This window comes from Pseudophryne corroboree, unplaced genomic scaffold, assembly GCF_028390025.1.
Source record: "Pseudophryne corroboree isolate aPseCor3 unplaced genomic scaffold, aPseCor3.hap2 scaffold_611, whole genome shotgun sequence".
Classification (NCBI taxonomy): Eukaryota; Metazoa; Chordata; class Amphibia; order Anura; family Myobatrachidae; genus Pseudophryne; species Pseudophryne corroboree.
The window spans coordinates 9,509-111,797 of NW_026970207.1; the positions used below are offsets into that span (position 1 = coordinate 9,509).

The 102,289-nt window shown below is 42.6% G+C and overlaps 32 non-coding genes and 4 pseudogenes across 32 annotated transcripts; 18 read left to right on the top strand and 18 right to left on the bottom strand.

The window, feature by feature from the left end:
* Positions 1-19,724: 19,724 nt before the first annotated feature.
* On the bottom strand, positions 19,725-19,798 carry TRNAN-AUU (transfer RNA asparagine (anticodon AUU)). The gene has a single exon. It is a non-coding gene; the product is annotated as a tRNA-Asn (tRNA).
* Positions 19,799-23,211: 3,413 nt separating this feature from the next.
* On the bottom strand, positions 23,212-23,285 carry TRNAN-AUU (transfer RNA asparagine (anticodon AUU)). Its single transcript has one exon. It is a non-coding gene; the product is annotated as a tRNA-Asn (tRNA).
* A 5,259-nt stretch (positions 23,286-28,544) lies between these two features.
* On the top strand, positions 28,545-28,708 carry LOC135035780 (U1 spliceosomal RNA). Its single transcript, XR_010230742.1, has one exon. It is a non-coding gene; the product is annotated as a U1 spliceosomal RNA (small nuclear RNA).
* A 152-nt stretch (positions 28,709-28,860) lies between these two features.
* Positions 28,861-29,002, top strand: LOC135035735 (U1 spliceosomal RNA; annotated as a pseudogene).
* A 2,611-nt stretch (positions 29,003-31,613) lies between these two features.
* LOC135035729 (U1 spliceosomal RNA) lies at positions 31,614-31,755 on the bottom strand (annotated as a pseudogene).
* Positions 31,756-31,907: 152 nt separating this feature from the next.
* On the bottom strand, positions 31,908-32,071 carry LOC135035787 (U1 spliceosomal RNA). The gene has a single exon (XR_010230749.1). It is a non-coding gene; the product is annotated as a U1 spliceosomal RNA (small nuclear RNA).
* A 662-nt stretch (positions 32,072-32,733) lies between these two features.
* Positions 32,734-32,896, bottom strand: LOC135035708 (U1 spliceosomal RNA). The gene has a single exon (XR_010230682.1). It is a non-coding gene; the product is annotated as a U1 spliceosomal RNA (small nuclear RNA).
* Positions 32,897-33,048: 152 nt separating this feature from the next.
* LOC135035752 (U1 spliceosomal RNA) lies at positions 33,049-33,212 on the bottom strand. Its single transcript, XR_010230715.1, has one exon. It is a non-coding gene; the product is annotated as a U1 spliceosomal RNA (small nuclear RNA).
* A 671-nt stretch (positions 33,213-33,883) lies between these two features.
* Positions 33,884-34,046, bottom strand: LOC135035791 (U1 spliceosomal RNA). The gene has a single exon (XR_010230753.1). It is a non-coding gene; the product is annotated as a U1 spliceosomal RNA (small nuclear RNA).
* Positions 34,047-34,198: 152 nt separating this feature from the next.
* LOC135035773 (U1 spliceosomal RNA) lies at positions 34,199-34,362 on the bottom strand. Its single transcript, XR_010230735.1, has one exon. It is a non-coding gene; the product is annotated as a U1 spliceosomal RNA (small nuclear RNA).
* A 671-nt stretch (positions 34,363-35,033) lies between these two features.
* Positions 35,034-35,196, bottom strand: LOC135035723 (U1 spliceosomal RNA). Its single transcript, XR_010230697.1, has one exon. It is a non-coding gene; the product is annotated as a U1 spliceosomal RNA (small nuclear RNA).
* Positions 35,197-35,348: 152 nt separating this feature from the next.
* On the bottom strand, positions 35,349-35,512 carry LOC135035747 (U1 spliceosomal RNA). The gene has a single exon (XR_010230710.1). It is a non-coding gene; the product is annotated as a U1 spliceosomal RNA (small nuclear RNA).
* A 671-nt stretch (positions 35,513-36,183) lies between these two features.
* Positions 36,184-36,346, bottom strand: LOC135035785 (U1 spliceosomal RNA). The gene has a single exon (XR_010230747.1). It is a non-coding gene; the product is annotated as a U1 spliceosomal RNA (small nuclear RNA).
* A 152-nt stretch (positions 36,347-36,498) lies between these two features.
* Positions 36,499-36,662, bottom strand: LOC135035759 (U1 spliceosomal RNA). The gene has a single exon (XR_010230722.1). It is a non-coding gene; the product is annotated as a U1 spliceosomal RNA (small nuclear RNA).
* A 671-nt stretch (positions 36,663-37,333) lies between these two features.
* Positions 37,334-37,496, bottom strand: LOC135035740 (U1 spliceosomal RNA). The gene has a single exon (XR_010230704.1). It is a non-coding gene; the product is annotated as a U1 spliceosomal RNA (small nuclear RNA).
* Positions 37,497-37,648: 152 nt separating this feature from the next.
* Positions 37,649-37,812, bottom strand: LOC135035766 (U1 spliceosomal RNA). Its single transcript, XR_010230729.1, has one exon. It is a non-coding gene; the product is annotated as a U1 spliceosomal RNA (small nuclear RNA).
* A 672-nt stretch (positions 37,813-38,484) lies between these two features.
* On the bottom strand, positions 38,485-38,647 carry LOC135035716 (U1 spliceosomal RNA). Its single transcript, XR_010230690.1, has one exon. It is a non-coding gene; the product is annotated as a U1 spliceosomal RNA (small nuclear RNA).
* Positions 38,648-38,799: 152 nt separating this feature from the next.
* On the bottom strand, positions 38,800-38,963 carry LOC135035704 (U1 spliceosomal RNA). Its single transcript, XR_010230678.1, has one exon. It is a non-coding gene; the product is annotated as a U1 spliceosomal RNA (small nuclear RNA).
* A 29,700-nt stretch (positions 38,964-68,663) lies between these two features.
* LOC135035753 (U1 spliceosomal RNA) lies at positions 68,664-68,827 on the top strand. The gene has a single exon (XR_010230716.1). It is a non-coding gene; the product is annotated as a U1 spliceosomal RNA (small nuclear RNA).
* Positions 68,828-68,979: 152 nt separating this feature from the next.
* On the top strand, positions 68,980-69,142 carry LOC135035717 (U1 spliceosomal RNA). Its single transcript, XR_010230691.1, has one exon. It is a non-coding gene; the product is annotated as a U1 spliceosomal RNA (small nuclear RNA).
* Positions 69,143-69,814: 672 nt separating this feature from the next.
* LOC135035767 (U1 spliceosomal RNA) lies at positions 69,815-69,978 on the top strand. The gene has a single exon (XR_010230730.1). It is a non-coding gene; the product is annotated as a U1 spliceosomal RNA (small nuclear RNA).
* A 152-nt stretch (positions 69,979-70,130) lies between these two features.
* On the top strand, positions 70,131-70,293 carry LOC135035741 (U1 spliceosomal RNA). Its single transcript, XR_010230705.1, has one exon. It is a non-coding gene; the product is annotated as a U1 spliceosomal RNA (small nuclear RNA).
* A 671-nt stretch (positions 70,294-70,964) lies between these two features.
* LOC135035760 (U1 spliceosomal RNA) lies at positions 70,965-71,128 on the top strand. Its single transcript, XR_010230723.1, has one exon. It is a non-coding gene; the product is annotated as a U1 spliceosomal RNA (small nuclear RNA).
* A 152-nt stretch (positions 71,129-71,280) lies between these two features.
* LOC135035786 (U1 spliceosomal RNA) lies at positions 71,281-71,443 on the top strand. The gene has a single exon (XR_010230748.1). It is a non-coding gene; the product is annotated as a U1 spliceosomal RNA (small nuclear RNA).
* A 671-nt stretch (positions 71,444-72,114) lies between these two features.
* On the top strand, positions 72,115-72,278 carry LOC135035748 (U1 spliceosomal RNA). Its single transcript, XR_010230711.1, has one exon. It is a non-coding gene; the product is annotated as a U1 spliceosomal RNA (small nuclear RNA).
* A 152-nt stretch (positions 72,279-72,430) lies between these two features.
* Positions 72,431-72,593, top strand: LOC135035724 (U1 spliceosomal RNA). The gene has a single exon (XR_010230698.1). It is a non-coding gene; the product is annotated as a U1 spliceosomal RNA (small nuclear RNA).
* Positions 72,594-73,264: 671 nt separating this feature from the next.
* LOC135035774 (U1 spliceosomal RNA) lies at positions 73,265-73,428 on the top strand. Its single transcript, XR_010230736.1, has one exon. It is a non-coding gene; the product is annotated as a U1 spliceosomal RNA (small nuclear RNA).
* A 152-nt stretch (positions 73,429-73,580) lies between these two features.
* Positions 73,581-73,743, top strand: LOC135035792 (U1 spliceosomal RNA). Its single transcript, XR_010230754.1, has one exon. It is a non-coding gene; the product is annotated as a U1 spliceosomal RNA (small nuclear RNA).
* A 671-nt stretch (positions 73,744-74,414) lies between these two features.
* Positions 74,415-74,578, top strand: LOC135035754 (U1 spliceosomal RNA). Its single transcript, XR_010230717.1, has one exon. It is a non-coding gene; the product is annotated as a U1 spliceosomal RNA (small nuclear RNA).
* A 152-nt stretch (positions 74,579-74,730) lies between these two features.
* Positions 74,731-74,893, top strand: LOC135035709 (U1 spliceosomal RNA). The gene has a single exon (XR_010230683.1). It is a non-coding gene; the product is annotated as a U1 spliceosomal RNA (small nuclear RNA).
* A 662-nt stretch (positions 74,894-75,555) lies between these two features.
* Positions 75,556-75,719, top strand: LOC135035710 (U1 spliceosomal RNA). Its single transcript, XR_010230684.1, has one exon. It is a non-coding gene; the product is annotated as a U1 spliceosomal RNA (small nuclear RNA).
* Positions 75,720-75,871: 152 nt separating this feature from the next.
* Positions 75,872-76,013, top strand: LOC135035730 (U1 spliceosomal RNA; annotated as a pseudogene).
* A 2,611-nt stretch (positions 76,014-78,624) lies between these two features.
* Positions 78,625-78,766, bottom strand: LOC135035736 (U1 spliceosomal RNA; annotated as a pseudogene).
* A 152-nt stretch (positions 78,767-78,918) lies between these two features.
* LOC135035781 (U1 spliceosomal RNA) lies at positions 78,919-79,082 on the bottom strand. The gene has a single exon (XR_010230743.1). It is a non-coding gene; the product is annotated as a U1 spliceosomal RNA (small nuclear RNA).
* A 5,259-nt stretch (positions 79,083-84,341) lies between these two features.
* TRNAN-AUU (transfer RNA asparagine (anticodon AUU)) lies at positions 84,342-84,415 on the top strand. The gene has a single exon. It is a non-coding gene; the product is annotated as a tRNA-Asn (tRNA).
* A 3,413-nt stretch (positions 84,416-87,828) lies between these two features.
* On the top strand, positions 87,829-87,902 carry TRNAN-AUU (transfer RNA asparagine (anticodon AUU)). Its single transcript has one exon. It is a non-coding gene; the product is annotated as a tRNA-Asn (tRNA).
* Positions 87,903-102,289: the final 14,387 nt, after the last annotated feature.

Consider the following 102,289-nt stretch of genomic DNA (forward strand, 5'->3'; position numbering starts at 1 on the left):
GTTTTAGATGAATGCTTATTAGCCTTTGTCAGTATGGACTTTTTGCAAAGTGTCTCTGTGGCGCAATCAGTTAGTGTGTACGGCTATTAACCAAAAGGTTGGTGGTTCAATCCCACCCAGGGACCTAATTGACCTTGTTATCAGATTTTGGTGATCTTTAAGTAGACAAGTCAAAATTTCAAACCCCCTGTTATGGTGTAGGGTACCTGGCCTTCTCTGATGTAATCAGAGTTAGATTTGATTCAGTGATTTTATAAAAACAGCTAGGAAGCACAATTTAGCAGTGGGTTGCAGAGAAAAAAAATATGCTGGCAGAAAAATCCAATTGAGTGATTAAACAGCTCTTTATTTTCTGGCTTTATTTTTATGCTAACAAATTTGTTCTCTGAAAAGTGTCCACAAAGCCAAGTCTCTGATTAACACCTTTGTAAGGATGGTTTTTCACCTATTACTAAATTAAACTTGCTTCATTGGAAAGGCAGCAAGATGCATCCTCATTTCAATGTCTACTGAAATAATACAGGTTGACACCAGGAAACATTAACGCCACTGCATCCTTGCTGCTTTCTCATGTGGAAGTCTGTTTAATGTGAAAACAAGGTGATATCTAATTAGCACACAGGTAAGGAATTAAGAAAATCTTTATTTAAGGGTGAAGATGTTTCTCACAAAATCGTTGCCCCAATGCATCATTGAAATTCAAGCTGGAAAGATGATTTTAATATATCACTTGTACATTTTGTATTGCTCTTCTGGTGACAATGTAGTTTGTTTTTGTCAATTACCATTTTAATAATAGGGTAAAGAAAATTAAGTGGATTTTTGAAAGAAAACAATACTGTCAATATACTATTAAAACAAATTAAAATGGTAAAAGTTATTGTACTTTAAGTAAAAATAAAAGAGCCAAAATATCAATCCCAGTTTTGGATTACTTTAATTAACAAACAAAAAAATGCATATAGCAGAGGATAGTTTCAATCTGCCTACCTCTGGGTAATGGGCCCAGCATGCTTCCATTGCTGTACTCTGCTGCACATGTAAGTGCAAGAGATCCTGAAGCACTCACTCATCATGGGAAAGTACCAATGTGTTTCTTCGTTGGTTGATAGAAGAAACATCTTACAAAAACTCTCCAGATTATTGACTTTTTAAAGTTTTTCTAGGAAACGTTTTAGATGAATGCTTATTAGCATTTGTCAGTATGTAGTTTTGCAAAGTGTCTCTGTGGCGCAATCAGTTAGTGTGTACGGCTATTAACCAAAAGGTTGGTGGTTCAATCCCACCCAGGGACGTAATTGACCTTGTTATCAGATTTTGGTGATCTTTAAGTAGACAAGTCAAATTTCATACCCCCTGTTATGGTGTAGGGTACCTGGCCTTCTCTGATGTAATCAGAGTTAGATTTGATTCAGTGATTTTATAAAAACATCTAGGAAGCACAATTTAGCAGTGGGTTGCAGAGAAAAAGAAATATGCTGGCAAAAAAATCAAATTGCGTGATTAAACAGCTCTTCATTTTCTGGCTTTATTTTTATGCTAACAAATTTGTTCTCTGAAAAGTGTCCACAAAGCCAAGTCTCTGATTAACACCTTTGTAGGGATGGTTTTTCACCTATTACTAAATTAAACTTGCTTCATTGGAAAGGCAGCAAGATGTATCCTCATTTCAATGTCTACTGAAATAATACAGGTTGACACCAGGAAACATTAACGCCACTGCATCCTTGCTGCTTTCTCATGTGGAAGTCTGTTTAATGTGAAAACAAGGTGATATCTAATTAGCACACAGGTAAGGAATTAAGAAAATCTTTATTTAAGGGTGAAGATGTTTCTCACAAAATTGTTGACCCAATGCATCGTTGAAATTCAAGCTGGAAAGATGATTTTAATATATCACTTGTACATTTTGTATTGCTCTTCTGGTGACAATGTAGTTTGTTTTTGTCAATTACCATTTTAATAATAGGGTAAAGAAAATGAAGTGGATTTTTGAAAGAAAACAATACTGTCAATATACTATTAAAACAAATTAAAATGGTAAAAGTTATTGTACTTTAAGTAAAAATAAAAGAGACAAAATATCAATCCCAGTTTTGGATTACTTTAATTAACAAAAAAAAAATGCATATAGCAGAGGATAGTTTCAATCTGCCTACCTCTGGGTTATGGGCCCAGCATGCTTCCATTGCAGTACTCTGCTGCACATGTAAGTTCAAGAGATCCTGAAGCACTCACTCATCATGGGAAAGTACCAATGTGTTTCTTCGTTGGTTGATGGAAGAAACATCTTACAAAAACTCTCCAGATTATTGACTTTTTAAAGTTTTTCTAGGAAACGTTTTAGATGAATGCTTATTAGCCTTTGTCAGTATGGACTTTCGCAAAGTGTCTCTGTGGCGCAATCAGTTAGTATGTACGGCTATTAACCATAAGGTTGGTGGTTCAATCCCATCCAGGGACCTAATTGACCTTGTTATCAGATTTTGGTGATCTTTAAGTAGACAAGTCAAAATTTCAAACCCCCTGTTATGGTGTAGGGTACCTGGCCTTCTCTGATGTAATCAGAGTTAGATTTGATTCAGTGATTTTATAAAAACAGCTAGGAAGCACAATTTAGCAGTGGGTTGCAGAGAAAAAAAATATGCTGGCAGAAAAATCCAATTGAGTGATTAAACAGCTCTTCATTTTCTGGCTTTATTTTTATGCTAACAAATTTGTTCTCTGAAAAGTGTCCACAAAGCCAAGTCTCTGATTAACACCTTTGTAAGGATGGTTTTTCACCTATTACTAAATTAAACTTGCTTCATTGGAAAGGCAGCAAGATGCATCCTCATTTCAATGTCTACTAAAATAATACAAGTTGACACCAGGAAACATTAACGAAACTGCATCCTTGCTGCTTTCTCATGTGGAAGTCTGTTTTATATGAAAACAAGGTGATATCTAATTAGCACACAGGTAAGGAATTAAGAAAATCTTTATTTAAGGGTGAAGATGTTTCTCACAAAATCGTTGCCACAATGCATCATTGAAATTCAAGCTGGAAATATGATTTTAATATATCACTTGTACATTTTGTATTGCTCTTCTGGTGACAATGTAGTTTGTTTTTGTCAATTACCATTTTAATAATAGGGTAAAGAAAATTAAGTGGATTTTTGAAAGAAAACAATACTGTCAATATACTATTAAAACAAATTAAAATGGTAAAAGTTATTGTACTTTAAGTAAAAATAAAAGAGCCAAAATATCAATCCCAGTTTTGGATTACTTTAATTAACAAACAAAAAAATGCATATAGCAGAGGATAGTTTCAACCTGCCTACCTCTGGGTTATGGGCCCAGCATGCTTCCATTGCTGTACTCTGCTGCACATGTAAGTGCAAGAGATCCTGAAGCACTCACTCATCATGGGAAAGTACCAATGTGTTTCTTCGTTGGTTGATAGAAGAAACATCTTACAAAAACTCTCCAGATTATTGACTTTTTTAAGTTTTTCTAGGAAACGTTTTAGATGAATGCTTATTAGCATTTGTCAGTATGTACTTTTGCAAAGTGTCTCTGTGGCGCAATCAGTTAGTATGTACGGCTATTAACCAAAAGGTTGGTGGTTCAATCCCACCCAGGGACGTAATTGACCTTGTTATCAGATTTTGGTGATCTTTAAGTAGACAAGTCAAATTTCATACCCCCTGTTATGGTGTAGGGTACCTGGCCTTCTCTGATGTAATCAGAGTTAGATTTGATTCAGTGATTTTATAAAAACATCTAGGAAGCACAATTTAGCAGTGGGTTGCAGAGAAAAAGAAATATGCTGGCAAAAAAATCAAATTGCGTGATTAAACAGCTCTTCATTTTCTGGCTTTATTTTTATGCTAACAAATTTGTTCTCTGAAAAGTGTCCACAAAGCCAAGTCTCTGATTAACACCTTTGTAGGGATGGTTTTTCACCTATTACTAAATTAAACTTGCTTCATTGGAAAGGCAGCAAGATGTATCCTCATTTCAATGTCTACTGAAATAATACAGGTTGACACCAGGAAACATTAACGCCACTGCATCCTTGCTGCTTTCTCATGTGGAAGTCTGTTTAATGTGAAAACAAGGTGATATCTAATTAGCACACAGGTAAGGAATTAAGAAAATCTTTATTTAAGGGTGAAGATGTTTCTCACAAAATTGTTGACCCAATGCAACATTGAAATTCAAGCTGGAAAGATGATTTTAATATATCACTTGTACATTTTGTATTGCTCTTCTGGTGACAATGTAGTTTGTTTTTGTCAATTACCATTTTAATAATAGGGTAAAGAAAATGAAGTGGATTTTTGAAAGAAAACAATACTGTCAATATACTATTAAAACAAATTAAAATGGTAAAAGTTATTGTACTTTAAGTAAAAATAAAAGAGACAAAATATCAATCCCAGTTTTGGATTACTTTAATTAACAAAAAAAAAATGCATATAGCAGAGGATAGTTTCAATCTGCCTACCTCTCGGTTATGAGCCCAGCATGCTTCCATTGCAGTACTCTGCTGCACATGTAAGTTCAAGAGATCCTGAAGCACTCACTCATCATGGGAAAGTACCAATGTGTTTCTTCGTTGGTTGATGGAAGAAACATCTTACAAAAACTCTCCAGATTATTGACTTTTTAAAGTTTTTCTAGGAAACGTTTTAGATGAATGCTTATTAGCCTTTGTCAGTATGGACTTTTTGCAAAGTGTCTCTGTGGCGCAATCAGTTAGTGTGTACGGCTATTAACCAAAAGGTTGGTGGTTCAATCCCACCCAGGGACCTAATTGACCTTGTTATCAGATTTTGGTGATCTTTAAGTAGACAAGTCAAAATTTCAAACCCCCTGTTATGGTGTAGGGTACCTGGCCTTCTCTGATGTAATCAGAGTTAGATTTGATTCAGTGATTTTATAAAAACAGCTAGGAAGCACAATTTAGCAGTGGGTTGCAGAGAAAAAAAATATGCTGGCAGAAAAATCCAATTGAGTGATTAAACAGCTCTTTATTTTCTGGCTTTATCTTTATGCTAACAAATTTGTTCTCTGAAAAGTGTCCACAAAGCCAAGTCTCTGATTAACACCTTTGTAAGGATGGTTTTTCACCTATTACTAAATTAAACTTGCTTCATTGGAAAGGCAGCAAGATGCATCCTCATTTCAATGTCTACTGAAATAATACAGGTTGACACCAGGTAACATTAGCGCCACTGCATCCTTGCTGCTTTCTCATGTGGAAGTCTGTTTAATGTGAAAACAAGGTGATATCTAATTAGCACACAGGTAAGGAATTAAGAAAATCTTTATTTAAGGGTGAAGATGTTTCTCACAAAATCGTTGCCCCAATGCATCATTGAAATTCAAGCTGGAAAGATGATTTTAATATATCACTTGTACATTTTGTATTGCTCTTCTGGTGACAATGTAGTTTGTTTTTGTCAATTACCATTTTAATAATAGGGTAAAGAAAATTAAGTGGATTTTTGAAAGAAAACAATACTGTCAATATACTATTAAAACAAATTAAAATGGTAAAAGTTATTGTACTTTAAGTAAAAATAAAAGAGCCAAAATATCAATCCCAGTTTTGGATTACTTTAATTAACAAACAAAAAAATGCATATAGCAGAGGATAGTTTCAATCTGCCTACCTCTGGGTTATGGGCCCAGCATGCTTCCATTGCTGTACTCTGCTGCACATGTAAGTGCAAGAGATCCTGAAGCACTCACTCATCATGGGAAAGTACCAATGTGTTTCTTCGTTGGTTGATAGAAGAAACATCTTACAAAAACTCTCCAGATTATTGACTTTTTAAAGTTTTTCTAGGAAACGTTTTAGATGAATGCTTATTAGCATTTGTCAGTATGTAGTTTTGCAAAGTGTCTCTGTGGCGCAATCAGTTAGTGTGTACGGCTATTAACCAAAAGGTTGGTGGTTCAATCCCACCCAGGGACGTAATTGACCTTGTTATCAGATTTTGGTGATCTTTAAGTAGACAAGTCAAATTTCATACCTCCTGTTATGGTGTAGGGTACCTGGCCTTCTCTGATGTAATCAGAGTTAGATTTGATTCAGTGATTTTATAAAAACATCTAGGAAGCACAATTTAGCAGTGGGTTGCAGAGAAAAAGAAATATGCTGGCAAAAAAATCAAATTGCGTGATTAAACAGCTCTTCATTTTCTGGCTTTATTTTTATGCTAACAAATTTGTTCTCTGAAAAGTGTCCACAAAGCCAAGTCTCTGATTAACACCTTTGTAGGGATGGTTTTTCACCTATTACTAAATTAAACTTGCTTCATTGGAAAGGCAGCAAGATGTATCCTCATTTCAATGTCTACTGAAATAATACAGGTTGACACCAGGAAACATTAACGCCACTGCATCCTTGCTGCTTTCTCATGTGGAAGTCTGTTTAATGTGAAAACAAGGTGATATCTAATTAGCACACAGGTAAGGAATTAAGAAAATCTTTATTTAAGGGTGAAGATGTTTCTCACAAAATTGTTGACCCAATGCATCATTGAAATTCAAGCTGGAAAGATGATTTTAATATATCACTTGTACATTTTGTATTGCTCTTCTGGTGACAATGTAGTTTGTTTTTGTCAATTACCATTTTAATAATAGGGTAAAGAAAATGAAGTGGATTTTTGAAAGAAAACAATACTGTCAATATACTATTAAAACAAATTAAAATGGTAAAAGTTATTGTACTTTAAGTAAAAATAAAAGAGCCAAAATATCAATCCCAGTTTTGGATTACTTTAATTAACAAAAAAAAATGCATATAGCAGAGGATAGTTTCAATCTGCCTACCTCTGGGTTATGGGCCCAGCATGCTTCCATTGCAGTACTCTGCTGCACATGTAAGTTCAAGAGATCCTGAAGCACTCACTCATCATGGGAAAGTACCAATGTGTTTCTTCGTTGGTTGATGGAAGAAACATCTTACAAAAACTCTCCAGATTATTGACTTTTTAAAGTTTTTCTAGGAAACGTTTTAGATGAATGCTTATTAGCCTTTGTCAGTATGGACTTTTGCAAAGTGTCTCTGTGGCGCAATCAGTTAGTATGTGCGGCTATTAACCAAAAGGTTGGTGGTTCAATCCCACCCAGGGACCTAATTGACCTTGTTATCAGATTTTGGTGATCTTTAAGTAGACAAGTCAAAATTTCAAACCCCCTGTTATGGTGTAGGGTACCTGGCCTTCTCTGATGTAATCAGAGTTAGATTTGATTCAGTGATTTTATAAAAACAGCTAGCTGAATTTTCCAATGCGTAGCTCTTTGCAAAAGAGAGATATTGGCAAGGAAAAGCTGTCTTGTACCTTTGCATTTTTCTCCCAAACGAAGGACACTAGAAAGAAAATTTTAGAGCCTCCTGTTAGGCCATCATCTACACGACATAGTCCTGAATTTTCCAATGCGCAGCTCTTTGCAAAAGAGAGATATTGGCAAGGAAAAGCTGTCTTGTACCTTTGCATTTTTCTCCCAAACGAAGGACACTAGAAAGAAAATTTTAAAGCCTCCTGTTAGGCCATCATCTACACGACATAGTCCTGAATTTTCCAATGCGCAGCTCTTTGCAAAAAAGAGAGATATTGGCAAGGAAAAGCTGTATTGTACCTTTGCATTTTTCTCCCAAACGAAGGTCACTAGAAAGAAAATTTTAAAGCCTCCTGTTAGGCCATCATCTACACGACATAGCCCTGAATTTTCCAATGCGCAGCTCTTTGCAAAAGAGAGATATTGGCAAGGAAAAGCTGTCTTGTACCTTTGCATTTTTCTCCCAAACGAAGGACACTAGAAAGAAAATTTTAAAGCCTCCTGTTAGGCCATCATCTACACGACATAGCCCTGAATTTTCCAATGCGTAGCTCTTTGCAAAAGAGAGATATTGGCAAGGAAAAGCTGTCTTGTACCTTTGCATTTTTCTCCCAAACGAAGGACACTAGAAAGATAATTTTAAAGCCTCCTGTTAGGCCATCATCTACACGACATAGCCCTGAATTTTCCAATGCGCAGCTCTTTGCAAAAGAGAGATACTGGCAAGGAAAAGCTGTCTTGTACCTTTGCATTTTTCTCCCAAACTAAGGACACTAGAAAGAAAATTTTAAAGCCTCCTGTTAGGCCATCATCTACACGACATAGCCCTGAATTTTCCAATGCGCAGCTCTTTGCAAAAGAGAGATATTGGCAAGGAAAAGCTGTCTTGTACCTTTGCATGTTTCTCCCAAACGAAGGTCACTAAAAAGAAAATTTTAAAGCCTCCTGTTAGGCCATCATCTACACGACATAGCCCTGAATTTTCCAAAGCGTAGCTCTTTGCAAAAGAGAGATATTGGCAAGGAAAAGCTGTCTTGTACCTTTGCATTTTTCTTCCAAACGAAGGACACTAGAAAGATAATTTTAAAGCCTCCTGTTAGGCCATCATCTACACGACATAGCCCTGAATTTTCCAATGCGTAGCTCTTTGCAAAAGAGAGATATTGGCAAGGAAAAGCTGTCTTGTACCTTTGCATTTTTCTTCCAAACGAAGGACACTAGAAAGATAATTTTAAAGCCTCCTGTTAGGCCATCATCTACACGACATAGCCCTTAATTTTCCAATGTGTAGCTCTTTGCAAAAGAGAGATATTGGCAAGGAAAAACTGTCTTGTACCTTTGCATTTTTCTCCCAAACGAAAGACACTAGAAAGAAAATTGTAAAGCCTCCTGTTAGGCCATCATCTACACGACATAGCCCTGAATTTTCCAATGCGCAGCTCTTTGCAAAAGAGAGATATTGGCAAGGAAAAGCTGTCTTGTACCTTTGCATTTTTCTCCCAAACGAAGGACACTAGAAAGAAAATTTTAAAGCATCCTGTTAGGTCATCATCTACACGACATAGTCCTGAATTTTCCAATGCGCAGCTCTTTGCAAAAGAGAGATATTGGCAAGGAAAAGCTGTCTTGTACCTTTGCATTTTTCTCCCAAACGAAGGTCACTAGAAAGAAAATTTTAAAGCCTCCTGTTAGGCCATCATCTACACGACATAGCCCTGAATGTTCCAATGCGTAGCTCTTTGCAAAAGAGAGATATTGGCAAGGAAAAGCTGTCTTGTACCTTTGCATTTTTCTCCCAAACGAAGGACACTAGAAAGAAAATTTTAAAGCCACCTGTTAGGCCATCATCTACACGACATAGACCTGAATTTTCCAATGCGTAGCTCTTTGCAAAAGAGAGATATTGGCAAGGAAAAGCTGTCTTGTACCGTTGCATTTTTCTCCCAAACGAAGGACACTAGAATGAAAATTTTAAAGCCTCCTGTTAGTTCTTCATCTACACGGTATAGCCCTGAATTTTCCAATGCGTAGCTCTTTGCAAAAGAGAGATATTGGCAAGGAAAAGCTGTCTTGTACCTTTGCATTTTTCTCCCAAACGAAGGACACTAGAATGAAAATTTTAAAACCTCCTGTTAGTGCTTCATCTACACGGTATAGCCCTGAATTTTCCAATGCGTAGCTCTAAAAATCCAATTGAGTGATTAAACAGCTCTTCATTTCTGGCTTTATTTTTATGCTAACAAATTTGTTCTCTGAAAAGTGTCCACAAAGCCAAGTCTCTGATTAACACCTTTGTAGGGATGGTTTTTCACCTATTACTAAATTAAACTTGCTTCATTGGAAAGGCAGCAAGATGCATCCTCATTTCAATGTCTACTGAAATAATGCAAGTTGACACCAGGAAACATTAATGCCACTGCATCCTTGCTGCTTTCTCATGTGGAAGTCTGTTTAATGTGAAAACAAGGTGATATCTAATTAGCACACAGGTAAGGAATTAAGAAAATCTTTATTTAAGGGTGAAGATGTTTCTCACAAAATCGTTGCCCCAATGCATCATTGAAATTCAAGCTGGAAATATGATTTTAATATATCACTTGTACATTTTGTATTGCTCTTCTGGTGACAATGTAGTTTGTTTTTGTCAATTACCATTTTAATAATAGGGTAAAGAAAATAATTGAGGTGCAATTTAGTAATAGGTGAAAAACCATCCTTAAAAAGGTGTTAATCAGAGACTTGGCTTTGTGGACACTTTTCAGAGAACAAATTTGTTAGCATAAAAATAAAGCCAGAAAATGAAGAGCTGTTTAATCACTCAATTGGATTTTTCTGCCAGCATATTTTTTTTCTCTGCAACCCACTGCTAAATTGTGCTTCCTAGCTGTTTTTATAAAATCACTGAATCAAATCTAACTCTGATTACATCAGAGAAGGCCAGGTACCCTACACCATAACAGGGGGTTTGAAATTTTGACTTGTCTACTTAAAGATCACCAAAATCTGATAACAAGGTCAATTACGTCCCTGGGTGGGATTGAACCACCAACCTTTTGGTTAATAGCCGTACATACTAACTGATTGCGCCACAGAGACACTTTGCAAAAGTACATACTGACAAATGCTAATAAGCATTCATCTAAAACGTTTCCTAGAAAAACTTAAAAAAGTCAATAATCTGGAGAGTTTTTGTAAGATGTTTCTTCCATCAACCAACGAAGAAACACATTGGTACATTCCCATGATGAGTGAGTGCTTCAGGATCTCTTGCACTTACATGTGCAGCAGAGCACTGCAATGGAAGCATGCTGGGCCCATAACCCAGAGGTAGGCAGATTGAAACTATCCTCTGCTATATGCATTTTTTTTTGTTAATTAAAGTAATCCAAAACTGGGATTGATATTTTGTCTCTTTTATTTTTACTTAAAGTACAATAACTTTTACCATTTTAATTTGTTTGAATAGTATATTGACAGTATTGTTTTCTTTCAAAAATCCACTTCATTTTCTTTACCCTATTATTAAAATGGTAATTGACAAAAACAAACTACATTGTCACCAGAAGAGCAATACAAAATGTACAAGTGATATATTAAAATCATCTTTCCAGCTTGAATTTCAATGATGCATTGGGGCAACAATTTTGTGAGAAACATCTTCACCCTTAAATAAAGATTTTCGTAATTCCTTACCTGTGTGCTAATTAGATATCACCTTGTTTTCACATTAAACAGACTTCCACATGAGAAAGCAGCAAGGATGCAGTGGCGTTAATGTTTCCTGGTGTCAACCTGTATTATTTCAGTAGACATTGAAATGAGGATGCATCTTGCTGCCTTTCCAATGAAGCAAGTTTACTTTAGTAATAGGTGAAAAACCATCCCTACAAAGGTGTTAATCAGAGACTTGGCTTTGTGGACACTTTTCAGAGAACAAATTTGTTAGCATAAAAATAAAGCCAGAAAATGAAGAGCTGTTTAATCACGCAATTTGATTTTTTTGCCAGCATATTTCTTTTTCTCTGCAACCCACTGCTAAATTGTGCTTCCTAGCTGTTTTTATAAAATCACTGAATCAAATCTAACTCTGATTACATCAGAGAAGGCCAGGTACCCTACACCATAACAGGGGGTATGAAATTTGACTTGTCTACTTAAAGATCACCAAAATCTGAATACAAGGTCAATTACGTCCCTGGGTGGGATTGAACCACCAACCTTTTGGTTAATAGCCGTACACACTAACTGATTGCGCCACAGAGACACTTTCCAAAAGCACATACTGACAAATGCTAATAAGCATTCATCTAAAACGTTTCCTAGAAAAACTTAAAAAAGTCAATAATCTGGAGAGTTTTTGTAAGATGTTTCTTCTATCAACCAACGAAGAAACACATTGGTACTTTCCCATGATGAGTGAGTGCTTCAGGATCTCTTGCACTTATATGTGCAGCAGAGTACAGCAATGGAAGCATGCTGGGCCCATAACCCAGAGGTAGGCAGATTGAAACTATCCTCTGCTATATGCATTTTTTTGTTTGTTAATTAAAGTAATCCAAAACTGGGATTGATATTTTGGCTCTTTTATTTTTACTTAAAGTACAATAACTTTTACCATTTTAATTTGTTTTAATAGTATATTGACAGTATTGTTTTCTTTCAAAAATCCACTTAATTTTCTTTACCCTATTATTAAAATGGTAATTGACAAAAACAAACTACATTGTCACCAGAAGAGCAATACAAAATGTACAAGTGATATATTAAAATCATATTTCCAGCTTGAATTTCAATGATGCATTGGGGCAACGATTTTGTGAGAAACATCTTCACCCTTAAATAAAGATTTTCTTAATTCCTTACCTGTGTGCTAATTAGATATCACCTTGTTTTCACATTAAACAGACTTCCACATGAGAAAGCAGCAAGGATGCAGTGGCGTTAATGTTTCCTGGTGTCAACCTGTATTATTTCAGTAGACATTGAAATGAGGATGCATCTTGCTGCCTTTCCAATGAAGCAAGCTTAATTTAGTAATAGGTGAAAAACCATCCCTACAAAGGTGTTAATCAGAGACTTGGCTTTGTGGACACTTTTCAGAGAACAAATTTGTTAGCATAAAAATAAAGCCAGAAAATGAAGAGCTGTTTAATCACGCAATTTGATTTTTTTGCCAGCATATTTCTTTTTCTCTGCAACCCACTGCTAAATTGTGCTTCCTAGCTGTTTTTATAAAATCACTGAATCAAATCTAACTCTGATTACATCAGAGAAGGCCAGGTACCCTACACCATAACAGGGGGTATGAAATTTGACTTGTCTACTTAAAGATCACCAAAATCTGAATACAAGGTCAATTACGTCCCTGGGTGGGATTGAACCACCAACCTTTTGGTTAATAGCCGTACACACTAACTGATTGCGCCACAGAGACACTTTCCAAAAGTACATACTGACAAATACTAATAAGCATTCATCTAAAACGTTTCCTAGAAAAACTTAAAAAAGTCAATAATCTGGAGAGTTTTTGTAAGATGTTTCTTCTATCAACCAACGAAGAAACACATTGGTACTTTCCAATGATGAGTGAGTGCTTCAGGATCTCTTGCACTTATATGTGCAGCAGAGTACAGCAATGGAAGCATGCTGGGCCCATAACCCAGAGGTAGGCAGATTGAAACTATCCTCTGCTATATGCATTTTTTTGTTTGTTAATTAAAGTAATCCAAAACTGGGATTGATATTTTGGCTCTTTTATTTTTACTTAAAGTACAATAACTTTTACCATTTTAATTTGTTTTAATAGTATATTGACAGTATTGTTTTCTTTCAAAAATCCACTTAATTTTCTTTACCCTATTATTAAAATGGTAATTGACAAAAACAAACTACATTGTCACCAGAAGAGCAATACAAAATGTACAAGTGATATATTAAAATCATCTTTCCAGCTTGAATTTCAATGATGCATTGGGGCAACGATTTTGTGAGAAACATCTTCACCCTTAAATAAAGATTTTCTTAATTCCTTACCTGTGTGCTAATTAGATATCACCTTGTTTTCACATTAAACAGACTTCCACATGAGAAAGCAGCAAGGATGCAGTGGCGTTAATGTTTCCTGGTGTCAACCTGTATTATTTCAGTAGACATTGAAATGAGGATGCATCTTGCTGCCTTTCCAATGAAGCAAGTTTAATTTAGTAATAGGTGAAAAACCATCCTTACAAAGGTGTTAATCAGAGACTTGGCTTTGTGGACACTTTTCAGAGAACAAATTTGTTAGCATAAAAATAAAGCCAGAAAATAAAGAGCTGTTTAATCACTCAATTGGATTTTTCTGCCAGCATATTTCTTTTCTCTGCAACCCACTGCTAAATTGTGCTTCCTAGCTGTTTTTATAAAATCACTGAATCAAATCTAACTCTGATTACATCAGAGAAGGCCAGGTACCCTACACCATAACAGGGTGTTTGAAATTTTGACTTGTCTACTTAAAGATCACCAAAATCTGATAACAAGGTCAATTAGGTCTCTGGGTGGGATTGAACCACCAACCTTTTGGTTAGTAGCCATACATACTAACTGATTGCGCCACAGAGACACTTTCTGAAAGTACATACTGACAAATGCTAATAAGCATTCATCTAAAACGTTTCCTAGAAAAACTTAAAAAAGTCAATAATCTAGAGAGTTTTTGTAAGATGTTTCTTCTATCAACCAACGAAGAAACACATTGGTACTTTCCCATGATGAGTGAGTGCTTCAGGATCTCTTGCACTTATATGTGCAGCAGAGTACAGCAATGGAAGCATGCTGGGCCCATAACCCAGAGGTAGGCAGATTGAAACTATCCTCTGCTATATGCATTTTTTTGTTTGTTAATTAAAGTAATCCAAAACTGGGATTGATATTTTGGCTCTTTTATTTTTACTTAAAGTACAATAACTTTTACCATTTTAATTTGTTTTAATAGTATATTGACAGTATTGTTTTCTTTCAAAAATCCACTTAATTTTCTTTACCCTATTATTAAAATGGTAATTGACAAAAACAAACTACATTGTCACCAGAAGAGCAATACAAAATGTACAAGTGATATATTAAAATCATATTTCCAGCTTGAATTTCAATGATGCATTGGGGCAACGATTTTGTGAGAAACATCTTCACCCTTAAATAAAGATTTTCTTAATTCCTTACCTGTGTGCTAATTAGATATCACCTTGTTTTCACATTAAACAGACTTCCACATGAGAAAGCAGCAAGGATGCAGTGGCGTTAATGTTTCCTGGTGTCAACCTGTATTATTTCAGTAGACATTGAAATGAGGATGCATCTTGCTGCCTTTCCAATGAAGCAAGTTTAATTTAGTAATAGGTGAAAAACCATCCCTACAAAGGTGTTAATCAGAGACTTGGCTTTGTGGACACTTTTCAGAGAACAAATTTGTTAGCATAAAAATAAAGCCAGAAAATGAAGAGCTGTTTAATCACGCAATTTGATTTTTTTGCCAGCATATTTCTTTTTCTCTGCAACCCACTGCTAAATTGTGCTTCCTAGCTGTTTTTATAAAATCACTGAATCAAATCTAACTCTGATTACATCAGAGAAGGCCAGGTACCCTACACCATAACAGGGGTATGAAATTTGACTTGTCTACTTAAAGATCACCAAAATCTGAATACAAGGTCAATTACGTCCCTGGGTGGGATTGAACCACCAACCTTTTGGTTAATAGCCGTACACACTAACTGATTGCGCCACAGAGACACTTTCCAAAAGTACATACTGACAAATACTAATAAGCATTCATCTAAAACGTTTCCTAGAAAAACTTAAAAAAGTCAATAATCTGGAGAGTTTTTGTAAGATGTTTCTTCTATCAACCAACGAAGAAACACATTGGTACTTTCCAATGATGAGTGAGTGCTTCAGGATCTCTTGCACTTATATGTGCAGCAGAGTACAGCAATGGAAGCATGCTGGGCCCATAACCCAGAGGTAGGCAGATTGAAACTATCCTCTGCTATATGCATTTTTTTGTTTGTTAATTAAAGTAATCCAAAACTGGGATTGATATTTTGGCTCTTTTATTTTTACTTAAAGTACAATAACTTTTACCATTTTAATTTGTTTTAATAGTATATTGACAGTATTGTTTTCTTTCAAAAATCCACTTAATTTTCTTTACCCTATTATTAAAATGGTAATTGACAAAAACAAACTACATTGTCACCAGAAGAGCAATACAAAATGTACAAGTGATATATTAAAATCATCTTTCCAGCTTGAATTTCAATGATGCATTGGGGCAACGATTTTGTGAGAAACATCTTCACCCTTAAATAAAGATTTTCTTAATTCCTTACCTGTGTGCTAATTAGATATCACCTTGTTTTCACATTAAACAGACTTCCACATGAGAAAGCAGCAAGGATGCAGTGGCGTTAATGTTTCCTGGTGTCAACCTGTATTATTTCAGTAGACATTGAAATGAGGATGCATCTTGCTGCCTTTCCAATGAAGCAAGTTTAATTTAGTAATAGGTGAAAAACCATCCTTACAAAGGTGTTAATCAGAGACTTGGCTTTGTGGACACTTTTCAGAGAACAAATTTGTTAGCATAAAAATAAAGCCAGAAAATAAAGAGCTGTTTAATCACTCAATTGGATTTTTCTGCCAGCATATTTTTTTTCTCTGCAACCCACTGCTAAATTGTGCTTCCTAGCTGTTTTTATAAAATCACTGAATCAAATCTAACTCTGATTACATCAGAGAAGGCCAGGTACCCTACACCATAACAGGGGGTTTGAAATTTTGACTTGTCTACTTAAAGATCACCAAAATCTGATAACAAGGTCAATTAGGTCTCTGGGTGGGATTGAACCACCAACCTTTTGGTTAGTAGCCGTACATACTAACTGATTGCGCCACAGAGACACTTTCTGAAAGTACATACTGACAAATGCTAATAAGCATTCATCTAAAACGTTTCCTAGAAAAACTTAAAAAAGTCAATAATCTAGAGAGTTTTTGTAAGATGTTTCTTCTATCAACCAACGAAGAAACACATTGGTACTTTCCCATGATGAGTGAGTGCTTCAGGATCTCTTGCACTTATATGTGCAGCAGAGTACAGCAAAGGAAGCATGCTGGGCCCATAACCCAGAGGTAGGCAGATTGAAACTATCCTCTGCTATATGCATTTTTTTGTTTGTTAATTAAAGTAATCCAAAACTGGGATTGATATTTTGGCTCTTTTATTTTTACTTAAAGTACAATAACTTTTACCATTTTAATTTGTTTTAATAGTATATTGACAGTATTGTTTTCTTTCAAAAATCCACTTAATTTTCTTTACCCTATTATTAAAATGGTAATTGACAAAAACAAACTACATTGTCACCAGAAGAGCAATACAAAATGTACAAGTGATATATTAAAATCATATTTCCAGCTTGAATTTCAATGATGCATTGGGGCAACGATTTTGTGAGAAACATCTTCACCCTTAAATAAAGATTTTCTTAATTCCTTACCTGTGTGCTAATTAGATATCACCTTGTTTTCATATTAAACAGACTTCCACATGAGAAAGCAGCAAGGATGCAGTGGCGTTAATGTTTCCTGGTGTCAACTTGTATTATTTCAGTAGACATTGAAATGAGGATGCATCTTGCTGCCTTTCCAATGAAGCAAGTTTAATTTAGTAATAGGTGAAAAACCATCCTTACAAAGGTGTTAATCAGAGACTTGGCTTTGTGGACACTTTTCAGAGAACAAATTTGTTAGCATAAAAATAAAGCCAGAAAATGAAGAGCTGTTTAATCACTCAATTGGATTTTTCTGCCAGCATATTTTTTTTCTCTGCAACCCACTGCTAAATTGTGCTTCCTAGCTGTTTTTTATAAAATCACTGAATCAAATCTAACTCTGATTACATCAGAGAAGGCCAGGTACCCTACACCATAAGAGGGGGCTTGAAATTTTGACTTGTCTACTTAAATATCACCAAAATCTGATCACAAGGTCAATTACGTCCCTGGGTAGGATTTAACCACCAACCTTTTGGTTAATAGCCGTACACACTAACCAATTGCGCCACAGAGACACTTTGCAAAAAGTACATACTGACAAAGGCTAATAAGCATTCATCTAGAACGTTTCCTAGAAAAACTTTAAAAAGTCAATAATCTGGAGAGTTTTTGTAAGATGTTTCTTCCATCAACCAACGAAGAAACACATTGGTACTTTCCCATGATGAGTGAGTGCTTCAGGATCTCTTGCACTTACATGTGCAGCAGAGTACAGCAACGGAAGCATGCTGGGCCCATAACCCAGAGGTAGGCAGATTGAAACTATCCTCTGCTATATGCAATTTTTTTTGTTAATTAAAGTAATTCAAAACTGGGATTGATATTTTGGCTCTTTTATTTTTACTTAAAGTACAATAACTTTTACCATTTTAATTTGTTTTAATAGTATATTGACAGTATTGTTTTCTTTCAAAAATCCACTTAATTTTCTTTACCCTATTATTAAAATGGTAATTGACAAAAACAAACTACATTGTCACCAGAAGAGCAATACAAAATGTACAAGTGATATATTAAAATCATCTTTCCAGCTTGAATTTCAATGATGCATTGGGGCAACGATTTTGTGAGAAACATCTTCACCCTTAAATAAAGATTTTCTTAATTCCTTACCTGTGTGCTAATTAGATATCACCTTGTTTTCGCATTAAACAGACTTCAACATGAGAAAGCAGCAAGGATGCAGTGGCGTTAATGTTTCCTGGTGTCAACCTGTATTATTTCAGTAGACATTGAAATGAGGATGCATCTTGCTGCCTTTCCAATGAAACAAGTTTAATTTAGTAATAGGTGAAAAACCATCCTTACAAAGGTGTTAATCAGAGACTTGGCTTTGTGGACACTTTTCAGAGAACAAATTTGTTAGCATAAAAATAAAGCCAGAAAATGAAGAGCTGTTTAATCACTCAATTGGATTTTTCTGCCAGCATATTTTTTTTCTCTGCAACCCACTGCTAAATTGTGCTTCCTAGCTGTTTTTATAAAATCACTGAATCAAATCTAACTCTGATTACATCAGGGAAGGCCAGGTACCCACACCATAACAGGGGGTTTGAAATTTTGACTTGTCGACTTAAATATCACCAAAATCTGATCACAAGGTCAATTACGTCCCTGGGTGGGATTGAACCACCAACCTTTTGGTTAATAGCCGAACACACTAACCGATTGCGCCACAGAGACACTTTGCAAAAAGTACATACTGACAAAGGCTAATAAGCATTCATCTAGAACTTTTCCTAGAAAAACTTTAAAAAGTCAATAATCTGGAGAGTTTTTGTAAAATGTTTCTTCCATCAACCAACGAAGAAACACATTGGTACTTTCCCATGATGAGTGAGTGCTTCAGGATCTCTTGCACTTACATGTGCAGCAGAGTACAGCAACGGAAGCATGCTGGGCCCATAACCCAGAGGTAGGCAGATTGAAACTATCCTCTGCTATATGCAATTTTTTTTTGTTAATTAAAGTAATTCAAAACTGGGATTGATATTTTGGCTCTTTTATTTTTACTTAAAGTACAATAACTTTTACCATTTTAATTTGTTTTAATAGTATATTGACAGTATTGTTTTCTTTCAAAAATCCACTTAATTTTCTTTACCCTATTATTAAAATGGTAATTGACAAAAACAAACTACATTGTCACCAGAAGAGCAATACAAAATGTACAAGTGATATATTAAAATCATCTTTCCAGCTTGAATTTCAATGATGCATTGGGGCAACGATTTTGTGAGAAACATCTTCACCCTTAAATAAAGATTTTCTTAATTCCTTACCTGTGTGCTAATTAGATATCACCTTGTTTTCGCATTAAACAGACTTCAACATGAGAAAGCAGCAAGGATGCAGTGGCGTTAATGTTTCCTGGTGTCAACCTGTATTATTTCAGTAGACATTGAAATGAGGATGCATCTTGCTGCCTTTCCAATGAAACAAGTTTAATTTAGTAATAGGTGAAAAACCATCCTTACAAAGGTGTTAATCAGAGACTTGGCTTTGTGGACACTTTTCAGAGAACAAATTTGTTAGCATAAAAATAAAGCCAGAAAATGAAGAGCTGTTTAATCACTCAATTGGATTTTTCTGCCAGCATATTTTTTTTCTCTGCAACCCACTGCTAAATTGTGCTTCCTAGCTGTTTTTATAAAATCACTGAATCAAATCTAACTCTGATTACATCAGGGAAGGCCAGGTACCCACACCATAACAGGGGGTTTGAAATTTTGACTTGTCGACTTAAATATCACCAAAATCTGATCACAAGGTCAATTACGTCCCTGGGTGGGATTGAACCACCAACCTTTTGGTTAATAGCCAAACACACTAACCGATTGCGCCACAGAGACACTTTGCAAAAAGTACATACTGACAAAGGCTAATAAGCATTCATCTAGAACGTTTCCTAGAAAAACTTAAAAAAGTCAATAATCTGGAGAGTTTTTGTAAAATGTTTCTTCCATCAACCAACGAAGAAACACATTGGTACTTTCCCATGATGAGTGAGTGCTTCAGGATCTCTTGCACTTACATGTGCAGCAGAGTACTGCAATGGAAGCATGCTGGGCCGATAACCCAGAGGTAGGCAGATAGAAACTATCCTCTGCTATATGCATTTTTTTTTAATTAAAGTAATCCAAAATTGGGATTGATATTTTAGCTCTTTTATTTTTACTTAAAGTACAATAACTTTTACCATTTTAATTTGTTTAATAGTATATTGACAGTATTGTTTTCTTTCAAAAATCCACTTAATTTTCTTTACCCTATTATTAAAATGGTAATTGACAAAAACAAACTACATTGTCACCAGAAGAGCAATACAAAATGTACAAGTGATATATTAAAATCATCTTTCCAGGTTGAATTTCAATGATGCATTGGGGCAACGATTTTGTGAGAAACATCTTCACCCTTAAATAAAGATTTTCTTAATTCCTTACCTGTGTGCTAATTAGATATCACCTTGTTTTCACATTAAACAGACTTCCACATGAGAAAGCAGCAAGGATGCAGTGGCGTTAATGTTTCCTGGTGTCAACCTGTATTATTTCAGTAGACATTGAAATGAGGATGCATCTTGCTGCCTTTCCAATGAAGCAAGTTTAATTTAGTAATAGGTGAAAAACCATCCTTACAAAGGTGTTAATCAGAGACTTGGCTTTGTGGACACTTTTCAGAGAACAAATTTGTTAGCATAAAAATAAAGCCAGAAAATGAAGAGCTGTTTAATCACTCAATTGGATTTTTCTGCCAGCATATTTTTTTTCTCTGCAACCCACTGCTAAATTGTGCTTCCTAGCTGTTTTTATAAAATCACGGAATCAGATCTAACTCTGATTACATCAGGGAAGGCCAGCTACCCACACCATAACAGGGGGTTTGAAATTTTGACTTGTCGACTTAAATATCACCAAAATCTGATCACAAGGTCAATTACGTCCCTGGGTGGGATTGAACTACCAACCTTTTGGTTAATAGCCGAACACACTAACCGATTGCGCCACAGATACACTTTGCAAAAAGTACGTACTGACAAAGGCTAATAAGCATTCATCTAGAACGTTTCCTAGAAAAACTTTAAAAAGTCAATAATCTGGAGAGTTTTTGTAAGATGTTTCTTCCATCAACCAACGAAGAAACACATTGGTACTTTCCCATGATGAGTGAGTGCTTCAGGATCTCTTGCACTTACATGTGCAGCAGAGTACTGCAATGGAAGCATGCTGGGCCCATAACCCAGAGGTAGGTAGATTGAAACTATCCTTTGCTATATGCATTTTTTTTGTTAATTAAAGTAATCCAAAACTGGGATTGATATTTTTGCTCTTTTATTTTTACTTAAAGTACAATAACTTTTACAATTTTAATTTGTTTTAATAGTATATTGACAGTATTGTTTTATTTCAAAAATCCACTTAATTTTCTTTACCCTATTATTAAAATGGTAATTGACAAAAACAAACTACATTGTCACCAGAAGAGCAATACAAAATGTACAAGTGATATATTAAAATCATCTTTCCAGGTTGAATTTCAATGATGCATTGGGGCAACGATTTTGTGAGAAACATCTTCACCCTTAAATAAAGATTTTCTTAATTCCTTACCTGTGTGCTAATTAGATATCACCTTGTTTTCACATTAAACAGACTTCCACATGAGAAAGCAGCAAGGATGCAGTGGCGTTAATGTTTCCTGGTGTCAACCTGTATTATTTCAGTAGACATTGAAATGAGGATGCATCTTGCTGCCTTTCCAATGAAGCAAGTTTAATTTAGTAATAGGTGAAAAACCATCCTTACAAAGGTGTTAATCAGAGACTTGGCTTTGTGGACACTTTTCAGAGAACAAATTTGTTAGCATAAAAATAAAGCCAGAAAATGAAGAGCTGTTTAATCACTCAATTGGATTTTTCTGCCAGCATATTTTTTTTCTCTGCAACCCACTGCTAAATTGTGCTTCCTAGCTGTTTTTATAAAATCACTGAATCAAATCTAACTCTGATTACATCAGGGAAGGCCAGGTACCCACACCATAACAGGGGGTATGAAATTTTGACTTGTCGACTTAAATATCACCAAAATCTGATCACAAGGTCAATTACGTCCCTTGGTGGGATTGAAACACCAACCTTTTGGTTAATAGCCGAACACACTAACCGATTGCGCCACAGAGACACTTTGCAAAAAGTACATACTGACAAAGGCTAATAAGCATTCATCTAGAACGTTTCCTAGAAAAACTTAAAAAAGTCAATAATCTGGAGAGTTTTTGTAAGATGTTTCTTTCATCAACCAACGAAGAAACACATTGGTACTTTCCCATGATGAGTGAGTGCTTCAGGATCTCTTGCACTTACATGTGCAGCAGAGTACTGCAATGGAAGCATGCTGGGCCGATAACCCAGAGGTAGGCAGATTGAAACTATCCTCTGCTATATGCATTTTTTTTTAATTAAAGTAATCCAAAATTGGGATTGATATTTTAGCTCTTTTATTTTTACTTAAAGTACAATAACTTTTACCATTTTAATTTGTTTAATAGTATATTGACAGTATTGTTTTCTTTCAAAAATCCACTTAATTTTCTTTACCCTATTATTAAAATGGTAATTGACAAAAACAAACTACATTGTCACCAGAAGAGCAATACAAAATGTACAAGTGATATATTAAAATCATCTTTCCAGCTTGAATTTCTATGATGCATTGGGGCAACGATTTTGTGAGAAACATCTTCACCCTTAAATAAAGATTTTCTTAATTCCTTACCTGTGTGCTAATTTTCACATTAAACAGACTTCCACATGAGAAAGCAGCAAGGATGCAGTGGCGTTAATGTTTCCTGGTGTCAACCTGTATTATTTCAGTAGATATTGAAATGACGATGCATCTTGCTGCCTTTCCAATGAAGCAAGTTTAATTTAGTAATAGGTGAAAAACCATCCCTACAAAGGTGTTAATCAGATACTTGGCTTTGTGGACACTTTTCAGAGAACAAATTTGTTAGCTTAAAAATAAAGCCAGAAAATGAAGAGCTGTTTAATCACTCAATTGGATTTTTTTGCCAGCATATTTCTTTTTCTCTGCAACCCACTGCTAAATTGTGCTTCCTAGCTGTTTTTTTTTTATAAAATCACTTAATCAAATCTAACTCTGATTACATCAGAGAAGGCCAGGTACCCTACACCATAAGAGGGGGTTTGAAATTTTGACTTGTCTACTTAAAGATCACCAAAATCTGATAACAAGGTAAATTACGTCCCTGGGTGGGATTGAACCACCAACCTTTTGGTTAATAACCAAACACGCTAACTGATTGCGCCACAGAGACACTTTGCAAACGTATGTTCTGACAAACGCTAATAAGCATTCATCTAGAACGTTTCCTAGAAAAACTTTAAAAGTCAATAATCTGGAGAGTTTTTGTAAGATGTTTCTTCCATCAATCAACGAAGAAACACATTGGTACTTTCCCATGATGAGTGAGTGCTTCAGGATTTCTTGCACTTACATGTGCAGCAGAGTACTGCAATGAAAGCATTCTGGGCCCATAACCCAGAGGTAGGCAGATTGAAACTATCCTCTGCTATATGCATACTATATTATTGCATACTATGCAATAATGTTTCAATTTGCATTACCCAGCAGAATTAGCTTTGCATATATAGATATAGTGCAGCAGAATATATTGGTGGTTGTAGTCAATTGTAATTACCTGTAGGTGACAAGAAGAGAAGAAACGTAAATTCACAATCGACATCAGCTGAAGATAAATTGATACTGATTGAACGCTGCTGTTATGTGTCAATTTTATCACGCTTTGATAAAAATGCACGCTTAGATCAATAAATGCACAGCCAAATGGCTTTGCACAGCCTACACCATTGGACTTAAGTAGAAGACTATTACAAGTGAAACCAATAATTGAAATCTGTAACCACCCCCCACCCCCTCAAATGCCAGGCAATAAATTACCTTAAAAACAACAACCAGGCATTCCACAAAGATTAAACTGGGTCTATATCATTCAAAACTTTAAAAAAGTACTTCAAAATCACATACTATGCAATAATGTTTCAATTTGCATTACCCAGCAGAATTAGCATTGCATATATAGATATAGTGCAGCAGAATATAATGGTGGTTGTAGTCAATTGTAATTACTCAGCAGAATTAGCTTTGCATATATAGATATAGTGCAGCAGAATATATTGGTGGTTGTAGTCAATTGTAATTACCCAGCAGAATTAGCTTGCATATATAGATATAGTGCAGCAGAATATATTGGTGGTTGTATTCAATTGTAATTACCCAGCAGAATTAGCTTTGCATATATATAGTGCAGCAGAATATATTGGTGGTTGTAGTCAATTGTAATTACCCAGCAGCAGCTCTACTGCACTCAACATCACCAGTGCTCACAATATATATAATGCTATATACTATGCCATAGTGGTGCTTACTATATAACACCTCCTACTGCGTTCCCCCTGGCAATGAGCATGACACCCAGAGAGTGAAACCCCTGGCAATGAGCATGACACCCAGCACGTGAAACTCTTGGCATTGAGCAGTTTTTGTAAAAGTAATTAGAAGCTTTACTGTAGGGCATAGTGTATCACAGATATTGTGGTGAGTGACATAATATGTTCCAAAGGGCATTAATGTGTGGGGCTTAACATGGTGGAAATGACTGTACTTTTTTCCCTGTGGTGGCCGAGGTCTGTTGGTGCAGGGTCAAGAACTGGGGTGTAAGGTAGTCTTTGCCTGAAAGGCTACGCCCATTTTATGGAGACCATACCCATTTTTGCGAGGTCACGCCCCCCCATCCCGTCCGGAGCGCTCATGCAAATATAGTTTTTTTTATATATATATATGGGGGAGGGGCACAATTTTTAATGCCAATGGTGGCGGGGGGCACGCATTTTTAAATCTCGCATTTGAAGCCAAATTGTTTAGAAACACCCCTGCAAGAAAATATCTGCAAATCCAATGTTACCATAAGTGTGGCATATACCTGCGCTTGCTCGCGGGGTGAGAACATCTCCCTAATTTAATTCAGCGATATGAATAGAGGTTGTGCAGCAGCCACAGAAAGGGTTAATCTCTGCAGCTTGTCACTAAATTACATTGTGGCAATTTTAGCTGGGAGCTGCAATAATTACTCTAATACATAACACAACCAACACTTCTATATTCACACAATATACTGCATGGTGAATATAGAAGTGGTGCTTGCTAAACAGCACCTCCTACTGCATTCCACATCACCGCTGGTCACACTCATATCAGGCCCATAATGCTGTATACTATGCCATAGTGGTGCTTACTATATAACACCAGGTGCTGTGCAGTGGTCAAAACACACTAACTGGTCCCATGCTGTTGTTGAACTAAAGGCCTATACACACGATGAGATTCGGTCTATGCTAATAGGTTTAAAAAGGTTACATAAAAGCTACTTTGGGGTATATGCAATTCACGGCGAATCGCGGCAAATTATGGCCGTTTTTAAATTCGACACAATTCGACATGTGAATTCCGGCAGGTGGCTGCCGGAATTCACCATATTCAATGAAAAACGGATTCGACAGTCCCGCGGGCGAAAAACGGACAATTTGACGTATTTTGCCGCGAATTAAAAAAACGGGAAAAAACGGAAAAAACACGGAAAAAAAAATGGCGTGGGGTCCCCCCTCCAAAGCATAACCAGCCTCGGGCTCTTCGAGCTGGTCCTGGTTCCAAAAATGCGGGGGGAAAATTGGGCAGGGATCCCCCGTATTTTTAAAACCAGCACCGGGCTCTGCGCCTGGTGCTGGTGCAAAAAATACGGGGGACAAAAAGAGTAGGGGTCCCCCGTATTTTTTACACCAGCATCGGGCTCCACTAGCTGGACAGATAATGCCACAGCCGGGGGTCACTTTTATGCAGTGCCCTGCGGCCGTGGCATTAAATATCCAACTAGTCACCCCTGGCCGGGGTACCCTGGGGGAGTGGGGACCCCTTCAATCAAGGGGTCCCCAGCCACCCAAGGGCAAGGGGTGAAGCCCGAGGCTGTCCCCCCCATCCAATGGCTGCGGATGGGAGGCTGATAGCCTAGAGTAAAATGACAAGAATATTGTTTTTTCCAGAAGAACTACAAGTCCCAGCAAGCCTCCCCCGCATACTGGTACTTGGAGAACCACAAGTACCAGCATGCGGGAGAAAAACGGGCCCGCTGGTACCTGTAGTTCTACTGGGGAAAAAATACCCAAATAAAAACAGGACACAGACACCGTGACAGTAAAACTTTATTACACACTGCCGACACATTCATACTTACCTATGTTGACACGCCGACTGCCACGGTCTCCGACGATCCGAGGGTACCTGTGAAAAAAATTATACTCACCTTCCAGCGTCCAGAGGTACATCCACGTCCAGAGATACATCCACGTACTTGGCAAAAAAAGAAAACGGACACACGGACCACCGGACTGAAAGGGGTCCCATGCTGACACATGAGACCCCTTACCCCGAATGCCGGGACACCACGTGACTCCTGTCACTGAAGTCCCTTCAGCCAATCAGGAAGCGCTACTTCCGTGGCGCTCACCTGATTGGCTGTGCGCTGTCTGTGCTGTGACAGCGCATCGCACAGCTCCGTCCATTATATTCAATGGTGGGAACTTAGCGGCTAGCGGTGAGGTCACCCGCCGGTCAGCGGCTGACCGCGGGTAACCCCACCGCTGACGGCAAAGTTCCCACCATTGAAACTAATGGACCGAGCTGTGCGATGCGCTGTCACAGCACAGACAGCGCACAGCCAATCAGGTGAGCGCCACGGAAGTAGGCGGCGGCTTAGCGTGTGTAACTCTGCTAAATTCGCCTTGCGACCGATCAACTCGGAATGAGGGCCTATATTTCTTTATATAATGGACACCTCAGTTTCTATTCATTCATGTCCTGCCCCCTACTCTGTCAGACCCCTTCCCCTCTACTTTTCTGACCCCAAACGCCACTCATTCTTGTTGAGTGCTGGTGGGCCCATTCAGAATTTTGCTATGGGGACCACAAAGGTCTAGTTACGTCACTGGGCAGGGTTATAGAGGAGGCGGTGCAAGGCATCCTGGGAACAGTCAAAGCTTTAGCCTGTTGGTGCCTTGGATCAAGATCCAACTCTACACCCCTATGTTAGTGTAGTGCCTTTTGGGGTTAAGGTTTTACAGAAAGTTACAGGTTTTTTTAATTTAGTAAAATATGCCCCATTTTAAAGATAGGGCATTTAAATTTGTTGCACCTGTGCAGTACATAGCAGCCTGCAGGGCATGTACAGTGGCTTCATTTGGGTGCACATACATTGCCGGCTCCTGGTCGCAAACTGAAATTATTGTGTGTAAGTGTAATTAGCGGTGTTTATGTCATACAGGGGGGTGGGGGAGGTTTGTGGTTGGTGGGGGGCACGCTGTGTGATTATTATCCTGCATCTATACATACATGCGCTGACACCTGGACATACACTGATGTACCCACACCTAATATCCATACATACACACCCTGACACCTGGACATACACTAACATTCCCACACCTGCATCTATACATACACACGCTGACACCTGGACATACACCAACATACAAGCACCTGCATCTATATATACACGCGCTGACAAATGGACATACACCGACGTACCCACACTTGCATCTATACATACATGCACTGACATCTGGACATACAAGCACCTGCATCTATACATACACGCGCTGACATCTGAACCTACACTGACGTTCCCACACCTGCATCTATACATACACATTCTGACACCTGGACATACACAGACGTACCCTCACCTGTATCTATACATACACGCGTTGACACCTGGACGCACACCGACGTACACACACCTACATCTATATATGCATGGATGCAAATGTGGGTACGTTGTAGCATACCGCTGTGTTTCACCAACCATCACAGCGCTCTCCCCCTGTTTTCTTTCATTACTCACGTGAGTTACATATGAACTTTAACTGCAGTAAATAAGAGGCGTTGGTTACAACTGTTGCTGTTCATCCACAAGAAGGAATTTAATGTATCAATTACAATTGGAAAGTAACGATTTAATTACAACAGCTGTATCCAGGAGGATTTTTTGGACACTTTAATAGACATTCCGTTGTCATCAAGGGCAATATGAAATAGATACTGATTACATTTAGATATGGATAGTGGTGCCTATATATGTTGACTCCATTGTATTTTGTTGAATGTGGGTTTCTTCTGTCTATATATATTTTTTTTAAAATAAAGAGCTTGTATATTCTATTTTTTGCGCTCCCTTGATAACAAGTGTGATTATCTTTAAAATTTGGTTTATTATTGGTAGAACAGTACTAACTATGGGAGCAGCATTTTATAATATATGGTAAAAATTAATAGATGTATAAAGATTAAATAAGCAACAAATTGGTGAAATAGATAAGTTTTGATAGGAGCGCTGGGTTCTATATATATATATATATTGACATTTGGTTATATATATGTATAGACTTTATAAATTCTTGACAGAGATGTGCCTGAGCAGCAGCCCTCCCCAGCCCTATCTCAAATCATACTTATTTTGCATAGGAGATACCATGGTCATGAAGATTGTTCTCCCAGGGTGAGGTTCATTCATTGCATTCTGGGTATGCTGATCCCTGTGATTTCCCCAAATGTGGGAAACTGGACTGCATTATTTGTGGTAGTGAGGTACTGTGTTTGTGCTTTCCTCTGGTCAGCTCTGGTAAAAGTCAGATTTCTTTATCTCAGATCTTCCTCTAGCCTTGTTCTTCTTTCGAGAGTTCCCTTGTGCTGCCTCAGTTGGATCTCCTTCACTTGACAGGGGGGTGCCCGAGCAGCGACCCTCCCCAGCTCTAGCCCAACTCCTACTTACCTGCCAGGTGAGATACTATGATCATGAAGGTGCTTCTCCCAGGGCAAGGCTCACCCATTGCACTCTGGGTGTGCTGCTCCTGCGGTTTCCCCAAATGTTGGACACTTGACTGCATAATTTGTGTTTCCCCTGGTCGGCTCTCGTATAATATAGATCTCTTTGTCTCAGGTCTCTCTCCAGCCTAGTTTGCTGTCTGTTTCCACTTCTCTTTTCTTGAGCCACTCCCTTCTATGCCCTTGCTCACTATCCTGACTTCTCCAGTCTGCTTACTTTGTGCCTTCCAACGCACAATACAAACTACAGGTAGTGCTGCAGGGCCCACGCCCTTTTACTTGCCTTACAGAGCAGCTCTGGAGCTGTTACAGTGCCCAGCTGCTGCAAGAAATCAGCTTGAATGCTTCAGGGGCTGGGGCATAGCCAACATGAGCCCCACACCGAAGGAGGGTGGAGGTGTTTAATGTGAACTAGGGGTCATCCAAGCGCCGCAAAAGGCCGCCATGCCCTGCACGCCCCTTTTCTCTTTTCATATGCAGACGAGGGTTGACGCCAACTTTGACCCACTGCTTGGATGACATCACCATATGCAAATCCATCTGCTGCAGGCCTTCCCCCAGGAATGCTTGCACTAGTTGTTGCATTTGGTTTGTTGTTTGGGGGTGCTTCAGTATTAGGCAGCCTTCTGCCCTCCCATGTTCATCTGAAAATATGTGTTCTCCCTGCAGTTGTTGTCCCCAGATGAGAGTTTCCTTATGCTGCCTCAGTCGTTAACCGTGGCTGGATCTTATTGGCACTCGCGGTCGGGATATTCCTCCCTGCCGTGGGGTAGAGACCTCCTTTTGCTCGGTCTCAAATTGCTTTTTCCCCTTCACCGCTGTCTTTACATCAGACGTCCGCCGTGATGTAGCTCGTTAATGAATGGGCTTATATCTCAGCAATCAGAGTGTCTGGTAGTCACCTTCCTTACGCGTTTCTCCGCTGTTATCCAAGAGCGGTTTCGTCAGAGGATACATCAGCAGCCTAGCAGGCTCTTTTTAAAATGCACCGGACCAATAGCATTACTAATTAGTTGATTGGATATATACATGTACTAATTGGATGCATACATGTAATGACTCACATATGGAACAACTTTCTAATTGCAATTGCACATATAAAGGCATTTCATAATATAAAAATAAGCAACATGGTGATTAAAAATAATAATAAAATAAGCAACAAGGTGGTTTAAAAAATAACAGAAAATATATAATCTATATACAGATTAACCTCTAATCTTTCAATCAATACCTCATCTCTATAATCACATACACATAATTCAGAGACCCAGCACTAAGGATCCCCATTTACTTATATAAAACCTTTTAGGGTAACATAAATCCAACACACTACTAAAGCAGCTCTTGTGGCGCAGGGGAAACATCACCTGCACTCTATGCAGCGAGTCCCATGTTCGAATCCAACCCGCTCAGCTTAACATCCATATTATTTATTTACTTTTAATGGGATCATTCTATCAATTCATTTTTACCTTTAATTTTTGTTAATATTATTTCTATATTTCATTATTTTAACCCCTGGAATAATTACATTGCTGCTTAAACAACAAAAAGAATTGAAGAAAGAATAATTATTAAACAGACAATTTAAGGATTCGAAGATTTAAAGATTTAAAGATGTAAAAATTTAAAACAGGGAGGGGGGGGGGGGAGGGAGGGGGGCCTTTTGGGAGAAGGAGGGAAAAAAAATAAAAAAATAAAAAATATATATATATATAGAACCAAGAGAAAGTGTAAAAAGAGGATGGAGGAAGAAATCTGATGTTCATCATTACTAGTGGATTTTACTAAAGAACTTTAAAGGAACACACACAACAGGATTATACAGTTTCATACTAAGAGGAATGCTGTTCCCAAAATAGCTACTTCTAATAATTTTGTTTATTTATTAAACATACAATAAATGGATATTCAATAAATAATATATTAGGTAAATCAATAGATAAAATCTTCAGAGACTGCCAATGTTGTTCAGTTCGATGCTCTCAATCAGACCATCAGGTGTAGGGGTACCCAAAGAAAAAATCCAAAATGCCTCCCTTGTCAAGTAAAGGAGATTCAACTGAGGCAGCACAAGGGAACTCTCATCTGGGGACAACAACTGCAGGGAGAACACATATTTTCAGATGAACATGGGAGGGCAGAAGGCTGCCTAATACTGAAGCACCCCCAAACAACAAACCAAATGCAACAACTAGTACAAGCATTCCTTGGGGAAGGTCTGCAGAAGATGGAATTGCATACGGTGATGTCATCCAAGCAGTGGGCCAAAGTTGGCTGGAACCCTTATCTGCATATGAAAAGAGAAAAGGGGTATGCAGGGCATGGCGGCCTTTTGCTGCGCTTGGATGACCCCTAGTTCGCATTAAACACCCCCACCCTCCTTCGGTGTGGGGCTCATGTTGGCCATGCCCCAGCCCCTGAAGCATTCAAGCTGATTTCTTGCAGCAGCTGGGCACTGTAACAGCTCCAGAGCTGCTCTGTAAGGCAACTAAAAGGGTGTGGGCCCTGCAGCACTACCTGTAGTTCGCATTGTGCGTTGGAAGGCACAAAGTAAGCAGACGGGAGAAGTCAGGGTAGTGCGCAAGGGCATAGAAGGGAGCGGCTCAAGAAAAGAGAAGTGGAAACAGTCAGCAAACTAGGCAGGAGAGAGACCTGAGACAAAGAGATCTGAATTATATGAGAGCCGACCAGGGGAAACACAAATTATGCAGTCAAGTTTCCCACATTTGGGGAATTCAAAGGGGCAGCACACCCAGAGTGCAATGGGTGAGCCTTGCCCTGGGAGAAGCACCTACATGATCATAGTATCTCACCTGGCAGGTAAGTAGGAGTTGGGCTAGAGCTGGGGAGGGTCGCTGCTCGGGCACCCCCCTGTCAAGTGAAGGAGATCCAACTGAGGCAGCACAAGGGAACTCTCGAAAGAAGAACAAGGCTAGAGGAAGATCTGAGACAAAGAAATCTGACTTTTACCAGAGCTGACCAGAGGAAAGCACAAACACAGTCCCCCACTACCACAAATAATGCAGTCGAGTTTCCCACATTTGGGGAAATCACAGGGGTCAGCATACCCAGAATGCAATGAATGAACCTCACCCTGGGAGAACAATCTTCATGACCATGGTATCTCCTATGCAAAATAAGTATGATTTGGGATAGGGCTGGGGAGGGCCGCTGCTCAGGCATATCTCTGTCAAGTAAAGGAGATTCAACTGAGGCAGCACAAGGGAACTCTCATCTGGGGACAACAACTGCAGGGAGAATACATATTTTCAAATGAACATGGGAGGGCAGAAGGCTGCCTAATACTGAAGCACCCCCAAACAACAAACCAAATGCAACAACTAGTACAAGCATTCCTGGGGGAAGGTCTGCAGAAGACGGATTTGCATACAGTGATGTCATCCAAGCAGTGGGCCAAAGTTGGCTGGAACCCTCATCTGCATATGAAAAGAGAAAAGGGGTATGCAGGGCATGGCGGCCTTTTGCGGCGCTTGGATGACCCTTAGTTCGCATTAAACACCCCCACCCTCCTTCGGTGTGGGGCTCATGTTGGCAATGCCCCAGCATTCAAGCTGATTTCTTGCAGCAGCTTGGCACTGTAACAGCTCCAGAGCTGCTCTGTAAGGCAAGTAACAGGTTGTGGGCCATGCAGCACTACCTGTAGTTTGCATTGTGCATTGGAAGGCACAAAGTAAGCAGACAGGAGAAGTCAGGATAGTGCACAAGGGTATAGAAGGGAGGGGCTCAAAAAAAAAGAAGTGGAAACAGACAGCAAACTAGGCTGGAGAGAGACCTTAGACAAAGAGATCTGAATTATATGAAAGCCGACCAGTGGAAACACAAATTATGCAGTCAAGTTTCCCACATTTGGGGAAATCACAGGGGCAGCACACCCAGAGTGCAATGGGTGAGCCTTGCCCTGGGAGAAGCACCTTCATGATCATAGTATCTCACCTGGCAGGTAAGTAGGAGTTGGGCTAGAGCTGGGGAGGGTCGCTGCTCGGGCACCCCCCTGTCAAGTGAAGGAGATCCAACTGAGGCAGCACAAGGGAACTCTCGAAAGAAGAACAAGGCTAGAGGAAGATCTGAGACAAAGAAATCTGACTTTTACCAGAGCTGACCAGAGGAAAGCACAAACACAGTCCCCCACTACCACAAATAATGCAGTCGAGTTTCCCACATTTGGGGAAATCACAGGGGTCAGCATACCCAGAATGCAATGAATGAACCTCACCCTGGGAGAACAATTTTCATGACCATGGTATCTCCTATGCAAAATAAGTATGATTTGGGATAGGGCTGGGGAGGGCCGCTGCTCAGGCACATCTCTGTCAAGTAAAGGAGATTCAACTGAGGCAACACAAGGGAACTCTCATCTGGGGACAACAACTGCAGGGAGAACACATATTTTCAAATGAACATGGGAGGGCAGAAGGCTGCCTAATACTGAAGCACCCCCAAACAACAAACCAAATGCAACAACTAGTACAAGCATTCCTGGGGGAAGGTCTGCAGAAGACGGATTTGCATACAGTGATGTCATCCAAGCAGTGGGCCAAAGTTGGCTGGAACCCTCATCTGCATATGAAAAGAGAAAAGGGGTATGCAGGGCATGGCGGCCTTTTGCGGCGCTTGGATGACCCTTAGTTCGCATTAAACACCCCCACCCTCCTTCGGTGTGGGGCTCATGTTGGCAATGCCCCAGCCCCTGAAGCATTCAAGCTGATTTCTTGCAGCATCTGGGCACTGTAACAGCTCCATAGCTGCTCTGTAAGGCAAGTTAAAGGGTGTGGGTCCTGCAGCACTACCTGTAGTTCGCATTGTGCATTGGAAGGCACAAAGTAAGCAGACGGGAGAAGTCAGGATAGTGCGCAAGGGCATAGAAGGGAGCGGCTCAAGAAAAGAGAAGTGGAAACAGACAGCAAACTAGGCTGGAGAGAGACCTGAGACAAAGAGATCTGAATTATACGAGAGCCGACCAGGGGAAACACAAATTATGCAGTCAAGTGTCCCACATTTGGGGAAATCGCAGGAGCAGCACACCCAGAGTGCAATGGGTGAGCCTTGCCCTGGGAGAAGCACCTTCATGATCATAGTATCTCACCTGGCAGGTAAGTAGGAGTTGGGCTATAGCTGGGGAGGGTCGCTGCTCAAGCACCCCTCTGTCAAGTGAAGGAGATCCAACTGAGGCAGCACAAGGGAACTCTCAAAAGAAGAATAAGGCTAGAGGAAGAAATGAGACAAAGAAATCTGACTTTTACCAGAGCTGACCAGAGGAAAGCACAAACACAGTCCCCCACTACTACAAATAATGCAGTCAAGTTTCCCACATTTGGGGAAATCACAGGGGTCAGCATACCCAGAATGCAATGAATGACCCTCACCCTGGGGGAACAATCTTCTTGACCATGGTATCTCCTATGCAAAATAAGTATGATTTGAGATAGGGCTAGGGAGGTCCGCTGCTCAGGCACATCTCTGTCAAGTAAAGGAGATTCAACTGAGGCAGCACAAGGGAACTCTCATCTGGGGACAACAACTGCAGGGAGAACACATATTTTCAGATGAACATGGGAGGGCAGAAGGCTGCCTAATACTGAAGCACCCCCAAACAACAAACCAAATGCAACAACTAGTGCAAGCATTCCTGGGGGAAGGCCTGCAGCAGATTGATTTGCATATGGTAATGCCATCCAAGCAGTGGGTCAAAGTTGGCTTCAACCCTCGTCTGCATATGAAAAGAGAAAAGGTGCGTGCAGGGCATGGCGGCCTTTTGCGGCGCTTGGATGACCCCTAGTTCGCATTAAACACCTCCACCCTCCTTCGGTGTGGGGCTCATGTTGGCTATGCCCCAGCCCCTGAAGCATTCAAGCTGATTTCTTGCAGCAGCTGGGCACTGTAACATCCCCAGAGCTGCTCTGTAAGGCAAGTAAAAGGGTGTGGGCCCTGCAGCACTACCTGTAGTTTGCATTGTGCATTGGAAAGCACAAAGTAAGCAGACGGGAGAAGTCAGGATAGTGCGCAAGGGCATAGAAGGGAGCGGCTCAAGAAAAGAGAAGTGGAAACAGACAGCAAACTAGGCTGGAGAGAGACCTGAGACAAAGAGATCTGAATTATACGAGAGCCGACCAGGGGAAACACAAATTATGCAGTCAAGTTTCCCACATTTGGGGAAATCGCAGGAGCAGCACACCCAGAGTGCAATGGGTGAGCCTTGCACTGGGAGTAGCAACTTCCTGATCATAGTATCTCACCTGGCAGGTAAGTAGGAGTTGGGCTAGAGCTGGGGAGGGTCGCTGCTCGGGCACCCCCCAGTCAAGTGAAGGAGATCCAACTGAGGCAGCACAAGGGAACTCTCGAAAGAAGAACAAGGCTAGAGGAAGATCTGAGACAAAGAAATCTGACTTTTACCAGAGCTGACCAGAGGAAAGCACAAACACAGTCCCCCACTATCACAAATAATGCAGTCGAGTTTCCCACATTTGGGGAAATCACAGGGGTCAGCATACCCAGAATGCAATGAATGAACCTCACCCTGGGAGAACAATCTTCATGACCATGGTATCTCCTATGCAAAATAAGTATGATTTGGGATAGGGCTGGGGAGGGCCGCTCCTCAGGCATATATCTGTCAAGTAAAGAAGATTCAACTGAGGCAGCACAAGGGAACTCTCATCTGGGGACAACAACTGCAGGGAGAACACATATTTTCAAATGAACATGGGAGGGCAGAAGGCTGCCTAATACTGAAGCACCCCCAAACAACAAACCAAATGCAACAACTAGTACAAGCATTCCTGGGGGAAGGTCTGCAGAAGACGGATTTGCATACAGTGATGTCATCCAAGCAGTGGGCCAAAGTTGGCTGGAACCCTCATCTGCATATGAAAAGAGAAAAGGGGTATGCAGGGCATGGCGGCCTTTTGCTGCGCTTGGATGACCCTTAGTTCGCATTAAACACCCCCACCCTCCTTCGGTGTGGGGCTCATGTTGGCAATGCCCCAGCCCCTGAAGCATTCCAGCTGATTTCTTGCAGCAGCTGGGCACTGTAACAGCTCCAGAGCTGCTCTGTAAGGCAACTAAAAGGGTGTGGGCCCTGCAGCACTACCTGTAGTTCGCATTGTGCGTTGGAAGGCACAAAGTAAGCAGACGGGAGAAGTCAGGATAGTGCGCAAGGGCATAGAAGGGAGCGGCTCAAGAAAAGAGAAGTGGAAACAGACAGCAAACTAGGCTGGAGAGAGACCTGAGACAAAGAGATCTGAATTATACGAGAGCCGACCAGAGGAAACACAAATTATGCAGTCAAGTGTCCCACATTTGGGGAAATCGCAGGAGCAGCACACCCAGAGTGCAATGGGTGAGCCTTGCCCTGGGAGAAGCACCTTCCTGATCATAGTATCTCACCTGGCAGGTAAGTAGGAGTTGGGCTAGAGCTGGGGAGGGTCGCTGCTCGGGCACCCCCCTGTCAAGTGAAGGAGATCCAACTGAGGCAGCACAAGGGAACTCTCGAAAGAAGAACAAGGCTAGAGGAAGATCTGAGACAAAGAAATCTGACTTTTACCAGAGCTGACCAGAGGAAAGCACAAACACAGTCCCCCACTACCACAAATAATGCAGTCGAGTTTCCCACATTTGGGGAAATCACAGGGGTCAGCATACCCAGAATGCAATGAATGAACCTCACCCTGGGAGAACAATCTTCATGACCATGGTAACTCCTATGCAAAATAAGTATGATTTGGGATAGGGCTGGGGAGGGCCGCTGCTCAGGCATATCTCTGTCAAGTAAAGGAGATTCAACTGAGGCAGCACAAGGGAACTCTCATCTGGGGACAACAACTGCAGGGAGAACACATATTTTCAAATGAACATGGGAGGGCAGAAGGCTGCCTAATACTGAAGCACCCCCAAACAACAAACCAAATGCAACAACTAGTACAAGCATTCCTGGGGGAAGGTCTGCAGAAGACGGATTTGCATACAGTGATGTCATCCAAGCAGTGGGCCAAAGTTGGCTGGAACCCTCATCTGCATATGAAAAGAGAAAAGGGGTATGCAGGGCATGGCGGCCTTTTGTGGCGCTTGGATGACCCTTAGTTCGCATTAAACACCCCCACCCTCCTTCGGTGTGGGGCTCATGTTGGCAATGCCCCAGCCCCTGAAGCATTCAAGCTGATTTCTTGCAGCAGCTGGGCACTGTAACAGCTCCAGAGCTGCTCTGTAAGGCAAGTAAAAGGGTGTGGGTCCTGCAGCACTACCTGTAGTTCGCATTGTGCATTGGAAGGCACAAAGTAAGCAGACGGGAGAAGTCAGGATAGTGCGCAAGGGCATAGAAGGGAGCGGCTCAAGAAAAGAGAAGTGGAAACAGACAGCAAACTAGGCTGGAGAGAGACCTGAGACAAAGAGATCTGAATTATACGAGAGCCGACCAGGGGAAACACAAATTATGCAGTCAAGTGTCCCACATTTGGGGAAATCGCAGGAGCAGCACACCCAGAGTGCAATGGGTGAGCCTTGCCCTGGGAGAAGCAGCTTCATGATCATAGTATCTAACCTGGCAGGTAAGTAGGAGTTGGGCTATAGCTGGGGAGGGTCGCTGCTCAAGCACCCTTCTGTCAAGTGAAGGAGATCCAACTGAGGCAGCACAAGGGAACTCTCAAAAGAAGAATAAGGCTAGAGGAAGAAATGAGACAAAAAAATCTGACTTTTACCAGAGCTGACCAGAGGAAAGCACAAACACAGTCCCCCACTACTACAAATAATGCAGCCAAGTTTCCCACATTTGGGGAAATCACAGGGGTCAGCATACCCAGAATGCAATGAATGACCCTCACCCTGGGAGAACAATCTTCTTGACCATGGTATCTCCTATGCAAAATAAGTATGATTTGAGATAGGGCTGGGGAGGGCCGCTGCTCAGGCACATCTCTGTCAAGTAAAGGAGATTCAACTGAGGCAGCACAAGGGAACTCTCATCTGGGGACAACAACTGCAGGGAGAACACATATTTTCAGATGAACATGGGAGGGCAGAAGGCTGCCTAATACTGAAGCACCCCCAAACAACAAACCAAATGCAACAACTAGTGCAAGCATTCCTGGGGGAAGGCCTACAGCAGATGGATTTGCATATGGTGATGTCATCCAAGCAGTGGGCCAAAGTTGGCTGGAACCCTCATCTGCATATGAAAAGAGAAAAGGGGTATGCAGGGCATGGCGGCCTTTTGCAGCGCTTGGATGACCCTTAGTTCGCATTAAACACCCCCACCCTCCTTCGGTGTGGGGCTCATGTTGGCAATGCCCCAGCCCCTGAAGCATTCAAGCTGATTTCTCTGCAGCAGCTGGGCACTGTAACAGCTCCAGAGCTGCTCTGTGAGGCAGTTAAAAGGGTGAGGGCCCTGCAGCACTACCTGAAGTTTGCATTGTGTGTTGGAAGGCACAAAGTAAGCAGACGGGAGAAGTTAGGATAGTGCGCAAGGGCATAGAAGGGAGCGGCTCAAGAAAAGAGAAGTGGAAACAGACAGCAAACTAGGCTGGAGAGAGACCTGAGACAAAGAGATCTGAATTATACGAGAGCCGACCAGGGGAAACACAAATTATGCAGTCAAGTTTCCAACATTTGGGGAAATCACAGGGGCAGCACACCCAGAGTGCAATGGGTGAGCCTTGCCCTGGGAGAAGCACCTACATGATCATAGTATCTCACCTGGCAGGTAAGTAGGAGTTGGGCTAGAGCTGGGGAGGGTCGCTGCTCGGGTACCCCCCTGTCAAGTGAAGGAGATCCAACTGAGGCAGCACAAGGGAACTCTCGAAAGAGGAACAAGGCTAGAGGAAGATCTGAGACAAAGAAATCTGATTTTTACCAGAGTTGACCAGAAGAAAGCACAAACACTGTCCCCCACTACCACAAATAATGCAATTGAGTTTCCCACATTTGGGGAAATCACAGGGGTCAGCATACCCAGAATGCAATGAATGAACCTCACCCTGGGAGAACAATCTTCATGACCATGGTATCTCCTATGCAAAATAAGTATGATTTGGGATAGGGCTGGGGAGGGCCGCTGCTCAGGCACATCTCTGTCAAGTAAAGGAGATTCAACTGAGGCAGCACAAGGGAGGACATCTTGCCTCTGTAGAGCCAGTTTGTGCAAGGAGAGATTGATTGATTCTTTTTTGGTGGGGGCCCAAACCAACCAGTCATTTCAGTCAGTCGTGTGGCAGACCCTGTCGCTGAAATGATGGGTTCGTCAATGTTTTTCTTTTCAATCTAAGCACCAGCAGTTTTCTGTAAGCATCTGCTTCGCTATGATGATCAACACGTCACAAGGGAAAACACTCAGGGCTGGAGGCGTAGATCTTAGGACCAGCTGCTACAAGCATGGCAGAGGTGTCACTATCACTGGTGACACCCAGAGAGGCGGCGAGGGAGATTGTAATGCAGTGCGCGCAGATAAGCAGGGCAATGGTAAAAAGGAGGCATGGTCTCATAGGTAGGGGCGTGGCCTGAATCACCATTTTGTTGCTGCGGGTATCCCGGGGGTTGGGGGCTGCACCCGGGGACTAGTGTGTGAGTAGTGCTGGCTCCTGCACAGTGACAGAAACTGGGTGTTGCACGTAATGTCACAGTGAAACACCCATATTCTGTCACTGAAGAAGAGCCGGCACTTTGGTGTCACCCCCCTTGGCGGGTGACACTCGGGTGTGTGCCGCAACCCCGTTGTGATGCCACTGACCCATGGGAAGCTTTACGTGGCTTACCCATGTGTTAGTAGCCCCAAGCATCTTTTGTGTTAGTCCCTGAAGAAAAACTTCAAATATTGTTTATAATTTTGTAATCAATGGGCCTAATTCAGTAAGGATTGCACATTCTGCTAAGTAACAGAATTTGCAATCCTTTGGTTCGCATGCTGGGGCCACCCATCACAGGGCATGGCCACCCAGTATGCCGCCTCCCTTCTTGACCACGCTGAAATTGCAGTCTCAGTGCAGTTCAGCGTGATCATAAAAAATGGTTTAGCCTCCTGTTGGTGCAGACTGTACGTGTGCGCAGGAAGCCGCCACCATTTTTGTGATCGCAGCGGCTGCATGTGATGTCATGCAGCCGCTCTGACCACGCCTCCTGTTTCTCCGTTGAAGCCCTGCCCCCGCACCGCTCCATCTCCGACTTTGAAATGGAGTGTTGCTGACCCCCCCCCCCCGCACCGATTGAAAGTCAGAGGCGATCGCATTATCTGCGGGGTGCCACAGAAAATGCAGGCGCATGCGTATGCTCTTAGCAATTTTTGCAGTTGGATTGCTTATTGCAGGCGGGTGGGCTCGGAATTCTTAGCCTTTTCCTCGCACCCCCAGTTGCGGGAGAATGTGAAGGAGGAGCTGTTGACGGGTCACGTTCCGCTTGACTTGACAATTTTCTCACCAGCAGGTCTTTGAACCTCTGCAGACTTGTGTCTGCCGGAAAGAGAGATACAATGTAGGTTTTAAATCTAGGATCGAGCACGGTGGCCAAAATGTAGTGCTCTGATTTCAACAGATTGAATCCTGGTTAAGCGAATTAAGGGCTCCATCCACAAGTTCCACATGCCTAGTGGAATCGCTCTGTTTTAGCTCCTCCTTCAATGTCTCCAGCTTCTTCTGCAAAAGCCTGATGAGGGGAATGACCTGACTAGGGCTGGCAGTGTCTGAACTGACTTCACGTGTGGCAAGTTCAAAGGGTTGCAGAACCTTGCACAACGTTGAAATCATTCTCCACTGCGCTTGAGTCAGGTGCATTCCCCCTCCTTTGCCTATATCGTGGGCAGATGTATAGGCTTGAATGGCCTTTTGCTGCTCCTCCATCCTCTGAAGCATATAGAGGGTTGAATTCCACCTCGTTACCACCTCTTGCTTCAGATGATGGCAGGGCAGGTTCAGGAATGTTTGGTGGTGCTCCAGTCTTCGGCATGCGGTGGCTGAATGCAGAAAGTGGCCCGCAATTCTTCGGGCCACCGACAGCATCTCTTGCACGCCCCTGTCGTTTTTTAAATAATTCTGCACCACAAAGTTCAATGTATGTGCAAAACATGGGACGTGCTGGAATTTGCCCAGATGTAATGCACGCACAATATTGGTGGCGTTGTCCGATGTCACAAATCCCCAGGAGAGTTCAATTGGGGTAAGCCATTTTGCGATGATGTTCCTCAGTTTCCGTAAGAGGTTGTCAGCTGTGTGCCTCTTATGGAAAGCGGTGATACAAAGCGTAGCCTGCCTAGGAACGAGTTGGCAATTGCGAGATGCTGCTACTGGTGCCGCCGCTGCTGTTCTTGCTGCGGGAGGCAATACATCTACCCAGTGGGCTGTCACAGTCATATAGTCCTGAGTCTGCCCTGCTCCACTTAACCACAGACAAGTGGACATTGGGTACAACTGCATTTTTTAGGACACTGGTGACTCTTTTTCTGAGGTCTGTGTACATTTTCGGTATCGCCTGCCTAGAGAAATGGAACCTAGAGGGTATTTGGTACCGGGGACACAGTACCTCAATCAAGTCTCTAGTTGCCTCTAAATTAACGATGGATACCGGAACCACGTTTCTCACCACCCAGACCTGAGTTATCCGCTTTGCAGCAGGATGACTGCTGTGATATTTCATCTTCCTCGCAAAGGACTGTTGGACAGTCAATTGCTTACTGGAAGTAGTACAAGTGGTCTTCCGACTTCCCCTCTGGGATGACGATCGACTCCCAGCAGCAACAACAGCAGCGCCAGCAGCAGTAGGCGTTACACTCAAGGATGCATCGGAGGAATCCCAGGCAGGAGAGGACTCGTCAGACTTGCCAGTGACATGGCCTGCAGGACTATTGGCTCTCCTGTCTAAGGAGGAAATTGACACTGAGGGAGTTGGTGGTGTGGTTTGCAGGAGCTTGGTTACAAGAGGAAGGTGGTCAGTGGACTGCTTCCGCTGTCATCCAAAGTTTTTGAACTTGTCACTGACTTATGATTAATGCGCTGCAGGTGACGTATAAGGGAGGATGTTCCGAGGTGGTTAACGTCCTTATCCCTACTTATTACAGCTTGACAAAGGCAACACACGGCTTGACACCTGTTGTCCGCATTTGTGTACAGGATGCATACCTTCATGTCCCCATTTATCCACCTCATCAGGCGTACCTCAGATTTGCGGTACAGGACTGTCATTGCCAATTTCAGACGTTGCTGTTTGGTCTCTCCATGGCCCTGAGAATTTTCACCAAGGTAATGACGGAAATGATGGTGCTCCTGTGCAAGCAAGGTGTCACAATTATCCCGTACTTGGGCGATCTCATAAAAGCGAGATCAAGAGAGCAGTTGCTGAACAGCGTATCACTTTCACTGAAAGTGTTACAGCAACACGGCTGGATTCTCAATATCCCGAAGTCGCAGTTGATTCCTACTACTCGTCTGTCTTTCTTGGGCATGATTCTGGACACGGACGAGAAGAGGGTTTATCTCCTGATAGAAAAGGCCCAGGAACACATGACTCTTGTCAGGAACCTATTGAAACCAAAACAGGTGTCAGTGCATCACTGCACTCGAGTCCTGGGAAAGATGGTGGCATCATACAAGGCCATTCCATTCGGCAGGATCCATGCGAGGACTTTCCAATGGGGGGTGGGATTGTATCTGCACACACACAATTGTATTATATCAGATTTGGAACTATATACAGCTCCAAAATAACCCCTATTGCATTCAAGTATTCACAATTATTTGTGGGGGTGCTATCGACTACAGCTAAGGTTAGTCAGCAAAAAGAAAAAGAGAAAAGGACTGTATTTGTCGATGCACAGGAAGAAGGGTGACCTGATTATCACAATCTTCTGGAGAATTATTAAAATTTAACTTTTATTAGTGTCAAATTAAAATAGTGTGAGATATTATAATACTCCAGATATTATAAATACTGACAAATGGTCATGTGAACATATGAAGACCAATTGCTGACAACTATTATCAGACTGAGTAAATATTGTGAGCAATATTATATAATTGGATATAAGAACAGACACGCGGACACATATTTTAATCTTTAATCACACTTATTATTTCATTGCACTTGTGGTATATGTTGTATACGTCTTGATTTTAACCTTTATGTTTCGTCTATACTCGTAGTTTGTTGTCAGTTATCATCACACTATTTTAATTTGACACTAATAAAAGTTAAATTTTAATAATTCTCCAGAAGATTGTGATAATCAGGTCACCCTTCTTCCTGTGCATCGACAAATACAGTCCTTTTCTCTTTTTCTTTTTGCTGACTTTCCAATGGGACCTACTGGACAAGTGGTCCGGGTCACATTTACAGATGCATTGGTTGATCACCCTGTCCCCCAGGGTCAGGGTATCACTCCTGTGGTGGCTGCAGAGTGCTCACCTTCTCGAGGGACGCAGATTCAGCATTCAGGGCTGGATCCTGGTGACCACAGACGCAAGCCTCCAAGGTTGGGGAGCAGTCACACAGGGAAGAAATTTCCAAGGTATTTGGTCAAGTCAAGAGACTTGTCTTCACATCAACATCCTGGATCTAAGGGCCATATACAATGCCCTACGTCAAGCGGAGACCTTACTTTGCGACCAACCGGTTCTGATCCAGTCAGACAACGTCACCGCAGTGGCTCATGTAAACCGCCAAGGCGGCACAAGGAGCAGAGTGGCGATGGCACAAGCCACCAGAATTCTTCGCTGGGTGGAGAATCACGCAAGCGCACTGTCAGCAGTGTTCATTCCGGGAGTGGACAACTGGGAAGCAGACTTCCTCAGCAGACACGACCTACATCCGGGAGAGTGGGGACTTCATCAGGAAGTCTTTGCACAGATTACAAGTCAGTGGGAACTGCCACAGATAGACATGATGTTGTCCCGGCTCAATAAAAAGCTACAGAGGTATTGCGCAAGGTCAAGAGACCCTCAGGCAGTAGCTGTAGACGCCCTAGTGACACCGTGGGTGTTCCGGTCGGTCTATGTATTTCCTCCTCTTCCTCTCATACCCAAGGTGTTGAGGATAATAAGACAAAGAGGAGTGAGAACAATCCTCATTGTTCCAGATTGGCCACGGAGTATCCGGAGTATTGGCCATCTGGTATCCGGATCTGCAGGAAATGCTCACAGAAGATCTGTGGCCTCTCCCTCTAAGACAGGACCTGTTGCATCAGGGGCCCTGTCTGTTCCAAGACTTACCGCGGCTGCGTTTGACGGCATGGCGGTTGAATGCCGGATCCTAGCATTCCGGTTGAGGTCATCCCTACGCTGATAAAGGCTAGGAAGGATGTAACGTTAAAACATTACACCGTATATGGCGAAATTATGTTTCTTGGTGTGAGGCCAGGAATGCTCCTACGGAAGAATTCCATCTGGGCCGTTTCCTTCACTTCCTACAAACTGGAGTGAATTTGGGCCTAAAATTAGGCTCTATTAAGGTCCAGATTTCGGCCTTATCCATTTTCTTTCAAAAAGAATTGGCTTCTCTTCCAGAAGTTCAGACTTTTGTAAAAGGAGTGCTGCATATTCAGCCTCCTTTTGTGCCTCCGGTGGCACCTTGGGACCTTAACGTGGTGTTAAGTTTTCTAAAATCACACTGGTTTGAACCACTTAAAACAGTGGAGTTAAAATATCTCACATGGAAGGTGGTCATGTTATTAGCCTTGGCTTCGGCTAGGCGAGTGTCGGAATTAGCGGCTTTGTCACATAAAAGCCCATATTTGGTATTCCATGTGGATAGAGCGGAATTGCGGACCCGTCCTCAATTCCTACCAAAAGTGGTCTCATCTTTTCATATGAACCAACCTATTGTGGTGCCTGTGGCTACGCGTGACTTGGAGGATTCCGAGTTACTTGATGTGGTCAGGGCTTTGAAAATTTACATGGCCAGGACGGCTAGAGTCAGGAAAACTGAAGCGCTGTTTGTCCTGTATGCAACCAACAAGATTGGTGCCCCTGCTTCAAAACAGGCTATTGCTCGCCGGATTTGTAACACGATTCAGCAAGCGCATTCTATGGCTGGATTGCAGTTACTGAAATCGGTCAAGGCCCATTCCACGAGGAAAGTGGGCTCTTCTTGGGCGGCTGCCCGAGGGGTCTCGGCACTACAGCTTTGTCAAGCTGCTACTTGGTCGGGTTCAAACACCTTTGCAAAATACTATAAGTTTGATACCCTGGCTGAGGAGGAACTCATGTTTGCTCAATCGGTGCTGCAGAGTCATCCGCACTCTCCCGCCCGTTTTGGAGCATTGGTATAATCCCCATGGTCCTTACGGAGTCCCCAGCATCCTCTAGGACGTTAGAGAAAATAAGATTTTAAACCTACCGGTAAATCTTTTTCTCGTAGTCCGTAGAGGATGCTGGGCGCCCATCCCAAGTGCGGACTACTTCTGCAATACTTGTATATAGTTATTGCTTCAATAAGGGTTATGTTATAGTTGCATCGGTCCTGCACTGATGCTATGTTGTTTTTTCATACTGATAACTGGGTAGTTTATCACAAGTTATATGGTGTGATTGGTGTGGCTGGTATGAATCTTGCCCTGGATTAACAAAATCCTTTCCTCATACTGTCCGTCTCCTCTGGGCACAGTTTCTCTAACTGTGGCATAGAGGGAGGAGCCAGTGCACACCCAGAACTAAAGTCTTTCTTAAAGTGCCCGTGTCTCCTGTGGAGCCTGTCTATCCCCATGGTCCTTACGGAGTCCCCAGCATCCTCTACGGACTACGAGAAAAAGATTTACCGGTAGGTTTAAAATCTTATTTTCTACTTTATTCTTTTCTATCCTAGTTTATTACGACCAACTCTCATCCAAGGAGTTTGATATTCTACTACCTGCATGTAATTTAAATTGCTTAAATTGTTTATATGGTTGATTTGTCCTTCACAATCCATAATCTGCAACTTGTATGTACTTGTGTCATTGAAAATCTTATAATAAAAATGTATATATATTTAAAAAAAAAAGTTATAAGACATATGCATTCAATATTTGAAGAAACAAAATAAAATAAAGCTATCTATTGGGTTTCACTAACAAGCACATTGGAAGACTTGACTACTGTTAAAAGACATGCATTACATGGTATAGAGCCACAAACCACAATGTAGTAAAATAAAAACAAACTTACATGTGTATCAAACCTATGTGAGGCTTACATTGATAGTGCAAGATCAACACTCTATCAACTGTGCAAACTAGACTGCACATAAATGCCATAAAATTTATCTGAGATTTTAGTAAATAAGGCCCGTTGCTGTCCGGGTCACGCAGCCGTCACGGCCCGCCCCCATACGGTCCGGTCATGTCTGCGTTGTCCTGACTGTGCCCCCAAAATGGCGGCACAACGCCGCTGGCCCGACTCCTCCTGCCCAGTGACCGCCTCTGCCTGTCAATCAGGCAGAGGCGCTCACTGGGCAGAGATGCTGATCGCATCTCTGGCATGTGCCGGTGCACTGCGGCACCAGCACACACGCACTTCAGACCTGATCTCCTGTTGTGTGAATATGCACAGCAGGGATCAGGTCTGAATTAGGCCCTATATACAGCTGTCAGTAAGGCAGGGATGTGCTGCTGCCAGTGAGGCAGGGATGTGCTGCTGGTAGTGAAGCAGTGATGTGCTGCTGTCAGCGAAGCAGTGCTGTGCTGCTGTCAGCGAGGCAGGGATGTGCTGCTGTCAGCGAGGCAGGGATGTGCTGCTGTCAGCGAAGCAGGGATGTGCTGCTGTCAGCGAAGCAGGGATGTGCTGCTGTCAGCGAGGCAGGGATGTGCTGCTGTCAGCGAGGCAGGGATGTGCTGCTGTCAGCGAGGCAGGGATGTGCTGCTATAAGTGAGGCAGGGATGTGCTGCTGTCATTGAAGCAGGAATGTGCTGCTGCAGTGACGCAGAGATATGCTGCCCACTATCTCCCTATCACCCCTGCCTGAGTCACACACTTTCCCTGTCACCCCTGCCTCAGTTACCCACTATCTCCCAGTCACCGCTGCCTCAGTCAACCACTATACCTGCGATCCCTGCCTCAGTCACCCACTATACCAGTCACCCCTGCTTGAGTCACCCACTGTCACCCTATCACCCCTGCTTCAGTCACCCACTATCCCTGTCAACCCTGCCTCAGTCACCCACTATCTCCCAGTCACCCCTGCCTCAGTCAGCCACTATCCCTGTCACCCCTGCCTCAGTCTCTTACTGTCCCTGTCACCCCTGCCACAGTCATCCACTATCTCCCTATCACCCCTGCCTTAGTCATTTATTATCCCTGTCACCCACTTTCTTCCCATACTTACCCAACCCCTTCCTATCACGCCTCCCTCAGTAACCCACTATCTCCCTGTCACTCACTATCTCCCAGTCACCCCGGCCTCAGTCACCCACTATCTCCCACTCATACATGCTTCAGTCACCCACTATCTCCCAGTCATCCCTGCCTCAGTCACCTACTGACACCAGTGCAGACATTTCTGCTGCGGCCTCTCCACTCGTGCTGTGTCCCTCTGACAGATTTACTGACGGTCTGTCCCCCATAAGCCGGTGTGTCTGTGGGTACTTGGTACATGTGTGTCAACATGTCAGTGGCTGAATGTTTTTCCCAAGAGGAAACTATATTAGGAATGCAGACATATGATGGTGGCCCTGTTGGCACCACCAATAACTGACTGGGTAAATGTTTCAGTAATATCAGAGTAAGGTTGGATAAATCTGTGTCCCAGACACAGACGTAGAGAATAGATGTGATGTTCATGGCTATGTTTCTTTTCCCTCAGGCCCCGCGGGGTCGCAAAAATGTTATTTTGCCCAGTTACTACACACTGATACTGACACGGATACTGATTCCTATGTCGACCATAATGTTTCCTGATTAGATCCAATATTGGCAAGGAGCATTCAGTACATGATTGTGGATATTAAGGACATATTAAAATCACTGAAGACCCTGCTGTTACTGACAAAGGGGTCTATATGTATGTATATATAGATATATAATGAAAGCTGATGTAACGTTCCTCCATCTCTGTTTGAGAAAGTCTGGGCCAGCTCGACAAGATGGTTTCAAATCCCCAAAAGGATTCTGGTTGTTTATTCATTTCCCGCCGCGGACAGAATAAAGTGGGAGTCACCCCCTGTTCTGCACGGGGCCCTCTAACAAATCCAGCGGATCGTATGCAGGAAGCTACATTATTTCTAGTTATGTAACCACGGGTACATTACTTAGACCTGCCATTACATGTGCATGGGTGAGTAGTAGTATTCAAGAATTGGTCGAATACCTTGTCATCCGATATAGATACCCTGGAGAGATGGGATACTCCTTACGTTGTATCATATCAAGGACACTGCAGCATACTTACGTGAGACTGCAAGGGATATAGGACTCTTGAGTTCACGGGCCAATTTCATGGCAGTCTCGGATAGGAGGGCATTGTGGATTCACCAGGAGAATGCTGATGCTGACTCCAAGAAGAAAGGGAGTCTCTTCCCTATGAAGGTGAAGCCTTGTTTGGTGACTGCCTAGTTAATTTGATCTCGGCAGCTCCCGCAGGTAAGTCAACCTTCTTGCCCTATGTTCCCTCCCAACGGATGAAGACGCATCATTATCTGATGCAGTCATTTCGGCCCAATAGATATGCAAGAAGTTAAGATTCCCCTTTCTTTGCAGGTAGAGGAGGGAGAAGAGAGAAGAGGTCTGCAACCTCTTCAAGATCGCAGGAGCAGAGATCATCCTCTGCTTCTGCCAAATCCACTGCATGACGCTGGGGCTCTCTTGCAGGAGCCCGCACCAGTGGGGGCACGTCTAAAACTCTTCAGTCAGTTCTGGATTCATTCGGACATGGACTCGTGTGTTTTACAAATAGTGTCCCAAGGGTACAAACTGGGGTTTCAAGATGTTCCCCCTCAACGATTGTTCAAATCGGCCTTAGTCAGCAGGGAGAAGGTTTTTATTCAAGCCTCTTCGTGGTCCCTAAGCCGGACGGCTCAGTCAGACCAATCTGAAATCTGAAATCCCTCAATTTCTACCTAAGGAAATTCAATTTCAAGATGGAATCTCTCAGTGCAGTGATCTCCAGTCCGGAGGAAGGAGATTTCATGGTTTTAGTAGACATAAAGGATGCCTACTTACATGTTCCCATTTAGCCTCTGCATCAAGCTACCTGAGGTTTGCAATTCAGTATTGTCATTACCAATTTCAGACATTGCCGTTTGGTCTGTCCACGGCTCTGAGGATTTTCACCAGGGTGATCGCAAGCAAGGAGTAACAATTATCCCGTACTTGGATGATCTCTTGATAAAGGCGAGATCCAGGGACCAGTTAGTGCAAAACATTGCACTCTCCCTGACAGTTCTTCAACAACATGGTTGGCTCCTAAACTTGCCAAAATCGCAGTTGGTCCCAATGACGCGGTTGTTGTTTTTGGGAGTGATACTGGACACAGAAGAGGTTTTCTTCCAGTGGAAAGGCTCTGGAGATCCAGAGTCTGGTCAAACAAATTCTGAAACCAGCAAGAGTGTTAATCCATCAATGCATTTGGTTGCTGGGGAAGATGGTTGCGGCCTACGAGCCCATTCAGTTTGGCAGGTTCCATGCCAGAGTGTTCCAGTGGGACCTGTTGGACAAGTGGTCCGGATCCCACCTACACACGCACCGGAGGATAATCCTGTCTTCCAAGACCAGAATCTCACTCCATTGGTGGCTGCACACTCAGTTCTCACCTCCTAGAGGGGCGAAGGTTCGGGATCCAGGACTGGATCCTAGGGACCATGGATGCAACCCTCCGAGGCTGGGGAGCAGTCACACAGGGGGAAAACGTCCAAGGAAGATGGTCAAGTCGGGAAAGTTGTCTCCACATAAATGTTCTGGAGTTAAGGGCCATTTAATAACTGCAGACACAGTACGCACTGGGACGGGTGCCCAGCATCCTCTACGGACTAAGAGAAAAGGATTTACCGGTAGGTATTAAAATCCTATTTTCTCTAACGTCCTAGAGGATGCTGGGGACTCCGTAAGGACCATGGGGATAGACGGGCTCCGCAGGAGACATGGGCACTTTAAGAAAGACTTTAGTTCTGGGTGTGCACTGGCTTCTCCCTCTATGCCCCTCCTCCATACCTCAGTTTGATACTGTGCCCAGTGGAGACTGGGTGCTTTTCAGGAGCTCTCCTGAGCTTTCTGACAGAAAGTATTTTGTTAGGTTTTTAATTTTCAGGGAGCACTGCTGGCAACAGACTCCCTGCATCGAGGGACTGAGGGGAGAGAAGCAGCCCTACTCTCCGAGTTGCAAGGTCCTGCTTCTTAAGCTACTGTACACCATTAGCTCCAAAGGGATTAGCTCCAAAGGGATTGGTACGCAGGATCTCACCCTCGCCGTCCGTCCCCCTCGCAGAGCCGGAAGATAGAAGCCGGGTGAGTATGAGAAGAAAAGAAGACTTCAGAGGCGGCAGAGGACTTCATGATCTTCACTGAGGTAGCGCACAGCACTGCAGCTGTGCGCCATTGCTCCCATACACCTCACATACTCCGGTCACTGTAAGGGTGCAGGGCGCAGGGGGGGCACCCTGGGCAGCAATATAAACCTCTTTTTGGCAAAAATATAACATAAATACAGCTGGGCACTGTATATATGTATGAGCCCCCACCAATTTTACAGTTTAAGCGGGACAGAAGTCCGCCGCCGAGGGGGCGGGGCTTCTCCCTCAGCACTCACCAGCGCCATTTTTTCTCAACAGCACCGCTGAGAGGAAGCTCCCCGGACTCTCCCCTGCTTATACCACGGTAGAGAAGAGGGTTGAAAAGAGAGGGGGGGGGAACATAATTCGGCGCAAATTACATACAGCAGCGCTACTGGACAAACATTAAGTTACTGTGTTATTCCTGGGTTATATAGCGCTGGTGAGTGTGCTGGCATACTCTCTCTCTGTCTCTCCAAAGGGCCTTGTGGGGAAACTGTCTTCAGAAAAAGTATTCCCTGTGTGTGTGGTGTGTCGGTACACGTGTGTCGACATGTCTGAGGAAGAAGGCTATATTAGAGAGGAGCGGGAGCAAATGAATGTGGTGTCTCCGCTGACACCTGATTGGATGGATATGTGGAATGTTTTAAATGCTAGTGTAAACTCATTGTACAAAAGATTAGACAAGGCTGAAGCTTTGGGACAGTCAGGGACTCAACCCATGCCTGATCCTATGTTGCAGGGACTGTCAGGGTCTCATAAGCGCCCACTATCCCAGATTGTTGACACAGATACCGACACGGATTCTGACTCCAGTGTCGATTACGATGATGCAAAGTTACAGGCAAAATTGGCAAAATCCATTCGATATATGATTATGGCAATAAAAGATGTTTTGCACATCACAGAGGAACCCCCTGTCCCTGACAAGAGGGTACATATGTACAAGGGAAAGAAGCCTGAGGTAACCTTTGAGGGGGTCACACGAGCTGAACGAGTTATGTGAAAAAGCTTGGGAATCTCCAGATAAAAGACTGCAGATTTCCAAAAGGATTCTTATGGCGTATCCTTTTCCATCAACGGATAGGTTACGATGGAAATCCTCCCGTAGGATGGACAAAGCATTAACACGCACAGCTACAGTTGGAAAATCAAATTTTTTACCTTATGTTCCCTCACAGCATAAGAAAGCTCCGCATTATCAAATGCAGTCCTTTCGGTCACAAAGAAACAAGAAAGTGCGAGGTGCGTCCTTTCTTGCCAGAGGTAGGGGCAGAGGAATAAAGCTGCACAACACAGCTAGTTCCCAGGAACAGAAGTCCTCCCCGGCCTCTACAAAATCTACCTCATGACGCTGGGGCTCCACTGGCAGAGTCCGGCCCATGTGATGTCATGCAGCTGCTCTGACCACGCCTCCTGTTTCTCCGTTGCCGACCCCATTTTGAAACCGTGCCCCCGCACCGCTCCATCTCCGACTTGGAAATGGAGTGTTGTTGACCCCCCTCCCCCCCCCCCCTTCACTGATTCACAGTCAGAGGTGATCGCATTATCTGCGGGGTGCCGCAGAAAATGCAGGCGGATGCGTATGCTCTTAGCAGTTTTTGCAGTTGGATTGCGATCCAACCTGAATCAGGCCCCATTACCTATCACAATGCACTGCGGGTAGTACAAAATGGGGTTAATATAGGAGAAAAAACCCCAGAGCTGTGCTCCTTAACTGTCCCTGGTGGCTAGTGGAGCGGCTGCCCAGTAATCAGTGTCCACGCCAGTGCGCACACGGCCCGCCCCCATCAGCGGCCTCGTGATCCCGGAGGGCGGTGTGTGTGTGACTGACCTTAGGAAGAAACCGGAGCCTCCGCTGCAGTGACCCAGCAACCGGGGCACGGGAGTATACTGCGCCACTGGGAGTGATGGAGCTGCAGTAAAGAGGTCTATTAGACCTAGCCTGCTGCAGCCCTTGTAGATTCTTATAAAAAAAGTTCTTCTTTTCATGCCAAAATTAATAGCTAAGAATAGGCTGCCTGAGGCAGCCCCCTGTTAAGTGGCCTGCTACTGAAGGCACCAACTACAAACTGAGCTCCCTGTTCATGGAAGCGAGGTTATAGAGGAGGGGGCGCTGAGCATCTTGGGAACAGTCAAAAGCTTTGAGCCTGTTGGTGCCTCAGATCAAGATCCTACTCTGGTGTACATATACAATGTGAATCCTTGTGGAGTCCAGTGTACCCCACAGAAGAAATGAATGCGTCACACCCATTGGCAGCAACATTAGAATAGCTGCTGATGGGCACAATTGAGAAAGGAAAGGGGGAAAACATTTGAATCCAGCACATATATGTAATTTGAATATGTAATTTGTACCTTCCTACTTTAAAATGTAATGGATGAACCTCACCCTGTGAGAACTATCTTCATGATCAAGAGATCTCATATGCAAGATAAGTATGTGTTGGGATAGGGCTGTGGAGGGCGGCTGCTCGGGCACACCCCTGTCAAGTTAAGGAGATTCAACTGAGGAAGCACAAGGGAACTCTCATCTGGGAACAACAACTGCAGGGAGAACACATTTTCAGACGAATGTGGGAGGGCAGAAGGCTGCCTAATACTGAAGCACCCCCAAACAACAAACCAAATGCAACAACTACTGCAAGCATTCCTGGGGGAAGGCCTGCAGCAGATGGATTTGCATATAGTGATGTCATCCAAGCAGTGGGCATAGTTGGCTGCAACCCTCGTCTGCATATGAAAAGAGAAAAGGGTCACGCAGGGCATGGTGGCCTTTGTGGGGTTGCGCTTGGATGACCCCTAAATCGCTTTATACACCCCCACCCCCCATCAGTGTGGGCTCATGTTGGCCATGCCCCAGCCCCTGAAGCATTCAAGCTGATTTCTTGCAGCAGCTGGACCCAGAAACAGCTGCAAAAGAGAGATATTGGCAAGGAAAAGCTGTCTTGTACCTTTGCATTTTTCTCCCAAACGAAGGACACTAGAAAGAAAATTTTAAAGCCTCCTGTTAGGCCATCATCAGAAAAAGCATTCCCTGTGTGTGTGGTGTGTCGGTACACGTGTGTCGACATGTCTGAGGAAGAAGGCTATATTAGAGAGGAGCAGGAGCAAATGAATGTGGTGTCTCCGCCGACAGCTGATTGGATGGATATGTGGAATGTTTTAAATGCTAGTGTAAACTCATTGCACAAAAGATTAGACAAGGCTGACGCTTTGGGACAGTCAGGGTCTCAACCCATGCCTGATCCTATGTTGCAGGGACTGTCAGGGTCTCATAAGCGCCCACTATCCCAGATTGTTGACACAGATACAGACACAGATTCTGACTCCAGTGTCGATTACGATGATGCAAAGTTACAGCCAAAATTGGCAAAATCCATTCGATATATGATTATGGCAATAAAAGATGTTTTGCACATCAGAGAGGAACCCCCTGTCCCTGACAAGAGGGTACATATGTACAAGGTGAAAAAGCCTGAGGTAACCTTTGAGGGGGTCACACGAGCTGAACGAGTTATGTGAAAAAGCTTGGGAATCTCCAGATAAAAGACTGCAGATTTCCAAAAGGATTCTTATGGCGTATCCTTTCCCATCAATGGATAGGTTACGATGGGAATCCTCCCCTAGGGTGGACAAAGCATTAACACGCTTATCCAAGAAGGTAGCCCTCCCGTCCCAGTATACGGCTACCCTCAAAGAGTCTGCTGACCGCAAACAGGAGATTACCCTGAAGTCCATTTATACACATTCAGGTACCTTACTCAGACCGGCAATTGCGTCGGCCTGGGTGTGTAGTGCTGTAGCGGCATGGACGGATACCTTATCTGAGGGGATGGATACCCTAGATAAGGATACTATTTTATTGACCCTGGGGCATATAAGAGATGCTGTCCTATATATGTGTGTATGCAAACTACAGGTGGTGCTGCAGGGCTCACACCCTTTTACTTGTCTTGTAGAGCAACTCTGGAGCTGTTTCTGGGTCCAGCTGCTGCAAGAAATCAGCTTGAATGCTTCAGGGGCTGGGGCATGGCCAACATGAGCCCACACTGATGGGGGGTGGGGGTGTATAAAGCGATTTAGGGGTCATCCAAGCGCAACCCCACAAAGGCCACCATGCCCTGCGTGACCCTTTTCTCTTTTCATATGCAGACGAGGGTTGCAGCCAACTATGCCCACTGCTTGGATGACATCACTATATGCAAATCCATCTGCTGCAGGCCTTCCCCCAGGAATGCTTGCAGTAGTTGTTGCATTTGGTTTGTTGTTTGGGGGTGCTTCAGTATTAGGCAGCCTTCTGCCCTCCCACATTCGTCTGAAAATGTGTTCTCCCTGCAGTTGTTGTTCCCAGATGAGAGTTCCCTTGTGCTTCCTCAGTTGAATCTCCTTAACTTGACAGGGGTGTGCCCGAGCAGCCGCCCTCCACAGCCCTATCCCAACACATACTTATCTTGCATATGAGATCTCTTGATCATGAAGATAGTTCTCACAGGGTGAGGTTCATCCATTACATTTTAAAGTAGGAAGGTACAAATTACATATTCAAATTACATATATGTGCTGGATTCAAATGTTTTCCCCCTTTCCTTTCTCAATTGTGCCCATCAGCAGCTATTCTAATGTTGCTGCCAATGGGTGTGACGCATTCATTTCTTCTGTGGGGTACACTGGACTCCACAAGGATTCACATTGTATATGTACACCAGAGTAGGATCTTGATCTGAGGCACCAACAGGCTCAAAGCTTTTGACTGTTCCCAAGATGCTCAGCGCCCCCTCCTCTATAACCTCGCTTCCATGAACAGGGAGCTCAGTTTGTAGTTGGTGCCTTCAGTAGCAGGCCACTTAACAGGGGGCTGCCTCAGGCAGCCTATTCTTAGCTATTAATTTTGGCATGAAAAGAAGAACTTTTTTTATAAGAATCTACAAGGGCTGCAGCAGGCTAGGTCTAATAGACCTCTTTACTGCAGCTCCATCACTCCCAGTGGCGCAGTATACTCCCGTGCCCCGGTTGCTGGGTCACTGCAGCGGAGGCTCCGGTTTCTTCCTAAGGTCAGTCACACACACACCGCCCTCCGGGATCACGAGGCCGCTGATGGGGGCGGGCCGTGTGCGCACTGGCGTGGACACTGATTACTGGGCAGCCGCTCCACTAGCCACCAGGGACAGTTAAGGAGCACAGCTCTGGGGTTTTTTCTCCTATATTAACCCCATTTTGTACTACCCGCAGTGCATTGTGATAGGTAATGGGGCCTGATTCAGGTTGGATCGCAATCCAACTGCAAAAACTGCTAAGAGCATACGCATCCGCCTGCATTTTCTGCGGCACCCCGCAGATAATGCGATCACCTCTGACTGTGAATCAGTGAAGGGGGGGGGGGGAGGGGGGTCAACAACACTCCATTTCCAAGTCGGAGATGGAGCGGTGCGGGGGCACGGTTTCAAAATGGGGTCGGCAACGGAGAAACAGGAGGCGTGGTCAGAGCAGCTGCATGACATCACATGGGCCGGACTCTGCCAGTGGAGCCCCAGCGTCATGAGGTAGATTTTGTAGAGGCCGGGGAGGACTTCTGTTCCTGGGAACTAGCTGTGTTGTGCAGCTTTATTCCTCTGCCCCTACCTCTGGCAAGAAAGGACGCACCTCGCACTTTCTTGTTTCTTTGTGACCGAAAGGACTGCATTTGATAATGCGGAGCTTTCTTATGCTGTGAGGGAACATAAGGTAAAAAATTTGATTTTCCAACTGTAGCTGTGCGTGTTAATGCTTTGTCCATCCTACGGGAGGATTTCCATCGTAACCTATCCGTTGATGGAAAAGGATACGCCATAAGAATCCTTTTGGAAATCTGCAGTCTTTTATCTGGAGATTCCCAAGCTTTTTCACATAACTCGTTCAGCTCGTGTGACCCCCTCAAAGGTTACCTCAGGCTTCTTTCCCTTGTACATATGTACCCTCTTGTCAGGGACAGGGGGTTCCTCTGTGATGTGCAAAACATCTTTTATTGCCATAATCATATATCGAATGGATTTTGCCAATTTTGCCTGTAACTTTGCATCATCGTAATCGACACTGGAGTCAGAATCCGTGTCGGTATCTGTGTCAACAATCTGGGATAGTGGGCGCTTATGAGACCCTGACAGTCCCTGCAACATAGGATCAGGCATGGGTTGAGTCCCTGACTGTCCCAAAGCTTCAGCCTTGTCTAATCTTTTGTACAATGAGTTTACACTAGCATTTAAAACATTCCACATATCCATCCAATCAGGTGTCAGCGGAGACACCACATTCATTTGCTCCCGCTCCTCTCTAATATAGCCTTCTTCCTCAGACATGTCGACACACGTGTACCGACACACCACACACACAGGGAATACTTTTTCTGAAGACAGTTTCCCCACAAGGCCCTTTGGAGAGACAGAGAGAGAGTATGCCAGCACACTCACCAGCGCTATATAACCCAGGAATAACACAGTAACTTAATGTTTGTCCAGTAGCGCTGCTGTATGTAATTTGCGCCGAATTATGTTCCCCCCCCCTCTCTTTTCAACCCTCTTCTCTACCGTGGTATAAGCAGGGGAGAGTCCGGGGAGCTTCCTCTCAGCGGTGCTGTTGAGAAAAAATGGCGCTGGTGAGTGCTGAGGGAGAAGCCCCGCCCCCTCGGCGGCGGACTTCTGTCCCGCTTAAACTGTAAAATTGGTGGGGGCTCATACATATATACAGTGCCCAGCTGTATATATGTTATATTTTTGCCAAAAAGAGGTTTATATTGCTGCCCAGGGTGCCCCCCCTGCGCCCTGCACCCTTACAGTGACCGGAGTATGTGAGGTGTATGGGAGCAATGGCGCACAGCTGCAGTGCTGTGCGCTACCTCAGTGAAGATCATGAAGTCCTCTGCCGCCTCTGAAGTCTTCTTTTCTACTCATACTCACCCGGCTTCTATCTTCCGGCTCTGCGAGGGGGACGGACGGCGAGGGTGAGATCCTGCGTACCAATCCCTTTGGAGCTAATCCCTTTGGAGCTAATGGTGTACAGTAGCTTAAGAAGCAGGACCTTGCAACTCGGAGAGTAGGGCTGCTTCTCTCCCCTCAGTCCCTCGATGCAGGGAGTCTGTTGCCAGCAGTGCTCCCTGAAAATTAAAAACCTAACAAAATACTTTCTGTCAGAAAGCTCAGGAGAGCTCCTGAAAAGCACCCAGTCTCCACTGGGCACAGTATCAAACTGAGGTATGGAGGAGGGGCATAGAGGGAGAAGCCAGTGCACACCCAGAACTAAAGTCTTTCTTAAAGTGCCCATGTCTCCTGCGGAGCCCGTCTATCCCCATGGTCCTTACGGAGTCCCCAGCATCCTCTAGGACGTTAGAGAAAATAGGATTTTAATACCTACCGGTAAATCCTTTTCTCTTAGTCCGTAGAGGATGCTGGGCACCCGTCCCAGTGCGTACTGTGTCTGCAGTTATTAAATGGCCCTTAACTCCAGAACATTTATGTGGAGACAACTTTCCCGACTTGACCATCTTCCTTGGACGTTTTCCCCCTGTGTGACTGCTCCCCAGCCTCGGAGGGTTGCATCCATGGTCCCTAGGATCCAGTCCTGGATCCCGAACCTTCGCCCCTCTAGGAGGTGAGAACTGAGTGTGCAGCCACCAATGGAGTGAGATTCTGGTCTTGGAAGACAGGATTATCCTCCGGTGCGTGTGTAGGTGGGATCCGGACCACTTGTCCAACAGGTCCCACTGGAACACTCTGGCATGGAACCTGCCAAACTGAATGGGCTCGTAGGCCGCAACCATCTTCCCCAGCAACCAAATGCATTGATGGATTAACACTCTTGCTGGTTTCAGAATTTGTTTGACCAGACTCTGGATCTCCAGAGCCTTTCCACTGGAAGAAAACCTCTTCTGTGTCCAGTATCACTCCCAAAAACAACAACCGCGTCATTGGGACCAACTGCGATTTTGGCAAGTTTAGGAGCCAACCATGTTGTTGAAGAACTGTCAGGGAGAGTGCAATGTTTTGCACTAACTGGTCCCTGGATCTCGCCTTTATCAAGAGATCATCCAAGTACGGGATAATTGTTACTCCTTGCTTGCGATCACCCTGGTGAAAATCCTCAGAGCCGTGGACAGACCAAACGGCAATGTCTGAAATTGGTAATGACAATACTGAATTGCAAACCTCAGGTAGCTTGATGCAGAGGCTAAATGGGAACATGTAAGTAGGCATCCTTTATGTCTACTAAAACCATGAAATCTCCTTCCTCCGGACTGGAGATCACTGCACTGAGAGATTCCATCTTGAAATTGAATTTCCTTAGGTAGAAATTGAGGGATTTCAGATTTCAGATTGGTCTGACTGAGCCGTCCGGCTTAGGGACCACGAAGAGGCTTGAATAAAAACCTTCTCCCTGCTGACTAAGGCCGATTTGAACAATCGTTGAGGGGGAACATCTTGAAACCCCAGTTTGTACCCTTGGGACACTATTTGTAAAACACACGAGTCCATGTCCGAATGAATCCAGAACTGACTGAAGAGTTTTAGACGTGCCCCCACTGGTGCGGGCTCCTGCAAGAGAGCCCCAGCGTCATGCAGTGGATTTGGCAGAAGCAGAGGATGATCTCTGCTCCTGCGATCTTGAAGAGGTTGCAGACCTCTTCTCTCTTCTCCCTCCTCTACCTGCAAAGAAAGGGGAATCTTAACTTCTTGCATATCTATTGGGCCGAAATGACTGCATCAGATAATGATGCGTCTTCATCCGTTGGGAGGGAACATAGGGCAAGAAGGTTGACTTACCTGCGGGAGCTGCCGAGATCAAATTAACTAGGCAGTCACCAAACAAGGCTTCACCTTCATAGGGAAGAGACTCCCTTTCTTCTTGGAGTCAGCATCAGCATTCTCCTGGTGAATCCACAATGCCCTCCTATCCGAGACTGCCATGAAATTGGCCCGTGAACTCAAGAGTCCTATATCCCTTGCAGTCTCACGTAAGTATGCTGCAGTGTCCTTGATATGATACAACGTAAGGAGTATCCCATCTCTCCAGGGTATCTATATCGGATGACAAGGTATTCGACCAATTCTTGAATACTACTACTCACCCATGCACATGTAATGGCAGGTCTAAGTAATGTACCCGTGGTTACATAACTAGAAATAATGTAGCTTCCTGCATACGATCCGCTGGATTTGTTAGAGGGCCCCGTGCAGAACAGGGGGTGACTCCCACTTTATTCTGTCCGCGGCGGGAAATGAATAAACAACCAGAATCCTTTTGGGGATTTGAAACCATCTTGTCGAGCTGGCCCAGACTTTCTCAAACAGAGATGGAGGAACGTTACATCAGCTTTCATTATATATCTATATATACATACATATAGACCCCTTTGTCAGTAACAGCAGGGTCTTCAGTGATTTTAATATGTCCTTAATATCCACAATCATGTACTGAATGCTCCTTGCCAATATTGGATCTAATCAGGAAACATTATGGTCGACATAGGAATCAGTATCCGTGTCAGTATCAGTGTGTAGTAACTGGGCAAAATAACATTTTTGCGACCCCGCGGGGCCTGAGGGAAAAGAAACATAGCCATGAACATCACATCTATTCTCTACGTCTGTGTCTGGGACACAGATTTATCCAACCTTACTCTGATATTACTGAAACATTTACCCAGTCAGTTATTGGTGGTGCCAACAGGGCCACCATCATATGTCTGCATTCCTAATATAGTTTCCTCTTGGGAAAAACATTCAGCCACTGACATGTTGACACACATGTACCAAGTACCCACAGACACACCGGCTTATGGGGGACAGACCGTCAGTAAATCTGTCAGAGGGACACAGCACGAGTGGAGAGGCCGCAGCAGAAATGTCTGCACTGGTGTCAGTAGGTGACTGAGGCAGGGATGACTGGGAGATAGTGGGTGACTGAAGCATGTATGAGTGGGAGATAGTGGGTGACTGAGGCCGGGGTGACTGGGAGATAGTGAGTGACAGGGAGATAGTGGGTTACTGAGGGAGGCGTGATAGGAAGGGGTTGGGTAAGTATGGGAAGAAAGTGGGTGACAGGGATAATAAATGACTAAGGCAGGGGTGATAGGGAGATAGTGGATGACTGTGGCAGGGGTGACAGGGACAGTAAGAGACTGAGGCAGGGGTGACAGGGATAGTGGCTGACTGAGGCAGGGGTGACTGGGAGATAGTGGGTGACTGAGGCAGGGTTGACAGGGATAGTGGGTGACTGAAGCAGGGGTGATAGGGTGACAGTGGGTGACTCAAGCAGGGGTGACTGGTATAGTGGGTGACTGAGGCAGGGATCGCAGGTATAGTGGTTGACTGAGGCAGCGGTGACTGGGAGATTGTGGGTAACTGAGGCAGGGGTGACAGGGAAAGTGTGTGACTCAGGCAGGGGTGATAGGGAGATAGTGGGCAGCATATCTCTGCGTCACTGCAGCAGCACATTCCTGCTTCAATGACAGCAGCACATCCCTGCCTCACTTATAGCAGCACATCCCTGCCTCGCTGACAGCAGCACATCCCTGCCTCGCTGACAGCAGCACATCCCTGCCTCGCTGACAGCAGCACATCCCTGCTTCGCTGACAGCAGCACATCCCTGCTTCGCTGACAGCAGCACATCCCTGCCTCGCTGACAGCAGCACATCCCTGCCTCGCTGACAGCAGCACAGCACTGCTTCGCTGACAGCAGCACATCACTGCTTCACTACCAGCAGCACATCCCTGCCTCACTGGCAGCAGCACATCCCTGCCTTACTGACAGCTGTATATAGGGCCTAATTCAGACCTGATCCCTGCTGTGCATATTCACACAACAGGAGATCAGGTCTGAAGTGCGTGTGTGCTGGTGCCGCAGTGCACCGGCACATGCCAGAGATGCGATCAGCATCTCTGCCCAGTGAGCGCCTCTGCCTGATTGACAGGCAGAGGCGGTCACTGGGCAGGAGGAGTCGGGCCAGCGGCGTTGTGCCGCCATTTTGGGGGCACAGTCAGGACAACGCAGACATGACCGGACCGTATGGGGGCGGGCCGTGACGGCTGCGTGACCCGGACAGCAACGGGCCTTATTTACTAAAATCTCAGATAAATTTTATGGCATTTATGTGCAGTCTAGTTTGCACAGTTGATAGAGTGTTGATCTTGCACTATCAATGTAAGCCTCACATAGGTTTGATACACATGTAAGTTTGTTTTTATTTTACTACATTGTGGTTTGTGGCTCTATACCATGTAATGCATGTCTTTTAACAGTAGTCAAGTCTTCCAATGTGCTTGTTAGTGAAACCCAATAGATAGCTTTATTTTATTTTGTTTCTTCAAATATTGAATGCATATGTCTTATAACTTTTTTTTTTAAATATATATACATTTTTATTATAAGATTTTCAATGACACAAGTACATACAAGTTGCAGATTATGGATTGTGAAGGACAAATCAACCATATAAACAATTTAAGCAATTTAAATTACATGCAGGTAGTAGAATATCAAACTCCTTGGATGAGAGTTGGTCGTAATAAACTAGGATAGAAAAGAATAAAGTAGAAAATAAGATTTTAAACCTACCGGTAAATCTTTTTCTCGTAGTCCGTAGAGGATGCTGGGGACTCCGTAAGGACCATGGGGATAGACAGGCTCCACAGGAGACACGGGCACTTTAAGAAAGACTTTAGTTCTGGGTGTGCACTGGCTCCTCCCTCTATGCCACAGTTAGAGAAACTGTGCCCAGAGGAGACGGACAGTATGAGGAAAGGATTTTGTTAATCCAGGGCAAGATTCATACCAGCCACACCAATCACACCATATAACTTGTGATAAACTACCCAGTTATCAGTATGAAAAAACAACATAGCATCAGTGCAGGACCGATGCAACTATAACATAACCCTTATTGAAGCAATAACTATATACAAGTATTGCAGAAGTAGTCCGCACTTGGGATGGGCGCCCAGCATCCTCTACGGACTACGAGAAAAAGATTTACCGGTAGGTTTAAAATCTTATTTTCTCTAACGTCCTAGAGGATGCTGGGGACTCCGTAAGGACCATGGGGATTATACCAATGCTCCAAAACGGGCGGGAGAGTGCGGATGACTCTGCAGCACCGATTGAGCAAACATGAGTTCCTCCTCAGCCAGGGTATCAAACTTATAGTATTTTGCAAAGGTGTTTGAACCCGACCAAGTAGCAGCTTGACAAAGCTGTAGTGCCGAGACCCCTCGGGCAGCCGCCCAAGAAGAGCCCACTTTCCTCGTGGAATGGGCCTTGACCGATTTCAGTAACTGCAATCCAGCCATAGAATGCGCTTGCTGAATCGTGTTACAAATCCGGCGAGCAATAGCCTGTTTTGAAGCAGGGGCACCAATCTTGTTGGTTGCATACAGGACAAACAGCGCTTCAGTTTTCCTGACTCTAGCCGTCCTGGCCATGTAAATTTTCAAAGCCCTGACCACATCAAGTAACTCGGAATCCTCCAAGTCACGCGTAGCCACAGGCACCACAATAGGTTGGTTCATATGAAAAGATGAGACCACTTTTGGTAGGAATTGAGGACGGGTCCGCAATTCCGCTCTATCCACATGGAATACCAAATATGGGCTTTTATGTGACAAAGCCGCTAATTCCGACACTCGCCTAGCCGAAGCCAAGGCTAATAACATGACCACCTTCCATGTGAGATATTTTAACTCCACTGTTTTAAGTGGTTCAAACCAGTGTGATTTTAGAAAACTTAACACCACGTTAAGGTCCCAAGGTGCCACCGGAGGCACAAAAGGAGGCTGAATATGCAGCACTCCTTTTACAAAAGTCTGAACTTCTGGAAGAGAAGCCAATTCTTTTTGAAAGAAAATGGATAAGGCCGAAATCTGGACCTTAATAGAGCCTAATTTTAGGCCCAAATTCACTCCAGTTTGTAGGAAGTGAAGGAAACGGCCCAGATGGAATTCTTCCGTAGGAGCATTCCTGGCCTCACACCAAGAAACATAATTTCGCCATATACGGTGTAATGTTTTAACGTTACATCCTTCCTAGCCTTTATCAGCGTAGGGATGACCTCAACCGGAATGCTAGGATCCGGCATTCAACCGCCATGCCGTCAAACGCAGCCGCGGTAAGTCTTGGAACAGACAGGGCCCCTGATGCAACAGGTCCTGTCTTAGAGGGAGAGGCCACAGATCTTCTGTGAGCATTTCCTGCAGATCCGGATACCAGATGGCCAATACTCCGGATACTCCGTGGCCAATCTGGAACAATGAGGATTGTTCTCACTCCTCTTTGTCTTATTATCCTCAACACCTTGGGTATGAGAGGAAGAGGAGGAAATACATAGACCGACCGGAACACCCACGGTGTCACTAGGGCGTCTACAGCTACTGCCTGAGGGTCTCTTGACCTTGCGCAATACCTCTGTAGCTTTTTATTGAGCCGGGACAACATCATGTCTATCTGTGGCAGTTCCCACTGACTTGTAATCTGTGCAAAGACTTCCTGATGAAGTCCCCACTCTCCCGGATGTAGGTCGTGTCTGCTGAGGAAGTCTGCTTCCCAGTTGTCCACTCCCGGAATGAACACTGCTGACAGTGCGCTTGCGTGATTCTCCACCCAGCGAAGAATTCTGGTGGCTTGTGCCATCGCCACTCTGCTCCTTGTGCCGCCTTGGCGGTTTACATGAGCCACTGCGGTGACGTTGTCTGACTGGATCAGAACCGGTTGGTCGCAAAGTAAGGTCTCCGCTTGACGTAGGGCATTGTATATGGCCCTTAGATCCAGGATGTTGATGTGAAGACAAGTCTCTTGACTTGACCAAATACCTTGGAAATTTCTTCCCTGTGTGACTGCTCCCCAACCTTGGAGGCTTGCGTCTGTGGTCACCAGGATCCAGCCCTGAATGCTGAATCTGCGTCCCTCGAGAAGGTGAGCACTCTGCAGCCACCACAGGAGTGATACCCTGACCCTGGGGGACAGGGTGATCAACCAATGCATCTGTAAATGTGACCCGGACCACTTGTCCAGTAGGTCCCATTGGAAAGTCAGCAAAAAGAAAAAGAGAAAAGGACTGTATTTGTCGATGCACAGGAAGAAGGGTGACCTGATTATCACAATCTTCTGGAGAATTATTAAAATTTAACTTTTATTAGTGTCAAATTAAAATAGTGTGATGATAACTGACAACAAACTACGAGTATAGACGAAACATAAAGGTTAAAATCAAGACGTATACAACATATACCACAAGTGCAATGAAATAATAAGTGTGATTAAAGATTAAAATATGTGTCCGCGTGTCTGTTCTTATATCCAATTATATAATATTGCTCACAATATTTACTCAGTCTGATAATAGTTGTCAGCAATTGGTCTTCATATGTTCACATGACCATTTGTCAGTATTTATAATATCTGGAGTATTATAATATCTCACACTATTTTAATTTGACACTAATAAAAGTTAAATTTTAATAATTCTCCAGAAGATTGTGATAATCAGGTCACCCTTCTTCCTGTGCATCGACAAATACAGTCCTTTTCTCTTTTTCTTTTTGCTGACTAACCTTAGCTGTAGTCGATAGCACCCCCACAAATAATTGTGAATACTTGAATGCAATAGGGGTTATTTTGGAGCTGTATATAGTTCCAAATCTGATATAATACAATTGTGTGTGTGCAGATACAATCCCACCCCCCATTGGAAAGTCCTCGCATGGATCCTGCCGAATGGAATGGCCTTGTATGATGCCACCATCTTTCCCAGGACTCGAGTGCAGTGATGCACTGACACCTGTTTTGGTTTCAATAGGTTCCTGACAAGAGTCATGTGTTCCTGGGCCTTTTCTATCAGGAGATAAACCCTCTTCTCGTCCGTGTCCAGAATCATGCCCAAGAAAGACAGACGAGTAGTAGGAATCAACTGCGACTTCGGGATATTGAGAATCCAGCCGTGTTGCTGTAACACTTTCAGTGAAAGTGATACGCTGTTCAGCAACTGCTCTCTTGATCTCGCTTTTATGAGATCGCCCAAGTACGGGATAATTGTGACACCTTGCTTGCACAGGAGCACCATCATTTCCGTCATTACCTTGGTGAAAATTCTCAGGGCCATGGAGAGACCAAACAGCAACGTCTGAAATTGGCAATGACAGTCCTGTACCGCAAATCTGAGGTACGCCTGATGAGGTGGATAAATGGGGACATGAAGGTATGCATCCTGTACACAAATGCGGACAACAGGTGTCAAGCCGTGTGTTGCCTTTGTCAAGCTGTAATAAGTAGGGATAAGGACGTTAACCACCTCGGAACATCCTCCCTTATACGTCACCTGCAGCGCATTAATCATAAGTCAGTGACAAGTTCAAAAACTTTGGATGACAGCGGAAGCAGTCCACTGACCACCTTCCTCTTGTAACCAAGCTCCTGCAAACCACACCACCAACTCCCTCAGTGTCAATTTCCTCCTTAGACAGGAGAGCCAATAGTCCTGCAGGCCATGTCACTGGCAAGTCTGACGAGTCCTCTCCTGCCTGGGATTCCTCCGATGCATCCTTGAGTGTAACGCCTACTGCTGCTGGCGCTGCTGTTGTTGCTGCTGGGAGTCGATCGTCATCCCAGAGGGGAAGTCGGAAGACCACTTGTACTACTTCCAGTAAGCAATTGACTGTCCAACAGTCCTTTGCGAGGAAGATGAAATATCACAGCAGTCATCCTGCTGCAAAGCGGATAACTCAGGTCTGGGTGGTGAGAAACGTGGTTCCGGTATCCATCGTTAATTTAGAGGCAACTAGAGACTTGATTGAGGTACTGTGTCCCCGGTACCAAATACCCTCTAGGTTCCATTTCTCTAGGCAGGCGATACCGAAAATGTACACAGACCTCAGAAAAAGAGTCACCAGTGTCCTAAAAAATGCAGTTGTACCCAATGTCCACTTGTCTGTGGTTAAGTGGAGCAGGGCAGACTCAGGACTATATGACTGTGACAGCCCACTGGGTAGATGTATTGCCTCCCGCAGCAAGAACAGCAGCGGCGGCACCAGTAGCAGCATCTCGCAATTGCCAACTCGTTCCTAGGCAGGCTACGCTTTGTATCACCGCTTTCCATAAGAGGCACACAGCTGACAACCTCTTACGGAAACTGAGGAACATCATCGCAAAATGGCTTACCCCAATTGAACTCTCCTGGGGATTTGTGACATCGGACAACGCCACCAATATTGTGCGTGCATTACATCTGGGCAAATTCCAGCACGTCCCATGTTTTGCACATACATTGAACTTTGTGGTGCAGAATTATTTAAAAAACGACAGGGGCGTGCAAGAGATGCTGTCGGTGGCCCGAAGAATTGCGGGCCACTTTCTGCATTCAGCCACCGCATGCCGAAGACTGGAGCACCACCAAACATTCCTGAACCTGCCCTGCCATCATCTGAAGCAAGAGGTGGTAACGAGGTGGAATTCAACCCTCTATATGCTTCAGAGGATGGAGGAGCAGCAAAAGGCCATTCAAGCCTATACATCTGCCCACGATATAGGCAAAGGAGGGGGAATGCACCTGACTCAAGCGCAGTGGAGAATGATTTCAACGTTGTGCAAGGTTCTGCAACCCTTTGAACTTGCCACACGTGAAGTCAGTTCAGACACTGCCAGCCCTAGTCAGGTCATTCCCCTCATCAGGCTTTTGCAGAAGAAGCTGGAGACATTGAAGGAGGAGCTAAAACAGAGCGATTCCACTAGGCATGTGGAACTTGTGGATGGAGCCCTTAATTCGCTTAACCAGGATTCAATCTGTTGAAATCAGAGCACTACATTTTGGCCACCGTGCTCGATCCTAGATTTAAAACCTACATTGTATCTCTCTTTCCGGCAGACACAAGTCTGCAGAGGTTCAAAGACCTGCTGGTGAGAAAATTGTCAAGTCAAGCGGAACGTGACCCGTCAACAGCTCCTCCTTCACATTCTCCCGCAACTGGGGGTGCGAGGAAAAGGCTAAGAATTCCGAGCCCACCCGCCTGCAATAAGCAATCCAACTGCAAAAATTGCTAAGAGCATACGCATGCGCCTGCATTTTCTGTGGCACCCCGCAGATAATGCGATCGCCTCTGACTTTCAATCGGTGCGGGGGGGGGGGGTCAGCAACACTCCATTTCAAAGTCGGAGATGGAGCGGTGCGGGGGCAGGGCTTCAACGGAGAAACAGGAGGCGTGGTCAGAGCGGCTGCATGACATCACATGCAGCCGCTGCGATCACAAAAATGGTGGCGGCTTCCTGCGCACACGTACAGTCTGCACCAACAGGAGGCTAAACCATTTTTTATGATCACGCTGAACTGCACTGAGACTGCAATTTCAGCGTGGTCAAGAAGGGAGGCGGCATACTGGGTGGCCATGCCCTGTGATGGGTGGCCCCAGCATGCGAACCAAAGGATTGCAAATTCTGTTACTTAGCAGAATGTGCAATCCTTACTGAATTAGGCCCATTGATTACAAAATTATAAACAATATTTGAAGTTTTTCTTCAGGGACTAACACAAAAGATGCTTGGGGCTACTAACACATGGGTAAGCCACGTAAAGCTTCCCATGGGTCAGTGGCATCACAACGGGGTTGCGGCACACACCCGAGTGTCACCCGCCAAGGGGGGTGACACCAAAGTGCCGGCTCTTCTTCAGTGACAGAATATGGGTGTTTCACTGTGACATTACGTGCAACACCCAGTTTCTGTCACTGTGCAGGAGCCAGCACTACTCACACACTAGTCCCCGGGTGCAGCCCCCAACCCCCGGGATACCCGCAGCAACAAAATGGTGATTCAGGCCACGCCCCTACCTATGAGACCATGCCTCCTTTTTACCATTGCCCTGCTTATCTGCGCGCACTGCATTACAATCTCCCTCGCCGCCTCTCTGGGTGTCACCAGTGATAGTGACACCTCTGCCATGCTTGTAGCAGCTGGTCCTAAGATCTACGCCTCCAGCCCTGAGTGTTTTCCCTTGTGACGTGTTGATCATCATAGCGAAGCAGATGCTTACAGAAAACTGCTGGTGCTTAGATTGAAAAGAAAAACATTGACGAACCCATCATTTCAGCGACAGGGTCTGCCACACGACTGACTGAAATGACTGGTTGGTTTGGGCCCCCACCAAAAAAGAATCAATCAATCTCTCCTTGCACAAACTGGCTCTACAGAGGCAAGATGTCCTCCCTTGTGCTGCCTCAGTTGAATCTCCTTTACTTGACAGAGATGTGCCTGAGCAGCGGCCCTCCCCAGCCCTATCCCAAATCATACTTATTTTGCATAGGAGATACCATGGTCATGAAGATTGTTCTCCCAGGGTGAGGTTCATTCATTGCATTCTGGGTATGCTGACCCCTGTGATTTCCCCAAATGTGGGAAACTCAATTGCATTATTTGTGGTAGTGGGGGACAGTGTTTGTGCTTTCTTCTGGTCAACTCTGGTAAAAATCAGATTTCTTTGTCTCAGATCTTCCTCTAGCCTTGTTCCTCTTTCGAGAGTTCCCTTGTGCTGCCTCAGTTGGATCTCCTTCACTTGACAGGGGGGTACCCGAGCAGCGACCCTCCCCAGCTCTAGCCCAACTCCTACTTACCTGCCAGGTGAGATACTATGATCATGTAGGTGCTTCTCCCAGGGCAAGGCTCACCCATTGCACTCTGGGTGTGCTGCCCCTGTGATTTCCCCAAATGTTGGAAACTTGACTGCATAATTTGTGTTTCCCCTGGTCGGCTCTCGTATAATTCAGATCTCTTTGTCTCAGGTCTCTCTCCAGCCTAGTTTGCTGTCTGTTTCCACTTCTCTTTTCTTGAGCCGCTCCCTTCTATGCCCTTGCGCACTATCCTAACTTCTCCCGTCTGCTTACTTTGTGCCTTCCAACACACAATGCAAACTTCAGGTAGTGCTGCAGGGCCCTCACCCTTTTAACTGCCTCACAGAGCAGCTCTGGAGCTGTTACAGTGCCCAGCTGCTGCAGAGAAATCAGCTTGAATGCTTCAGGGGCTGGGGCATTGCCAACATGAGCCCCACACCGAAGGAGGGTGGGGGTGTTTAATGCGAACTAAGGGTCATCCAAGCGCTGCAAAAGGCCGCCATGCCCTGCATACCCCTTTTCTCTTTTCATATGCAGATGAGGGTTCCAGCCAACTTTGGCCCACTGCTTGGATGACATCACCATATGCAAATCCATCTGCTGTAGGCCTTCCCCCAGGAATGCTTGCACTAGTTGTTGCATTTGGTTTGTTGTTTGGGGGTGCTTCAGTATTAGGCAGCCTTCTGCCCTCCCATGTTCATCTGAAAATATGTGTTCTCCCTGCAGTTGTTGTCCCCAGATGAGAGTTCCCTTGTGCTGCCTCAGTTGAATCTCCTTTACTTGACAGAGATGTGCCTGAGCAGCGGCCCTCCCCAGCCCTATCTCAAATCATACTTATTTTGCATAGGAGATACCATGGTCAAGAAGATTGTTCTCCCAGGGTGAGGGTCATTCATTGCATTCTGGGTATGCTGACCCCTGTGATTTCCCCAAATGTGGGAAACTTGGCTGCATTATTTGTAGTAGTGGGGGACTGTGTTTGTGCTTTCCTCTGGTCAGCTCTGGTAAAAGTCAGATTTTTTTGTCTCATTTCTTCCTCTAGCCTTATTCTTCTTTTGAGAGTTCCCTTGTGCTGCCTCAGTTGGATCTCCTTCACTTGACAGAAGGGTGCTTGAGCAGCGACCCTCCCCAGCTATAGCCCAACTCCTACTTACCTGCCAGGTTAGATACTATGATCATGAAGCTGCTTCTCCCAGGGCAAGGCTCACCCATTGCACTCTGGGTGTGCTGCTCCTGCGATTTCCCCAAATGTGGGACACTTGACTGCATAATTTGTGTTTCCCCTGGTCGGCTCTCGTATAATTCAGATCTCTTTGTCTCAGGTCTCTCTCCAGCCTAGTTTGCTGTCTGTTTCCACTTCTCTTTTCTTGAGCCGCTCCCTTCTATGCCCTTGCGCACTATCCTGACTTCTCCCGTCTGCTTACTTTGTGCCTTCCAATGCACAATGCGAACTACAGGTAGTGCTGCAGGACCCACACCCTTTTACTTGCCTTACAGAGCAGCTCTGGAGCTGTTACAGTGCCCAGCTGCTGCAAGAAATCAGCTTGAATGCTTCAGGGGCTGGGGCATTGCCAACATGAGCCCCACACCGAAGGAGGGTGGGGGTGTTTAATGCGAACTAAGGGTCATCCAAGCGCCACAAAAGGCCGCCATGCCCTGCATACCCCTTTTCTCTTTTCATATGCAGATGAGGGTTCCAGCCAACTTTGGCCCACTGCTTGGATGACATCACTGTATGCAAATCCGTCTTCTGCAGACCTTCCCCCAGGAATGCTTGTACTAGTTGTTGCATTTGGTTTGTTGTTTGGGGGTGCTTCAGTATTAGGCAGCCTTCTGCCCTCCCATGTTCATTTGAAAATATGTGTTCTCCCTGCAGTTGTTGTCCCCAGATGAGAGTTCCCTTGTGCTGCCTCAGTTGAATCTCCTTTACTTGACAGAGATATGCCTGAGCAGCGGCCCTCCCCAGCCCTATCCCAAATCATACTTATTTTGCATAGGAGTTACCATGGTCATGAAGATTGTTCTCCCAGGGTGAGGTTCATTCATTGCATTCTGGGTATGCTGACCCCTGTGATTTCCCCAAATGTGGGAAACTCGACTGCATTATTTGTGGTAGTGGGGGACTGTGTTTGTGCTTTCCTCTGGTCAGCTCTGGTAAAAGTCAGATTTCTTTGTCTCAGATCTTCCTCTAGCCTTGTTCTTCTTTCGAGAGTTCCCTTGTGCTGCCTCAGTTGGATCTCCTTCACTTGACAGGGGGGTGCCCGAGCAGCGACCCTCCCCAGCTCTAGCCCAACTCCTACTTACCTGCCAGGTGAGATACTATGATCAGGAAGGTGCTTCTCCCAGGGCAAGGCTCACCCATTGCACTCTGGGTGTGCTGCTCCTGCGATTTCCCCAAATGTGGGACACTTGACTGCATAATTTGTGTTTCCTCTGGTCGGCTCTCGTATAATTCAGATCTCTTTGTCTCAGGTCTCTCTCCAGCCTAGTTTGCTGTCTGTTTCCACTTCTCTTTTCTTGAGCCGCTCCCTTCTATGCCCTTGCGCACTATCCTGACTTCTCCCGTCTGCTTACTTTGTGCCTTCCAACGCACAATGCGAACTACAGGTAGTGCTGCAGGGCCCACACCCTTTTAGTTGCCTTACAGAGCAGCTCTGGAGCTGTTACAGTGCCCAGCTGCTGCAAAAAATCAGCTGGAATGCTTCAGGGGCTGGGGCATTGCCAACATGAGCCCCACACCGAAGGAGGGTGGGGGTGTTTAATGCGAACTAAGGGTCATCCAAGCGCAGCAAAAGGCCGCCATGCCCTGCATACCCCTTTTCTCTTTTCATATGCAGATGAGGGTTCCAGCCAACTTTGGCCCACTGCTTGGATGACATCACTGTATGCAAATCCGTCTTCTGCAGACCTTCCCCCAGGAATGCTTGTACTAGTTGTTGCATTTGGTTTGTTGTTTGGGGGTGCTTCAGTATTAGGCAGCCTTCTGCCCTCCCATGTTCATTTGAAAATATGTGTTCTCCCTGCAGTTGTTGTCCCCAGATGAGAGTTCCCTTGTGCTGCCTCAGTTGAATCTTCTTTACTTGACAGATATATGCCTGAGGAGCGGCCCTCCCCAGCCCTATCCCAAATCATACTTATTTTGCATAGGAGATACCATGGTCATGAAGATTGTTCTCCCAGGGTGAGGTTCATTCATTGCATTCTGGGTATGCTGACCCCTGTGATTTCCCCAAATGTGGGAAACTCGACTGCATTATTTGTGATAGTGGGGGACTGTGTTTGTGCTTTCCTCTGGTCAGCTCTGGTAAAAGTCAGATTTCTTTGTCTCAGATCTTCCTCTAGCCTTGTTCTTCTTTCGAGAGTTCCCTTGTGCTGCCTCAGTTGGATCTCCTTCACTTGACTGGGGGGTGCCCGAGCAGCGACCCTCCCCAGCTCTAGCCCAACTCCTACTTACCTGCCAGGTGAGATACTATGATCAGGAAGTTGCTACTCCCAGTGCAAGGCTCACCCATTGCACTCTGGGTGTGCTGCTCCTGCGATTTCCCCAAATGTGGGAAACTTGACTGCATAATTTGTGTTTCCCCTGGTCGGCTCTCGTATAATTCAGATCTCTTTGTCTCAGGTCTCTCTCCAGCCTAGTTTGCTGTCTGTTTCCACTTCTCTTTTCTTGAGCCGCTCCCTTCTATGCCCTTGCGCACTATCCTGACTTCTCCCGTCTGCTTACTTTGTGCTTTCCAATGCACAATGCAAACTACAGGTAGTGCTGCAGGGCCCACACCCTTTTACTTGCCTTACAGAGCAGCTCTGGGGATGTTACAGTGCCCAGCTGCTGCAAGAAATCAGCTTGAATGCTTCAGGGGCTGGGGCATAGCCAACATGAGCCCCACACCGAAGGAGGGTGGAGGTGTTTAATGCGAACTAGGGGTCATCCAAGCGCCGCAAAAGGCCGCCATGCCCTGCACGCACCTTTTCTCTTTTCATATGCAGACGAGGGTTGAAGCCAACTTTGACCCACTGCTTGGATGGCATTACCATATGCAAATCAATCTGCTGCAGGCCTTCCCCCAGGAATGCTTGCACTAGTTGTTGCATTTGGTTTGTTGTTTGGGGGTGCTTCAGTATTAGGCAGCCTTCTGCCCTCCCATGTTCATCTGAAAATATGTGTTCTCCCTGCAGTTGTTGTCCCCAGATGAGAGTTCCCTTGTGCTGCCTCAGTTGAATCTCCTTTACTTGACAGAGATGTGCCTGAGCAGCGGACCTCCCTAGCCCTATCTCAAATCATACTTATTTTGCATAGGAGATACCATGGTCAAGAAGATTGTTCCCCCAGGGTGAGGGTCATTCATTGCATTCTGGGTATGCTGACCCCTGTGATTTCCCCAAATGTGGGAAACTTGACTGCATTATTTGTAGTAGTGGGGGACTGTGTTTGTGCTTTCCTCTGGTCAGCTCTGGTAAAAGTCAGATTTCTTTGTCTCATTTCTTCCTCTAGCCTTATTCTTCTTTTGAGAGTTCCCTTGTGCTGCCTCAGTTGGATCTCCTTCACTTGACAGAGGGGTGCTTGAGCAGCGACCCTCCCCAGCTATAGCCCAACTCCTACTTACCTGCCAGGTGAGATACTATGATCATGAAGGTGCTTCTCCCAGGGCAAGGCTCACCCATTGCACTCTGGGTGTGCTGCTCCTGCGATTTCCCCAAATGTGGGACACTTGACTGCATAATTTGTGTTTCCCCTGGTCGGCTCTCGTATAATTCAGATCTCTTTGTCTCAGGTCTCTCTCCAGCCTAGTTTGCTGTCTGTTTCCACTTCTCTTTTCTTGAGCCGCTCCCTTCTATGCCCTTGCGCACTATCCTGACTTCTCCCGTCTGCTTACTTTGTGCCTTCCAATGCACAATGCGAACTACAGGTAGTGCTGCAGGACCCACACCCTTTAACTTGCCTTACAGAGCAGCTATGGAGCTGTTACAGTGCCCAGATGCTGCAAGAAATCAGCTTGAATGCTTCAGGGGCTGGGGCATTGCCAACATGAGCCCCACACCGAAGGAGGGTGGGGGTGTTTAATGCGAACTAAGGGTCATCCAAGCGCCGCAAAAGGCCGCCATGCCCTGCATACCCCTTTTCTCTTTTCATATGCAGATGAGGGTTCCAGCCAACTTTGGCCCACTGCTTGGATGACATCACTGTATGCAAATCCGTCTTCTGCAGACCTTCCCCCAGGAATGCTTGTACTAGTTGTTGCATTTGGTTTGTTGTTTGGGGGTGCTTCAGTATTAGGCAGCCTTCTGCCCTCCCATGTTCATTTGAAAATATGTGTTCTCCCTGCAGTTGTTGTCCCCAGATGAGAGTTCCCTTGTGTTGCCTCAGTTGAATCTCCTTTACTTGACAGAGATGTGCCTGAGCAGCGGCCCTCCCCAGCCCTATCCCAAATCATACTTATTTTGCATAGGAGATACCATGGTCATGAAAATTGTTCTCCCAGGGTGAGGTTCATTCATTGCATTCTGGGTATGCTGACCCCTGTGATTTCCCCAAATGTGGGAAACTCGACTGCATTATTTGTGGTAGTGGGGGACTGTGTTTGTGCTTTCCTCTGGTCAGCTCTGGTAAAAGTCAGATTTCTTTGTCTCAGATCTTCCTCTAGCCTTGTTCTTCTTTCGAGAGTTCCCTTGTGCTGCCTCAGTTGGATCTCCTTCACTTGACAGGGGGGTGCCCGAGCAGCGACCCTCCCCAGCTCTAGCCCAACTCCTACTTACCTGCCAGGTGAGATACTATGATCATGAAGGTGCTTCTCCCAGGGCAAGGCTCACCCATTGCACTCTGGGTGTGCTGCCCCTGTGATTTCCCCAAATGTGGGAAACTTGACTGCATAATTTGTGTTTCCACTGGTCGGCTTTCATATAATTCAGATCTCTTTGTCTAAGGTCTCTCTCCAGCCTAGTTTGCTGTCTGTTTCCACTTCTTTTTTTTTGAGCCCCTCCCTTCTATACCCTTGTGCACTATCCTGACTTCTCCTGTCTGCTTACTTTGTGCCTTCCAATGCACAATGCAAACTACAGGTAGTGCTGCATGGCCCACAACCTGTTACTTGCCTTACAGAGCAGCTCTGGAGCTGTTACAGTGCCAAGCTGCTGCAAGAAATCAGCTTGAATGCTGGGGCATTGCCAACATGAGCCCCACACCGAAGGAGGGTGGGGGTGTTTAATGCGAACTAAGGGTCATCCAAGCGCCGCAAAAGGCCGCCATGCCCTGCATACCCCTTTTCTCTTTTCATATGCAGATGAGGGTTCCAGCCAACTTTGGCCCACTGCTTGGATGACATCACTGTATGCAAATCCGTCTTCTGCAGACCTTCCCCCAGGAATGCTTGTACTAGTTGTTGCATTTGGTTTGTTGTTTGGGGGTGCTTCAGTATTAGGCAGCCTTCTGCCCTCCCATGTTCATTTGAAAATATGTATTCTCCCTGCAGTTGTTGTCCCCAGATGAGAGTTCCCTTGTGCTGCCTCAGTTGAATCTCCTTTACTTGACAGAGATATGCCTGAGCAGCGGCCCTCCCCAGCCCTATCCCAAATCATACTTATTTTGCATAGGAGATACCATGGTCATGAAGATTGTTCTCCCAGGGTGAGGTTCATTCATTGCATTCTGGGTATGCTGACCCCTGTGATTTCCCCAAATGTGGGAAACTCGACTGCATTATTTGTGGTAGTGGGGGACTGTGTTTGTGCTTTCCTCTGGTCAGCTCTGGTAAAAGTCAGATTTCTTTGTCTCAGATCTTCCTCTAGCCTTGTTCTTCTTTCGAGAGTTCCCTTGTGCTGCCTCAGTTGGATCTCCTTCACTTGACAGGGGGGTGCCCGAGCAGCGACCCTCCCCAGCTCTAGCCCAACTCCTACTTACCTGCCAGGTGAGATACTATGATCATGTAGGTGCTTCTCCCAGGGCAAGGCTCACCCATTGCACTCTGGGTGTGCTGCCCCTTTGAATTCCCCAAATGTGGGAAACTTGACTGCATAATTTGTGTTTCCCCTGGTCGGCTCTCATATAATTCAGATCTCTTTGTCTCAGGTCTCTCTCCTGCCTAGTTTGCTGACTGTTTCCACTTCTCTTTTCTTGAGCCGCTCCCTTCTATGCCCTTGCGCACTACCCTGACTTCTCCCGTCTGCTTACTTTGTGCCTTCCAACGCACAATGCGAACTACAGGTAGTGCTGCAGGGCCCACACCCTTTTAGTTGCCTTACAGAGCAGCTCTGGAGCTGTTACAGTGCCCAGCTGCTGCAAGAAATCAGCTTGAATGCTTCAGGGGCTGGGGCATGGCCAACATGAGCCCCACACCGAAGGAGGGTGGGGGTGTTTAATGCGAACTAGGGGTCATCCAAGCGCAGCAAAAGGCCGCCATGCCCTGCATACCCCTTTTCTCTTTTCATATGCAGATAAGGGTTCCAGCCAACTTTGGCCCACTGCTTGGATGACATCACCGTATGCAATTCCATCTTCTGCAGACCTTCCCCAAGGAATGCTTGTACTAGTTGTTGCATTTGGTTTGTTGTTTGGGGGTGCTTCAGTATTAGGCAGCCTTCTGCCCTCCCATGTTCATCTGAAAATATGTGTTCTCCCTGCAGTTGTTGTCCCCAGATGAGAGTTCCCTTGTGCTGCCTCAGTTGAATCTCCTTTACTTGACAAGGGAGGCATTTTGGATTTTTTCTTTGGGTACCCCTACACCTGATGGTCTGATTGAGAGCATCGAACTGAACAACATTGGCAGTCTCTGAAGATTTTATCTATTGATTTACCTAATATATTATTTATTGAATATCCATTTATTGTATGTTTAATAAATAAACAAAATTATTAGAAGTAGCTATTTTGGGAACAGCATTCCTCTTAGTATGAAACTGTATAATCCTGTTGTGTGTGTTCCTTTAAAGTTCTTTAGTAAAATCCACTAGTAATGATGAACATCAGATTTCTTCCTCCATCCTCTTTTTACACTTTCTCTTGGTTCTATATATATATATATTTTTTATTTTTTTATTTTTTTTCCCTCCTTCTCCCAAAAGGCCCCCCTCCCTCCCCCCCCCCCCTCCCTGTTTTAAATTTTTACATCTTTAAATCTTTAAATCTTCGAATCCTTAAATTGTCTGTTTAATAATTATTCTTTCTTCAATTCTTTTTGTTGTTTAAGCAGCAATGTAATTATTCCAGGGGTTAAAATAATGAAATATAGAAATAATATTAACAAAAATTAAAGGTAAAAATGAATTGATAGAATGATCCCATTAAAAGTAAATAAATAATATGGATGTTAAGCTGAGCGGGTTGGATTCGAACATGGGACTCGCTGCATAGAGTGCAGGTGATGTTTCCCCTGCGCCACAAGAGCTGCTTTAGTAGTGTGTTGGATTTATGTTACCCTAAAAGGTTTTATATAAGTAAATGGGGATCCTTAGTGCTGGGTCTCTGAATTATGTGTATGTGATTATAGAGATGAGGTATTGATTGAAAGATTAGAGGTTAATCTGTATATAGATTATATATTTTCTGTTATTTTTTAAACCACCTTGTTGCTTATTTTATTATTATTTTTAATCACCATGTTGCTTATTTTTATATTATGAAATGCCTTTATATGTGCAATTGCAATTAGAAAGTTGTTCCATATGTGAGTCATTACATGTATGCATCCAATTAGTACATGTATATATCCAATCAACTAATTAGTAATGCTATTGGTCCGGTGCATTTTAAAAAGAGCCTGCTAGGCTGCTGATGTATCCTCTGACGAAACCGCTCTTGGATAACAGCGGAGAAACGCGTAAGGAAGGTGACTACCAGACACTCTGATTGCTGAGATATAAGCCCATTCATTAACGAGCTACATCACGGCGGACGTCTGATGTAAAGACAGCGGTGAAGGGGAAAAAGCAATTTGAGACCGAGCAAAAGGAGGTCTCTACCCCACGGCAGGGAGGAATATCCCGACCGCGAGTGCCAATAAGATCCAGCCACGGTTAACGACTGAGGCAGCATAAGGAAACTCTCATCTGGGGACAACAACTGCAGGGAGAACACATATTTTCAGATGAACATGGGAGGGCAGAAGGCTGCCTAATACTGAAGCACCCCCAAACAACAAACCAAATGCAACAACTAGTGCAAGCATTCCTGGGGGAAGGCCTGCAGCAGATGGATTTGCATATGGTGATGTCATCCAAGCAGTGGGTCAAAGTTGGCGTCAACCCTCGTCTGCATATGAAAAGAGAAAAGGGGCGTGCAGGGCATGGCGGCCTTTTGCGGCGCTTGGATGACCCCTAGTTCACATTAAACACCTCCACCCTCCTTCGGTGTGGGGCTCATGTTGGCTATGCCCCAGCCCCTGAAGCATTCAAGCTGATTTCTTGCAGCAGCTGGGCACTGTAACAGCTCCAGAGCTGCTCTGTAAGGCAAGTAAAAGGGCGTGGGCCCTGCAGCACTACCTGTAGTTTGTATTGTGCGTTGGAAGGCACAAAGTAAGCAGACTGGAGAAGTCAGGATAGTGAGCAAGGGCATAGAAGGGAGTGGCTCAAGAAAAGAGAAGTGGAAACAGACAGCAAACTAGGCTGGAGAGAGACCTGAGACAAAGAGATCTATATTATACGAGAGCCGACCAGGGGAAACACAAATTATGCAGTCAAGTGTCCAACATTTGGGGAAACCGCAGGAGCAGCACACCCAGAGTGCAATGGGTGAGCCTTGCCCTGGGAGAAGCACCTTCATGATCATAGTATCTCACCTGGCAGGTAAGTAGGAGTTGGGCTAGAGCTGGGGAGGGTCGCTGCTCGGGCACCCCCCTGTCAAGTGAAGGAGATCCAACTGAGGCAGCACAAGGGAACTCTCGAAAGAAGAACAAGGCTAGAGGAAGATCTGAGATAAAGAAATCTGACTTTTACCAGAGCTGACCAGAGGAAAGCACAAACACAGTACCTCACTACCACAAATAATGCAGTCCAGTTTCCCACATTTGGGGAAATCACAGGGATCAGCATACCCAGAATGCAATGAATGAACCTCACCCTGGGAGAACAATCTTCATGACCATGGTATCTCCTATGCAAAATAAGTATGATTTGAGATAGGGCTGGGGAGGGCTGCTGCTCAGGCACATCTCTGTCAAGAATTTATAAAGTCTATACATATATATAACCAAATGTCAATATATATATATATATAGAACCCAGCGCTCCTATCAAAACTTATCTATTTCACCAATTTGTTGCTTATTTAATCTTTATACATCTATTAATTTTTACCATATATTATAAAATGCTGCTCCCATAGTTAGTACTGTTCTACCAATAATAAACCAAATTTTAAAGATAATCACACTTGTTATCAAGGGAGCGCAAAAAATAGAATATACAAGCTCTTTATTTTAAAAAAAATATATATAGACAGAAGAAACCCACATTCAACAAAATACAATGGAGTCAACATATATAGGCACCACTATCCATATCTAAATGTAATCAGTATCTATTTCATATTGCCCTTGATGACAACGGAATGTCTATTAAAGTGTCCAAAAAATCCTCCTGGATACAGCTGTTGTAATTAAATCGTTACTTTCCAATTGTAATTGATACATTAAATTCCTTCTTGTGGATGAACAGCAACAGTTGTAACCAACGCCTCTTATTTACTGCAGTTAAAGTTCATATGTAACTCACGTGAGTAATGAAAGAAAACAGGGGGAGAGCGCTGTGATGGTTGGTGAAACACAGCGGTATGCTACAACGTACCCACATTTGCATCCATGCATATATAGATGTAGGTGTGTGTACGTCGGTGTGCGTCCAGGTGTCAACGCGTGTATGTATAGATACAGGTGAGGGTACGTCTGTGTATGTCCAGGTGTCAGAATGTGTATGTATAGATGCAGGTGTGGGAACGTCAGTGTAGGTTCAGATGTCAGCGCGTGTATGTATAGATGCAGGTGCTTGTATGTCCAGATGTCAGTGCATGTATGTATAGATGCAAGTGTGGGTACGTCGGTGTATGTCCATTTGTCAGCGCGTGTATATATAGATGCAGGTGCTTGTATGTTGGTGTATGTCCAGGTGTCAGCGTGTGTATGTATAGATGCAGGTGTGGGAATGTTAGTGTATGTCCAGGTGTCAGGGTGTGTATGTATGGATATTAGGTGTGGGTACATCAGTGTATGTCCAGGTGTCAGCGCATGTATGTATAGATGCAGGATAATAATCACACAGCGTGCCCCCCACCAACCACAAACCTCCCCCACCCCCCTGTATGACATAAACACCGCTAATTACACTTACACACAATAATTTCAGTTTGCGACCAGGAGCCGGCAATGTATGTGCACCCAAATGAAGCCACTGTACATGCCCTGCAGGCTGCTATGTACTGCACAGGTGCAACAAATTTAAATGCCCTATCTTTAAAATGGGGCATATTTTACTAAATTAAAAAAACCTGTAACTTTCTGTAAAACCTTAACCCCAAAAGGCACTACACTAACATAGGGGTGTAGAGTTGGATCTTGATCCAAGGCACCAACAGGCTAAAGCTTTGACTGTTCCCAGGATGCCTTGCACCGCCTCCTCTATAACCCTGCCCAGTGACGTAACTAGACCTTTGTGGTCCCCATAGCAAAATTCTGAATGGGCCCACCAGCACTCAACAAGAATGAGTGGCGCTTGGGGTCAGAAAAGTAGAGGGGAAGGGGTCTGACAGAGTAGGGGGCAGGACATGAATGAATAGAAACTGAGGTGTCCATTATATAAAGAAATATAGGCCCTCATTCCGAGTTGATCGGTCGCAAGGCGAATTTAGCAGAGTTACACACGCTAAGCCGCCGCCTACTTCCGTGGCGCTCACCTGATTGGCTGTGCGCTGTCTGTGCTGTGACAGCGCATCGCACAGCTCGGTCCATTAGTTTCAATGGTGGGAACTTTGCCGTCAGCGGTGGGGTTACCCGCGGTCAGCCGCTGACCGGCGGGTGACCTCACCGCTAGCCGCTAAGTTCCCACCATTGAATATAATGGACGGAGCTGTGCGATGCGCTGTCACAGCACAGACAGCGCACAGCCAATCAGGTGAGCGCCACGGAAGTAGCGCTTCCTGATTGGCTGAAGGGACTTCAGTGACAGGAGTCACGTGGTGTCCCGGCATTCGGGGTAAGGGGTCTCATGTGTCAGCATGGGACCCCTTTCAGTCCGGTGGTCCGTGTGTCCGTTTTCTTTTTTTGCCAAGTACGTGGATGTATCTCTGGACGTGGATGTACCTCTGGACGCTGGAAGGTGAGTATAATTTTTTTCACAGGTACCCTCGGATCGTCGGAGACCGTGGCAGTCGGCGTGTCAACATAGGTAAGTATGAATGTGTCGGCAGTGTGTAATAAAGTTTTACTGTCACGGTGTCTGTGTCCTGTTTTTATTTGGGTATTTTTTCCCCAGTAGAACTACAGGTACCAGCGGGCCCGTTTTTCTCCCGCATGCTGGTACTTGTGGTTCTCCAAGTACCAGTATGCGGGGGAGGCTTGCTGGGACTTGTAGTTCTTCTGGAAAAAACAATATTCTTGTCATTTTACTCTAGGCTATCAGCCTCCCATCCGCAGCCATTGGATGGGGGGGACAGCCTCGGGCTTCACCCCTTGCCCTTGGGTGGCTGGGGACCCCTTGATTGAAGGGGTCCCCACTCCCCCAGGGTACCCCGGCCAGGGGTGACTAGTTGGATATTTAATGCCACGGCCGCAGGGCACTGCATAAAAGTGACCCCCGGCTGTGGCATTATCTGTCCAGCTAGTGGAGCCCGATGCTGGTGTAAAAAATACGGGGGACCCCTACTCTTTTTGTCCCCCGTATTTTTTGCACCAGCACCAGGCGCAGAGCCCGGTGCTGGTTTTAAAAATACGGGGGATCCCTGCCCAATTTTCCCCCCGCATTTTTGGAACCAGGACCAGCTCGAAGAGCCCGAGGCTGGTTATGCTTTGGAGGGGGGACCCCACGCCATTTTTTTTTCCGTGTTTTTTCCGTTTTTTCCCGTTTTTTTAATTCGCGGCAAAATACGTCAAATTGTCCGTTTTTCGCCCGCGGGACTGTCGAATCCGTTTTTCATTGAATATGGTGAATTCCGGCAGCCACCTGCCGGAATTCACATGTCGAATTGTGTCGAATTTAAAAACGGCCATAATTTGCCGCGATTCGCCGTGAATTGCATATACCCCAAAGTAGCTTTTATGTAACCTTTTTAAACCTATTAGCATAGACCGAATCTCATCGTGTGTATAGGCCTTTAGTTCAACAACAGCATGGGACCAGTTAGTGTGTTTTGACCACTGCACAGCACCTGGTGTTATATAGTAAGCACCACTATGGCATAGTATACAGCATTATGGGCCTGATATGAGTGTGACCAGCGGTGATGTGGAATGCAGTAGGAGGTGCTGTTTAGCAAGCACCACTTCTATATTCACCATGCAGTATATTGTGTGAATATAGAAGTGTTGGTTGTGTTATGTATTAGAGTAATTATTGCAGCTCCCAGCTAAAATTGCCACAATGTAATTTAGTGACAAGCTGCAGAGATTAACCCTTTCTGTGGCTGCTGCACAACCTCTATTCATATCGCTGAATTAAATTAGGGAGATGTTCTCACCCCGCGAGCAAGCGCAGGTATATGCCACACTTATGGTAACATTGGATTTGCAGATATTTTCTTGCAGGGGTGTTTCTAAACAATTTGGCTTCAAATGCGAGATTTAAAAATGCGTGCCCCCCGCCACCATTGGCATTAAAAATTGTGCCCCTCCCCCATATATATATATAAAAAAAACTATATTTGCATGAGCGCTCCGGACGGGATGGGGGGGCGTGACCTCGCAAAAATGGGTATGGTCTCCATAAAATGGGCGTAGCCTTTCAGGCAAAGACTACCTTACACCCCAGTTCTTGACCCTGCACCAACAGACCTCGGCCACCACAGGGAAAAAAGTACAGTCATTTCCACCATGTTAAGCCCCACACATTAATGCCCTTTGGAACATATTATGTCACTCACCACAATATCTGTGATACACTATGCCCTACAGTAAAGCTTCTAATTACTTTTACAAAAACTGCTCAATGCCAAGAGTTTCACGTGCTGGGTGTCATGCTCATTGCCAGGGGTTTCACTCTCTGGGTGTCATGCTCATTGCCAGGGGGAACGCAGTAGGAGGTGTTATATAGTAAGCACCACTATGGCATAGTATATAGCATTATATATATTGTGAGCACTGGTGATGTTGAGTGCAGTAGAGCTGCTGCTGGGTAATTACAATTGACTACAACCACCAATATATTCTGCTGCACTATATATATGCAAAGCTAATTCTGCTGGGTAATTACAATTGAATACAACCACCAATATATTCTGCTGCACTATATCTATATATGCAAGCTAATTCTGCTGGGTAATTACAATTGACTACAACCACCAATATATTCTGCTGCACTATATCTATATATGCAAAGCTAATTCTGCTGAGTAATTACAATTGACTACAACCACCATTATATTCTGCTGCACTATATCTATATATGCAATGCTAATTCTGCTGGGTAATGCAAATTGAAACATTATTGCATAGTATGTGATTTTGAAGTACTTTTTTAAAGTTTTGAATGATATAGACCCAGTTTAATCTTTGTGGAATGCCTGGTTGTTGTTTTTAAGGTAATTTATTGCCTGGCATTTGAGGGGGTGGGGGGTGGTTACAGATTTCAATTATTGGTTTCACTTGTAATAGTCTTCTACTTAAGTCCAATGGTGTAGGCTGTGCAAAGCCATTTGGCTGTGCATTTATTGATCTAAGCGTGCATTTTTATCAAAGCGTGATAAAATTGACACATAACAGCAGCGTTCAATCAGTATCAATTTATCTTCAGCTGATGTCGATTGTGAATTTACGTTTCTTCTCTTCTTGTCACCTACAGGTAATTACAATTGACTACAACCACCAATATATTCTGCTGCACTATATCTATATATGCAAAGCTAATTCTGCTGGGTAATGCAAATTGAAACATTATTGCATAGTATGCAATAATATAGTATGCATATAGCAGAGGATAGTTTCAATCTGCCTACCTCTGGGTTATGGGCCCAGAATGCTTTCATTGCAGTACTCTGCTGCACATGTAAGTGCAAGAAATCCTGAAGCACTCACTCATCATGGGAAAGTACCAATGTGTTTCTTCGTTGATTGATGGAAGAAACATCTTACAAAAACTCTCCAGATTATTGACTTTTAAAGTTTTTCTAGGAAACGTTCTAGATGAATGCTTATTAGCGTTTGTCAGAACATACGTTTGCAAAGTGTCTCTGTGGCGCAATCAGTTAGCGTGTTTGGTTATTAACCAAAAGGTTGGTGGTTCAATCCCACCCAGGGACGTAATTTACCTTGTTATCAGATTTTGGTGATCTTTAAGTAGACAAGTCAAAATTTCAAACCCCCTCTTATGGTGTAGGGTACCTGGCCTTCTCTGATGTAATCAGAGTTAGATTTGATTAAGTGATTTTATAAAAAAAAAACAGCTAGGAAGCACAATTTAGCAGTGGGTTGCAGAGAAAAAGAAATATGCTGGCAAAAAAATCCAATTGAGTGATTAAACAGCTCTTCATTTTCTGGCTTTATTTTTAAGCTAACAAATTTGTTCTCTGAAAAGTGTCCACAAAGCCAAGTATCTGATTAACACCTTTGTAGGGATGGTTTTTCACCTATTACTAAATTAAACTTGCTTCATTGGAAAGGCAGCAAGATGCATCGTCATTTCAATATCTACTGAAATAATACAGGTTGACACCAGGAAACATTAACGCCACTGCATCCTTGCTGCTTTCTCATGTGGAAGTCTGTTTAATGTGAAAATTAGCACACAGGTAAGGAATTAAGAAAATCTTTATTTAAGGGTGAAGATGTTTCTCACAAAATCGTTGCCCCAATGCATCATAGAAATTCAAGCTGGAAAGATGATTTTAATATATCACTTGTACATTTTGTATTGCTCTTCTGGTGACAATGTAGTTTGTTTTTGTCAATTACCATTTTAATAATAGGGTAAAGAAAATTAAGTGGATTTTTGAAAGAAAACAATACTGTCAATATACTATTAAACAAATTAAAATGGTAAAAGTTATTGTACTTTAAGTAAAAATAAAAGAGCTAAAATATCAATCCCAATTTTGGATTACTTTAATTAAAAAAAAATGCATATAGCAGAGGATAGTTTCAATCTGCCTACCTCTGGGTTATCGGCCCAGCATGCTTCCATTGCAGTACTCTGCTGCACATGTAAGTGCAAGAGATCCTGAAGCACTCACTCATCATGGGAAAGTACCAATGTGTTTCTTCGTTGGTTGATGAAAGAAACATCTTACAAAAACTCTCCAGATTATTGACTTTTTTAAGTTTTTCTAGGAAACGTTCTAGATGAATGCTTATTAGCCTTTGTCAGTATGTACTTTTTGCAAAGTGTCTCTGTGGCGCAATCGGTTAGTGTGTTCGGCTATTAACCAAAAGGTTGGTGTTTCAATCCCACCAAGGGACGTAATTGACCTTGTGATCAGATTTTGGTGATATTTAAGTCGACAAGTCAAAATTTCATACCCCCTGTTATGGTGTGGGTACCTGGCCTTCCCTGATGTAATCAGAGTTAGATTTGATTCAGTGATTTTATAAAAACAGCTAGGAAGCACAATTTAGCAGTGGGTTGCAGAGAAAAAAAATATGCTGGCAGAAAAATCCAATTGAGTGATTAAACAGCTCTTCATTTTCTGGCTTTATTTTTATGCTAACAAATTTGTTCTCTGAAAAGTGTCCACAAAGCCAAGTCTCTGATTAACACCTTTGTAAGGATGGTTTTTCACCTATTACTAAATTAAACTTGCTTCATTGGAAAGGCAGCAAGATGCATCCTCATTTCAATGTCTACTGAAATAATACAGGTTGACACCAGGAAACATTAACGCCACTGCATCCTTGCTGCTTTCTCATGTGGAAGTCTGTTTAATGTGAAAACAAGGTGATATCTAATTAGCACACAGGTAAGGAATTAAGAAAATCTTTATTTAAGGGTGAAGATGTTTCTCACAAAATCGTTGCCCCAATGCATCATTGAAATTCAACCTGGAAAGATGATTTTAATATATCACTTGTACATTTTGTATTGCTCTTCTGGTGACAATGTAGTTTGTTTTTGTCAATTACCATTTTAATAATAGGGTAAAGAAAATTAAGTGGATTTTTGAAATAAAACAATACTGTCAATATACTATTAAAACAAATTAAAATTGTAAAAGTTATTGTACTTTAAGTAAAAATAAAAGAGCAAAAATATCAATCCCAGTTTTGGATTACTTTAATTAACAAAAAAAATGCATATAGCAAAGGATAGTTTCAATCTACCTACCTCTGGGTTATGGGCCCAGCATGCTTCCATTGCAGTACTCTGCTGCACATGTAAGTGCAAGAGATCCTGAAGCACTCACTCATCATGGGAAAGTACCAATGTGTTTCTTCGTTGGTTGATGGAAGAAACATCTTACAAAAACTCTCCAGATTATTGACTTTTTAAAGTTTTTCTAGGAAACGTTCTAGATGAATGCTTATTAGCCTTTGTCAGTACGTACTTTTTGCAAAGTGTATCTGTGGCGCAATCGGTTAGTGTGTTCGGCTATTAACCAAAAGGTTGGTAGTTCAATCCCACCCAGGGACGTAATTGACCTTGTGATCAGATTTTGGTGATATTTAAGTCGACAAGTCAAAATTTCAAACCCCCTGTTATGGTGTGGGTAGCTGGCCTTCCCTGATGTAATCAGAGTTAGATCTGATTCCGTGATTTTATAAAAACAGCTAGGAAGCACAATTTAGCAGTGGGTTGCAGAGAAAAAAAATATGCTGGCAGAAAAATCCAATTGAGTGATTAAACAGCTCTTCATTTTCTGGCTTTATTTTTATGCTAACAAATTTGTTCTCTGAAAAGTGTCCACAAAGCCAAGTCTCTGATTAACACCTTTGTAAGGATGGTTTTTCACCTATTACTAAATTAAACTTGCTTCATTGGAAAGGCAGCAAGATGCATCCTCATTTCAATGTCTACTGAAATAATACAGGTTGACACCAGGAAACATTAACGCCACTGCATCCTTGCTGCTTTCTCATGTGGAAGTCTGTTTAATGTGAAAACAAGGTGATATCTAATTAGCACACAGGTAAGGAATTAAGAAAATCTTTATTTAAGGGTGAAGATGTTTCTCACAAAATCGTTGCCCCAATGCATCATTGAAATTCAACCTGGAAAGATGATTTTAATATATCACTTGTACATTTTGTATTGCTCTTCTGGTGACAATGTAGTTTGTTTTTGTCAATTACCATTTTAATAATAGGGTAAAGAAAATTAAGTGGATTTTTGAAAGAAAACAATACTGTCAATATACTATTAAACAAATTAAAATGGTAAAAGTTATTGTACTTTAAGTAAAAATAAAAGAGCTAAAATATCAATCCCAATTTTGGATTACTTTAATTAAAAAAAAATGCATATAGCAGAGGATAGTTTCTATCTGCCTACCTCTGGGTTATCGGCCCAGCATGCTTCCATTGCAGTACTCTGCTGCACATGTAAGTGCAAGAGATCCTGAAGCACTCACTCATCATGGGAAAGTACCAATGTGTTTCTTCGTTGGTTGATGGAAGAAACATTTTACAAAAACTCTCCAGATTATTGACTTTTTTAAGTTTTTCTAGGAAACGTTCTAGATGAATGCTTATTAGCCTTTGTCAGTATGTACTTTTTGCAAAGTGTCTCTGTGGCGCAATCGGTTAGTGTGTTTGGCTATTAACCAAAAGGTTGGTGGTTCAATCCCACCCAGGGACGTAATTGACCTTGTGATCAGATTTTGGTGATATTTAAGTCGACAAGTCAAAATTTCAAACCCCCTGTTATGGTGTGGGTACCTGGCCTTCCCTGATGTAATCAGAGTTAGATTTGATTCAGTGATTTTATAAAAACAGCTAGGAAGCACAATTTAGCAGTGGGTTGCAGAGAAAAAAAATATGCTGGCAGAAAAATCCAATTGAGTGATTAAACAGCTCTTCATTTTCTGGCTTTATTTTTATGCTAACAAATTTGTTCTCTGAAAAGTGTCCACAAAGCCAAGTCTCTGATTAACACCTTTGTAAGGATGGTTTTTCACCTATTACTAAATTAAACTTGTTTCATTGGAAAGGCAGCAAGATGCATCCTCATTTCAATGTCTACTGAAATAATACAGGTTGACACCAGGAAACATTAACGCCACTGCATCCTTGCTGCTTTCTCATGTTGAAGTCTGTTTAATGCGAAAACAAGGTGATATCTAATTAGCACACAGGTAAGGAATTAAGAAAATCTTTATTTAAGGGTGAAGATGTTTCTCACAAAATCGTTGCCCCAATGCATCATTGAAATTCAAGCTGGAAAGATGATTTTAATATATCACTTGTACATTTTGTATTGCTCTTCTGGTGACAATGTAGTTTGTTTTTGTCAATTACCATTTTAATAATAGGGTAAAGAAAATTAAGTGGATTTTTGAAAGAAAACAATACTGTCAATATACTATTAAAACAAATTAAAATGGTAAAAGTTATTGTACTTTAAGTAAAAATAAAAGAGCCAAAATATCAATCCCAGTTTTGAATTACTTTAATTAACAAAAAAAAATTGCATATAGCAGAGGATAGTTTCAATCTGCCTACCTCTGGGTTATGGGCCCAGCATGCTTCCGTTGCTGTACTCTGCTGCACATGTAAGTGCAAGAGATCCTGAAGCACTCACTCATCATGGGAAAGTACCAATGTGTTTCTTCGTTGGTTGATGGAAGAAACATTTTACAAAAACTCTCCAGATTATTGACTTTTTAAAGTTTTTCTAGGAAAAGTTCTAGATGAATGCTTATTAGCCTTTGTCAGTATGTACTTTTTGCAAAGTGTCTCTGTGGCGCAATCGGTTAGTGTGTTCGGCTATTAACCAAAAGGTTGGTGGTTCAATCCCACCCAGGGACGTAATTGACCTTGTGATCAGATTTTGGTGATATTTAAGTCGACAAGTCAAAATTTCAAACCCCCTGTTATGGTGTGGGTACCTGGCCTTCCCTGATGTAATCAGAGTTAGATTTGATTCAGTGATTTTATAAAAACAGCTAGGAAGCACAATTTAGCAGTGGGTTGCAGAGAAAAAAAATATGCTGGCAGAAAAATCCAATTGAGTGATTAAACAGCTCTTCATTTTCTGGCTTTATTTTTATGCTAACAAATTTGTTCTCTGAAAAGTGTCCACAAAGCCAAGTCTCTGATTAACACCTTTGTAAGGATGGTTTTTCACCTATTACTAAATTAAACTTGTTTCATTGGAAAGGCAGCAAGATGCATCCTCATTTCAATGTCTACTGAAATAATACAGGTTGACACCAGGAAACATTAACGCCACTGCATCCTTGCTGCTTTCTCATGTTGAAGTCTGTTTAATGCGAAAACAAGGTGATATCTAATTAGCACACAGGTAAGGAATTAAGAAAATCTTTATTTAAGGGTGAAGATGTTTCTCACAAAATCGTTGCCCCAATGCATCATTGAAATTCAAGCTGGAAAGATGATTTTAATATATCACTTGTACATTTTGTATTGCTCTTCTGGTGACAATGTAGTTTGTTTTTGTCAATTACCATTTTAATAATAGGGTAAAGAAAATTAAGTGGATTTTTGAAAGAAAACAATACTGTCAATATACTATTAAAACAAATTAAAATGGTAAAAGTTATTGTACTTTAAGTAAAAATAAAAGAGCCAAAATATCAATCCCAGTTTTGAATTACTTTAATTAACAAAAAAAATTGCATATAGCAGAGGATAGTTTCAATCTGCCTACCTCTGGGTTATGGGCCCAGCATGCTTCCGTTGCTGTACTCTGCTGCACATGTAAGTGCAAGAGATCCTGAAGCACTCACTCATCATGGGAAAGTACCAATGTGTTTCTTCGTTGGTTGATGGAAGAAACATCTTACAAAAACTCTCCAGATTATTGACTTTTTAAAGTTTTTCTAGGAAACGTTCTAGATGAATGCTTATTAGCCTTTGTCAGTATGTACTTTTTGCAAAGTGTCTCTGTGGCGCAATTGGTTAGTGTGTACGGCTATTAACCAAAAGGTTGGTGGTTAAATCCTACCCAGGGACGTAATTGACCTTGTGATCAGATTTTGGTGATATTTAAGTAGACAAGTCAAAATTTCAAGCCCCCTCTTATGGTGTAGGGTACCTGGCCTTCTCTGATGTAATCAGAGTTAGATTTGATTCAGTGATTTTATAAAAAACAGCTAGGAAGCACAATTTAGCAGTGGGTTGCAGAGAAAAAAAATATGCTGGCAGAAAAATCCAATTGAGTGATTAAACAGCTCTTCATTTTCTGGCTTTATTTTTATGCTAACAAATTTGTTCTCTGAAAAGTGTCCACAAAGCCAAGTCTCTGATTAACACCTTTGTAAGGATGGTTTTTCACCTATTACTAAATTAAACTTGCTTCATTGGAAAGGCAGCAAGATGCATCCTCATTTCAATGTCTACTGAAATAATACAAGTTGACACCAGGAAACATTAACGCCACTGCATCCTTGCTGCTTTCTCATGTGGAAGTCTGTTTAATATGAAAACAAGGTGATATCTAATTAGCACACAGGTAAGGAATTAAGAAAATCTTTATTTAAGGGTGAAGATGTTTCTCACAAAATCGTTGCCCCAATGCATCATTGAAATTCAAGCTGGAAATATGATTTTAATATATCACTTGTACATTTTGTATTGCTCTTCTGGTGACAATGTAGTTTGTTTTTGTCAATTACCATTTTAATAATAGGGTAAAGAAAATTAAGTGGATTTTTGAAAGAAAACAATACTGTCAATATACTATTAAAACAAATTAAAATGGTAAAAGTTATTGTACTTTAAGTAAAAATAAAAGAGCCAAAATATCAATCCCAGTTTTGGATTACTTTAATTAACAAACAAAAAAATGCATATAGCAGAGGATAGTTTCAATCTGCCTACCTCTGGGTTATGGGCCCAGCATGCTTCCTTTGCTGTACTCTGCTGCACATATAAGTGCAAGAGATCCTGAAGCACTCACTCATCATGGGAAAGTACCAATGTGTTTCTTCGTTGGTTGATAGAAGAAACATCTTACAAAAACTCTCTAGATTATTGACTTTTTTAAGTTTTTCTAGGAAACGTTTTAGATGAATGCTTATTAGCATTTGTCAGTATGTACTTTCAGAAAGTGTCTCTGTGGCGCAATCAGTTAGTATGTACGGCTACTAACCAAAAGGTTGGTGGTTCAATCCCACCCAGAGACCTAATTGACCTTGTTATCAGATTTTGGTGATCTTTAAGTAGACAAGTCAAAATTTCAAACCCCCTGTTATGGTGTAGGGTACCTGGCCTTCTCTGATGTAATCAGAGTTAGATTTGATTCAGTGATTTTATAAAAACAGCTAGGAAGCACAATTTAGCAGTGGGTTGCAGAGAAAAAAAATATGCTGGCAGAAAAATCCAATTGAGTGATTAAACAGCTCTTTATTTTCTGGCTTTATTTTTATGCTAACAAATTTGTTCTCTGAAAAGTGTCCACAAAGCCAAGTCTCTGATTAACACCTTTGTAAGGATGGTTTTTCACCTATTACTAAATTAAACTTGCTTCATTGGAAAGGCAGCAAGATGCATCCTCATTTCAATGTCTACTGAAATAATACAGGTTGACACCAGGAAACATTAACGCCACTGCATCCTTGCTGCTTTCTCATGTGGAAGTCTGTTTAATGTGAAAACAAGGTGATATCTAATTAGCACACAGGTAAGGAATTAAGAAAATCTTTATTTAAGGGTGAAGATGTTTCTCACAAAATCGTTGCCCCAATGCATCATTGAAATTCAAGCTGGAAAGATGATTTTAATATATCACTTGTACATTTTGTATTGCTCTTCTGGTGACAATGTAGTTTGTTTTTGTCAATTACCATTTTAATAATAGGGTAAAGAAAATTAAGTGGATTTTTGAAAGAAAACAATACTGTCAATATACTATTAAAACAAATTAAAATGGTAAAAGTTATTGTACTTTAAGTAAAAATAAAAGAGCCAAAATATCAATCCCAGTTTTGAATTACTTTAATTAACAAAAAAAATTGCATATAGCAGAGGATAGTTTCAATCTGCCTACCTCTGGGTTATGGGCCCAGCATGCTTCCGTTGCTGTACTCTGCTGCACATGTAAGTGCAAGAGATCCTGAAGCACTCACTCATCATGGGAAAGTACCAATGTGTTTCTTCGTTGGTTGATGGAAGAAACATCTTACAAAAACTCTCCAGATTATTGACTTTTTAAAGTTTTTCTAGGAAACGTTCTAGATGAATGCTTATTAGCCTTTGTCAGTATGTACTTTTTGCAAAGTGTCTCTGTGGCGCAATTGGTTAGTGTGTACGGCTATTAACCAAAAGGTTGGTGGTTAAATCCTACCCAGGGACGTAATTGACCTTGTGATCAGATTTTGGTGATATTTAAGTAGACAAGTCAAAATTTCAAGCCCCCTCTTATGGTGTAGGGTACCTGGCCTTCTCTGATGTAATCAGAGTTAGATTTGATTCAGTGATTTTATAAAAAACAGCTAGGAAGCACAATTTAGCAGTGGGTTGCAGAGAAAAAAAATATGCTGGCAGAAAAATCCAATTGAGTGATTAAACAGCTCTTCATTTTCTGGCTTTATTTTTATGCTAACAAATTTGTTCTCTGAAAAGTGTCCACAAAGCCAAGTCTCTGATTAACACCTTTGTAAGGATGGTTTTTCACCTATTACTAAATTAAACTTGCTTCATTGGAAAGGCAGCAAGATGCATCCTCATTTCAATGTCTACTGAAATAATACAAGTTGACACCAGGAAACATTAACGCCACTGCATCCTTGCTGCTTTCTCATGTGGAAGTCTGTTTAATATGAAAACAAGGTGATATCTAATTAGCACACAGGTAAGGAATTAAGAAAATCTTTATTTAAGGGTGAAGATGTTTCTCACAAAATCGTTGCCCCAATGCATCATTGAAATTCAAGCTGGAAATATGATTTTAATATATCACTTGTACATTTTGTATTGCTCTTCTGGTGACAATGTAGTTTGTTTTTGTCAATTACCATTTTAATAATAGGGTAAAGAAAATTAAGTGGATTTTTGAAAGAAAACAATACTGTCAATATACTATTAAAACAAATTAAAATGGTAAAAGTTATTGTACTTTAAGTAAAAATAAAAGAGCCAAAATATCAATCCCAGTTTTGGATTACTTTAATTAACAAACAAAAAAATGCATATAGCAGAGGATAGTTTCAATCTGCCTACCTCTGGGTTATGGGCCCAGCATGCTTCCTTTGCTGTACTCTGCTGCACATATAAGTGCAAGAGATCCTGAAGCACTCACTCATCATGGGAAAGTACCAATGTGTTTCTTCGTTGGTTGATAGAAGAAACATCTTACAAAAACTCTCTAGATTATTGACTTTTTTAAGTTTTTCTAGGAAACGTTTTAGATGAATGCTTATTAGCATTTGTCAGTATGTACTTTCAGAAAGTGTCTCTGTGGCGCAATCAGTTAGTATGTACGGCTACTAACCAAAAGGTTGGTGGTTCAATCCCACCCAGAGACCTAATTGACCTTGTTATCAGATTTTGGTGATCTTTAAGTAGACAAGTCAAAATTTCAAACCCCCTGTTATGGTGTAGGGTACCTGGCCTTCTCTGATGTAATCAGAGTTAGATTTGATTCAGTGATTTTATAAAAACAGCTAGGAAGCACAATTTAGCAGTGGGTTGCAGAGAAAAAAAATATGCTGGCAGAAAAATCCAATTGAGTGATTAAACAGCTCTTTATTTTCTGGCTTTATTTTTATGCTAACAAATTTGTTCTCTGAAAAGTGTCCACAAAGCCAAGTCTCTGATTAACACCTTTGTAAGGATGGTTTTTCACCTATTACTAAATTAAACTTGCTTCATTGGAAAGGCAGCAAGATGCATCCTCATTTCAATGTCTACTGAAATAATACAGGTTGACACCAGGAAACATTAACGCCACTGCATCCTTGCTGCTTTCTCATGTGGAAGTCTGTTTAATGTGAAAACAAGGTGATATCTAATTAGCACACAGGTAAGGAATTAAGAAAATCTTTATTTAAGGGTGAAGATGTTTCTCACAAAATCGTTGCCCCAATGCATCATTGAAATTCAAGCTGGAAAGATGATTTTAATATATCACTTGTACATTTTGTATTGCTCTTCTGGTGACAATGTAGTTTGTTTTTGTCAATTACCATTTTAATAATAGGGTAAAGAAAATTAAGTGGATTTTTGAAAGAAAACAATACTGTCAATATACTATTAAAACAAATTAAAATGGTAAAAGTTATTGTACTTTAAGTAAAAATAAAAGAGCCAAAATATCAATCCCAGTTTTGGATTACTTTAATTAACAAACAAAAAAATGCATATAGCAGAGGATAGTTTCAATCTGCCTACCTCTGGGTTATGGGCCCAGCATGCTTCCATTGCTGTACTCTGCTGCACATATAAGTGCAAGAGATCCTGAAGCACTCACTCATCATTGGAAAGTACCAATGTGTTTCTTCGTTGGTTGATAGAAGAAACATCTTACAAAAACTCTCCAGATTATTGACTTTTTTAAGTTTTTCTAGGAAACGTTTTAGATGAATGCTTATTAGTATTTGTCAGTATGTACTTTTGGAAAGTGTCTCTGTGGCGCAATCAGTTAGTGTGTACGGCTATTAACCAAAAGGTTGGTGGTTCAATCCCACCCAGGGACGTAATTGACCTTGTATTCAGATTTTGGTGATCTTTAAGTAGACAAGTCAAATTTCATACCCCTGTTATGGTGTAGGGTACCTGGCCTTCTCTGATGTAATCAGAGTTAGATTTGATTCAGTGATTTTATAAAAACAGCTAGGAAGCACAATTTAGCAGTGGGTTGCAGAGAAAAAGAAATATGCTGGCAAAAAAATCAAATTGCGTGATTAAACAGCTCTTCATTTTCTGGCTTTATTTTTATGCTAACAAATTTGTTCTCTGAAAAGTGTCCACAAAGCCAAGTCTCTGATTAACACCTTTGTAGGGATGGTTTTTCACCTATTACTAAATTAAACTTGCTTCATTGGAAAGGCAGCAAGATGCATCCTCATTTCAATGTCTACTGAAATAATACAGGTTGACACCAGGAAACATTAACGCCACTGCATCCTTGCTGCTTTCTCATGTGGAAGTCTGTTTAATGTGAAAACAAGGTGATATCTAATTAGCACACAGGTAAGGAATTAAGAAAATCTTTATTTAAGGGTGAAGATGTTTCTCACAAAATCGTTGCCCCAATGCATCATTGAAATTCAAGCTGGAAATATGATTTTAATATATCACTTGTACATTTTGTATTGCTCTTCTGGTGACAATGTAGTTTGTTTTTGTCAATTACCATTTTAATAATAGGGTAAAGAAAATTAAGTGGATTTTTGAAAGAAAACAATACTGTCAATATACTATTAAAACAAATTAAAATGGTAAAAGTTATTGTACTTTAAGTAAAAATAAAAGAGCCAAAATATCAATCCCAGTTTTGGATTACTTTAATTAACAAACAAAAAAATGCATATAGCAGAGGATAGTTTCAATCTGCCTACCTCTGGGTTATGGGCCCAGCATGCTTCCATTGCTGTACTCTGCTGCACATATAAGTGCAAGAGATCCTGAAGCACTCACTCATCATGGGAAAGTACCAATGTGTTTCTTCGTTGGTTGATAGAAGAAACATCTTACAAAAACTCTCTAGATTATTGACTTTTTTAAGTTTTTCTAGGAAACGTTTTAGATGAATGCTTATTAGCATTTGTCAGTATGTACTTTCAGAAAGTGTCTCTGTGGCGCAATCAGTTAGTATGTATGGCTACTAACCAAAAGGTTGGTGGTTCAATCCCACCCAGAGACCTAATTGACCTTGTTATCAGATTTTGGTGATCTTTAAGTAGACAAGTCAAAATTTCAAACCCCCTGTTATGGTGTAGGGTACCTGGCCTTCTCTGATGTAATCAGAGTTAGATTTGATTCAGTGATTTTATAAAAACAGCTAGGAAGCACAATTTAGCAGTGGGTTGCAGAGAAAAGAAATATGCTGGCAGAAAAATCCAATTGAGTGATTAAACAGCTCTTTATTTTCTGGCTTTATTTTTATGCTAACAAATTTGTTCTCTGAAAAGTGTCCACAAAGCCAAGTCTCTGATTAACACCTTTGTAAGGATGGTTTTTCACCTATTACTAAATTAAACTTGCTTCATTGGAAAGGCAGCAAGATGCATCCTCATTTCAATGTCTACTGAAATAATACAGGTTGACACCAGGAAACATTAACGCCACTGCATCCTTGCTGCTTTCTCATGTGGAAGTCTGTTTAATGTGAAAACAAGGTGATATCTAATTAGCACACAGGTAAGGAATTAAGAAAATCTTTATTTAAGGGTGAAGATGTTTCTCACAAAATCGTTGCCCCAATGCATCATTGAAATTCAAGCTGGAAAGATGATTTTAATATATCACTTGTACATTTTGTATTGCTCTTCTGGTGACAATGTAGTTTGTTTTTGTCAATTACCATTTTAATAATAGGGTAAAGAAAATTAAGTGGATTTTTGAAAGAAAACAATACTGTCAATATACTATTAAAACAAATTAAAATGGTAAAAGTTATTGTACTTTAAGTAAAAATAAAAGAGCCAAAATATCAATCCCAGTTTTGGATTACTTTAATTAACAAACAAAAAAATGCATATAGCAGAGGATAGTTTCAATCTGCCTACCTCTGGGTTATGGGCCCAGCATGCTTCCATTGCTGTACTCTGCTGCACATATAAGTGCAAGAGATCCTGAAGCACTCACTCATCATTGGAAAGTACCAATGTGTTTCTTCGTTGGTTGATAGAAGAAACATCTTACAAAAACTCTCCAGATTATTGACTTTTTTAAGTTTTTCTAGGAAACGTTTTAGATGAATGCTTATTAGTATTTGTCAGTATGTACTTTTGGAAAGTGTCTCTGTGGCGCAATCAGTTAGTGTGTACGGCTATTAACCAAAAGGTTGGTGGTTCAATCCCACCCAGGGACGTAATTGACCTTGTATTCAGATTTTGGTGATCTTTAAGTAGACAAGTCAAATTTCATACCCCCTGTTATGGTGTAGGGTACCTGGCCTTCTCTGATGTAATCAGAGTTAGATTTGATTCAGTGATTTTATAAAAACAGCTAGGAAGCACAATTTAGCAGTGGGTTGCAGAGAAAAAGAAATATGCTGGCAAAAAAATCAAATTGCGTGATTAAACAGCTCTTCATTTTCTGGCTTTATTTTTATGCTAACAAATTTGTTCTCTGAAAAGTGTCCACAAAGCCAAGTCTCTGATTAACACCTTTGTAGGGATGGTTTTTCACCTATTACTAAATTAAACTTGCTTCATTGGAAAGGCAGCAAGATGCATCCTCATTTCAATGTCTACTGAAATAATACAGGTTGACACCAGGAAACATTAACGCCACTGCATCCTTGCTGCTTTCTCATGTGGAAGTCTGTTTAATGTGAAAACAAGGTGATATCTAATTAGCACACAGGTAAGGAATTAAGAAAATCTTTATTTAAGGGTGAAGATGTTTCTCACAAAATCGTTGCCCCAATGCATCATTGAAATTCAAGCTGGAAATATGATTTTAATATATCACTTGTACATTTTGTATTGCTCTTCTGGTGACAATGTAGTTTGTTTTTGTCAATTACCATTTTAATAATAGGGTAAAGAAAATTAAGTGGATTTTTGAAAGAAAACAATACTGTCAATATACTATTAAAACAAATTAAAATGGTAAAAGTTATTGTACTTTAAGTAAAAATAAAAGAGCCAAAATATCAATCCCAGTTTTGGATTACTTTAATTAACAAACAAAAAAATGCATATAGCAGAGGATAGTTTCAATCTGCCTACCTCTGGGTTATGGGCCCAGCATGCTTCCATTGCTGTACTCTGCTGCACATATAAGTGCAAGAGATCCTGAAGCACTCACTCATCATGGGAAAGTACCAATGTGTTTCTTCGTTGGTTGATAGAAGAAACATCTTACAAAAACTCTCCAGATTATTGACTTTTTTAAGTTTTTCTAGGAAACGTTTTAGATGAATGCTTATTAGCATTTGTCAGTATGTGCTTTTGGAAAGTGTCTCTGTGGTGCAATCAGTTAGTGTGTACGGCTATTAACCAAAAGGTTGGTGGTTCAATCCCACCCAGGGACGTAATTGACCTTGTATTCAGATTTTGGTGATCTTTAAGTAGACAAGTCAAATTTCATACCCCCTGTTATGGTGTAGGGTACCTGGCCTTCTCTGATGTAATCAGAGTTAGATTTGATTCAGTGATTTTATAAAAACAGCTAGGAAGCACAATTTAGCAGTGGGTTGCAGAGAAAAAGAAATATGCTGGCAAAAAAATCAAATTGCGTGATTAAACAGCTCTTCATTTTCTGGCTTTATTTTTATGCTAACAAATTTGTTCTCTGAAAAGTGTCCACAAAGCCAAGTCTCTGATTAACACCTTTGTAGGGATGGTTTTTCACCTATTACTAAAGTAAACTTGCTTCATTGGAAAGGCAGCAAGATGCATCCTCATTTCAATGTCTACTGAAATAATACAGGTTGACACCAGGAAACATTAACGCCACTGCATCCTTGCTGCTTTCTCATGTGGAAGTCTGTTTAATGTGAAAACAAGGTGATATCTAATTAGCACACAGGTAAGGAATTACGAAAATCTTTATTTAAGGGTGAAGATGTTTCTCACAAAATTGTTGCCCCAATGCATCATTGAAATTCAAGCTGGAAAGATGATTTTAATATATCACTTGTACATTTTGTATTGCTCTTCTGGTGACAATGTAGTTTGTTTTTGTCAATTACCATTTTAATAATAGGGTAAAGAAAATGAAGTGGATTTTTGAAAGAAAACAATACTGTCAATATACTATTCAAACAAATTAAAATGGTAAAAGTTATTGTACTTTAAGTAAAAATAAAAGAGACAAAATATCAATCCCAGTTTTGGATTACTTTAATTAACAAAAAAAAATGCATATAGCAGAGGATAGTTTCAATCTGCCTACCTCTGGGTTATGGGCCCAGCATGCTTCCATTGCAGTGCTCTGCTGCACATGTAAGTGCAAGAGATCCTGAAGCACTCACTCATCATGGGAATGTACCAATGTGTTTCTTCGTTGGTTGATGGAAGAAACATCTTACAAAAACTCTCCAGATTATTGACTTTTTTAAGTTTTTCTAGGAAACGTTTTAGATGAATGCTTATTAGCATTTGTCAGTATGTACTTTTGCAAAGTGTCTCTGTGGCGCAATCAGTTAGTATGTACGGCTATTAACCAAAAGGTTGGTGGTTCAATCCCACCCAGGGACGTAATTGACCTTGTTATCAGATTTTGGTGATCTTTAAGTAGACAAGTCAAAATTTCAAACCCCCTGTTATGGTGTAGGGTACCTGGCCTTCTCTGATGTAATCAGAGTTAGATTTGATTCAGTGATTTTATAAAAACAGCTAGGAAGCACAATTTAGCAGTGGGTTGCAGAGAAAAAAAATATGCTGGCAGAAAAATCCAATTGAGTGATTAAACAGCTCTTCATTTTCTGGCTTTATTTTTATGCTAACAAATTTGTTCTCTGAAAAGTGTCCACAAAGCCAAGTCTCTGATTAACACCTTTTTAAGGATGGTTTTTCACCTATTACTAAATTGCACCTCAATTATTTTCTTTACCCTATTATTAAAATGGTAATTGACAAAAACAAACTACATTGTCACCAGAAGAGCAATACAAAATGTACAAGTGATATATTAAAATCATATTTCCAGCTTGAATTTCAATGATGCATTGGGGCAACGATTTTGTGAGAAACATCTTCACCCTTAAATAAAGATTTTCTTAATTCCTTACCTGTGTGCTAATTAGATATCACCTTGTTTTCACATTAAACAGACTTCCACATGAGAAAGCAGCAAGGATGCAGTGGCATTAATGTTTCCTGGTGTCAACTTGCATTATTTCAGTAGACATTGAAATGAGGATGCATCTTGCTGCCTTTCCAATGAAGCAAGTTTAATTTAGTAATAGGTGAAAAACCATCCCTACAAAGGTGTTAATCAGAGACTTGGCTTTGTGGACACTTTTCAGAGAACAAATTTGTTAGCATAAAAATAAAGCCAGAAATGAAGAGCTGTTTAATCACTCAATTGGATTTTTAGAGCTACGCATTGGAAAATTCAGGGCTATACCGTGTAGATGAAGCACTAACAGGAGGTTTTAAAATTTTCATTCTAGTGTCCTTCGTTTGGGAGAAAAATGCAAAGGTACAAGACAGCTTTTCCTTGCCAATATCTCTCTTTTGCAAAGAGCTACGCATTGGAAAATTCAGGGCTATACCGTGTAGATGAAGAACTAACAGGAGGCTTTAAAATTTTCATTCTAGTGTCCTTCGTTTGGGAGAAAAATGCAACGGTACAAGACAGCTTTTCCTTGCCAATATCTCTCTTTTGCAAAGAGCTACGCATTGGAAAATTCAGGTCTATGTCGTGTAGATGATGGCCTAACAGGTGGCTTTAAAATTTTCTTTCTAGTGTCCTTCGTTTGGGAGAAAAATGCAAAGGTACAAGACAGCTTTTCCTTGCCAATATCTCTCTTTTGCAAAGAGCTACGCATTGGAACATTCAGGGCTATGTCGTGTAGATGATGGCCTAACAGGAGGCTTTAAAATTTTCTTTCTAGTGACCTTCGTTTGGGAGAAAAATGCAAAGGTACAAGACAGCTTTTCCTTGCCAATATCTCTCTTTTGCAAAGAGCTGCGCATTGGAAAATTCAGGACTATGTCGTGTAGATGATGACCTAACAGGATGCTTTAAAATTTTCTTTCTAGTGTCCTTCGTTTGGGAGAAAAATGCAAAGGTACAAGACAGCTTTTCCTTGCCAATATCTCTCTTTTGCAAAGAGCTGCGCATTGGAAAATTCAGGGCTATGTCGTGTAGATGATGGCCTAACAGGAGGCTTTACAATTTTCTTTCTAGTGTCTTTCGTTTGGGAGAAAAATGCAAAGGTACAAGACAGTTTTTCCTTGCCAATATCTCTCTTTTGCAAAGAGCTACACATTGGAAAATTAAGGGCTATGTCGTGTAGATGATGGCCTAACAGGAGGCTTTAAAATTATCTTTCTAGTGTCCTTCGTTTGGAAGAAAAATGCAAAGGTACAAGACAGCTTTTCCTTGCCAATATCTCTCTTTTGCAAAGAGCTACGCATTGGAAAATTCAGGGCTATGTCGTGTAGATGATGGCCTAACAGGAGGCTTTAAAATTATCTTTCTAGTGTCCTTCGTTTGGAAGAAAAATGCAAAGGTACAAGACAGCTTTTCCTTGCCAATATCTCTCTTTTGCAAAGAGCTACGCTTTGGAAAATTCAGGGCTATGTCGTGTAGATGATGGCCTAACAGGAGGCTTTAAAATTTTCTTTTTAGTGACCTTCGTTTGGGAGAAACATGCAAAGGTACAAGACAGCTTTTCCTTGCCAATATCTCTCTTTTGCAAAGAGCTGCGCATTGGAAAATTCAGGGCTATGTCGTGTAGATGATGGCCTAACAGGAGGCTTTAAAATTTTCTTTCTAGTGTCCTTAGTTTGGGAGAAAAATGCAAAGGTACAAGACAGCTTTTCCTTGCCAGTATCTCTCTTTTGCAAAGAGCTGCGCATTGGAAAATTCAGGGCTATGTCGTGTAGATGATGGCCTAACAGGAGGCTTTAAAATTATCTTTCTAGTGTCCTTCGTTTGGGAGAAAAATGCAAAGGTACAAGACAGCTTTTCCTTGCCAATATCTCTCTTTTGCAAAGAGCTACGCATTGGAAAATTCAGGGCTATGTCGTGTAGATGATGGCCTAACAGGAGGCTTTAAAATTTTCTTTCTAGTGTCCTTCGTTTGGGAGAAAAATGCAAAGGTACAAGACAGCTTTTCCTTGCCAATATCTCTCTTTTGCAAAGAGCTGCGCATTGGAAAATTCAGGGCTATGTCGTGTAGATGATGGCCTAACAGGAGGCTTTAAAATTTTCTTTCTA